At 41.0% G+C, this 121,896-nt stretch overlaps 1 protein-coding gene across 2 annotated transcripts; it reads right to left on the reverse strand.

Annotated features, from left to right (window-relative positions):
* Positions 1 to 75,076: 75,076 nt before the first annotated feature.
* Positions 75,077 to 107,014, reverse strand: SOCS6 (suppressor of cytokine signaling 6). Of its 2 annotated transcripts, none has more exons than XM_063130512.1 (2): positions 106,941 to 107,014; positions 75,077 to 83,655 (listed from the first exon to the last, which is right to left on the reverse strand). In XM_063130512.1, exon 2 carries the CDS (start codon positions 83,530 to 83,532, stop codon positions 81,925 to 81,927), a length of 1,608 nt encoding a protein of 535 aa, XP_062986582.1. In that variant the 5' UTR covers positions 83,533 to 83,655; positions 106,941 to 107,014; the 3' UTR covers positions 75,077 to 81,924. The 2 variants fall into 2 exon arrangements, with proteins under 2 accessions (XP_062986582.1, XP_062986581.1); XM_063130511.1 differs by lacking the exon at positions 106,941 to 107,014 and adding an exon at positions 102,755 to 102,867.
* Positions 107,015 to 121,896: the final 14,882 nt, after the last annotated feature.

A 121,896-nucleotide genomic window follows, 5' to 3' on the forward strand; every position in this document is an offset into this window, starting at 1 on the left:
CATTCTGATTACAGTTATATTCAAAATTAGCTGATAAGCCTGTCCTATAGAAATTGCACACTGAGGGCACACTGTTGGACAATCAATTACGGTTCAGATCAATCCCTGATAAAATCGAGGATGTTTTGGGGTGCAAAGATCACCATTTTTATAAATGTAAAATGTTATAGCACAGTCTTGAAAGGTCAAACAAAACAATGGGGAGTAGTTTCCACTTAGCAAAATGTCATTTACAGACACACAATATTCAGCAAGCTGATTCTATTGGAAGGGTCATAACTGCCTGGGCACAATGGAGAGTTTAGGCCTTTGGTCTTTAACATAGTGCCTGCAAGTAAAAGCTTCCTTAGTACCCAGAAAGCCTCTGTATACTGCTCACTGCCTCCCCGCCCCCCTTTCAAAAATAGGAAGGGAGAGGTCTCAGTGTGGAAAAGTATGTAGAGCTGAGAGAGGAAAGAGCAACACTCTCTCACTTTGTCGTTCAACTCTATGCACTTTTCCAGGCTGTGATTGGCCCCTGAGTAAACAAGCAGAAAGCAAAGCATCCAAGAGGGAAGGAGGGAAAGCACCTTCTTAAAAACTTTTAAGCCCAGGGCTGGGTGGAAGAGCAGAGCATCTCAAGTGGATGGGGGGAGGAGAATGAAGTGAAGCAACTGGGATTGGAAACAATGGGGCATGTGTCTTTTTTCCTCTCTGTATTTGAATCTCTCTGAATTTCTTCTGTGCCCTCTGGGATTTTTCCCCCTTTCCTCTCCCTGGTTTTGTGGAATTTTTATCTCATCTTTCTTTCCATCTCTCTCCAGGTGGGTTTTTCCCCTCTCTCTCATTTCGTGTGTGTCTCTCTGTCTCTGTGTGTCTGTGTGTATCTGAGTCTCTTTTCCTCTCTTATTTCTTTCTCCCGACCTACGAGTTTCTTTACTTGAGTGATTTGATTGGCCACTCACAGAGGTTTGTGGGTCATTTACATGGTGCCTTCAACCTCCAGAACATCTCTTGCTCCTTCCCCTGGAAATCTTGCTTTAAAACCCCCCAGAGATAATTTGATTTCTAAAATAATTGTGGCATTAATTCCACCGCTAGTCAGCACTGTTTCATTGAGCTTTATTTAACATTCAGGCAGAGGAGAAGGTTTCAATTACATGCTTGAGTCTGAAGGAGCCGTGGTGAACGCAGAAAGGCGCTAGGGGGGAAAAGGCTGGTAGGGGGCAGGTTTTTTCCTTAATGAAAAGACAGTCTACATTGTATGGTGCCCCCACCCCTTTCCTTTCCCATCCTGTCCCATCCTGTCTCCTCCACCCCCGTCTCTCTCTCTTTTGCTGGGTCAGGTTTTCTCTCTCTCTTTCTCTGTATAAGATGTGATTGTGTGTGTCCTGGGAGAGAACAATAGATGAGTTGGCTTGCAAAGAAAGAGTGACAGAGGGCAATAGATAGAGTGTTGCCTTCTGTATTCTGTGGAGCAGAAAACTGTGGGTTTGAAGTAGTATTTTTGTGTTTGGGTGCTCAGACGCTATGTCTGCCTAGTTCTTGGGCCTCAATAGTTTAATGTCTTCTGTGAAATAGGAGTTTTATGACTGGCTACACCTACCACGGCAGCCATTTTGTGAATAGGCATATCTCCCACCCCCAATTTTGCAACAGAGCACACAACACTGTATCAAAATTCCAAATGTGTCCATGGTGTCCTTGCTTAGGCATACTTATACTAATTAAGGTCAGGTTCAGAAAACCTTATACGTGGTCTAATATTATGTACAAGAATGTTTGCTTTTAAACTTGTCATTCGAAATGGCTCATTTTTAATACCTTCCCTTTCAATGTAGTTATTTTTAGCACCATATAAACCAGAGATAGATCCAATCCTGCCTTTGGTTGACACGCCATACCTTTCAATGTCTGTCAATGGTATTAACAGACTCTGTTACAAATGTAAGATGTCAGCAGAAAGATTTTTGTTCTGACAACTCAATACACGTTGGGAAGCTGCAACAAGCTGGATATGCCAACTGAGCTGCTTGGGTTAAAAATGTGTATTACTTGCTCAGGTGCAGAAGGACTGTAACGTATACTGTCACCATGCAAAATGAAATGCATAAGTAATATCACTGGAAAAGTAATAATTAATATTGGAACACAAAACATGGGGCTTGCATCTAATGTGAACCGCCCAGAGAGCTCCGGCTATTGGGCGGTATAGAAATGTAATAAATAAATAAATAAATAAATAATGCCATCCACCAGCGGAATGGAAACAACTGGTAGGATAGATTCTGTCTCTCCCTGCAACCCCCATATGTTCCCCCAAAACTGCTTCAGTGGGGAGCAAGAGGAATTCCCATTTTTGGCTGAAGAGCAGGGTAAAAATACTGCAAATAAATATAGTACTCTCTAGTATTGCTGTTGTTAAAGAGATATGGGTTGGGATTGATGCTTTGGAGTGAGTCCAGCACTGGAAGCCCACATTTTCTTTCTGGCAGGATTCAGTTCTCACCAGCCAGCTAGAGCTTAGTTTCCTCTAGAGTATTGTGTCTAGATGCATCTGCCTCTCCCTTGCGGCAGCTCCTGCTCTGCCAGGGTAATAGTAATGACAATGCTAGATACATCTTGAATTGCAGAAACAAAAAAAATCTGGAGGATATGGCTGATTATTGTAGAATCTATGCGATGATATAAACATGCCCAGAAATCTGACGTGTATAAGCTCCATGGGGATGCACACACTTCATTGTAAGAAGATGATAGGCACACACCGTTGCATTGCACATTGCCTTTCTCTCAGCACTGAAAAGCATACCATGCACATATCAAAGCCCACAGGGATGCACTAGAGCTGCTGGATCAGACTTAACGTTATCTTTTTTTCATATGTTCAAATCAGTAAATAGAACTATGTGAAAGGAACAAAAAATCTCCGCAGTTTCTTTGGTTGTAAATAACAAAAATAGGGGATGTTATTTTCCTGCACATATGCCTGTATAAGCTCAGGGAAAATAGGCAATGCTTCAGATCTTCTTCTTTTTACCAGTTTTACGTACGTGAGTGCGTGTGTGTGGAGAGAGAGAGAAACAGACAGACAGACATAAGGAAAGAATTGGCAGAGCAGATGTACATATCAGCAGTGTAAAACCTGTGAGGCTTCTAATTCTGCTTGTTGAGCTCAACGAAGGAAAAGTAATCATTGTTAATAGAAAGCATAACAGTCAATGTGAGCTAGTTCGTCTTTTTCCCCTCTCTTTGCTGCCAAAAGTGGATTTCGAAAAGAAGAAAAAAAAGATTCATGTGGGATAAGGAAGCTCTCCAGAAATTTGACATGTTGCTCATTACCTTTAGAAAATATTGTAGCCTTGACTACAGGATGAGGGCCAGTAAGAAGCCACATCGATTTCATTGAATGGTAATCAACCTGGGAACACATTCAGCCTCAGTGCAAATTGTGGCATATATTATTCCAGTTTGCAGTTGTTGTGGGGTTCAGATTCCAGCATTAAAATGTGCATGTTGTCACTGAATCCTAGTGAAGTTTTGTCCACCAATATATCTTGAGGGAATGGAAGGCTAAGGAAAGGATTGTTTTTCTCTTGTCGGAAATGCAGGCCATGCAAGAGGAGGGAGGGGGGAAAACAACATAAGAATATCAAACAATTCCCATACTTACCTATTTGTTTCAAAGGCTAGTAGCCCAGACTATCACCTCAACTTCAACATTGTAAATTGAGACTTTTACAGCAAAAGTGTCCTCCTAAGCATTGCAGGGACAAAGCAGAGCTCCATTTATCATTCAATATGCACTCAGTTCCATTTACTGTTAAAACAGAGAGAGAGAGAGAGAGAGAGAGAGAGAGAGAGAGAGAGAGAGAGAGAGAGAGAGAGAGAGAGAGATGTATTCGCAAGTGAATCCTGGAATATTCTAGGACAGGGACTGGCAGACCTCAGCTTGCAGGATCTATGCCATTTTTGTTACTAAAACTCCTTTTCAGCATCAAAGATGGGCATCATACAAAGTGTTGTTTGGATAGGGTTTTAAAATCCAATCTCACAAAACTGGCAGCTCTCTTCTCAGGTGACTGGTCTTAGCCTAATCACAGGCCCACATCTAAATGACAATTCCGGTGGTCTGTTGACGGGGAACCTAATCTACATGGAAATGGTTTCAAAAGCATATTCTGGTTATATCCAAATGTTCATTTAGTTGCTTTGGTCCCTCAGCAAGAAAAGCAGAGTATATACTACCTAAAAACCCACTTTCATGGGTCAAACGGCACTTGAAACTGCCATACTTTGGAGTTGGGTGGGCAGAGCCCAGCGAGTAGAATTCCGTAGGTGCTGCTCAGCAAATGAGAGAAGCTTGCTCCCTGCCCCTTTCAATGCCCCCCTGCTCAGGGAAGTTCAATGGAAGAGATGAATTATGTCCTGTAGTTTACCCCACACTTCCCCCTTGCATCCACCACGACTGTGAATTAGCAAAATTAAAGCCCTGCTCCCCACGCTCCTGATCATTGCAAGGGTGGAAGATGAGTTTCTACCCCAGTACAACTCATTTATGACTATCACGCTAATGCAACATTGTACAATTGTGCAATTATGGGACTGTAAATCAGCAATACTGAAGCCCTGCTCCCCACATCAGTTACTATGCCAGCACAACTGAATTATATCTCACTAATGCAATATTGCCCAATTGTGCAATTGCAACACTGTGAAATAGCAATGTTGAAGCCTCCTTTCTGCACAGGAATAAAAACAGCGCAACTGAGGAATAGTGCAAAGTTAAAATAAACAGGAAAGGCAAACAATGAAAGAGCACTACTGGGTAATAGTGCTAAGTGGGAAAAGAAGCCTGTGTCCAAAGTGACTACTACAAATGGGGAGGGGGGAGGGGGAAGGTATTGCCTCATCCCTTGACCAAGTCATGAATACACCCCTAGGCATGCCCGGTATGCAGGATTTAATTCAGGGGAATGGGAGCACCCTGCACAGAACCGCCTGGGAGCCATGTTTAAGAAAAAAAGATGCACTAACAGGACTTCGCAAAAATACACCTTTTTGAAAAGGAAGCTGTGTGGTTGCTGCAGAGTGGCGACAGCGTCATGTGTCATGAACAACCATGATGTGCTCTTGCTCCACACTAATTCACCCATGTAGATTGGGCCAGGGCCTCAACCTGTTTAGGTTTCCATGGAAACCATTGAGGAAACCTGTGTTGCAATTCCATTTCCTGATTTTGTGCCATTGACTCCCATAGACAAACTAGCTGCCAATTTGATTTCAGCAGGACATGGCTGTATGTCAGTCCATGTTATTATCCTCTTTTTAAGTAATGGCCTTGGATGCTTTCGTGCCCACATGCTTCATTCACAGTTGAAACTGTTTCATTGCAATTGCATTGCGTCTTTCTTTCCCTCAAACCTTCACTGTACTTGAAGGTACAGTGAAGGCACAACCTATGTATGTGACTAAATGAAACCAATTCATGTACCCAGCTGATATGATAGTGTGGAGTAGGCAAAAATGCTCAATTGCTTGGGCTAATGAAAGCGCAGGGACCAAAATTTCTTACTGGGCCACAGCTAAGCCTTACAGTAGGGGTAGGAAACCTGTTCCAGCCCTAGGGCCAGATTCCATTTCAGAGAAGCTCTCAGGGGCTGCATTCCAGTGGTGGGCGGGGCCACAAACAAAAGTAAGCAGGATTGAGGGAGGTTGTGGGCTCTCCCACACTAGAGGCATTCAAGAGGCAGCTGGACAACCATCTGTCAGGGATGCTTTAGGGTGGATTCCTGCATTGAGCAGGGGGTTGGACTAGATGGCCTTGTAGACCCCTTCCAACTCTGCTATTCTATGATTCTATGAAAAAATACTACTCTCCTCCCCCCCCCCCCCCGCAATTCCATTGTTTCCAATTTATAGTAGGAGGCATGTAAGGAGGACTGTCACTCAGCAGGTTCCTCCCCTGGCCTCAACCTCAGAGGTAAAAGCTGTTATCTCCAATCAGCAGCTGAACTCTGGTGGCTGAGACCGAGGCCGATGCACCTTTGAATTGTAGGTGGGGGAAGCATAGCTGCCTTAAAGCAGCTCAGTCATGCCAGACCCATTCAAGCTGCACCAACAAGGGAAACTGGTCCATCTGTTGACAGTCTGGCTAGAAGCCCCGCTTCAGAAGCCCTCCTTGCCTAACAGATCTGTACAGCTTCTGCCTTTTCAGCTACCCTTTTTCTTCGGTCGCTCCACAGCCCCACAAAACAGGCTAGAAATCATCATTATCCTGGCAGCTCCTGACACCTAAGAACTTGAACTGCTGCTGTAAAAGGGTCGTTGGACTACAGCACTCTTTAGTATAAGCAATTGTGTTGTTTTTAGAGGTAGCAAGCTTTTTTTTCCCCCTCATTTTTTGTCCTTTTTGTTTTTGGTTCAATTGAGTTTGGAATTTTATTGACATTTTGATTTACTTTCCTGTAAATTAGCTTAAAACCCTTCTTAGATGAAAAGTAGCATATGAATATAGTTATTGCTGTTTTGGTTGTTATTAACATCAGTTTCCAAAACCATAATGATTGCCTTACTTGAATACAGGATAGAGTAGTGTGCTCCCAATAATGTGCACAGCACTTTCGGTTGTCAAATTAGCATTACAGAATAGCAATGCCTGAAAATGTGGTATATGATTTAGAATGGTTTGTGGCTAAAGAATATAGTTGTCATAAGTCATTCATGTCACATACACATGCACACACCGCCATGTGGCCAAGTAAATTCTACGTAGGGTGGTGGGGTGTTGTTTTTCCCATTGACAATGATTCATTCCATTCTGAATTATTTTCTTCAAATCTGATTTGAGAAAGTCGTCTGTATACATTCAAGCATATTGCTCCCCTTATGTTCCTGTAACTTATTATCCTCCAGCTTTCTACTGAGAGCCAGATGGACACAGATGATGAAAGGCGATATACTTCCAACCAACAAACTTAGAAATAATTTGTTTCAGAACAAATAAAAGACTGCCTGAATATAAGTAAGCATTTGATTAACAGTTTATTGCTGCAATGCATTTTTTTTCATTTTTCTTTTCATTCAATGCATTCTGCAATTTTAAACCTTTTAATATGCAAAACCTAGTAAGCCTTTTAATAAGAGTTCCAAAAGTCCTCCTAGTTACTTAGGGTTGCTGCAAAATTCTTCTCAAACTGGGATTTAGCAACAGATTATTAGATAGATTTCCTAGGGAGTTCATGAAAATTTGAATAAACTCCAGCAGATCTCCTTCGATGATGATGATGATGAGACTGGCTGTGACTTGGCCTGCATAGAGTTCTATAGAAAGCCTCTTCAAAGGCACATAGATCGGGACTGCATTACTTCTTTAAATACAGCCCTAGGATACATATTATGACCAAGTGGCAATCATGTAAATCCAGTGCTTCAACTGCATGAGAAAACTGTTCATAAGAGAATCAGTCATTTTCATTTGTTGGTAGAATCCCAGTTGCACAGAACTCATCTGACTGGGTTGACCAGTCAATTGAACACTCCTTTAGGAATGATCTTCTGGGAGGTCTTCTTCTAGAAAATGGTAGTTGCAGTGTCTCACCTCATTAGTGAGAACCAAAAGAGCTAGGTGAGAAGGATTAATGATGTCTGTAAAGCAGGAGTGGAAAACTTGCAGCCCTAGGCCTAATTCCGTGCAGCCCTCAGCCATATTTCAAGAGCCTTCTTGTTCAGGCCTCTGACAAGAGTGATCTGTCCATCTTCCTGCAGCCCACTGGCCAGCGAGGAAGAGAGAGGGAGAAGCACTTGGTGGTGTGGCAATGAACCAGGGAGCTGAGTAGTCGCTTGGCTCACCAGCCCATAAGAGCACTGCCACCACCAGATAAGCCCACTCCAGTGGGAGGGGACGGCTGACAGTGGGGGCTAAAGCAGCATGTGCTGGGCTGCCCACCAAGAACATGAAGATTAGACTACCAATGGCTACTAGACCTGATGGCTATATGTCACCTCAGTAACAGAGTTAGTATGCCAGTGTATACCAGTTGCTGGGGAACATGAAGAGGGTGCTATCAGACCCTTGGTCTGATCTAGCATGATTCTTCTTATGTTCTTAGCAGTTTGCTCAGGGCCCCCAAAATGCTGGAGCCAGATCTGGCAAGAGCTATATTGTGGTCCAAAACAGGAAAAAGATATGTGATGTCTGGTGTTCAGTACTTATGCTAACATAGCACAGCACCGTTCTTGTTCCAAACAGTGTTGCTCTGCTTTTAATTCTGTACATTCTGTGGGCTGAGGAGTTTTAAATTTTGGATTGTGGAGAGCATTTGACTAAAAGGTAGTATAGAAATGCTTTCAATAAATAATCTATAATAATAAAAGAGGATGTGTGTCTGTCCGCCTGCCAATCTGAACCATAGTGCCAAGACCATGAAACCTAGACACCTGAAACTTGGCATGCATACTGAGGAGAATCTAAGAGTTATTTTGTTGTTAAAATGCATTAAATGCATTAAAAGTCCATGTGGTAACAAAGTAGCATCATTAGGTATTAGGGGCAAACTTCCCTAACCAGGACATAGCTTTGAAGCCCATATGGTTGAAAGCCAGGGGTGATTAGACATATATGTATGCCTGCCCCTCCCCTATACCATGGGGCAGCCCACCCCACACCCCTCGCTGGGAACTTAGGGAGATATCTCATCACATCTTAGGGAGATATCTTATCAGATCTTTTGCTTTTTTGCTTAGGGAGATACCTTATCACATCTTTTGCTCCTGACAACATGTCCTCCATGGGGCTCCTCTTACATTGTCACCACTACCACCCCAGTTTCAGGTGCAGGCAAACAGAAACTACAAGACAACGTTTTATATTTCCCAGAATGTCCCAGAATGACACTGTGGTCATAGCTAGACCTAAGGTTTATCCCTGGATCGTCCAGGAGTCAAACCTGTTCATCTAGGTGACATACAGGGGATCCAGTGCTCAGGCAGGGGCAAACCCTGGATGATCCCAGGATAAACCTTAAGTCTAGCTGTGGCCTTTGTCAGGCAACCACTACCTGGTTTGTGTAGCCCAGGAAAGCATCTGCACCAACTGGTCCTGTCTGGGCTCTAGGACCTTGGCAGATGTTGAGACCTGCCTACTACCTAAGAACATAACATAATAACATAAGAAGAACCATGCTGGATCAGACCAAGGGTCCCTCTAGTTCAGCATTATATCCACATAGTGGTCAACTGAAAATCCTTTGTGTGGAGATATGTTCTGAAGCTGGGAAACATCCAAACAAGTGGCACTTCCTGAATAATAGGACCTCGACCTTCCAGTTTCCTCCCTCCTTTCCTTTGTCAGTAACATATTATTTTTTAAATGGCCTCAGTGAACGTTACAATTTTTTTTGACACAACGATCACCCACACTTTGAATATACCCTCATCTTCCCATATCCCCTGCCTGGGCTTCTTTTAGAGAACCACAAGTTATCCTTCATCACTGCAAAGAAACAAAATGAAAAAGTTGGATGGAATGATGACTCATGTACACAGCAAGAGGATCGGCATTTAACAATACAGATTTCCTTCTTTAAGTTAAGAAAGTTAGCAGAACAGACATTTCAGCTGTACTTTTTTGTTTCTTTTCAAACCTAAAAGAAAGCAATATCTACTTTGTTACAAAACAGAAAGCAGGCAATATTTTATATTGCTGCTGTCAATTACGTGATCCTGTGCAACCTTTTTCAGCTATTATATTCTTCAAATCTTTCTGCACAAATATTGCCAACAGAATACAGAAAAAGCTTCAAAGCATCTTGGAAGTATTGGAGATGGGAGACAGCTGGCATAGCTTAGAGACTTAAAATGAGATGACCAGATTTCTAATTTATAAAACTGGGACAGCACATGTCAGGGGAACATCATGAGGGGCTTTGTGAAGATATACCTCCAGCCATTTCCTTTTGTCAGGTATAGCCTTGTTTACTAGGGGGAGAGACTTAAAATGGCTGCGCTTGAGGTGCAAAGCTGTAAAATGGCCAATTAAAATCGTGATCTTGGATTGGAATGGAGCAGAGGTGCCTAAAAGTTTTGCCTGCCGACAAAACAGCACCAAAGCTGATAATTCAGTTTGCATGCTTTTAGGAAGCGCTTTATATATTCACAAACACATGCATGCACACACAGACAGAATAGATCAGAAACCTTTTTGCTCAAAGCTAGACTAGTACTGAGATCTATCATGGATCTGCTCAACTCTTTGCAACCTCTTATGGCTCTGGGGGGAAAAGAAAGAGGTAGCTGTGTAGCTTGTATGATACATGAAGCCATACAATGTGTTGTATGATTTATCATATATTGTATGATATATAAAGCAGGAGGGAGGAGCAGCTGGTGGGACAAGCACCATAATAATTGGGGAAACAAAAACAGCAAATGTGGGTGTCGTGTGTGTGTATGTAGGGTATAGTAGCATAACCCCAGTGTAGCCATTGCACAATTCCAGAAATATACTCCTATTCATCTTTTCTTTTTGACAATTCTGCTTTAGCCGTGTTCTCAAATTTTAACTTCTGTGCTGCTTCTCATAGAAGAAAAATATTCCCAAGGTTGCAGATAAATCAATGCTTAGGGCCATCCAGAGCCCCATGCAGGCTTTCAGCCTGTACATGTAAAGGTTAAAAGTGTGGTGGGCGCAAGGTTGAGCATGTGAGCCCCTCTTGCAACAACTCCAGGCACCTCTAAAGATCTTATCTGGGTTCCTGATCACAGGGAAGCTTGTATTCGCATTCTGTTGAATGGCCTTACAACACCCCCTCCCCTGTAGACCTCCATGCTCAATGCGCAAAGATGTACAGATGAGCTGGGCATACCGGGATATTAGGAATGGGACTTGTGTATGCACTCTGCTCCCACCACACTTTTAACTCTAGCCTGTGAAGGTTGAATCGCTGCATAAGGCTTAGATCATACATTCAAGATGTGTGTGAACTGAATGTATCTGGGTTTCTTTCTTTTAAAATAGCAGCTGGGGGTGGGGGGCTGAACAGGTTCAGAACTACATGGGGCAGAATTTCCTCTGCTCCCTCTCAGAGTATGGTCCTGATGAAAAACGCTATAGAAACTTTGGGAGGCAATTTTCAACATGATCACAGCATTGGAGGAAGTTTTTTTTTTAAAAAAAATCCTCCACATGTACCATGGTCCTGATCTCCCCCCTCTGTAGCTGTTATTTTAAAAGGAAAAAGACACATTGAATGCATTTGTGTGTGTCATTTATTATCTAGTCTGGGCCTTAGATAGCAATATATTGACTCTCCACAGAAAAACCACCCAAGCAATGGTTAGATGGAGGTACATACTTCATCTGTGAGCTACAAAAAGCATCTGTCTTTGAACACTTCATTTGCAAGCAGTAAGTAATCCCCTGGTACTCGCCACCGAAACACAGTGTGTGTCTCATGCATCATTTCAAGATATCTTGCCAAGGGGGAAATCCTGCTGTGGTTCAATATTAAAATGTTGGGTATATGGAGAAAAATGTTCTAAAACTAAGGCAGAAGGAGTGAGTTTGTTTTTGTGGTGTTTTATATTTAATGCTCCTTAAGGTGTTATTGGCTGATGAGTTGTTTGGGTCAGCCATTCTTAGAAATGTTTCAATATATCTTCAGATTACTAATATCTTTCTTTGTCTCCAGATCACTAATCTCTTTATTTATTTGATATGGGTGGAGTTGTGAAGGTGATAAGGACCAATAAACTGAAACTCAGTCCCAATAAGGTGAAAATCCTCTTGCTGGTGTTTTGCCTATACCACTGATGGCTGTTGTCTGCCCTACCCATAAAAGGCCAGTTTTATAAACTGGTGGTGCAATAAGATCTTCCCATGTTCAGCGTGTCTACATGTGCTCTGTTGGAAGGGCTAACTAGTCCGTCCACAAAGAAACCCCTCTTGCTTTGTAAACAATGCCCTATAATCTGAACCTCATCCACAGACTTAAATTAAACCCAAGTTTGGAAGGAGGCAGTATTCTTGAAGCCAAGGTTGCTTACCTAAAGAATCTTTGAGAGCGGACAAGTCCTAATAGCAGTGTCCCAATCCCTGAGTATTCCAGTCCTCTAATGTCGTGGAGAATGGGGGTCTTGGAGAAGGAGGGCTGACCAAGGAAGATTTTGGGGTTGTGGTGGACAGCTCAATGAAAATGTCAACCCAGTGTGCAGCTGCTGTGACCAAGGCAAATTCCATGATAGGCACAATAGAGTAAGAAATCAAAAATAACGTTTCCAAGATCTTACTCTCAATATTTAAATCTATGGTGTGACTACACTTGGAATACTGTACACGGTTCTGGTCACCACACTTAAACAAGGATATTGTAGAGTTGGAAAAAGTGCAGAAAAGAGAAACCTAAATGATCAAGGAGCTGCAGCATCTCCGCTATGAGGGACAGTTATAACAGCTGGGATTGTTTAGCTTAGAAAAGATGAGGTTACAGGGAGACATGATAGAGGTGTACAAAACTATGCATGGTGTGGAGAATGTGGATAGGTAGTTCTCTTTCTCCCTCAATCATACTAGAACCCGGGGTCATCCCATGGAGCTGATTGATGGGAGATTCAGAACAGATAAAAGAAAGTACTTCTTCACATAACACATAATTAAACTGTGGAATTCACAACCACAAGATGTAGTGAGGGCACCAATTTGGATGGCTTTAAAAGGAGATTGGACGAATTCCTAGAGATGGCAATCAATGACTACTTCCTGATGGCTATATACACCAGATGTGTTTCCCATTGGTTACTGTGTGAACAGAATGCTGGATTGGTCTGATCCAGCATGGTTCTTCTTATGTTCTTAACTATCAGAAGGAAGAGCTGGGCCTTGAAGTGTACCTGGATGGCAGAATGAGAAAGTATATAGGTCACCAGCTCCCAGTCTTCCACACTGTGATGAGATGTGCTTCATTTCTATTTCAATTATAACAATTCTTCCTAAATTTTCATCAATGTGTATAAATTAGCCACGCCAATTTTATCCAAATTGATGTCCTCTTCTATCTTCTTTATTGGTGATGCATTTCCTCTTTTTGCTGATTCATAAGTGGACTCAAGTGGAGTCCACATGGACTCAATGGCACAAAGCAGCTTTCAACAGCGAAATCTAATGTGCAAGGTACAGCCTCTTTAGGACAGGAATATCCTCACCACTATGATTCACACTCTGATGACATCCCATTTCGATTACAGCAATGCATCGTTCATGAGGTTGCCCTTGAAGACAGTTCAGAAACCAGTTAGTATGGCAGAACAGTGTATGAAACACATCTCACAATTTTAAAACAACTACACTGGCTTCCAATCAGTTTCCAAACTGAACTCAAGGAGCTGGTCGTAATGTTTAAAGTCCTGAATGGTTGGTACCAGAGTACCTTTTCAGACCTTAAGATTTCCCTTCGAAGCCCTTCTCCGGGTATTCCTGCTGAATGAGGTACGTTGTGTGGCTATGAAGAGAGTACGTTTTTCAGTGGCAGTAGTGTCCTCCCTGCAGTAAGAGGCTTTTCTGGCACTTACTGAATGGTCATTTTGGCTCCTGACAGAGTCCAAGCTTTTTTTGCTGTCTGTTTCCTATGTTTTTATGTTTTATTATAATTGTATTGTTATTTCTTTTATTGTTATTGAATTTTAGATAGTTTTATTCCTTGTTGTGAATGGCCATGAGAACTCTAATAAGTACATTCCTTGAAAGCTGCCTCTCCACATGGGCCCACCTGGCTATTAAGATCATGGGTGTGGGGATGGAATCCATGAGGAAAACTTCTAAGTATTAGTCTTCTGTAAAAACCCTGACTTTGGAATTCTCTTCTCAGCAAGGTTCATCTGTTCCCACGCCTGAGGTCTTTCCTGTAGGTTTATTCACTTTTATGTTGTTGTACTTAATTGGTGTAAGCACACTGTTTTTAACCTGAGTTATATTGCTGCCTGTTTTTTATCTTGAATTATTTTTAATGTATTACTGCCATTTTAAAATTATGTTTTAGCTGCCCTGATATTTTTTGCATGACAAAGCAGGGAAAATAATATTTTCATAAATAAAAGAAATTGTGATGCTTTCTAAAACACATTCTATGACATCATCACACGGAGGAAAATCACATTTGCTTCAACGCCCACGCATTTGTCCCTCATTACTTCCTCTTTTGAAAGAGGAAATAAACAACATGCACATGGCCCATGCAGTGGGCCATTTTGATAATGCTTCTTCCCCTGCACACAGCAGGGGATAGCGGCAAGTTCTTTCTTTAAAAATAAGCCAGACTTATTGGGGTGGGAGGCGGGTGGCAAGGGAAGGGGTGGGAGGCGCATGTCAGGCGGACGACATTGTGTGAGAGACCCACGAAAATCTGTGAGTGCCCAGTAATGAGCATGCAATAAAACGCTCATCTGATGGAGCTCAAAGAGTGGCTTGAACCAAAACACAGTGAATCATGAACTGCATTTGTACTGAAATATTCACAATACTAATTTAGTGCACCAAAACCCATTAAGGGGAAAGATCCATTGTTCTTGATTTCATTAATGTAAAAATGCATCTGTTAATTACTCATAAGCATCTACATTTCCCTGCGGGCACAATTCATTGTTATGATTATTGACAGATCTGGGTAAATGAAGGAGTAAGATGTGAAACTGTATAACATGCAGACAATATTTCATTCATTTAATAGAATGAGTAGAGTTAAGAGACGGCTGCACTATTACTCATAATTGGGTTGTAAGCTCCCTTGTCAACCTATCGATGGAAATACAGGATATAAGCAGAATAAATAAATAATGTAGAAAAATAAAGTAAGAGAACCACTTAAGTAGTTGTTGGCATATATGACACTAATTTTATATTGATTCTAGAAAGAAAAGTTCTCAAGTATTTACACTGCAATTTGTACATGATTGCTCTGAAGTCAACCCCTTGGTTTCAATAGGGCTTGCTCCCAGATAGGATTGCACCCTCATTCACCATTAGTGATTCATCAAGTTTCTGTTTAAAACATTGATAGATTCTATCAAGGAATAAGAATATCATATATAACGCTGGTGTCCGAGAACTAAGTACAATCGCAGATCAATAAATAATCTTGCTAATAATTTTTTTTTAATCCACATACCGGCATTTGCTTAGTCATATGGCTGCATTAGTATCCTCTTCTTTTCTCTCAAAGACAGCTAGTCAAGCTAAAGCAAGGTATCCTTTTCTGTGGCCATGGAAATAAAGGGAGGACACCAGGTCTTTGACTAAACAAGGGCCATAATTTTGTTAAGATTAAATGATCAGCAACAAATTGAAACAGTAACTCTCAGCTCCAGTACAGGGATGAAATGCAGGAGCATCTGATCAGCCCCTCCCATGAAGCAGGTTGAGGCACCCACATCAGGTGGCAGAGTGTGAAGGCAGTGAATTGTGCCAGTCCCACCCTGCCCCTACTAGGAGGGCCTGCTGCCACTGCCCCACCACCTCCAGCAGGTGTTCTGGGGAACCCTGCCAATCATGGCATTTGCTGCAGTGAGAGAGCGGACAACAGGACTTTCTGGAGAAGCCCCGTGCCCTCTCTTTCCCTCATCACATGTCCCCTTACTTTTCATGCAGAAAGGGGCATGATGCAGTGGGAAAATGTGTGATGTTCTCTCCCACCTTGGCCATAAGAGAGCTTCTCTTTTATCATCATTCCCATACCTGGGCGATCCCATCCCTGGTTTAGACCACCCCCACCCCAAAGCAGTCATCAAGTTAAGCTCATTGCTCACCAAAACCTACACATTTTCTAAGGGGAGCCTGGTTAAAACACAACCTGAACTAATAAGCCTTGGGTGGGCTCAATGGGTTGTTTCCAATTTTAGCCTAAAGTTCCATTCATTTTTATGGGTCTACTCTCAGTAGGAATAGCATTAACTACAATCCTTTATACGGCAACGTGTGTGTCTCCCTTGCTCCCAGCTCAATCAATATGACATCATATTCCTAATGCTCAACTTCTTTTGAGCATAGAGCTTGAAAAAAATTGATCCTCAAAATTTCTTGCAAACCTGCCCTTTGAAAAAGTAATACTTGTATTTTGTTTTTACTGAGTTTATTGACATTTTGATGTCAGATATGCTACAGATATTCTCTGCATGCTCGAAGACTAGGAATCTGTGTTTGACTCCCAGAATACATTGATTATTGTATGTAATCTGTGTTTATGCTTTTCATGGTTTTTAATTTTGTATATTTGTTTTTAATGTTCCTGTTTAAATCTTTGTAAACCACCCAGAGAGCTACAGCTATGGGGCGGTGTATAAATGCAATAAATAAATAAATCAAATGTGGTTTTCTTTGTATTGACTTTATGCACAGAGGTATTTAGAAATGACCCAAAAAGATCTTTGGCTTTTTTTTATGGCAATTGAAAGAAACATATTGTGGAGTTATATCCTAAATTTTTAACACTTACACCAGCTGTGGGGGGTTTTATGAAAAGACAAGCCTTTGGCCACAAACAAGCTCTCCAAAATAATAAAGCTTTCAAAGTTCTTCTCTTCAAATTATTGATGTGGAAATAAAAGATCAGCAAACTGAAAACATCCAAGAGAACAAATATAGTGTACAGGTGAAAGGTTTCTGAGTCTTACACATGACACTAACAGATCAATCTTAAGTGGAGTCAGAAAGGACCAGAACAGCAGATTTCCTGTTGCATCACAAGTCCTGCCAAGTCATGCAAGCCAGGGATGGTTTCACCAGACTGGTCACGAATCCCTTCTCCCCCAGCAGTAGGAGAGAAATTAACTACACCAAGTCCAGGCTGGCATACACTGTGGAATCCAGCAGATCCAAAGGCAGCTCCTCCCCAACCTGACCCCATTTTTCAATCTCTATTACCACTGGGAGAACCACCAGTGGCAGTTTTTCAGTTGCTTGGGCACAGGAAGGGCCTCCACTGTGGTAGAGACATACCCCGATCACCAGTGGTGCTCCTCTCCACTGGCAGAGGCCATCAACATGGATAGCCCTGTACGGATTTGACTGTTAGGGTTCATTTCTCAGCAACTCATCACTTTATTTTCTTTTTGCAAGTCTTCCCTGCCCCCACTTCCATTTCAAAACTGCTCCAGTCCCCAACACCAAAGAAACGTTTAATATTCGAAGCACTGTTCAATAAGAAATGCGCCTTGTTGCCATTTGAAGCATTAATCATTTTAAAGAAGAGCATAAGAAGAGTCCTGCTGGAAGACTAATCTAGTCCACCATCCTGTTTCCCACAGTAGCCAATCAGATGCCTCTGGGAAGCCCACAGGCAGGACATGAGTGAATTATTCAGGCATGTGGCCTCTGATCCGGCAGGTAGTTTATAGTAGCCACTGACAGCCATATCCTTCATAAATTTGTTTAATCTAGAATGGTCTCTTAGGGCAGAAGTACACATTATCAGCAACAGCCAGAGTCGTTTTTCCTCTCCATAACTTGTAGATTAACTTTCCACATCATTGGATGTGGAAACATTGGAACGAGGAAACATTTGATGTAATAATGATGTCAGGATATGAGGAAAATTGAACTACAATTGAAAGGAAGGGGAAACCTTCACACAGGTTAGCCCATTGTTTTTGATGGAGCTGTGTGCAAGTGGCCATTCAAAATTCTCTATTTGTGGGTAGAGAAATTGGAGGGGCAATCTCACCATATTTCTCCAGTGGGAGGAGAAATCTCCAACAATTTCTCACAGATGGGCATCACCAATGGCAAGGGTGGTAGAAAAGCTTCTTTATATATATTTTGCTAAGTGTTTATTTTTTTGCACTTCATCAACCGTGGGCCTTGCCAAACCTCAGTGAGAATCCAGGGGAGAGGAGGGGAGACCTCACATTATGAATCTCGCCCTTGTTCAGATGTGAGACGCGATGAGCTCTGGAGGAGAGCCATCACGGCCGCCATTTTTTAAAAAAATTAAAGCGGCAGGATACAGGAAAGGTAAGTAGGGGTTGTTGTTGTTGTTGTTTTAATTCTCCTTCCCCCACCTGCCCCCCCTGGCCCCGTTCTCCTTCCCCTGCCAGACCCCCAATCGGTGATCTCCAATCCCCCGCCCAGCCCCCAGCCCCATTCTCCTTCCCCCGCCTACCCCACTGTCTGCAATCTCCGATCCCCACCTGCAATTCCCCCCCCGATGTCCCCCGGGCCACGATTTCCCCTGATCTCCCCGGCCTCTGTCTCCCGCCCCCTCCCCCCATGTCTCCACCATAACCCACCATCTGCTGCTTTCCCCGGCTACTCGGGAGTAAATCCGGTAGCCGGGGAAAGCGGCGGTCCTGGCTACACGCCCGCGGTCCCGGCCTTAGCCTGACCTGAGGCCAGGACTGCGGAAATAACCATGCTACAAGCAGTTCCCGTTAGCGCAGTGCCAGGGCAGCTCCAGTCCTGGCTGAGGCCAGGATCCCCTGTGCATCATCTGGATGCACAGGGATGAGCATGGGCCTCGCACCGCGCTAACTCCTGGTCTAGCAAGGCCCTGTGTTTGGCAGCCTGGCCCTAATTCTGCATCCCCCACAATGCCCCATATACCTAGCATCACTCCAGGGCACTGAGAGAAGGGAATGCAGCCACTACAAAAAATAATGGTGGAGAAAATGTGGCGAAAATTCTGAAAAGTGTACTTTAATTTCTAGGAGGGCAAGAAAAGATTAATCTCAGGAAGTTCCTGAAAGTTTTCTTCGCCCCATGAAAGGAGCTTCCATTTTTCTGCCTCATTCTTGGGGAATTTTATAATTTATTTTGAATGTGTGTTGGTGGAGTTTTGACCTTAACTAATCCCTCAGTGGCTGAGGGTACTGTCCATATTATTATTTCTATTATACATCTCACCATTACTCTGCAGTCTCCCAGGCTGCCTGCACTTCCTAATCTGAAAAGGCCCAACGGGAGGAATACATTTATGATGTCTTCCCCTGGGCAGGAAGTGCAGAAAGCCAAGGAAGCTACAGGCTGTCCGAGATGATTGTATAATGAAAGACAAGACACTCACACACACACTCCTTAGCCATCTCATAAGTAAAGGAAGCATAAAAACACTGAAGCAAACCTATAAGAATTTCTCTGAAAAAAAAATTCCTTTGAATTTCTTTTCAAAAGCAATTTCTTTTCTATCAAATTGAATTAGAATGGTCAAAATTCTCATGGGAGAAATTTTTGACACAGCACTAGTTGTTGATAACCTGTAGCTCCACTCTTTATGAGTACAAAGGCATATTGAATGGTTTACTTGGCACCTACAATTTTATTGTTTAGGTGTCTGGTAGACATTTATTTGCCCTGTCTGTTGCTTAATTATTATTATTATTTTAAAAAATGGTATTATGCTGCTATTACTTTTGGCATTTTGTTGTTGGATTATGAGTTTTAGGTGGATAGATAATTCTATTGGTGGTGGGATAGGCTTGGTTCCAGACTTGCTCTTTCAGAAACAGAAGGGCTGCTTACATTCACAAAAGGGTCTTTGATCTAGTGGAGGTTCCCACTCCTGGACTGGAGGTCATCTTTTACTGGATGGTCACCCAACCCTCCAAAGCAAATTTTTAGGGGCAGGAAGGACTGCAGAGGAGAGAAAATTGGTGAAAATCAGCCCCTCCCACTTCCACCAGCAAGAGTATCTCATGGTCAAATATCCATTCATGGGATCTCCATGTTTATTTATATAATAATAATAATAATAATAATAATAATAATAATAATAATAATAATGTTCTATTTTTTATTTTATTTTTAGAAGGCACCTTAACCACAAACCCTGGGAGTAAGAAAATAGACAAATGAAATGACTTTGCCAAACCCTCTTTGATTGCCCCCAAATTATTCTACTGTACATTTTTACAGTATTTTGAATCAGTTTTCAAAATAGCAAGTCATTTATTAAATAATAAATAAATAAAATCTCCCTAAAGAAATGAGTTTCTATTTTTCTTTTCTCCCACCCCCGCCCCCTTCTAGGTGACATAAACACACAGAAAGCCTTCTGGTTGTTTTATTATCTCTACCGAGCTTTGCTTTTCTTTTGCAGAGGCTCCATGCACACTGAACCAGCCTCACGATAAATAAACATAACAGAGCCGCACTGAAAAGAATTGGGCTTTTCAGTGGGGAGCCACAGAGGACTGCATCTCACAGTTATCCACTGCTTAGAAAAATAGATCATGATAGATGAAGAGCGCCGGGCATGCATGGCCAGCCCCTCAGGTGGATTCCCACCAAGAAACATTTTTAATTTATCTACTTCCCTAAGCGATCATTCTGAAGATATACGTACGTGGGTGGAAAGCCTCTCTCATACTTCCATACACACACATAAGGCTACAACTGATAAGAAATACAGAGGCAGCTGCTGACAATAAAATGGAAGGAACCCCCCTTCCCCAAAAAGTAGCCTTCATGATTCTGGGCCTAATATCAACTGATGACAACATGTGGAGGCTTAATATGGCAATTAGTTTCCCCCCCCCCATGAGTCACCAGTGTATTACCTGCACCTATTAAAAGAGGGTGTGCAATGATTAGGTTTTTGGTTTGTTTCCTACCAAAGTAAGTAGGGCGGAAGGCTGCCTTGGCTGAAAAACTAGGGTCCCTCTGTTACACACATCTTCTCTTTTTTAAAATACATTTTTATTAGTGCTGTGCCAAAAATTTCAACCATTCCATTAGCAGCATTTTGTGGTGGCTGGGGCAAAAACAAAAACCCAGGCAAAAGAGTCTGGGAGAGCTGAGAATTTTGGATAATTTTCTCCTTGGAGATGGTGATGGGTTTTCCTCATACCTTTTTAAACGTAGCCAGTTCTTGAGCGGTCTTCTTTCTTTTTATCTTTTTTTAAAACACCCCCAGCATTTTCAGGAGCTCAAGAATGATACTGGATGCTTATTGGAAAGGGTAAGGTCACATGGTCTAAGAACTACTGGGCTCCTCCAAATAGTGGAAGAAGGGGGTGTTATTTTTTGAAAAAATAAAAAATAAAAAGGCTGAGATTAAACCGGCTGAGATTTAAAAAAAGGTATGTGGCAATCCTGTCTTCAATCCAAGGAGAAAATTCTCAGAATTTTCCAACCCACCTGCAAAAGAAACAGAAAAACAATGTTTCTTTCACAGGGAGAGAGAAAATTCCTGAAAATAGGAGGCAGTTTCAGCCCAGCACTAATTTTTATTGATTTTAAAATGATAAAAACATACAAGGGGTAACATAGCCAACAATCCAGCATCTGATCAGAGGGAAGGGATGTAGTCCAGTTGTAGAGCACATGCTTTGTCTCAGGAAGGTCCCGTGTAGAAAGGAATCCTGAGGGAAGGCACTGTCTCATTAGTTTTCATTGGAAGCCACTCTGGGCACTATTTCTGCTGAAGTGCAGAGAGGAAATACTTTAAATAAATGCATACACCTAGAGCGGATCTACGCATAAGTGGATAAACCACTTATAAACGTTTTTAATTGCATTTTCTGTCTTATTCTGCCACATGACACTTGGCTTTTATTGTTTAATCGCTTACCCTTCCTGTTGTAATATTTTGTGATGTTATTCTTATAACTCGTAGTATGATCTCTTATGTGACCGATTGTATCATTCCTAAGCATTTTTTTTTTCATTTTTTTTGAAAGCCAATCAGCTACCTAGGGGTGTGTTCCTTTTCTTTTCGCGCCCAAAGTTACAGCTGTTTTTGCACAGTCTTGCCTTGTGTTCATCTTTGCATGTAGTTCCATGTTCTGTTCTCGGAGGATGGAGTGTTTGTAGAGGATTTTCAAGGATTTTCAGCCATTGTCTACTACCTTACTCCTATGCAAAGAACAATGCAGCTATCATGTAGGGTGACCAACTGTCAGGATTTCCCCGGATTTGTCCTGGTTTTTGTTCTTTCCATGGTGTCAGGGGGGATTTTCTATAATTTTCAATAATGTCCTGGAATGACACACCTTCCTCTTTAAGGCTGCCATTAGCATGGCAGGAGGGAATGACATGCTTTCTTGAGGCACATCATTCCCCCACCCCGAGCTCCAATTGAGGTCTTAAAGGGGAAAGTGGGTCATTCGTGGACATTATAGAAAAGGCCCCAATTGGAGTGGATGGTGGTGGTGCAGAATGAAATCCTTTCCCCTCCTCCACTCCAATCGGGTTCTTTAAGGTGGCGGGGGAATAACGTACTTTCTGCAGGACTCAGAAAGCTGCTTCCCCCCCACACACACTAGGTGTCCTCTTTTTTGGTTTCCCAAATATGGTCACCCTACTATCATGCCCAAACAGTTTGAATTTTAACGCAGCTGCAGAAAAAGCACAGCCTATGGAGGAGGGGTAATGGAAAAAATGAGGAAGTGGGAGGAACAAACAGCAGATGGGGACTTGAGAAAACAATGTTAAAAATACATTGTGTGGCCCAGATCAGCACATATCTACCAGACAAGACAACGGTAAGAAATGTATTAATAAATACATGTGCCCAGGGACATTTAAAATTGTTATAAAATAATACATTTACTGATTCAAAATAAGACGTAACATATAGCTGTGTAGATCCACTCCTAAATATTTTTTTTAGCAGGACCATAATAGGGGAGGAAAGGGTTAAATTCCCCTCCACTCCTGCACAGATGCCAATAATTATCAGGGCATGGTTGTAACAAGGCACTTAAAAGATTCGAGGTCCCAGCCCATTGGACAGCAATCTGCATAAAATTTGCCTATGTGGATTTATATCTTTATATGCAACTATAGAAATACTTTTTAGGATTTATTTAAATTTCACAGGGGGCACAGCCAGCCAATAAATTACTCTTCCAAAAAAACTCAAAAAAATAAAATTCTTCAATGAACGGAAAAAGTGTCATCCCCCTCTAAGCTTAATTGCCATGCAGGGAGAGATTTATTTGTGGGGCTTGCAGCAGGTAGGGAGGGAAGAATTAATCCTTCCCTCCCCCAATTCAATCCCCCATGAAAATCACTCCTTCCTGGTAATTCGGCTGAGTAAAAACTTCCCATTGCACCAATGGGCACTCAGAGCTGTGGGGAATAGATCCAGGGTGCTATGACATAGATTTAGGGCTGGGGCCCCATGGAAGAGAGGCAATGGGCTTGGCTACTGCTCCTTTTGGTCCTCCTCTGTCAGGTTGTTGCTTCCTTTCATTCACCAGTATGAAATAACAATATAATTGCATTCATTAACAACCGCCAAAATTTCTTAGCAAAGAAATTTGTTTACTGTTAGGAGAATTCTGCTTTGTTACAGGGAAATCCGGCCAACCACCAAATTTCATTGCCCATGAATGCCATGGAGAATTTTGAGAATTTTGAAATTAAACCAGGATCAAAACCCAGTATGCCCATTCTGCCATGCCCGGCAAAGCCTGGGCATGGGGAGGGATTTGTGGGCGGAGCAGGGAAGAGACGTGGCTATCCTGCATTGGCAGGATTTGCGCCACCAGGGCTGGGAGGGGTTTGGCCCTTTAAAGGGACCTGTCTCACCCCTCCCAAGCCCTCTTGCTTCTGCTGCTCCCTCCCTCCCTATAAACAGTGTGAACTACTGGTTGCCAATAGGGGGCCGAGTAGGAATTTTTTGCTCACGTTCTGAATTGGGCGTGAGTTGTTTCGCCTACTCCACACTGTAAGACAGCGGGGGAGTATAACTAGGTCAATTTGGCTGCAAGTTAATTGGTCACCTAATTGGCAGGTAGAGAAGGGCATCCAGAGGGAATATAATGGTGAGCTTCCAAGGCACTGTTACAGTGATTGGTGACTCCCGAGGGCTCCCAGTGTTGAGCCTTGTGGCCAGGCTGGGGGATAAGGACCACCTTTGAGGCCAACCTCTCTCACCCACCTTGAGCTTGGGGCATGGGTTGGGGGTGACAAGGGAAGGTCTCCCTACCCCGCTAGGGGATGGACAGCAGGGCGGTGAAACAGCGCCACCCGCTGGGCCTGGAAAGCTCGCCCCTTCACTTAGTAAGGCCTGATGCAGGCCTGGCTGGATGCCCGGTGGGAACCCCTTTGCAGATCTTGAATAAACGTGGCCCAGTTTAATTCCAGCACTGGTGTCGTCTCTTATTTCTTGCGTTCGTCCCACAATATATATATGGCCTTTACGGTACAAGCTTCCAGGATATACAAAGGCAGGGAGCAGCCGCTCAAATGGCTTACCCATCAGCCAAATTATTCAGTTAAGTATTTAGGTTCCTCTTGATCTTGTGACACATTTTTGATAGTGTATAGGAGAAACTCCCCCAAATTTATTACGCAAGGCCCACACAATTCACACTTACGACTGACATTCTAATGGAAGGCAGAAAGATCAGCAAGGCATCTTTGTTCTGCAGCATCCTCTAGAAACCGTCTCTACCCTGATTTACAGCCTTTTATTTTGAACTGTAATGTTTCTTCCCTATTATGTGTTCTCCCAAGGTCCGTTAGTGTTTATAGTTTCTTATTTAACATAGTTGAGGGCTGAGCTACAGCCACCTCCAGGCAAGGACTGCACGGAGCTAGTAGCATAACAACAAGGTTTAACTTCTCTGGAATGAAAATAAATCATCGCAATTAGGGAGAAGAGCACTGTGCCAGGAGATCATATGGTTCGATAGCAAGGGGATCTGCCAGGTATTGTAGATCTTGGGGCTGCAGAATGCTTAATTAGCTTGTTTTCTCCACAAGCCTATTTGTTTGGGGTTGTATCCATCCTGACCAGATTGCAAGCATTCCCCTTTCATCCTCATCTTTCAAAGAAAACTCTTACGCCTTCTGATTGCATTTCTTGTGTTGCATTCTCCCCTCCCCAACAACATTTCTTGGTGAGATGCAAGCAGCCACCTGGCTTACAGAAATTGCGTAAATCTCTGTTACAAGCCCATCTGGACCATCCAAGGATATGCAAATTCCATGTCCATGACTCGACTGGTGTGACAAACAAAGCCATAAAATTCAGATTGCAGCCAGGCTCAAAATTCAAATATTGATGCCAAGGATCTCAGTGATATATAAACCATTTATGGATGCTGCTTTGAATGAGGGTTATGCTTATCTGAATGAGGTGAGTGAGTGAGTGAGTGAGTGAGTGAGTGAGTGAGTGAACAAGTAAGGTGGGAGTAACTAGCTAGGAGTTTTGTTGTTGTTTTCCTCCAGCCTCATATAAAATTTACTCCATTGGGTAAGGTGACCATATGAAAAGGAGGACAGGGCTCCTGTATCTTTAACAGTTGTATAGAAAGGGGAATTTCAGCAGCTGTCATGCATGCAGCACCTGGTGAAATTCCCTCTTCATCACAACAGTTAATGCTGCAGGAGCCCTGTCCTCTTTTATATCTGGCCATTCTAGCAATTTTTATCATTTGTAAGGCTCTTTGATGGAGGTGGGGAGTTAATTCAAAGACTGGGTAGAAATCTTGGAAATAAATACATCAATACATCAATAAAATAAAACTTCTCTCCTTTTTTAAATAAGCTTCTTCTTTTTTTGGCAATATAGAAATGTAATAAATAAGGGTACCAACTTTTCCTCCCAGACTCTGTAGTTGCATGACAGCATCAGAACTTCTACCGTAGGTTTTTCAGCAGCTTCAAGGCTCAATGATAGGGAATGCCTCATCTCTGCTAGCAAATTTTGCTTCAGTCTGTAAGTTCCTATCAAGCTCAGGCCTCCAGCTCTGCTCCTCTAGACTAGGAAAAATAAACATTTATCTGTACGCCGCCCTGAGATCCTTGAGATATAGGGCGGAATACAAATGTTTTAATAAACGAGAAAGAGAAAGAGCATGCTAGTTCCACCATCTCTCTGTCGCCATTCTTACTGTCTCCCTCTGTTCAGAGGAACATATTTGCATGATGCTGCCATCTGCTAATTGATATGTTTAGATGCCAATTTAGAAATCATTACGATAATTGAAATAGAAATACAAGGCATCTCACCGTAGTGGGCAAGATTGTGACTAGATAACCTGCGTACTTGCTTAGTCTGCTGCCCAGGCGCTAGCTGTTGATGGGTAGCTTAGAGGCCTATGTTTTTTTTTTTTAATGTTTAAACTGGACTGGCACTGGGCAGCCCTTCAAATGGAGGGTGTCTTCAAATAGAGAACTCCTGAGGAGCTCTGTGCCCCATGCGCGGGTCCCAGCTCCTCGCGAGGAACCGGGACAACCCGCGATGCCCACCCATCCCGAGACCATGGAAAAAGCAGGTTCAAAGGCGAGGGCGAGATCCCAGGGCAAGGGAGGGATCATCCCTCCCTGATCCCGGGATTCCCTGTGCGTCATGTGGATGCACAGGGACGATCCTGGGGTTCACCCTGGGATTTTGCCCTGTCTAGCTATGGCCCCAGAGAGCTGTTGCTAGCCAGTGTCAACAATACTGGGCTAGAGGGACCAATAGTCTGATTCAGTATAAGGCAGTTTTGGCTATTGGGCAGTATAAAAATGTAATAAATAAATAAATAAATGTTCTCATCATTTCACATGAGGGAGAGGAACCCTTGTTTTTGGAATACACTACCAGCTGGGGTCAGTTAGGCCCCATGATCACAGGCAGTTAGAAAAGACTTAAAGATTTCTTTATTTTCCATAACTTTTTCATAAGAGAGATTTTATCAGATTGATATTAGCTGTTGTTGTTGTTTAGCTATATTACTTATTGTTGTTCTTAAGTGTTTTGTGGAGTCGGTGATTATTATTTTTAATCAGTTTTTATTGTAAGTTTCAACAAAACAAAAAAACAAAAAAAGCAAGTGTAACTATATACTTTAAAGGCCTCAGTTTCAAATATTACAACATTCTAAAAGAAAAAAAAGGGAAATTACACATAAACTTCAGTAAAGGCAATCCAAATACAAGTCCACTTGCCTATATACCACTTTTTCAAATGTTGCTAGTATTGTTAGGTCTTCAATCCATTGCATTATATGCAGTGAGCTTTTATCTTTCCAATGTTGTAGTAGCAGTCTCTTAGCAGTCAACAGGGTGCGACAATTATAATATTTCAGAAGTTATCTGCTACCATTATTGGTATTTGCTTGTTCTTATTAATGTTGGGATTTTTACATTTATTGTTATGTGCACTCTTCTTTGACGCCACTTTGAATGAGTTTCCCACCTTTAGAAAGGCACATAAAACTTTTAAAATGAATAATAAGAAATATAATAAACTACTCCTGGGGTACCTATGTATTGTTTGTTTTTAGTTTTGTGTTTTATTTGCTTTATTTTTTATTTTAGTTTAGTTTTGTGTTTTATTTATTTATTTGCTTCTTTGTCCCTAAAAACAGTATATAAATTCCTAAACTAAAATAAATATATAAATAAATGAATAAATAAATATGCATAGAATAAAAAAGCCCCACTCCTGCGTGTTCACAAGGGGGAATAAGAAGTGAAGCTGTTTGGTGGGATATAAATGCATTGAATGAATAAATTATTATTATTATTATTATTATTATTATTATTATCTTATTAAGGCTGTACACAGGAGAGGGGGGAAAATTCTTTATGTGCAGACTTTTTCTCACTAGGGATTATGATCTACTCTTCACACTTACATAGAAACTTCTGTTGATTCTGCTTTTGCTAGAAAATACACAGCTATTTAAAATGAGAAAATATTCAATGCTCCCGTGCAAGTGTAAATAACAAAATACAATATATCCACACACATTTCTTTTTATATCGATAAAGTTACCCTGTTTATGATGACAAATGTCTCCAAGGCTGTTCTATTTGGGAAACGTACTAGCTTCATAGCAGCTGCAGCATTTTCATATTCAGTCTTTTGAGATATATACATATATCTGGATATTAATAGTGTGATTAGAAGGCTATCCACATTTTAATTTGAGTTTTTAAAATATCCTATTCAACAACTCATTACTATGCATGGACTTTAGGAGCTATTTCCAGAGATGCCTTAATTAGTCGTGTTTGAACAAACTATAAAAGTTAAAATAAATCAGCTATTAAATCCTTTACCTAACAATTCTGTATTTGTATTCTCTGTGGAATTTCAAACCATGCCTATAATCTGCCAAGCAGTCCTATGGGTGACAGAAGCACTCTAGGATTTATTTATTTATTTATTTATTTATTTATTTATTTTATTAAATTTATATCCCACCCCATAGCCGAAGCTCCCTGGGCAGTTTACAAAAGTTAAAAACAATGAACATTAAAAACAGATATACAAAAATTCAAAACTATCAAAAGCATAAAAACAGTATCGATTTAAAAACAATATCAATTTAATAGTGTGGTCCCATGTTTAAACAGCCAAACCTCATAGAAGAGAGAATGTTTTCCCCAAAACAGGACCAGCCCAAGATTAGAGTGACCATATTTGGGAAACCAAAAAAGAGGACACCTAGTGTGTGTGGGGGGAAGCAGCTTTCTGAGTCCTGCAAAAAGTACGTTATTCCCCCGCCACCTTAAAGAACTCAATTGGAGTGGAGGAGGGGAAAGGATTTCATTCTGCACCACCACCATCCACTCCAATTGGGGCCTTTTCTATAATGTCCATGAATGACCCACTTTCCCCTTTAAGACCTCAATTGGAGCTCGGGGTGGGGGAATGATGTGCCTCAAGAAAGCATGTCATTCCCTCCTGCCATGCTAATGGCAGCCTTAAAGGGGAAGGTGTGTCATTCCAGGACATTATTGAAAATTATAGAAAATCCCCCCTGACACTATGGAAAGAACAAAAACCAGGACAAATCCGGGGAAATCCTGACAGTTGGTCACCCTACCCAAGATAATTGTTGGCTCAAGCAACCCCCTCCCTCACCAGATCCTACATCTACAACTGGCATGGGAAACATTTTGGTCCTAGCGGCTAGATTGCTCCCCAAACCAAACCAGCAGGCTAGATTACATGAAGGGGGCGATTGACATCTGCCCCCCTGAAGCCCCACCCTCTCTGAACCCCCATTTTAGCTTTCTCCATGCAGAGAGAAACACAGGGAAAGGGACGTGGCTGGTGCTTGGAGGAACCCCTCTTCCAAGCACCATACAAATTATGTGCCTGCTTCACATGTTGCTCATCATCCCTAGTGGGACAAAAAGCAGCGTGTGAAGGGAAATCCCCACTGTTACCTCCAGTCAGTGACTGCAGATTCCTAGTAGGTCCTGAGGAAAGAGGGTGGGGCCTAGGGAGGGAGCAGGGCCTGGGAGGCAACATCAAGGGTCTGGTAGAAAAACTCCATGTGACAGATTAGGCCTGTAAACTGAAAGTTTCCCATTCCATAATCTAGGGGCATTTCTTCAAAAATTCCTGTTGCCTCAGGCCTCAGTTCCTGCCATCATGTATCTATCTATATTTGCGAGGGCAGTGATTTAAAAATCATAGCTATCTGGAAAGAATGCTGCCCTTGAAAGGCACCCAGATTCTGCCCCTGAAGCAGCACATTTTCATGTTGTTCTGTGATTCAGCCAGCCCTGTCCAAAATGAGAAGCCATAACTAAAATCAAGATGCATCTGTTCATGCACACCCTTCAGAAATTTTATTTATTTATTTAGAACATTTCTTGGCAGCCTTTCAGGGCAGAAGCCCTTACAAGGCGGCTTACAACCATAAAATGCATAAGAACATTTAAAATATTAAAAGCAATAAAAACATAAACACAGTAATAAAAACAATACAAGACAACAATAAAACCAGCAACAACAATGGCAATGACAGGAGTCACACCAGGCCACAGTAAAATAGTATTTTCAAGGTCTTCTTAAAAGCCTGCAATGATGGAACACTGCAGGCTTTTAACAAGCAAAAATCCTCAATAACTGTTTTAAGTTGCAACCCAGTGGATGAATCTACATAGTAACAACATCTTTATAAAGACATGCCCAACATCTTCCCACACTGGGGCCTTAGCTAGACCTAAGGTTTATCCCGGGATCGTCCTGGGGTCATCTCTGTTCATGTAAATGACACACAGGGGATCCCAGGAGCAGGCAGGGACGACCCCGGGATAAACCTTAGGTCTAGCTAAAGCCGGGAAGTCTTCAAGCAGAGGCAGGGCAGCCATTGTTTGAGGGAATTATAGCTCCATATTTCTAACACAGAGCATCTTTATGATTCTGTGATTCACAAAAGGCAAAAATAGCCTTTAACCAGGCACAGAGACCAGAAAATAGAGACTGTCCATGGTAAACAGTTTGAAATGTGTCCTTGTATTACCATGAACAGTTGATCTTTCCTATTTGTACATTTGTACATTTCTACAGTCTATGTATTCATTGAAGGGAGTTCGTGAAGTTCAAACCTATGTATCTAAATGCACTTTTGCAGTCTTAGTGCTCTGTAACCTAAGGCATAAACCAGCATTACTTCAGGATTCCATGCAGTCACATCATTAAAGTGTGTGTGTGTGTGTGTGTGTGTGTGTGTGTGTGTCATTTTTGAGAAGGAAAAGCGCTGCAAGTCGCAACAGGGGAGGAAGGAAAATGCCAAGTCTTGGCATATAGGGGACACGAATGCAAAAGAATAAGAAAAGAAGTGGGGGAGACAAAAGGAAATTGAAAAACAAGTATACATTTGCGCACACACATACACAAACGGTTCTCTGAGTCATAGAAGACAACATGCCGAAATGGATGCAGGGATATTTATGATTCATAGGCCATTAGCAAGGCTGATTTAGGTACCTATTATAGTAATTTAAAAGGGATTTTGTATGCATACTATTTATAATGGTGTCAGTTCCTGCATAATTCCGCGCCCCCCCCCCCGCCCCGGTTAATAACATTCATCAAGAGATGAAATGCTTCTTAAAGGGACTCACTGCAAATTTTAAAGAATGGAAGAAGAGGGCTTCGTTCTGTGCTTTTATTCTTTATTTGTTCTGCCCATCTGAAAATGGTAACAAAGTATTTGACTGTTTGTTTGGAAAGTCCAGAAATACAGTAACTCTCTAGGCCTGTAGTTGCACACTGGAGAACCAAGGTATTCCCTTTGGCTGTTTTTCCTTCTATGACTTGTGCATATTGGTTTGGCAGTTGGGAAATAATCTGGTGAGGTGGTCCTTGATGCTTTTCTAGCCCTGTTCTCACAACAGGGCTTGTTCAAAGAATGCAGTTATGTGCATTTAATATCTGGACACTGAAAGTTGACCCTGTGCTTTTGCTTGTTTGTTTGTTGTCCAGGCTAGCTCACAATCTCTTGTGTCTTTCTTGGGTTACTTAGAAATAGAAAATGTTCCAAGTACACAGTGGGCTTTGCTAGACCTACCGAGTGTTCCGTCGTTGAGGAGCGGTGAAAGCGGCTTTTCCCGTTCAGCCATGACGCCTCATGATCCACACCTGCCTTCGATTTGTGGCGGAAGTTTGCACCGGTTGTGCTGCTGCCGCCGCGAGCACGGTTGCGCAGCCACACCGGCCTGATTGCCGCGGCTTTTTTTTCGCTCGCCGCACGGTTTGCGCAAGTCTGAAAGACCGCAAACTTGCGCAGCCGTCAGTGATGTCGCCGCCTGCCGCAGCAGCGGCGGAGCCAGCAGCGGCAGTGGCAGTGCCAGCTGAAGTGCTGCTGGTGCTGTTGAGGGTCAACATTGATGCGCTCACTTCCTGATGGGGGTCGTGGCAGGTGTAATATGACCCGAGATCAATCGTCTGCATGGGCACTCTGTGCCTACATCTCCCATCATGCCTCTGAGGTGTCGCCGCCGATGACCGCCTCTGTGCCCTCTCCCCCATCCCAAGGAGCCAACCCACATCTGGCCGTAGCCATGGCAGCAGCCCACAAACAGCTCTGCCGTCTGCCAGCCTGGTACCCACACCAACAGGCAGCGTACAGCACCGCCATTATGCAGCCACGGTGGCTGCCCACCGCGAGGAGTCACCAACTTCCCATGAAGGCGGACTGTGGGATGCCCGGCTTTCCGAAAACTGACCCACACAGAGGTTGCAGTAGAAAAAAAAAGGCGCACATACCCCAGCCATCCCCAGCAGCGCACCAGCCACTTTTCCGGTCCTCCGGTCCTGCGCAAATTGTCACTGTGGAAATAAAAAAAAAAGCCGCTCCGCCACGCTGCCCCAGCTGGCGGGCTGGGTGCAAATGGCGGAGGCGGCTTGACCGAAGCCACTGGCCACTCCCCTTAGCACGCCTTTTCCTGACCAGTGCGGACCGCAGTGACCTCACATCCTCCCACACGTACTTCGAATTACCGCGGGCCGGCAGGAAAAGGCGCACTAGAACTCACTTTTTTAAAGTCGGGAGAAAGAGGCTTCAACGCAGGATAACGACGGATCCTCGTGAACGTCATCTGGAAGCCTCGACATGACTGCGGAAGGTAACGCGCGCTACAGCCTCGTCTAGTAACGCCCAGTGTGTGACATAATAGTCCAGGTTTGTTAACTGGATTCATGAGGGAAATGCCCTCCAGCACCACTTATTAAGCCCAGGGTGTTGACCATTACTCAGTTGGAGGACCAAATTCTGTTTTGTAGAAGCTCACGGGGACCATTTTCTAATGGAGTTTGGGACTAAAGGCAAAAAAGGCAGTATCAAAATTAGTCAAAAGGCCAGCATATTTCATCTTCAAGCTCTGTCAGTAATCAAGCTGTAGATGAAGCATTTCAACCTTTTTTGAATGGAGAAAAATTGCACAAAGGCCAGGAAACCACCAAATGATTGGTGGTCAATGTAAAAAGGCTGGGGAAAAGGGAGGGAGGCATGGCCAATTGGGAACCTTGGGAGGAGCCATAGCTCAGTGTGATAGAGCACACGTTTTGCATGCAGAAATTCCCAGGTTCGATCCCCAACTTCTCCAGATAGGCAAAGAAAGGAATACCACATGAAACCCTGGAGAGTCAACAATACTGGGCTAGATGGACCAATGGTCTGATTCAGTATAAGGCAGTTTCCTATGTTCCTATGATGGCCAGATTTGTCTCCCAGGCCTGATGTTCCCAAATGTGGTATTAAGGGGAAGTTTGACAAAGCATGGAAATTGCTTGTGATGGAAAAAATATCTGTTCCAGTTAGGATGGTTTTACACTCTAATTTCAAGGATGATTACTTGGAAAACACTGGGGTTCATCAGATGAGTGTTTTATCACACACTTGCTGCCGCCCACTCATGGATTTTGAGCATCCTTTAGACGACGACGTCTTCCTCCCATGCACCTCCCACTCCTCCTTGTGTTTTTTCTATCACAGAATGGACCCCTTTTAATCCAACTTTTTGGGGGGAAACGGAATGTGCCACCATTTCCTGCTGTGTGCAGGAAAAGCCATGCAATAAAAATGGCCCCTGAATGGACCACCTGGTCTCTGTTTACTTCCTCAGGAAGAAAGAGGAAGTATTGTGGGACAGGAGCGGGGCGGAGAAGCGACTGTAGTAACCATGATTCCCACACCACACCACCTCACCCATCCGATGACACTAATAGCTTCTATTTCTGGGATATGTTGACTCCCAAAAGGGGTTGTATAAAAACCTGATAGACTCAATGCTATACTTTATTTATACTTTACTATTAACACTGATGAACTTTTTTTTAATAAACAAACTTTAAAGTGATAGTGGAGAAGGTGATACATGTTTACAGTATATTTTGTGGTCTACTTTTAATGAATTTGATCTCTGGTAACTCTGAAAACATGTGGGTGCAAGCTGGCGATTATGTGTCTCAGAAATGTTGGTTAATGTACTGCTCTTTTGTAATTGAAGGAAACTTCAAATAAAGTAGGTTAAAACAGAACAAAAACAGAGGGCAAAACTAGCAGCTGACAACAAAACAAAAGTTGACACCAGTCAAAGCTTGGGCATGTTTTTATTTATTAATTGCACTTACATCCCATCTTTCATCCAGGGAGTGTGAGACAGTATTTCTGTATTTGCATCATTTGTATACCATCCAATTAACAATGTCCCCTGAGTGGTTAACAATCAAAGTTTAAAAACCATAAAAACAATCAACAAGAGTTCTAAAAATAATTAAACAAAACTAACTAAATAAAAACAACACCAGCAACAGCAAAACATTAAAGCAGCAGAGCTAAAGCAAACAAACCAACACTGAAGATGTTAACATGTCCTTAAAATTCCTAGGAGAGTAAAAAGCTCTTCATCTGCTGCTGCAAAGACCATAACGTGGGTGCCAGGTGAACCTCTCTGGGGAGAGCATTCATTCCAAAACTGGTTGCCACCACCAAAAAGACCCTTTCTATGGTAGCCACCAACCATACTTCATTTGACCCAGACTTGCTTACTGTAGCTTCAGCAAGGTTGTTGTATCTTCAGATGATGACCCTAACCTTGAAAGCTAACAATTTAAGTGTCTGATTAATAAGACTGGGGGTAGCTTTTCAAAGTCTGCATGCAACTACAGAAAAGGCCCTGTCCCCTACCTCATGGGGCGGAGGGCACCAGGAGCAGAACCTAAGCAGAAGATCTTAAGAGAGAGGCAGATTGATATGGGATCAGGTGGTCTTTCAGATAACCTGGCCCCAGACAGCAAGGATTTTAAAGGTCAAAATCAGTATTTTGAATTGTGCTAGCAGAAACAAACTGCCTAGCTAGGACTAGCAAAATATGTACAAATTCTGAGGTCTCAGGTACTAACTTGGATGCCGAAACTTATTTTAAATGTATAATTCAAAATCAGGAGTTTAGTCAACACTTTTTGTCATGAAACACACTGGAAAGCCGTTGACACACAGATTCCAGGAATAACAATGGATTTCGCTATAATTCAAAGTCAGGAATTTAGTTATGTCCATAAAGCTTTTTTAAAAAAAAAAAAAAAAAAAAAGAAGAAGAAGAAGAAGAAGAAGAAGAAGAAGAAGAAGACTTTGGCTATCTTCTATAATTATGTAGTATAAAGTTTTATTTTTAGTATAAAGAAAATGCCACGTATAATTGAACGAAGACAATTAATTGCAATTTGGAGCAAAATGAAATATCAACACACAAGTCTCTATACACTTTTATAAATACAGGTGCAGCCAAAATACAATGATATGCCAGTAACATGAGGGCTGTAAGCAAACCAGGGACAAATTGTGGACCAAGTTGGCATCTATCAGCCTATACCTGTCTTCTGCCATGGAGAACTCTACATTGCCCTGAGATGTGTGCGCTCATTGGCAAACCTCAAGATTCAAGTTGTCGATGGACCAGAACAATGACGTTACAGTGGCTGCCTTTCAAGTTTACACCAAGAACATTGTATTTAAGGAAGTTTTGTAAAGGTAAAAGTTGTAACAGTTCAAATGTTTCAATAAATGCAGTTAGTAAATTTAAACTGTGTTCGCAGGGAACCCATTGGTTCTGTATAGTGTAAGTTTTCCAAACTCTCTTCATCAAACAGCTCTACATATAATTCTTTTGCTAAAATCCTGGGGTCTCCAATATGGTGCCCAGGGGTCCGGGCAACCAGAAACACTTCCCTTGGTGCATGCCCCTTCCCATTTTTCATTTTTATATAGTTTTTATTTATTTATTGACTTGGGCAGTCCTTTACTTGTGAATTTGATATAATTGTCTTATTCACAATTGTAATATGTCATATGTGCATGCCTTGTAGCAGGGCAGCCTTTCTCTACCTACTGCCCTCCAGATGTCTTGGGCTACAAGTCTCAGCACTCCAGACCACTGGCCATTCTGGTTGTGGCTAATGGGAGTTGAAGTCCAAAACATTCAGAGGGCCCCAGGAAAATCTCTACCTGGGGAAGGCAACCTGGTGCCCTCCAGACATTTAGGATTACAACTCCCATAAATCCCAACTATCCTAGCCAATGCTCAGGGATTATAGGAATTGTAGTCAGTGGTGTAATGGAACCAGAGCTCACAGGGACACAGTACCAACACTATTTTTATCAGCAAGTACACTAATCTTCCACCCTACTCAGAATTCCTTGTTCCTTCTAAATTTAGCTGCATTCCTCACAGTCACTGGGGGAGGAATGAATCTTTCCAACAATTATGTATTGTTCCCCATTGTAATGCAAAGTGTTTTGGGATGGCTTGATCTGGAATGGGAAATTTAGACCAATTAGATTTGCAAAAAGCTGCTCCTGGTAAAGATGAATTCTGCTGGAACAGGTTTGTTGAAAGAGATCAACACAGCTGCCTGAATTTTTGGCCTCTCCATGGGAGCATGGCGATGGGGACTGCTATGATGAGTGCCTGCACCCCAAAATTTACCACCCCATCATTGGTTGTAGCCTAGCACCAGATCGCCTTTCCCTCACTTATGCAATCAGTCTATTGGTCTGATGGTATAAGGCCAGTACTCTATTCTGACAGGCCTCAACTATCAGAAGTGAGCCTGTCCGAGCCCTACCATCTAATTTATTTATTTTTAAATTGGAGATTCCAGTTATTGAATTTGGGGTTTTCTGCATCTAGAGTTCTACCACTAAACTACAGCCTTTTCCCCGTGTATATTCTTCAGTGTGAACTTCATTATACCACTTGAGAGAAGGAAATTCTTTAGGGACTCAAGTTAAATTTACATATAACAGGGAACTTTTGTCTTACTAGCAGGCCTAATAAGCCTTTTGCAAACAATAGTTAATAACAATATACCATCACTTTGTGCGTGTTTTTGGTTATTAATGCTGATGGATTTCTTTTTTCATAGGATTTGTTTTGTTCTCCATTATCTCCTCTCTTGTGTTACTTTCTGGATCTATACATCTTGATTGTCGCTTGGGTGACAGAGCCAATTCTCTACAGTTCTGAAAAAGAACAGATTTGAGAAAGATTGGAACTCTTGTTTTGAAATAAACCAAGGCAGATGAAAATCAGTTCATAGTGCCCTCTGCTGGTGTTTTGAATTAACACATACAAATGCTCTCTAGATTCTTACAAGGAAAAACAATTTCTTTACTACCTTAAAGACTAATATTTTTATAATGAAGGTGCTGCAGGACTCTTTGTTATTTATGTTATAGCGACTATCGTGGCACCAACACTGATTTCATTTCAACGCCAAGTAAAAACATGGCTTTTTAACAAAGCCTTTGATGGTTAAATTCACTAAGATGACACATGGTTTTAACTGTTTTAATTGTTTTTACTGCTTTTAAATTATATATTGTTTTAACTTGGTTCATGGTTTAATTTGTTTTTAGCTGTGTATATTTATTGTTTCTTACTGTATGCTTTTATCTGTACGCCGCCCTGAGATCCTAATGATATAGGGCGGAATACAAATGTTTTAAATAAATAAATAAATATTTGTATGAAGTTTTAGTGGTGGGGGCAGTGTATATGATCTACTCAAACAAGATATAGGTGTCCTGAAATACCATGGTTTTGGTACGGGAGGCAGGAAAACAAATCTTCTCTTAGGAATAAGCAGGACCTACACTTCTTATAATGGTGTACAGAAGTTGGATCCCATGTTGTCCCTCCACTGATGGAAGGCTCTTTGACTCAGCAGAGGCTTCCATCAGCGCAAAGGGGAAGGAGGTGATATTTGCCAATTCTTCCGGCCTTCTGCACCTTCCATGCTACCCCACACGCTGTTTATTAGGGTCCCATAATTCATGAGAGGGGCATGGAGGGCTTCATGAGAGAGGAAGAAATTGGCAAAAAATTGCCTCCCTCCTCATACCACTGGTGGATGCCTCCATTGGATCAAAAAGCCTTCTGTCAGCAGAGAGACACCATCGGGTACAACCCACTGTGTTGATGCTAAGCTTTTAAAGCCTGTTTTTCAAGCAGAAGTACACTTTACGAAGTAGCACGGAATAAGTAACGTATTACACCCTGGCCAGTTCCATGTGGTTTATGCTCTTTTTGCCTTGCCTTGCCAGGAAGAAATTAATGGCTGTTCTGTATTCCCTTGGAATGAGTAAGTATGGAGGATGTCCTTTTTGGGGGTGGGGGGTGAGGAAACAATTCTATCCAACTATTTCTCTCCAGAAGCAGAGAAAGCATTTCACTGAACTCCATCAATATCCACTCTGTGTTTGTATTGTTTTTTAACAAAAGTTTCCCATTGGAAGCCCCGCTGGAACCGCCATGCGAATACAACAGCCGTAGGAAGATGTCTACCGTTAGTTTCAGAGATCAGTCAGTAGCAGACTGCAGTGAAGTGTATATTCAAAACCTTTTATCTTAGAAATAAGAAGAACTTCAGTGAATAAGAGAAATATCTAGTGAGAAAACCAACCTTTTCCCCATGCCAAGTACAGCATAGTCTTGGCAAGCCCTAACTTGGACCAGCTTCCAAATGTTACAGCCAGCATGTCAAGTGGAACTAGAAGCAGAGGCTCTCAGGGGATTGTATTTGGACCAAAGCACTTGAATCAGCCCTTATGTTTGAAATTAGAATCCTAAGGCATAGGAGATATGAAGTTATCAAGGCTGGGCATTATTTGCTCAACCAGTTTAGAGGGTGAGGCCGGTCAAAAACCATGGCCACCATCTCTGACTTTCCGAAGTGGTGCCTCCCCACACCAAAGGCAGCATGTACTGCTTATGATCTGCACAGGACACTGGAATGTGTGTGGGGGAGAGGGGGGATTGATTACATCCTGCCTGAGGACTCACAATAACTTGGACCTTATCATGGTGATAGATATTCTGGATTAAAAGATTCTGGATGATCTGGTTATTTGGCATAAAATAACTGAGTCAGAAAAAGTGAACTTTTCAGTATACTATGTGGTTACCTTATAACCTTCCTATGAAGTAGTAATTGGGCAATCCTGTCTGAAAGTACAGTAATGCAGAGACCTAAGCAGGCCTTCCGCCCAAAGGAAAAGAGCACATCATGGGATAACTGCAGGAACTGATGTATTTTCTTTTTCTTTCTTTTTGAAAAGCTCCTGTCATTTATCTAAGACTCATACCCTCCTCCTCAGTTTAGACAGATGCAGAATCAGTGCACCTGGCCTGACAAGGCACATTATTTTTTATTCTGATGGATTTCAGCAACCCCTTTGTATCCATTATGGACATTTAGGCCTGAAAGTAATCTAACTTATGGCTGATGAAGCTCTGCCAATTGATGAATGCTTTGAAAGCAACAGTGCTGCTCGTTTTGCCTTCACATTGGAGCTGCCAACATTTCATGTGGGAATTTATATAGACTACAGTGTTATTAGTTGTTGCCTGGAAGTGAAGCTCACTGAAGCACATGGGGAGATGAGCCGCATGGTTCGTTAAGTGATGCTTTATTACTCGAAAGAGTTGTTAGAGGCTCTCTCCCTCTCCTTTTCCCAAGTCAGTTAACTTTTGCTGAAGAGTTCAGAGATGATCTTTCTGATAAAAGAGAACCCCACTCCTCAGATACACACATAAATCTCTTGCACACACTAGAGTTCTTGCTTTGAAATGGTCTGGCACTCTTCCGCCCAGATGAACGGCTGGTGGGCTGCACCCTTCCTGGTGATTTACCACAAACACTGCTCACACTCATGAATCTTTGCCTACCACAATTGGGACAATCCTGCTGCATCCAATGGTGCATCTAGGGCTGGACCTTGGGGATAAATTCCAGCAGAAGCCCAAATGCCTTCTGAGAGAGCAGCAGGTGACGTGGGCCTCAGAAGCAAACTCCATTTTATTCTTGCAATTATGGTGCTGCTAGGATTTAAGTCACCTTAAAATGCAAAAATGCACATGCTCAGATGATGATGATGATGATGATGATGATGATGGGTTAACAAATATTCTAAAATATCAGGAATGTAGAAGCAGTTGCAAAGCATGGAATAGTGTCTCGGGTAGTGGTGGGGAAGCAAAATGGCAGCTATTGTGTTTCACAACTGAAGTAATACCCATAGCAGTCTAAAGGGAGGACCTCCTTCAGGCCTAAAATTACCTAGCTGTACCACTGGCTGTATCTTCCCTTCTCTGAATCTGTTTCTCATTAAGTTCACTTGCTAGTTTTCCAAACATCACCAACCCATCCCATATAAAGACAGAGAAAGAGACAGAGATGTGTTGATTTGATCAGTGAGCCCTTTTCTTTTGCAAAGTGCTTTACAAGAATTCCACACATGCAGACCACTTTCCCCCCATGATGCGTAGCCAATGATAGAAATCACATACAATTTGCGGGGTGGGGGGACACCAAGTATTAGAGTGAATATTAGTGTCTTTTGCCTTCACAACTTCACAGTAAGGAACATCATTAGTATTCCCTTTGGAAGAGTTGGACAACGGAGGATGAGAAACAGTAGGTGTCTGCCACCCAGCGAAACTATATTTGAAAAGGGATTTGAACCCAAAGGAATTGGATCTAAAAACTGCTCTCTCCGATGGAGAGAGAGAGAGAGAGAGAGAGAGAGAGAGAGAGAGAGAGAGCGCACTGAAATGATATGTAAGGTGAATTCTGAAATACCAACGTAACAGTATAATTTTCTACATGTCTACTTAGAAATAAGACCCATTGAGTTTGATGGGGCTTACTACCGGAGTAACGGCTATAGGATTCCAGCCATGGGCTGTTTTACAGGAAGCTGCCTTATACTAAGTCATCCAACTGGTCCACCTAGCTCAATATTGTCTGTTCTGACTGGCAGGAGCTCTCAGTGGCGATGCTAAGCTTGATGGGTCTCTTGGCAAGATGCCATCAGAGGCCCCTCAGTCTTCTCTGGTTGCTTTGTCAGCCTGCTTTCTCCCTACAGCCCAGATAAGTCTGGGCATCAAACAGGAATCTTCCCCAGGTTTACCTGCAGATGTAGGTGTTGAACCCAGGATGTTTTGCATGCAAGACATGTGCTCTACACTGAGCTGCAAGACTTCTCCATTTGCTCAGGAAAAGAGGATAATACTGTCTTTTGTCTCTCTGTACCCTTGGACTTCTTTTTTGTATAGTTACCACACAACGTGGTTCTACTACATTGATTTTGGATGAAGAGTTTGTAATGAAATGCACTTGCACAGTGTGAGAGCTCTTCTTGTCATATTATGGAGAAATGTTGAAAGTGTCCTTTGGATAAGATAAGTTAAGATAAGATAGGTTAAGATAAGAACTCCCACTGCATTGTTTAATCCCTGCATGTAACTGATGTGTCCTTATCAACCATTTAATAAGAAACATGTGATTTTTTTTTCCAAATTAGATAGAGTGGACATATTGATAACACTTACCAATGAAAATTATAGGGCACTGATTTTCTCAGTTTTAGTGTCATGAAGAATAATGGCTGCATGGTGCCTTCAAGCAAGTATGGAATGTTTTTCAGCTGTAATGGAGAATCTCTGTGCACAAGGGTGGATTTTGTCTCCATGGGTGTCTCCCTTGGTCTGATCCAGCATGGCTCTTCTTATGTTCTAACTAGAACTCCCATACAAGACAGTGTTTGGATTGCACCTTCAGTCTCATAGAATCATAGAATAGAGTTGGAAGGGGCCTATACAGCCATCGAGTCCAACCCCCTGCTCAATGCAGGAATCCACCTTAAAGCATAGTCATTCCCTCCATCTGCGATGTCCAGGATGCTGTGGGAGCCGTTGCTTATGTAGCCAAAATGGAACTGCCCCTGCACAGGTGGGAGGTAGCAGTAGGCTTTGAGGGACCCCAAGTTTTGTGGAAGTACACAATATATTTAGGGGAAACAGTCCAAAGCGGATTGAGCTATGGAAGGCTGACTGACTGCTTGGGGCCTGGGTAGGATGGAGCAACTGGAATCTTGGAACAGCAGCATTCCATCCTGCAGCATTTTGTTACCATCCCCACTTATATTTCATAATATAATTACATCAAGCAAAATCTGAACCTTGTAATGTGGCCACCTGCCACCTGCCATACCTGCCAAAATGTATGAAAGTCAACGTCCTTTTCCTCTTGCTTGGAGTTCTCTTGTAGTTGCCCCATTACTACTCAGCAGTAAGTTCCGTTGTGTTCAAGGAGACACATTCCCTTGTGAGTATGCAGCCTTGTTTTGTTTAAACACAGCCTGCAATGTGCTCTCTCTCTCTCTCTCTCTCTCTCTCTCTCTCTCTCTCTCTCTCTCTCTCTCTCTCTAACAAAATGTAACCTTGGTAATTACTTGACATGCTTTAATCAACACTCTGAAGAATTCAGAAGAGATTCATTGTAATTAATATGGCTGGGACATTTTGGAGATTCTTAATTGACTATTTTTAAAGTGTAGATTGTTTTTCTACTTTGTCACACATTCCTCCATTTTGAGTCATAAGTGGGTTTTGTGCTTGTTTCATCTTATTGTCTCCTATTTTTTGAGTGAACATCCTATGTGAAACATAAGATTGCATTGTACACAAGCACACTGGAGCAATTTTGATGATGACTTATCCTCTCAGGCACTTATCTGTCACAGATACTCCAGTGAGCAAAACGAAGAGGAAATACAGAAATTCACACTCAGCCGTTGTGACTGAAGAAAACTCTTAAAAAATCCTGATAGAACCTTTAAGTATTACCCTGTGCAATCCTGTAAGAAATTATTGTTAGTGTGAGGTGAGGTGAAAACGTTGAGCCTGAAGTGGTGTAAAATAGGTCATCTCCCATAACATTAGATGACCTGCAAGTCTTGGTGCAGACTGACTACTTTTTTAAGTTGAGCTTGAGCAAAGTTTTTTGTGATTGTTTTAGTACAAACATATTGCATTTGAAAAACATTTTATGAAATCTCAGGTGTGTCAAAACATATCAACAGGAATCTAGAGAGTAAACAGAGCTATACTTCTGAATGGCCACTATACTTCTGAATGGCCACTGTTGCGCTTGGAACTAACCTTCTGACTAATGAAGTGGTTGCCAGGAAAGGAAGAAGTTATGTGCATCACGGATTGAACAAGGTCAACCTACAACTCTGCCCTACTGCCTTGAGCCTAGCGTAGCCTATGTACAATTGGAGCCTATTATAAAATTGAAATATAGCTTGATTTGTTTTGAGTTTTAGCTAGTGAGGCTGCTGAATATTATCTGAGTAGATCTGGGAAATCCAATTCACCAGGTCAACCATGTGAGTGTGAATGAGAATTCTCCTTTAATACAAAAACTCATTCCAGGTATACATTTGCAGAATTGGTGCATATAAGTGTCATTTTTTTGACCACAACACCAACCATCATCATTCATCAATTTTAATGTATAAGGAATTAGGTACCATTGATGTGATATCTTTTTTAAAAAAAAAAGTCCTTGTGATGAATAGTATTTTATTTTGATATAGATGTTTAGTTGTGAGCTTGATTTGCTTTAGCAAATCCTTTCTAATACAGGCAATGGTAAGTTGGTGGGAAGAGTGAGTTAGATTCTTGGGCTGTTTGAATTGGATCGTCGGATTGGCTGTTTCCTTTCACTTGAGAGTGAGGAAGCATATGTATAGCTGTCACATGGAGTGTCATCAGATGGGGGGGAATCGTATTTCCTTACTGTCGCTTTTCCCCACTTCTGTCCCATGATACTTCCTCTTCACACATGAGAAGAGGAAGTAAACAATGACCACATGCACCATTCAGTGGGTGTTTTTCTTGTGCTGCTTTTCCTTCACGCAGCAGGAAATAGTGGCATATTTCACTTCCAAAAATAAAAAAATCAGATTTACCAGGGTTTTATTTGTTACAGAAAGAGGACCAGAAGGAGCGGGAGGCGTGCAGGAGGCAGACAACATTGTCAAAAGGACTGCAAAAAGCTGTGAGCGGGCAGTAACGAGAGCATGATAAAATGCTTGTCTGATGATGCTCTGGGTTTTCTTTGTGAGGTAGATTAGGACTGTCTTACAGGGGGGTAGGATTAGGGAATCTGGGCTATAGATTGGGGGGTAGTTTTCTCTGGGAGATGGAGGTAGGTACATTTATTTTAATACCACGAAAACATCATTTTCCTTATAAATAATGTTCTAAAATTTGTTTTGTTATTTTAAAACTACAACTTGTTCGGTCTTATTTGTTGCTGAAGGTTTGCTATACACACACACACTCACACACAAAACGGTTTAACGTTCCCTTTTAAAAGTAAAAGAGTGGTGGCAGCATTAGAGAGGATGGGGAAGGGGTGCTGCAGGCAGCACAGATGGGTAAGTCTGCTTCTGGCTGCCTAATTGCATGTGCCTAAATCTCAGTCAAATCCATAGGGCCCACTAGGATAAACATCCACTCTTTCTACCCACCCACCTTCCTGAATTGTGTGAGCCAGATGTACTTGCATAAGATCTGGTTTTCATTCAAACTTCTGTGTATGAGGGGAGCAGCCCACTGGAAGGAAAGCGGGGCATAAATGACAGGGGCCAGATCTACACCAAGCAGGATATGACACTTTGGAAACGATTTGAAAACTGTACATGGAGTGTGTCCTGGGCCCCAACAGTTGTCGCTACTGATATAAACCATTTTAAAGCAGTAGTGTAGATCCTGTCTGGGAGAGGAGCAGAACCTCCCTCCCACACTCAAATAAATTTGCAACCAACATGACAAGAGGGACCATGAGTGAACTAGCCCTCAGTGTTTATACCTAATATGTGGAGATAAGTGTACGGCTGTTCAATTATATGCAGGTTAAATATGTGTAAATGAAATGATCACATATGCTTCCCATTTACCCAAGCTTCCAATTCTCTGCACTGTTTCTGTTGTCGTCCTTGTGTCTGTTCTAGATTGTAAGCTCTTTCAGGCAGGGACCTGTCCTCTCATTCTTTTTACTGAACCATGCACATGGATAGTGCACTCTAAATGTCTTAATTTAGAGTAGGGATGCTTTCACTCTCTTTAATATCTTCCCGGCATTTCTTCATCAAAATAGGTAAGTCTTCAGACTTGCTTCATGATCTTATATGAGAAATGAGTCTGGTAAAATTGTGTGTTTCTCCAGTGGCACCCCTTACAGAATTGTCCTGCAGTTAAACTCCTATAACAAATAGTAATAGCCTGTTCAAATCTATTATAAAAGGACTATCACCTATGGTTTTATTGACTGTCAGAAAACAATTCCCATTCTGTGAAACAATAAAAATCAAATTTAGTGTAAACTTTCCCAAGGTTAGAGCCTACAACCTTATAACTTCAGAAATGAGAACACTAAAGCCCTTTCCCACACACACACACACCAGGTAGGCTCCAAAAGAAACCAGAAATTATATTTGAGAGAAATGTGTTCTGCAACATACTGACATATGACCATGTAGTGACACAGCCGTAGCCTCAGAAAATGCTTCCAATTTGCTTGTTCTCCATGTGTCTGACACATCGCAACCCACCAGGGAAAACTCAAGAGTGCTTCTTTCATACGAATAAAGCTGCAAGCTCTGAGAGAGAGAGAGAGAGAGAGAGAGAGAGAGAGAGAGAGAGAGAGAGAATGCAGTACTGTACATAAGGCTCAGTCAAAAGGGATATAATAGCCATGGAAAGTACCCCTCTCCCCTGGAGGCAATTTTGAGGTGGTTCATTTCTGAGCTCAATTCAAGGTGCTGTTTTTAACCTTCATGGCTTGGGTCCCAAGTATCTCAAGGATAACCTTGTTCTGTATCAACCTGCATTGGCGTTATGGTCTCCCACTCAGGCCCTTCTATATCAGAAATTAAGTGGATGGCAATAAGACAGGGGGCTTTTTCATCAGTGGGGCCCTAGTTGTGGGAATTACCTCCCCAGGAATGTTCATCTGATGCCTACGTTGTTGACTTTTAGGCAACAGGTTAAGACTCTTTAAATTATTATTCTCTCAACAATTTTAAATGAAATTTCTTTCTTCTTTTTTTAGCTCTGGGAGGAAAAAAGCAGCTGTATTTGAAACTGTAATTGAGCTAGCTAATCTACTGTCCAAATTGGTTCCAAAGTTGCAGGGAATTTGGAACATGTTTTTGTTTTGATGGTGTTTTTATAGTGTTTTAACGATGCATTTGGATTCTATTGCACATTGTTGTTGTGCATTATTGTTGTGCATTTTATTGTAAATTCTTAAGGTGAACAATTCTCATGGTAAACGTTGTATGAAGAGCGAATACCTTAAATAATAACTTTTAAATACACAAAATGAGTTAGCATTTATTTAGGTGCTGCATATCTCTAACCTGTCTGATGATGCCATACATGTGCAGTACCTAAATAGCAAATAACCAGTGAGGGAACACTGTGGGGTGGAGGGCTGTGGTGCGAAGCATGGTGCACAGCATTTTCAGCCCGATTATTCCCAGCCTACAGTGGCCTGCCACTCCAGGGAATGCATGGAGCATTGCACTACAGCCTAGATCAGGTGTAGGCAACCCAGTGTCCTCCAGATGTTCTGGACTAAACTCCCATAATCCCAGACCATTGGCCATGCTAGTTGAGTCTAATGGGAGTTGTAGTCCAAAATATCTGGAAGGTTGCCTTACTTTGGCCTAGAGTCATAGTTGGATTTGTGGAAGGGAAGATAGGTAAGGAAGAAGGCTGGCTCATTGAGTCCTTATTCGCCATAAGCTGCCCGCTACCTAGTTTTGATGGTTGTGGGCTACTTCCAGGATCAGAGGCAGTAAACCTATATACACCAGTTATCTGGGAACATGGGTGGTAGGGTGCTGTTGCACCTGTGTCCTGCTTGTGGGTTTCTAGTCAACAGCTGGTTGGCCACTGTGTGAACAGTGTGTTGAACTAGATGGACCCTTGGTCTGATCCAGCAGGGCTCTTCTTATGTTCTTATGCTCTTAAATTTCATACCTTTTCACTCCAATAGACAGAGAAATTCTAGACAGGATGGCAAAGATTGAAGCGTCTTTGGAAGAACCACCTGTTGGCACAAGTGGGGAAAAAAGAAGTCGGGATTGCCCAGAAATGAAGCATTAATTTGCAAGATCTGGGAGGAAATTCAGATGGAAGCCATTTGTGGAGCATCAGTTTTGGAAAAGGGTAACTAACTGGGAGACAATGAATGTGGGGTACTGGGGTAGGAAATGAATATTTTGTAAAGGAATGGACCCTAAAGAGGGCATCTAGAAAAGAAATAAATGTGTAGAGAGAAAACACTTTCAGTTTCTGTGGGTAGAAGTGTGGTAATTGGGTTTGGTTGTTATATAAGAAGTTCTCTCCCAAGTCAGACCATCTAAACTATTATTCTTTTTCCAACTGCATACTTCTGAGAGCTAATGGAAATGGTAGCTTTTGCCCTCTTGCCTATTCCCAGCAACTTGTTTTCAAAAAACATCCGGCCCCTGAACCTCAAACTGGCATTGAACTATCATAGCTACTAGACATTAATAACTCTACCCTCCACAAATGTGTCAACTGCTTAAATAATAAAATAAGACGCATAATAAAATAAAATAAAAGGTAGTATTCCATGCTGACAAATTCCATGCCATTTTTTAAAAAAAAAAATCATGTAGAAATTGGATATCCCGTCTTTCTAGTGACCATGCACTGCTCAGAGTGGTTCACAATTAAAACTACAATCTTACATAAAACCGAACATTGAATTCAAAACAACACAATAAAAATGCAGGAGCAGAGACATCAGGGTAGCCAACCTGGTGCCCTCCAGATGGCTTTGACTACAGATCTCATCATCCTTAGTCATTGTCCATGCTGGCTGGAGCAGTTGGGAGTTACAGTCAAAAACATCTGGAGGACACCAAGTTGCCCTATCACATTTCTTTGTGAGGCTACGTGCATTTCTTTTTACTCTTGTTTTGGCAAACTTGAGAAGCCTGTGGGGAGACAGTAGCAGTTCAGAGCATGGCCTAGCACAGCATTGCAGCAAATATGGTGGCAAAAGAATGGTTTTATATTTGGAGCTCTGACCTCCCACCCACCCATTCTCTATGTAATTGCTTCCTCAGTTTGTTAGATCATTGATCTGACCTGGTATAGAGCAGCTTCAATGCCTTTGCATGTGTATATGAAATGGGACTAATTAAGTTAAGAGTGCATAACTGAGAGCATCATCCAGACAAAGACATGCAGTCTTAATTCTCTCTTCCCACCCCCCTATAAAGGGCATTTCTACATGAGATTTTTATCCCACAGCTTTACCAGGGCTTCTTCTTCCGAGATTAAGATCAACTCCTTTACACATGCTTCTCCACCCCAGGGGTTTTCTTTTTCTGCCTTTCTATATGTACATTATACAGCCACTTGATGGTGCTGTGCTGTAGTGGAATTGGGCAATTACACAGAAAGTTTAATGGCGCCCTTCAGGATATGTCAGATTTTCCCTGTCAAGAAAAAAAAATGCAGTAATGGTCGCAAAGCATGGGAGAGGCCCTGGAGGATTACGGCGTCGTATAAAAGACCTGCAAACTTCCGTGAGTGAGCAATTATGAGTGCACAATAAAAGCCTCATGTAGAAAGGTTAACAGTTATTCACATGCATCAGCCTCTCCCATTGAAATAAGTGGAACTTATAAAGCTTAACTTTGGCTGGGTCAGACTCTTGAATGTAACTCAACAATTCTGGCCATGAAAGACGGGCAAAGCAAAGTTGGAAAATATCCTAGGCAGTTTCAGGCAATAGAATGAAGATCTTTAAACTTAAAATAGATTTAAATGACAGACTGGGTTTTTCTCCCTTAGATTTTTTTCTTCCTACTGCTCTGTGTGAGCTCCGTTTTGAAAGTCTCAAGCAAGTCATCACCACCTGGAAAAGCCACATACTCTCTACAAGGTTCCTTCATTAAAACTTTGCCATAAAAAGTTTTAGTGTTTCAGCAAGAAGCAAAAGGATGAGTTGGAAACAGTGAATGGCTAAAAATCTGTAAAAATGAGTTCTTTATTTAGTTAGGCAGAGTGATTTCCCCCTCCTGCATTTTATGATATAAATTGGATGCAAGTTGATGTCCGCTTCTCTTGAATCAGTATATTCTCCTCCCCACCTTTTTGCTAGAATGTCAATTACTGGTTCCTGCAACACTTTCTGTTTTAGATTTGTACAAACCCATGAAAACCCAGGTGAAGACCTTTTTATTCTCCCAGCATTTTAACAATCCATAAATACATTTTAACTTGGTGTTTAAATTTTTTAATTTTTGCATTGCTGCTGTTTTTATCTGGTTGAGCTTTTATATTGTATTTTATATTATGGTTTTATACTGTTGTTTTATACTTTGAATGGTTTTAATTTTTGTGAACCGCCCAGAGAGCTCCGGCTATTGGGCAGTATAGAAATGTAATAAATAAATAAATAAATAAATAAATAAATAAATAAATAAATAAAATAAAATTAGCTCCATAGCACACCATTGCAAATAAATAAATAAATAAATAAATCAGAGTAACTGACAACATAGAACTCCACCCACATTGGTCCAAATGATAGTTCTAATTGCATCTGAATAAATGTATGCACCAAAGACAGTCATGTTTTTCATTGAGTAAAAATAAATACCAATAGAAAGATAAAGGTGGGAGGGCAGAAAGATGCTTGTCCTACCTATCCTGTGAAGATACATCCATCTTCCTCTGTTATCATCAAACTGAGGGTTGTTAACTTAACCTACATGCTGATACTTCCTGATACATTAAAATAACTCCACACAACTGTATGGAAATATCTAAATTGATTCCAGTACCATTCCAATGCCTACATGTAGGGAGCCCTCTATTCATTACAAAGAAATAATACAAAGTCACACTGTTATCATTTCCAGTTCATGATATTTAAAGCTCATGCCTTGCTTATTTATTACATTTATATACCGCCCCCCAGCCAAAGCTCTCTGGGCGGTTTACAACAATTAAAAATAGTAAACATTAAAAGTATACAAAAATTTAAAAAAACATTAAAACAGTATAAAAACAACAACAGTATTCATTTAAAACAACAATTCTGGGGTCCATTAAAACAAACTTAACGTTATTAAATGCTGTTAAAATGCCTGGGAGAAGAGAAAGGTCTTGACCTGGCGCCGAAAAGATAACAACATTGGCACCAGGCAAGCCTTATCGGGAAGATCATTCCACAGTCGGGGGGCAACCACTGAGAAGGCCCTCTCCCTTGCTGCCATCCTCCAAGCTTCCCTCAGAGTAGGCACTCGGAGGAGGACCTTAGATGTTGAGCGCAGTGTACGGGTAGGTTCATGTCGGGAAAGGCGTTCCATCAGGTATTGTGGTCCCAAGCCATGTAGGGCTTTATAGGTTAAAACCAGCACCTTGAATTGGGCTCGGAAACATATAGGCAGCCAATGCAAGCGGGCCAGAATTGGTGTTATATGCTCAAATCTTCCTGTTCCAGCTATCAATCTGGCCGCCGCATTTTGCACAAGCTGCAGTTTCCGGACTGTCTTCAAAGGCTGCCCCATGTAGAGGGCGTTGCAGTAATCTAATTTGGAAGTTGTGTCTTCTCCTCACCAATAGCAAAGACAGAAAGCAGATAAATGTTGGTATTGGGAACTCATAGGAGGATGCATAACATGGGGGTTTCTAAAGGGGTTAGCATATTGCATATGATTATTACTTAGCAATTATGTGCGCCTAGTTTTCCCATGAAATTATAGTTGGTGTAGGGCTTTTCTACATGACGCATTTATTATGCACTCATTCCCTACTCACCCTTGTTTATGGGTTCTTTAGATAATGACATGACCCTCCAGTTTCACTTCTGTGTCTAACCAATACTTTCTGTGAGGATTTTTGTTTGTCTGTTTGTTTTTTGAAGAGGGAAAATGCAGTCTTTAATTGTGAAAGCGAAAGAATTATTTCTTCTTGGCATTTGCAGTATTCCACTGTACCACCGTGCCACCTAGAGTTTATGTACCAGAAAAGCAGGAAAGGAAATGCTCTTCCTGTAGTGCTCTGATCTAAATTCTGTGAAGAAAAAGAAAACAGATACAGGAGATTAACAGCCTCATGTAGAACAGCTCCAGCAATGACCAAAGGCAAACATAACTCAATAATGCTGCAATTGTATACATGCCTACTCAGAAGTAAACCCTATTGAGTTTAAGGGGATTTAGATAAGTGTGTATAGCAGCCTTCCCCAAGCTGGTGCCCTCCAAATGTTTTGGTCTACAACTCCCAGGTTTCATGCTGGCTGGGGATGATGGAAATTGAAATACAAAATACTTAGAAAGCACTAGCCTGGGGAAAGCTGCTGTATAAGACTGCAGCCTAAGTGTGATGGAAGTGGTTTGAATAAACATTCCCTAGCTCAAACACAAATGTCTTAGAGTGCAGTAAATGTGCATCCAAATTTCAAACCATTTCAATCACATGACTCAAGGGCAAAGCAGACGTTCTGAAAGTATGTAGCATGCAGCAACGTATCAGTTTTTTATTGAGCTATTTATGAGTGGGTGGAGGGTGGAGAAAGGCCCATATTGGAAATGCCATGTGCAGGGAAAGGAGGCTTATGCCTTTACTCCCCCATGCTAACCAGGTTCTACCTTCACAACATAGTGCAGGTAGAATGCAGAGGTGGGTAAACCCATTGGCATCAATTAGATGTTTTCCTCTGCATTCTAACAACATCATAGTAGGGGAGATGATTTAGACTTTCTTTGTTCTGGGATTTAAAGACATATTCCTTCTGTCCTTGCATGCAGTCTTTCTGCTAAAAAATCTCATTCATACGCACACCTGTAATTACCTGAATCAAAAGTAGATAAGTATCTGCATGCTATGTATTTTTATAACGTCTCCTTTGGTCTTTAGTTGCATAAGGAGCACTATGGTTGCTGTCACACTAGCCCTTTTCTCTGCCATTCAATTTGCTCACTTATTCTTCATGGAGAATCCTGATGATAATATTGGAATACAATAATCTGGCAATATATTCCATATTGTCATCCAGTGTTTGTTTGTTTATTTATTTATTTATTTATTTATTTTATTACATTTTTATACCGCCCAATAGCCGAAGCTCTTTTAATCTGCTTTGTTGCAGGGTTGTTGTTTTTTGTTTGCTTTAGAATTATTTATTTATTTGCAATAAGATGCAGTTGCAGCACCATTCTTTTTCAATGTCAACAGTCAAACTGTTACTGAGGTTCTTAAGGGCTACTGTGCATTTAATTAAAAGCTTCCTCCTTGCAACATCTGTCCTTTCTGTTGCTTCTTGTTCAGCACATCTTCTGTTCCCTGCGATAAGGTGACCTTATTTATTGTTTTCTTTTCATAGTAAAATAGCAATAATGGGAAGAATGAAAGGAAACCAGGAGTTGGCACAGTAGCTGACTAATTAGCAGGCAGTTCTTGAGTAATCCTCCACCTGCACTAAATGGGAAGCAATAAAAGGAACAGATGGCACAAGGAAAAATGTACTGATGAATGTTTCCAGGGATTTTTGTAGAATCACATTTATTTGTGAATAAGCAAAATCTTGGCAATGGGGAAGGGTGATGCTGGATAATATACACAAAATAACTAACAACAACACAAATGCTATATCCTTCATTCATGCCTAAGAATTGTTTCACTGATTTTATAAGTACCCATAATATGACTGTGATGGAAAAATAGATGAAAAGATAATAATTATTTTTAACATCAAGGCACCAAGAAAAACATATCCTGTTTTAAAAGGCAAGACAGCATTTTCTACTTGTACATGAAGGATGCAGGAGAATACTTATACATGTGCCCAACAGGTATTCAAGTATACTATTATTAGAAAACAGAAAAAATTAACCTTTCTAGAGGTAAATTGATAGTAGGCTATCGAGTGTAGGACATTTTTGTTAGTTGACATTTTTCTCCATTTACTGCATGCCATTTATCAGCTTTATTGCAAGCTCTCTGAGTTTTAAATGAGAACTATTGAACTTAACAGCTGGAGTCAGGAAAACAATAGAAAACTGAGTTGATACTTCACTTATATTAATAAACATTGCCCCTTCAATGAGAGTTATCAATGTTTATTTCTCTGTTCAAAGGCTGGAGTGGATTTCTTTTGTGTATCTGGGCACTGAAACCCACAAAAAGAATATTGCACTATGAAAGTGGTGTATAAAAGGCGGGAGCCACACCAAGCAGCATATAGTGCTATGAAAGCAGCATATAGGAGGTGTCAATGTGTCAGTTGTCAGTGCACTTCAATACCGCTATAAAGCAGTAATGTGGCTCCTGACTTTTATATACTGCTTTCATAGTGCAATATCCTGCCTGGTGTAGATTAGCCCCAAGGCTTGAAGCTTTATTTATGTATGTTTGAGAGTGGAGAAAGGGGGGAGGTTGTGTATTTGTTATGATCCACCACTCATTGCCGCATGAAGCCCTTGGGGGCAAAAAGACTGACCAGCTCTGATTCAGCGTGAGGAAATTATCCTCTTAATTTAAGTCATGGAATGAGGACAAGGAAAAGGGGAGGGGCCGTGGCTCAGTGGTAGAGCATCTGCTTTGCATGCAGAAGGTCCCAAGTTTGATCCCCGGCATCTCCAGGTAGGACTGGAAAAAAATCTTGTTCTGAAACCCTAGAGTGCTGCTGCCAGTCAGTGTTGACAACACTAGGCTAGATGGACCAAGAGTCTGATTCGGTATAGAACAGCTTCCTATGTTCCTCAAATAAGGAGCTGTTCTAAGCTCAGTTCTAAAAGCAATTGTGTCTATTATTGCAATGCAAGAGAGGGCATGTTGTATGAGCACATGAATGCATGCACCACACCACACATGACATCCAGTCAGTGCATCCTCCCAATGCAAAAAAGCAGACGTATGGGAGAGGACAATTCGAATTGGGATCAGGACAGAGGCAAGGGTTAAAGCCTGCCCTCCTCCCACCTCCTCTCATCTGGGACTGCTGTTTATTTGCAGTGAGAGAAAAGACAACACTCTTCAATGTTCACAAATAAAACACACACAATATACATGCACAAACATCTCCATTGAAAAAGGCAATTCATTGCACCAGTGTAAAAGGGCATTACATTTTTGGGGGGAGGAAACAAGCCAACCATGAAGCTTTTGACAAATGAAGAAAGTGGTGGGTGGGTGCTTTTTAGGTATAGGCTGCAAATTTACACACTTCCCTAGGAGCAAGGGATTGCTTTTGAGTAGATATGCATAGGATTACAATGTTATTTGTTCCTTCACAACTTATTTGACCCTTAACGATTTCATCCTTACAGATGGCTTAAAATATCTGTTCAATTCTTTGCAAGTATAATCCACTGGGCGAGATCCTTACCGTATGGCCATAGTTCCTTGCAGCACTGTGTTCATCTTTCTCTTTTAATTTTCCAGAATGTCTTTAGAAAAAACAATGTTTGCCAATGCAGCCATAATGTCCACCTTTCCCACTGAAAAGTCCAGGAAATGAAACTTCTGAAACTAGGGGAAATAATGTAAAGAGTAGTGTGAGTACTGTAGACTCCCTACTCTTCTCAGAAAAGAAGCAATCAGACTCTCCCCAGGGGATTGTCTGACCTGAACTCACTTTAGCCATTTCTCGATAGCTGATGGCAGGTCTGATCACTCATAAGGTAATTGGTGGAAATGGGCTGTTGATAAGAACAAACTGTCCAATGTTGCTTGGGTCAAAGCACTTTTTGGACGTCATATTTTAAACGTCAGGGACCGTATGTCTGAACAAGCTATAACTTTTCATCTGAGTTGTAATTCAGTCAGAATATCAAGAAAGAAATGAAAAGAGGATCAAATCAAAAGGCAGGACACTTCACTTGTCAGTCTCCCATGCATCTATTTACATAATGCAGACCACACTAGCATCTCACAGAAAGATGTCTGCTGACCCCTAGGCTACTAAGTTTAAAAGTAAAAGATAATTAAAAATACTTCTCTAAGAAATTACTGCCATAATTGAAATTGAAAAATATTTCTTGCCCAATTCAGACTCAGAGCATAACTGAAATCAAAGGGATATTTGGAGGTGGTCAGGTGGCACAACTCCACAGCTCCAACATCCTGTGTGGGCACTGCCAAGAAATAGAAAAAGAAAACATGCCAGAATCATACAAAAGAAAGGTCTTCTCAGACGCAACTGGGAAATGCCAGAATAAACTATCACAAGGTATCCTTTATACATTTATTCATCTCTCATGATAATCTTAGAGCTGCAACTCAGTGGTAGAGAACATGTGTGAGAGACCCCTGCATCTAATACAGATCCACACTGCTCCATAGAGCATCTGGTGAGTTGTTACCCTGCTGGGTAATCTGAATAGCTGTATCTAGCCTTGTCTCACTTCTTTGTCTTCTTTGGGGGGGGCATAATCCCTTTTCTTGAATAGGTAAATTGGTTCAACCATCTTGGATTTTTGAGATGTAAGTTACAGTTATTAAGAAGGTGGGTCCAGCCACTAAGTAATTTTCTTATTTTCTGGTTTCTAGAAGTGGGCTAAAGGGAGGTGTCTTTGGCAATAGCACTTGGAAAATCCCCCAAGCAATTAGACAGACCAGGGTGTGTCAGGAGATTCATCCACCAATGTCAGATAATATTGTGCAACTATTGTTCACTATTTTTCTCCCTCTCTCAAAATACTAAAACCAGGGGACATCCCATGAAGCTGATTGGTGGGAGATCCAGGACAAATAAAAGGAAGTACTTCTTCACACATTGCATAGTTAAATTATGGAACTCACTACCACAGGATGTAGTGATGGCCACCAATTTGGATGGCTTTAAAAGGGGGTTGGATAAATTCCTGAAGGTGAAGGCTATCAATGGCTACTAGCCCTGATAGTTGTGTTCTATCTCCAGTATTTGAGGCAATAAGCCTGTGTGCACCAGTTGCTGGGGAACATGGGTGTGTGTGTTATTGCACCATGTCCTGCTTGTTGGTCCCTGGACAATAGCTGGTTGGTCACTGTGTGAACAGAATGCTGGACTAGATGGACCCTTGGTCTGATCCAGCATGGTACTTCTTTTGTTCTTATCCCCTGATCTAGTCCAATACTGTCTGAGTGGCACTCTGGTTGGCCTGAGTGGGGAGCTCATTCCATAGTTGGGGGGCACCACTGAAAATGCCCTCTCCTTTGTCTCCACTCTCTGAGCCTCCCTCGGGGGTGGCACTCGGAGGGAGGCAGATATTGATAATCATACAATAGCGCGGGGGTCATGTTCAAAGCACAGGGTAACACCACAGCTCAGTGACCGAGCATGTGCTTTCCATGGAAAGATGGGGAATCCCAAAAGTGGCCACTGGCAACAAGATCAAGCATGGAAAATTTGATGAAAGATGTTGTATTATTCAGGCAGCAGAAAGAGCAGCAAACAATTGTTGATGATGATGATGCCAGAAAAGAAAAGAAAATTTTCTGGTATTTTCTGTCTCAGTTGACAAAATATCTTGTCAGGCCTTGGGTACTATGTACCGTGGCTTTGTGTGTGTACTGGGTGGAGGTATCATTGCTGGTTTGCTCAAGCAGCAAAATATCCTGTGTAAACTTAACAGGACTTTGGCTTTCTAAAGTTATATGTTATGAATAGTGGATGCTATGAGCCAACCAGATCTTAGGAGTGGCATCACTAGAACATAGAATTATGCCTTACACCAGGCCAGACTACTTATCTAACTAGCCCACTACTATCTAGTGGAGTGGCTCACCAGAATCTCAGGTGGCCATCTTTCACATCCCCTGCTACACAATCCTTTTAACTGGAAAACCAGGGGACATCCTAAGCATACAGGACAACCTTCTGTATGCTTAGAATGTGCTGAGCTGAGCTATGGACCTAAAGGCACTGAAGCAGCTGGTCACAGGACTGAATGCAAGAGACTATCCTATGACAAGGCAGGGTGAAGCTGCCTTCACAATAGGAAAATGGGATGCAATGTATAGGACAACTTATTTGTGGGCAGCTGCCATTTTCCTCGCCTCCCTGGCTTCCTCCTACTTCAGAATGTGTTTTGACAGGCATTTTATAATGATAGAATAAAATCTCATTAAGATATAACATATTTTTAACCTAACCTGACATGTGTTATTTAGTGTAACACAATTTGAGTTAAACTAAATAATAAATATCATAGAATCATAGAATAGTAGAGTTGGAAGGGGCCTATAAGGTCATTGAGTCCAACCCCCTGCTCAATGCAGGAATACATCTTAAAGCATCCCTGACAGATGGTTGTGCAATATGCCAATCCATGCCAACTTAACTGTGGCCAGAATAAGCCAACGTAACCGGGGAAGACTTGCAGTGTTGTAAGGGACCAGGGCCTCAAATCAGGGATGTGGGCAGTAGAACCTAGGCACCTGACTTCCTGTCCCACCAAGGCAACATCTGGGCTGAGGCATCTCTGTTATATTGCAGCAGCATCCATATGCTGGCCAGAGATGGAACTGCAGCTATTTAGTCAGCTAGGATCATGTGATATAAAAAATTAATAGGGGCCTGGCTGGCTTTATATAACCTAGGGCAGTGGTTCTCAACCTTTTTTGCTCCATTCCCCCCTTTCACCATTGTTCAGAATATAATTCCCCCCTTCCCAAAATAGTCTAACTCAAAAAGTGCATTCCAAATATTATGCATATAATATTGAAAATCTTTTATTTTTTGCTATATTAGTCCCATTTAAAGGGGCAACGAAAAGCATTGCCCCTTACATGCTCAGCTCCCATGCTTTGTGTTGCCCCTTTAGATGGGAAGCTTGAAACTCCTAGGATTGTGAGGGAGGGAGGGAAAAGAGAGCAAAGGCCTGGCTTTTGCAGACAACATGACACTTTTCTTGGACGTTTTTAATAACGTGTAGGAAGACATAATCTACAGGATATCACACTTTGCTAAATAGTGGTCCCAATTCCCCCCCTGGAACCCTAAAATCCCCCCCCCCCGGAAGGAATTCCCCACTTGTTGAGAACCCATGACCTAGGGCGACCATATGAAAAGGAGGACAGGGCTCCTGTATCTTTAACAGTTGCATAGAAAAGGGAATTTCAGCAGGCGTCATTTGTATATAGAGAAAGAACCTGGTGAAATTCCCTCTTCATCACAACAGTTAAAGCTGCAGGAGCTATACTAGAGTGACCAGAATTAAAAGAGGGCAGGGCACCTGCAGGTTTAACTGGTGTGATGAAGAGGAAATTTCACCAGGTTCTCCATATATACAAATGACACCTGCTGAACTTCCCTTTTGAATACAACTGTTAAAGATACAGGAGCCCTGTCCTCCTTTTAATATGGTCACCCTATATAACCCCTTCTCCAAACTGTGTTTTTCAGACTGAGCATTTATTTACTTATTTGCTTTTATATACCACCTTATCTGCTAAAAAGCCATCAAGGCAGTGTACGACAATTTCACACAATAAAGCCATAAAAACAAAAACATGCAAATGGTCAAAGCATTAAACTACACTTTTTAAAAGGCTAAATTGAAGAGAGAAATTATACCTTACACCTTTTCCAAAACCCAAGAGAGTAGGGGCCAATCGCAGTTTTTGAGGGAGAAATACAGGAGAAAGTCCTTTCACACATGCCTGACAAATGGGCCTTCTGCAGGTAATGGCACCCTCAGAAGGCCTTCTCCTGCAGATCTTAATACCCAAACAGATTCGTAGTGAGACAAGTGGTCCCTCAGATCCTAAGCCATCTTGAATTTTGCCTGGAAAGCATTTGGCAACCAGTGCAGGTCTTTCAGGGCACATGTAATCTTGATACTCTGCACTGGTTGGCAGCCTAGCTGCCACCCATTGAAGCTTCCAGACACTCTTTAGGAGTAGCCTCACTTACAGCACAGTAGTCTAAACACAACGCATGCATATCTGTTGCCAAGTCAGAGCGATTCTGACAGAGTAACGCACAGACTGCCTTACTTCAGTCTCTGCTTTCAGCCCTTGGCCCTCGGTGGCCCAATCCAGTGTCCAAACTCTTAACTCATATCATGTTCTGACTATGACATCTCCTTGCAGCCTATTGGACTGTGTCTACCTTGCCAGAAGCTAACCCTAGCTTCTGGCAGGGTCAGCCTGACCCAAACCTAGCCCCAAGGCCTGACAAATACTTCACAAACAGATAAACAGAATCTGACCAGTCTCAAACGGACAAGATGTCACATATATGTACATTGCACTGTATATTCTTTTAAATGTTTTCTCTCTCTTTCATTTCTGATGTGTAAAAGCACATTTGACAGCAAGAGACAAGTGGGCAAAATATTGCTTGGTGTTGGTCCCAAAATGAAAAAGAGCTGGTTGATTTTAGTGATTTGGTGGAAACGGGTTTTGCATATGATTATATTCACATAGAAGGATCTATACGGTGATTTACACTGAATGTGGACTATCAAGATCCATATTCCACACACCCTCAAGACTGTGGAATGGCCTGCTGGAGGAGATTCGTCAACTTAACACTCTCTCTGACTTTAAGTCAGTCATAAAGACTCATCTCTTCCGACAGGCCTACCCAGATGAATTTTAAACCTAAGAATTTTTAAGATCTGTTGATTGTCATTTTGATGCTGTATTGATTTTATATGCTCTTTTAATTAATTTCATGTATCTGATTTATACTGTACTGTACTAATGTTGCTCCCCACCTCGATCCAAAGGGAGAGGCAGGTAATAAATAAATTATTATTATTATTATTATTATTATTATTATTATTATTATTATTATTATTATTTAATCCAAATTCCATTAGACATTCATTTTGATATTTTTTGAGACACAATAAAAATTCTATAAAATATAAATGCCATATGTGTGTGTGTGTGTTTGTGTCTAGAAAGCATTTGGTCACTAATAACAGATTTTTTTATTAATATTTTTTCTTGGAAGTACCTTTTCAAAAAAGAGTTTTTAAAGCATTTGTTTCAGCTAGTTAGCTTTTTGAAAAAGGAAGAGTAAACCATAGAATAATATAATTTACCACTAGAGGGTGCCATTAGTAAACCAATCAGCTTCATCTATCTATCTATCTATATATACACACACACACACACACACACACACCAGATAGATAGATAGATAGATAGATAGATATCAAACCCAAAATGAGAGCGAGAACCAGTGTGGTTTAGTAGGTAGAGCATTGGACTAGGAGACCCGGGTTCTCGTCTCCACTCGGTCATATTCATAAAGTACTGGGTGACTTTACACTGACTCTCAATGTAACTTGCCTCACAGGGTTGTTGTGAGGATAAAATGAAAAATAGGAGGACTGTGTAAGCTGCCTTTAGTTCCTTGCAAGAGGGAAAAAAAGGTGGGATAGAAATGAAAGAATGAATGAAAATGGCACTCTTCATGCAGGAGAAGATGATATTAGCAAGCCTGGGGGAATCCTGAAATTTACCAGAGCAAGATGTAGTGATGGCCACCAATCTGGATGGTTTTGAAACAGGACAAATTCCTGGAGGAGAAGGCTGTTGGCTATATGCTACCTCCACTATCAGAGGCAGTATGCTGGGGAACAAGGGTGGGAGCTGTTGCACTCAGGTCCAGCTTGCCAGTTTCCTGTGGGCTACTGTGCGAACAGAATGCTGGATTAGATGGTCTGATCCAGTAGGGTGACCATATTTGGGAAACCAAAAAAGAGGACACCTAGTGTGTGTGTGTGGAAGCAGCTTTCTGAGTCCTGCAGAAAGTACGTTATTCCCCCGCCACCTTAAAGAACCCGATTGGAGTGGAGGAGGGGAAAGGATTTCATTCTGTACCACCACCATCCACTCCAATTGGGGCTTTTTCTATAATGTCCATGAATGACCCACTTTCCCCTTTAAGACCTCAATTGGAGCTCGGGGTGGGGGAATGATGTGCCTCAAGAAAGCATGTCATTCCCTCCTGCCATGCTAATGGCAGCCTTAAAGGGGAAGGTGTGTCATTCCAGGACATTATTGAAAATTATAGAAAATCCCCCGACACCATGGAAAGAACAAAAACCAGGACAAATCCGGGGAAATCCTGACAGTTGGTCACCCTAGATCCAGCATGGCTTTTTTTATGTTTTTATGTTCGTAGGTGTGAAAAACTGGAGGCAGGAGTTGGAATGGTGTATCTGGAATCCAGAACTGAAAGAATCGACCTTCAAACAACCTTCTGCACCTGAGCATTTGATTAAGGTTATCCTAACAGAGCTAAGACACATGTGAGTGAATGCAGGAAATCAACATTGCAGACTTTGAATATTAGTTTTCAGGTATTCAGTATAATATCTTTTTTCCAAGGGTATGGAGCATGCTTATAAAAAAAAAAAAGTATGATAGAAGCCTAACGCTATGGGAGGTATTAAAAGCATTCATCACTGACTGTTTATCATTGACTCGCTATCATTTTTCCACAGCAGTTTATTTGAAAACATCTTGCATTAGCTCTACGATCTCTAGGAAAAGAGGCAAAGTGTTTGAAATGCAGGCTCAGGTTTGGCAGATGATGAATCGAGCTTCACTTCTCAAAGCAGGCCTCTGCCTAATTTGAGTTTCAGCAAACAGATCAGCGCTAAAGTGAGGTCAATAAAAAAGAAATCATTGTAACTGATGGGCACAAATTTGAGCAAGCTTTATCATTTAACCCGAGAAGCCGCTCTTGGGAAAGCACGCAAAAATTAAAAACACCGATGGGGTTATTTTAACTGCACTTTAACCACATCGCTAACTAGCAAAGTGTTGATCTGACCTGCCTTTCATCTTTTTTAAAAAAAAACTGCTGCCAAAGTGTAAGCAAGTCCTTTGATTACAAAACAATAAGCTAGCTGTGCTAACTAGAAAAAGCCAGAGGTGAATTCAAACCATATGATAGCCACCTTAAACCCAAATACTGAAAGCATGAGTGGGATACCTGTTGTCCTCCAGAAGTTATTGACCTCCAACTCCCAAATGGTCCAAGCAGCATGGCCAATAGTCAGGGATGATGGGAGCTTTAGTGAAACAACATCTGGGAAGACACAGCTGCCTCACCCTGACTTAAAGATTGATCCCCCTAGGTTTGGGGTCCCAACCTTTTTGGACCTGTAGGCACACTCAATAAACTGTAGTAAGTGCCACCACAAAATGGCTCCCATGGAGCATGTGGCTAGTCACATAATGGCTGCAGTGCAGGGCTGGCTAATCAAAAGTGAGCTAAAGAGAAATAGCAAAATTAGAGGCTGGGAAAGAAAGAGCAAGGCTAAAAGCAAGAGGAACAGCAAGGTAAAGAGGTGGGGAGAGAAATAATGATGCTGGAGGCTGGGAGGGAGGGGGAAAACAGCAAGGAAAATGAGCAGAAGAATAACAAGGCTAAGGAGGGAGAGAAACAGCGAGCTAAAGAGGAGGGAGGAATATGGAGGCTAGAGGCTGGAAGGAAGGGAGAACCAGCAAGGCAAAGGGGTGGAGCAGAGAGAAAGAGCAAGGCTAGAAAGGGAGAGAAAGAAGACTGGCATAACATCCCAAGGTTTTTCTTAAAACAATTTTTTTGAAGGGGGTAGGGAGGGAAGAACTTTATGAGCACTGCTGGAGAATCCCGTGGGTGTCATGCCCCTCCATCATTACGGTGGTGCTTCGGCACCGCGAGGTGCCTTGCACCCACACTTGCATTCCTTCCCAGCATCTGCACGGGAAGGAAAGCAAGGGCGAATTTTCTGGCCCCACGCCTCTGGGAAAGTATCCGCAGATACAAATAATGAAAATAAAAATAGGGGGAGGAACGAGGCAGCCAGAGGAATACGCGAGATGGACTGGGTGAACCACATCTCCTTCTGGTTGCCCGTTCCTCCCCACCCAACCCCATTTCTTTTTATTTGTATTGTCCATATCTGCAGAGCTCTGCAGATATAGATAATTAAATTTTAAAAGGTGGGAGGAATGGCCCATTCCACTCCTCTCTCCCCCATTTTTATTTTTATTTACTTCTCCAGAGGTGCAGGGTGGAGATGAGGTGCTGCTACTGCAAAGCAACCTGGGGCAAACCCTTCGTGTAGATGTGCCCATGGTGCCCTCAAGTACTGTAGTGAGGACCATGTCCTAGGTTCTCTCCACCAGATAGCCCTTCTTGATCCTCACTATACATCACAAACCCACGTTTGATGTGCTGATGCTTGGAAGCATAGTATTGTGAGCCATGCGAGCAACCCCAGGGGTGTGCAAGTCACTATTAACACTATTATCAGTGCTGCAGACATGGTTAAAGGGAACCTGAAGGTCAATGCTGGGCATGCCAAAACCAAGGTTCTTCACACATCAATCCATTTCCTCTCCTCCAATGGAGGATTAGCCCACATAATCCAGACCACTCAAGCAGAAGACGGATGTGAACAAGATGTTCTACAACGAAGTCCATGCAGATCAATTCCAGATGACAGAAGCAATTGCAGTCAGTCAGAGAATACCAGATAAAAGTAATCCTCATATGTACAAGTAACACAAACAGTTATTACTAAGTAAGAATGAAACACGAAAGATGAATTTCACTTCCTGGTTCTGTGCTTCTTTCTTAAAATTCAAAAATGGAACTCTCATGTCTCTCCCAATCTTCCCAAGCTCTTGATGGAAGACAAAATGTGAATCATCCCACACAGTAGTACAAAAATGCTAAATGTATCATTCTTGTGCTTCCTAGTTCAGTTATTGTCAGAAGATACAAAGTCACTTTTGGATGTCATCCATTGTGATTAGGAAATAAAAAATCAGAGAGGTTCTTCTTCCGCCGAGCTCTCCGACCCGGGTGGCTCTTTCGCCGGCAACAGGAGGCCGGCGGGGAGGTGGGCGGCAGCGGCAAGGACGCTCTAGGCACCAACGTTGTCATTCACTCAGAGCCGTTCCTCCTCGCATCTGACAGGAGCCCTGGGAACTTTTCGCACCGTCCCCGTGAGAGGCGATGCGGAGCCTCCTCCTCCTCCTCCTCCTCCGCCTCCTCCTCCGCCTCTTCTGGCCAGGTAGGAAGGATCTACACAAGGAGTTTCGGGGCGCACTGGAGGTGCACGCAAGCGCCTTCAGGACGCTGTGTAGATCCCCTCCTTGTAATATGTTATGGGACTGGGGAAGTGATCCTGTCACTGTAGCCTCTGGCATGAGTCTAAGTAGAAGTTTAGAGCTTGGCCCATCTAATACAGAAAAGAGAAGTTATTTCACATCTGCTGTGGGAATTATGCATTTCAAACTCAAGAAAAAGTAGAGGCCAGATATTTTAGAACTGAAGTTAAACATGCTAGCCAATCCTATACATGTTTACTCGTAACCACGTTCCACTAAATCAACTGAATTTACTCCTGTATATACATAGGATTAGGAGTCTTATAGTGGATGCCTAATCATGTTTGCTCAGAAACATGTTCCACTGTTTTAAATGAGCCTGGTAGATATGTTTACTATTATAGCCTTAGTCTTTGTTGCAACAATGATGTATCACGAGTTTGGAGGAGAATAGGAATGAGATTTTCAGTTCCTTATTTTCTTGAAGTCGCTGGTTCTGAAATCATGCAACACTTTCCTGTTAAATATACCTCACAGTGATAAAGAAAAGCTCCTTTACAGTTTTAAAACCGATGATCCCATACATTTTAGAAAGATTTGCTTCTTTGAAATCAACCATAGGGTTGCCTTTCCCTTGGAATATTTATTAAAGATTGCTGGACTTTGTTCCGGGCCATCCAGACATCTAAAATACTGTTTCAACTGGTGGCAAATCTTTAGCTCAAAAGGAGGAGTTAGATGTAAATTTAGAGGGCTCAAATATGACATTTCTGAGGAATTTCCACCAGATGGAGTAATCCTCAAAAGAGTGGAATTTATTTTTTCCCCTTATCCCCTTATCCAAAGAATTGGAATCCTGAATATGCAGGTGATAGCAAAAAGGTTATTACCTGCATATCCAGAAGTTGTAAAAATGACAAAAGGACTTAAACATAGAGCTTTGCCCCTAAGCACCCCAAAATGTACTGTAGCACACACATATTAAGTAGAAACAACTAGATTGAGGAAAGTGGAGCTGGAAAAAAACCTTCTTATAACAATAATTCAGGAGAAAATACTGTTTCTTTGTTATTATCTTTCCATTCATGGCTTATTTTCAAAAGAATACCAATCACATTTGTAATAAGCAAGCATAACAATCCATGTGCTAACCCTGTAAATTGTCTAACATGATGACCAAGGTGCATAGATAGCATAAGTGAAAAAGTTGAATTTACGTGTGTGTGTGTGTGTGTGTGTGTGTGTGTGTGTGTGTGTGTGTGTGTGTCCCAACTCAGCCCACATTCCAAAACAGAGATAGGGATGTTCAGTCCACTGATTTTTCAATCTAATTCTCTGTTGGAATCTGTTTTTATCTTTATTCAGCAGAATGGAAGAATCATATGCAGCTGTTGAAGGAAACATGTACACCAATGAGCAGATAAACATTTAACACTATTGGGAAGTTTCTCCTTCTCTGTACTGTATCTCTCTCTTTCTCTCTCTGTCTCTTACAAACACACACACACACACACACACACACACACTTTATTTCTTTGCTAAAAGAAAGCCAATCTGATAATAAAATATTTAACAGTGCACCATGAAATGAAAACATTCAAATAAACAGTTAAAATAAAATTCTATAATTTGAATCTATGGTTTGGATCACAAGTGGAAGGAAGCTCATAGAAAGAGACTTTTCCATATTTCCTCTCCAGCAGTTTTCCATGTCCCATCCCATATTGCCCAGGAAAGTCCACCAATTTTTGGAAAGGATTTTCACAGGCACAGGGGACCACAGTGGGGATGAAGGTACAGGAAAATCCCTGTCCATAAGCTTCCTTCCATTCATGGTTTTCAGGATCCTAGTATAAATATTTGAAGTAAGAAAAAAACAACCCACTTCATTCAGAAAAATACACATCAAACTGGAATTTGTGATCTGTTGTATGCATACACAGATGCATTCATTTGGGAATTTGATTAAATTCTGTAGATTAACAACAAAATTACGGAATTATTATCTAACCAATGTGTTGCAGTCACCTATAGGAGGATCCACTCGCTGACGTAGCTAGGAGACTATGAGGGGATCTACACTAGTCAAGTTAGAACGTGTGTTACCATTTTTAAGTGTCCGTTTCGTAGTATTACGCCACATGACGTTCAGTTTGTGACATTTTATTGTTGTCTTTTCTCCAGTTTTTATTTTGAACTTATCTGAAATAAGTCGTTCTATTTGGTATGATGTGGCCAATTTCATTGTATTAAATGGGTTTCCTGTATTTCTTAATTAGCCAATCGCATTCCTGGGGAGATGTTTATGTATTTCTGCACCCAAAGTTGGAGCTGTTTTTTTCTTTCAAGCCTCTTTTTTGCAGCCACTTCCAGTTTCACTTTTGGAAGTCTACTTGGTGGATTGTTTGTAGGAGGATTGTCTGTAGGAGGATTGTCTCGGAGAGAAGAGGAAGTGGGAGGGGAAATTGGCAGATGGGGAAATAGAACAAATGGATTTATTTTCTTAGTGTGGCCAAAAGGAATGCATTCCCATGGAAAGAGAAAACGTAAGTAAACATTTTAAAAACTGCTACGTTTTAAATCATTCAAAAACAAAATGTTCAATGACTGTAAAAATGTTTCATATACTAGTGTAGATCCCCTCTTGGTGGGGAGCAAAATTTAAACCACGTAAATTCAGGTGAGGCTGTGCAGTTCCTGGACAGTGCCTAGACTCAGTAATGGGCTGGATGAGGGGCAATAAAATGAAACTGAATCCTGGCAAGATGGAAGCCCTGTGGTTGAGGGGTTCCCCAGTCCAGGAGATAGGCTCATTGCCTGTTCTGGGTGGGGTTGCACTCCCTCTGAAAGTTCAGGTTCATGTTTGGGGGTACTCTTAGATCCATTTCTGTAGCTGGAGGCTCAAGTGGCCATGGTGGCTCAGAGTGCCTTTTACCAGTTTCGGCTGGTTCGCCAACTACGGCCTCTCCTGGACAGGGATAGCTTGGCCACAGTGGTACAGGCATTGGTAACCTCAAGATTAGATTACTGCAATGTGCTCTATGTGGGGCTCCCCTTAAAACTGCTCAAGAAACTGGAGCTGCAGCTCGGCTGTTGTCCGGAGCTGCCCGTTTCCAGCATGTAACTCCTCTGCTGAGGGAACTGCACTGGCTGCCTATTTGCTACTGGGTCAGGTTTAAGGTTCTTGTACTGAGGTCATCCAAGGGCCTGCTCCTGGTGGTTCCACATAGACCCATCCTCCGATTGGAGTCCAACAGGGGAAGAGCCTTTAACGTGGTAGCCCCCCTCCTATTGAATTCCCTGCCTCTGGAGGTCAGGCAGGCGCCAACTTTGTGTTCCTTTCAGCATCTCCTGAAAACATCATTGTTCCAAGAAGCCTTTCCATAATGACCAGCCACGGTTCACAATTCACCTTTCATTTTGCTTTTAAAAATGTATTTTAAGGCGTTTTATTCTGCTTATATTGTATTTTATTTTGTACACCGCTCTGAAACTTTGAATGGAGAGTGGTATATAAATATTGTAAATAAATAAATAAATGGAGCGAAGATAATGATAACTACCTCTGTAGTCTAGGTATCTCTTTCCATCCTCCCCACTTTGGATCTTCCTTTTCAGTCAGCAATTGCCAACTGGACCTCTACCAGAACAGCATTGCTGTCCCAGTCATGGACATAAAAGATGGAAGTGGTTAAGGAATATATCCTTCAGTTGCTATGCAGTTAAGAAATGCTTCCCTTCTATTCTTTCTTCCCCTTCCCCTATATAAACAAGAGTTAGATCCAGATTGCTCATGCTTAAGAGTAAACCCACTGAAATTAACGAAACTTCAGTTAGTCATTACCAATTTATGTCCCATTGAGATAATGGGTTCTACTCCAAGCATAACTACTGTATTTTCTGGCGTATAAGACTACTTTTTAACCCAGGAAAATCTTCTCAAAAGTTGGGGGTCGTCTTATACGCCCAGTATAAGATGACTTTTTAACCCAGGAAGATCTTCTCAAAAGTTGGGGGTTGTCTTATACGCCCAGTCGTCTTATACGCCGGAAAATACGGTATGTTTGGATTTACCCTGTAGAAGTTGGGTTTTTTTAATTTCACAGAAAAGGAGATTGGCAATTGAGATTAAAATTCATTCCATCACATCAAAGATTACAATGATGAAATTTGTTAGTTCCTTCTTTACAGAAGTGTTTTAGATAGAGTTCAATCAGTAAACTTAATAAGGACCTACTGTTTATATTCACCTGTATCCCAAAATATGCTTTGGACTACCCCAGCTCATATATCTTCCTGACTGGAGAATTTCCTCTTCAAAATAAACCATTATTAGTAACTAAATTTCAGTAAATACTAAGGTTGTTAAATGCAACACTTTTGTCTTAGTTGTATTGTTGTATTTTGTGTTGTGATTTAATGGATTGTACATCACCCTGGAATTCTAAACAGAAGGAAAGGCATGTTTAACATCTTTTAATTTTTTTAAAAAATGCCGGTACTTGAAACATGTAATTTTCTGAACAACTATTTGGGAAATGATCTTAATTGCATTGGGTTAAAGCTCATTTCTTAAGTCTTTCCGTGAGAAATTTGGCTGAACTATTGTAACCTTTGTGCAGTCTGCATAATATAAGGAAGCAGTGCATACCTATGACTTTGTTGGAGTGAGCCTGGGATTCTTTTTCCCTCCCTAGAGATTTATTGACCCTTTTAATGCCTACACAGGACCTTTTTTAGACTGATCAAAACTATAAAATGTGAAAATACCTGTCGTAGAGAAAGAATTATTTTTGCTGTGCTAGCTCCTCCAAACAACTTCTTATACACCCAACTAGCCAGATTAAAATTAGGTTTAAAATGTGGAAACGTTATCTAGTGGAAATATAATTAATTTTCTCACATGAATCATTCCTCTTCTGAAACTTCCCCCCACTTTGCTATCAGGCACTAGGAATTGCCACGTCAACTGACAATGCTGCCTGATACTATACATAGCTTCCCCAACCTACTACAAAACAATCTTCCCCATAAGGAATTGTGGCCAAACTAACTCCATCCATATGTATTGGATTGCAACACCCACCATCCCCAGCACCAGGTTGAAAAAGGCTGTAAAACTTCTCTTAGTCTTGATACTATAAAACTTCTCTTAGGATCTTCCAGTGGGTGGGTGTTGAGCCCCATTACTTTGCCTCTGCTGCCCACCCTCTGTTCATCTCATCATAGAAGAAGAAGTGGTTGTGGGGCTCTCATGAGATCCATGAGAACCCCTACTTCTGGCTTTGTGGATCTCCAAGAGATGAGGCAAACAGAGTGGGTAAGTGGATGTTTTTTCACTGCGGCAACTGCCTTACAGGGCTCTCCAAAGCATCTGCTAAAGGTGGCGGGAGCAATTTACCACTACTCCTGCTTTGCTGCCTGATGTAGGTGCCTCCCTGCTTCATGGGTGGGCCGGCCCTGTCAATGTGCTATTGCTGTGTCTAATTTTATTTATTTTACTAAATACAAACACATTCTTGCCATCCTACTAATTTCAACTCTCTAGCTGAAATCAATGGAGCTTAAACGTGCTTCTCTTTGGCTCAATTGTACCCTTTGATATTGAAGTTCTTTTTAGCGGTTGCCCATCAACATGAATATAGCTAACTAGTTTGAGGAAAGGAAGCTACTTTCCTGTATTTGGTGCCAATCAGCATGCCACACCTTACTCCCCATGCTGATAAGCAAGGAAACATCCTGGAGAATGAGTAACTCATTGCAGCTATTGAAACTAAGAGACTTTAAATTGGCCACTGAAAAGAAGGTAGGGCTGAGAATGGAAAAATTTAGTGACCTTTCATCAGAAAATAATGGTATGAATCATAAGGTTTGACCACTCTGTCTTATCTTTGTTATTCCTTGTGATGTAAGCAATTGCAGTGACTACAATTTGGAAAGGTTCTCAAAGGGCACAGGCCAGCAGAGTGCTGTTGTCACACAACTCCAATTCATTGGAATCTGAGCTTGCAAAGGCCAGTCTTACACACTGAATACACTGGGGAAAGAAATACATCACCACTATGCCAGTAGAATGGCCTTCATACACTGTTGTAAACTCCCCGCCATTGTAAACTGCCCATTGGGCAGTACAAAAATGAAGTTGTTGTTGTTGTTATTCACCTAGGACAGAAGGGAAAAACACAAATATTCAACAAAAACATGTAACAGAGCAAAAATGACAGCCACATCCTGTGGGACAGGCAGCAAGTCTCTAGGTATCCCTGCAGGCAGGGGTTTGAATCCCCTTAATACTACACACTGCTAGCAAGCACCACACATGAACATATGGAAGGAGAAGTTATACAACTAAGCTCCTTTACAAAGAGCCTGCAGAGATAAGATGGAATGAGATTGCTTGTGGGAAAAGCCCTCTTTTGTTCTCTTGTTGGTCTTGAACCCTTGTCCCAAGGAGGCTTGTGCAACTTCTTTGTTGTTGAATTGTTCAGAAACATTGTCAACGCTGCTGTCAAATTTAACATATATATAAGTAGACAATTGCCAAAGAAGTCTGGCACAAACTTCAAAATACTTAACCTTCTCAAGGTAGTTTAAAGGTATGCTAAAGGAGAATTAGGATATTGATTTTGTTTTGTTCTCATCTGTCTTCAGTGAAGAAGGTGTAGTGGAAATACTCATGCCAGAAATGACTTTTCATGAAGGGGAAATGGGATATATCTATCTGAGAGTTTTTGAAGAACTTAAATGAGGAATTGTTTAACAAATATGAAACTTGTCACTAAGATTGGCCTCTGTACCAGAAGCCTGGAAAAGGTAACACTGATTTTTTTAAAAGGACTCCAGGAAATTACAAGCATGTAAATTGGTGGGAAATTATCAAACATATAGGAGAACAAGTCTTGCTGTAGAAGAATCAACACAGCTTCTGCCTTCTGCAAAGTTCTAGAGTTCTTTGAGAGCGTCAAGGAGTGGATAGGGATGATCCAGTTGAAAAAGTATAGTTGCCTTTTCAAAAAAGGCTCCTGAGTGAACTTTGCAGTCTTGGAATAAACAAATGTACCTCTTGCAGATTAGTAAACTGGTAAAGAATGAATTGCCAAGGATAAAAATCCACTTTGGTTATAAAGCAACTCTGTTTTGTTGAGCATAATACAGCTGTAAGGAGAGAGTCCTACAAACAAAGAACTTCTCAGCTTACCATGTGAAAAGCAGGTATATTTGTGCATATTAGCATCTTAACTAATTAGCAGTTAGCAAAGTTGTACATCAAAACAAAGACAGATCAAAGAAAATGTCTTCATTATACCTTATCAACAGGTGGCCCGTAACTTCTCTAGCAATGTCAGATTTACCTGGATGGTCAGTTCTCTTTATCATGCTAGGTTATTTGTCTCATACTATATCAAAAAGGTCTTGACAGTTAGACATTCCAATTAAACATTACAGCATATTCAGGTGCATACATTGTTCCAATGCCATCATGCCGTTTTCTTTGCTTTCTCAGAATGAACAGTTCTCACAACAGAGGCATGTAAGAAATGGAGTGGATTGGGATAGGTTCTTTTTAGCTTGTTCATAAACAATTTGGAGTTAGAGGTGAGGTTGCATTTGGTGGTGACAGCAAATTATTCAAGATGATAAAAACATTAAGGGATTGCAAAGAGCTCCTTAATACAAATGGTTGGTTTGGTTTGGCTTTTCACAAGAACTTGCCAAAATTCAATAACAGGAAAGAACTTGAGATTTAAAAGCAAAACTGACAGATTCATCCATCCATGCAAAAAGTTTTGAGTGCTTCATCCTCAAAAGTTGGGTTTGAATCCCTGGATATTCAACCATGTTTGTGGTGACGGATCTACGCTACTGCTTTAAAGCGCTTTATAACAGTTTTGACAATGGTATATGGAGTGTGTCCAGGGCCCCAACAGTTGTCAAAACTGTTATAAAGTGCTTTAAAGCAGTAGTGTAGATCATGCCAAAGTTTACACCTCTTTTTTACTGGAAAACAACTGGGACCATCTTTAACAGCTATTTTGCCCACAGGTGCAATGCTGGAAATAGCTGTATCTATTTGTCAGTGTAGATACAGTAGCCGAGAATTTCATTCAATTCAGGTTTCTTCTTTTTTTAAATAAGAACTTACAGAAATTCTCAAATGTTGTCAGTTAAAGAATAAAAAGAAATTGAGATTTTAAAACAGCAAATGTGAGAAAAAACAAAACTGATGCATTTGTCCATCCCCACTCTCCAAATTGAACCGTAGAATCATAGAATAGTAGAGTTGGAAGGGGCCTATAAGGCCATCGAGTCCAACCCCCTGCTCAGTGAATGAATGGGTAATAAAATGGCAAATGAAGTTCAGTGAAAATAAATGTAAAGTAAGGCATATTTGGGCAGGGGGAGGGAATCCTAACTCCACATATACACTGATGGAGTCTGAGCTGGCAGTGACTGTTCAGGAAAGAAATCTTGGTGTTATGGTGGACAGTTCAATAAAACATCAACCCAGTTTATGGCAATTGTCAAAAAGGTGAATACATGTGATGGATCTTTAGCAAAATGATCAAAAATAAAACTACTAATATCGTAATGCCTTTATACAAATCTATAGTGAGACCACATTTGAAATATTGTGAACGATTGTTGTTGCCATTTCTCAAAGGAATGTCAAAATAATCAGGGAGCTGGAAAAAAATCCCTATGAGGAAAGGTTACAACATTTTTTGGGGGGGGTTAGTTTAGGAAAAAAGTGAGCAAGGGGGGTATGATAGAGGTATGTTGTAGATAAAATGGTTAAGGCAAAGCTTTCCTCTCTCACAGTAGAACCCAAGATTATTTAACAAAACTGAATGCTGGGAGATTGAGAACAGAAAAATAATTACTTCACACTGTGCATAGTTGAACTATAGCATTTCTTACCACAAGATGTGGTGAGGACCACCAACTTAGAAGAATTCAAAAGGGATTAAGTAAAATCATGGAGGATAAGGCTATAGATGGCTACTAGTTACAATGCCTGCAAGACCAGAAATATATCATTCAGTTTACCAGTGGCCAACCAGATGCCTATGGGAACCTCATTAGCTGGACATGAGAGTCCTAGCCCTCTCCTGCATCCATTCCCCAGTAACTATTGAGAGCTACAGTACCAGTAATACTGGAGATACTCTATAGCTATCATGGTTAATACCTACTGATAGTTTTATCCTCCATGAATTGGTCTAATCCCCACTCAAGGTGCTGATTAATGTTGATTGTATACAACATTATGCTAAATAGATTGTCAGAGGTTGTCCAGAAAGTGATTGAAAGCAAGAAGTTTGACTTTTTGTATAAGCAGTGCATTGCAGAGATATTTACTGGGAGCATTTTACAATGATTCCAAAATCACTTTCTTGAATGGCAATAGGTAATTCATAACCTAATAGGGTGCAAGTCAACTTGGAGTTATTAGTTTAGGGTGCATCATTTTGCACTTAACATTCATTTGCCATTATACTGCAGCCTTACTTGCCTGGCAGCATACTACACTAACATATCTACTGAATGTATATCCAACGTTATTTTCTAGCTGTGCACCATTAAGATGCCACAAATGAGATGAGTGTGGCCATAATTATTACCATGTTAAACATTATTCTAAAAAGTGAATTTGTGTGTCCTCATTTCCAGCTCAGCAAAATGTGCACATACAGAAGTTTTACTGCTGATATGTACCTGTGGTTCCAGCAATGTCATAGACATTGTTTATCTGACACCTTGCTTCCTTTTGCCAGCCCCTCCATTTGCACAGTACAACAGTAATACCCACAAGAAAACAAATCTTTTCTCCATCATTTGCTCATATGTTATGCAGCTTGTAGACCCTGCATAAATTTTTGTCGTCACTGTGAGTTTGAAAGCTACTGTGCTGATTCTATTTTGTGCACAATTGTACAAGAGCCACCAGACTGGGAAAGAACCAGGATCCTTGGGGGTATTTCATTGTTTCTTTTTTCCACAGTGTGAGAACTGACCATTCATATGTGCCCAACTTATCTTTCAGCTTGTTCTTAAACAATCAAAGGAATTGCCTTTTACACTATGAATTCATGTTAGGCTTTAAATAACCCCCTCCTATGGGTTGGTAAATATTGGGACACAGAGAAGAACATAAATGCATTTCCAGGATTCTGACATGAAAGCTTTGTAAGAGCCTTAGTCATGAACCAATGGTTGTGAGCTTCATAAGACTGTTAGCTGTTAGTCTTCAAACATAGAGGCCCAATTATTTAAACTGACAGCAGTTAATGTTTTGCATATGCCTCATCTGGGATTAATAATGACCCTGTCTTTCACCTCTAAGCTTCCAAGTTAGTTGAAAGATTTATTTTACTTCATGGTTCTTTGCATAGGATTCGCAGTTAGCTCTCTGCCAGTGGAAGAAGAAATGTCCCAGTGATATGTGGAGTAAATGTCCATGTCAACAGAGTGCAACTGACATCTTAATGGCAAGGATGACAACGCAGAGATTGCCCATACCAGTTTAGATCCAGGTGATCAATATTAATACAGGACTGGATGTCCAGGTCAATTCTTTGGAACTAAATTATTTACCACAAATTGTGGTGGACTAGAGGAGATGAGAGAAGGTTGTAGAAGAAAGATCAGCAGTCTTCTGCCCTCACACAGCAGCAGCAGCGCAACCACTGTTCTGTAATGAAAGGTAGCATTACTGCCACCACTCCATTTTTGCCAGAGAGAGACAGAGGGAGCAAGAGAAAGCAGCCAGAGGGAGACAAAGAAAAAGAGAGAGCAGACAGAGAGTAAAGAAAGTATGAACACATTTAAAGGGTACGCACACATGAACATTCAGAAAGTGACTGACCACCTCCCAAGAGCAATTTTGTGGTGGTCCCCACAATACCACACACACCCCAAATTCCTCCAGGATATTATAAGTTGTTACAGACTTGAGAAGACCAATTACTTTTCAACCCCATTTTTAATGTTCTGAACCACTTCGAGACCCACAGGCCTTTATTTTAAATTACAAATTTATACACTTCTGCATACCTGGAATATAGAAAATATTCACTTATTTTTGAATAGTCCTGTTTGCTTCCAAACTGGGAGACATTCAATGACCTGAAATTGTTATTAGAAGGAATGATATCCTGGTGTTCATTAGGTTCTTGTGGAGTTGCTTTATTATGCCGGTTTCCTGCTGCTATTCTCTCCTAATTTGCTTTTTTACAGCACCTACTTTAATTAGGCAAATATGAATCTACACACAGTTCAGAATTCTTTAAATGAGAAGGCTTTACCATTTTAAAGAGCATTCCAGAGCAGGCAAACAGGGGAAAATCATTATTTTTCATTATTCAAATAATTTTGCTCTACGCTAATACCGACTTTACTGGATGGTTTTCAATGTTTCACTAAAATATACACCACAGATTATTATTTTTGTGAATGATTTTTTTTTTATTTACACACTGTATCTAGAAGCAGATACATAAATCCTTATACAATTTTTCAAAAAATGTGCAAGAAATTACTATAATCTTTTTAACAAACCAAAACACATTTAAAATCAATGGACTTTGGATAATTCATTCTGTTGTGTGCTTAGTACAAATAACGCACACTTAGTTGGAAACATACAGAAAAGTGTAAACTACAGCAATCTGGATTTTAAGTATTAATTTCATGGCACTCCATCACCACTATAAAAATTCTTTAACCCAATACATAGTAATACAAAATTCTATAAGAATTTCTCCCCCACCCCACCCCATTATTGGCATAAAGAGTTTGGACCATTTTCCAAATACATCAAACTCTACAGTATTTGTCATTTTAAGAACTATCCCATCTTTGTTAAAGAATGCATCATTCATATATTTTTATACTATTCAAAGATACAATAGTAGCAATTGCTGATGTGACCAATATTTTAGATTAAAATTTCAGTGTTATGTAACTAAAGACCCTTCCTTTCTGGAATTCACAGTCAGTATATTGCTGGTATTTTGGTTTCACTGAACAGTTCCAATATTTACACATTAAGAAATGCATTTGTACGAAAAACTGCATGTTTTGAGAAGTTCAGCAGTAAGAGTTCATATGGAGATAAGCACCTTGACATGAATATTAAAGATACCTGGGGCATTTAGAAATACAAACAGACCCCAAGATTTGCTAGATTTGATCTCCTGGGACAAGTAAATACTGACAACAGAATGAAAAAATGTTGGTGATGAGTGAAGTTCTAGTTTAAATCCTCACTCCCCAGCCCAAGGAGCACTTGGCTAAAATTAGAAAAGTGGAGCTTACTCAAAACTTATAGAGGAATTTATTTCCATGCTTCATCTGGATTCCTTGTCTTGCTAAAGATTTCCCTTCTACCTTATTGAAGAGGCTCTGCTCCTCACTGACATGAGCAATGTGAGCCTGCCTTCCCTGCCTCTTCCACAGCAATTCTAGCTCGAAGAAACAGTTCTGTGAAGGTTAACCACAAGCTTTGTTCTCTCTGCTGCAGCTACTGTTGGGTTTGGGGCTGCACTACTTTCACTCCCAATTGCAAAACACATAAGTAGATTTTCACATGAAAAAGTCAACAGCAACTCTGTTATATTCATCGCAGCAAAGAGCTAGATTTCGGGTGAACTCTTTCTGCAGCTATAGCATGATACTCCACAAGCCTTTACAAGCTCTGCTACCAACCTATGAACTGTGATCCTTGGGAATATACAAATCAATGCCTTGCCTGCTGGCAATGAACTCCTATAAGACACTGTATCCAGTGTTTGAAATAACATAAACCAGATATTATCAGATGGTCTTAGAGGCTTCATTTAAGTGCACTCTAGGCATTGGGTCTGTGAGAACATTTGTTGTATGTGGGTGTCTAGCTAAGGAAGATGTAGGAACGAGAAGTGTAGGAGATGGGGAAGGCCTGGGGAAAAACACATTGCAGAAGACAGAAGATTTAAAGCAGTGGGTAATGATTGTAGGTGGAGAAAGGGAAAGGGAAACCACTGATGCTTCATCAAAACCAGTGCTACACTGTTAGATTTAACTGCATATTACAGAAATGTGAAAAAATGAATTTATGTTAGTTATATCTTTATAGTCGTGAATATACCATGCTTGAAAATCTCCAATTCAGATGCCATTTCATAGCCATTTAAATGTGGCAAAGAAACAAGGCAGATACATAACAGCAGCACTGTAATATTCTGATAGTTTTTCTCTTAACAATTTTTTTTTAAAAAAAATCAATTAAAGGCCAATCTTTAAAAGAAATACTCCCTTTACAATTGAACCCATTATGGATCCTACTGTCTATGTCCAGGTCACCGAGGCTGGGCTTTGCCTTTTGTTTCTTACACCAGATTCTATCCAAATATTTTATTACTGAGGCTAAGAAATTGATGCCGCAATTCATACTTGCTTTCTCACAACATACCCACTGAAAATAACTTGCTATCTTCTGAATACTAAAATAAGCAGTTTTCTTTACAAGAGACTGAAGTATAATTGTTATGGGTTGATTGTTTGCTGTGTACATAAGAAACTCCAGCCTAGTTCACTGTCTTATTTTTATCATCAAATTTGTAACACACTAATTTTATACTGCTGTTTCTCTGTCAATGTACAATAACATTTTCTGGTTATAGTAAAAACATTTTCCAATTGCATTTATTACATAAGTTGTGCTAATATAGAGGTAATGGTAATTTTTAAAATAAAGAGCCCTACGTATTAGACCACTACTATCAGAAGCCACTCATTAAGTTGTTTTTCTTCTGCTTGTGTTTCAGTAGCACAAAAATGTTGATATATAATCAATGCAATTTGGTTTACAAAAAGGTAATAACACCTGTGGAAATTACCTCATATGGTTACAAGAACTACTAAGCAGCTGATTTAGTCCTCCCTATCTTGAGGGGTCCCTTTTCTTCGATGTGATAAACTGTTTATCTGAAACCTATTATGTGTTAAATGACTCAGTGTAACAGCTTGCACTACTGGCAAAAGCATTGTAACATGGGAAGAGGCAATTCAGCCAGCGCTGCTGCAGCAACGTCAGTGAACAAGGACTTCCACTTTCCAGCAGGCTATGTTCACTGAAGTTGTTATGAAGTGTTGCGTGAGTTAATTCATTACAATGGACATGTGAACAGGCCACTCATGTGCACAGTTAAAATGCACTAAATCCCTGATAGAAGATAACATATAAATCTGTGTGGCAGTAAGAGATGAACTTTCTATAATGTTCAAAGGAGAGAGCAAGAAAAGCATTCAAAAGCCATTTCAGAATGTATCTCCTCATGTGTGCAACACACGGATGCAATTTGCCAGTCACATCAAACAGCTAGCAGTTACCTGGAATGGGAAACTGAAACCTGGGCATACACAGAGCAGCTGCCAAAAGCTCTGTCTATCTTATTACCTTAAACAGTTTAGGATCAGGGGAGAGAGAGAGAGAGAGAGAGAGAGAGAGAGAGAGAGAGAGAGAGAGAGAGAGAGAGAGAGAGAACCTCCAACACAGATGGTATTGGGCTTCAGATCAAATGTTTCCCCATCACTTGACCAAGCCAGCCACTCACTTCAAAGCCATTCAAGGAGAAATAAAAGCCAATATCATTGTGGCAGTGCTATCTGCTCATCCACCCGCAGAGATTTGCCAGATGGCTGAGAGCGACAAAACAGAATGTACCTACTCCCACTGAGCTGCTTTTGTCACTAAAGTGCTCGCTCAGTCCAAATGCAGATGGTTCAAGGTGTGCTGAGGTTGCCACTCTTATTTACCGTTGTTTGTTTATTGGGTGGATGAGGGCAAGCACATAGTACTGGCTGTTGCTGCTCCAGCTATTAGTCAGATGGCTTACTGGGAAATGAAAGGCTGGCAGTAGGAAGGTTAAAGCAGGGGGAAAGAGAGATCTACCCATTTCATTCTTTCCTGGAATGCATGGTAATGGGTCGGCAAGCAGTTAACAAGCCATGTTGGCCTGTTAACTGTGTTGCACATACCAGGGAGATTTGCCCTCAACAGTGCAGCTTCTTGTATCATGCAAACCTGGCCAGGGCAGCTTATTGCTGTGGTGAACAACAAGCCACCCACAGCAACAAGCCACCCTGGCCAGGTTCACACAACATGACAGGCTGCGCTGCCAAGAGGAATTATGCAAATCCACCCACCCACCCCAAGGCATGTGACCAACCTGCACACCTAACAAACCACTGTAACTTGATAACTATGTGGCTTGTTAATTTGCAGGTAGTTAACTCCCTGCTAATTGTGTGAACACCATGGCAACAAGCCGCCCTGCCTCGGTTCGCATGTCACAATAAGCCTTGGCGATTGCCCAGTGCAGCTTGAATATTCACAATGGCGGCCAGCATGCCAAAACCCAATGAGCACCAGCAATTGTGCAAACCAGGTTTGCCATTTTGGGGGCCACACTGCCTTCCCCAAGACTACTACAGTGGGATCCTGTAACACTGTGCTATGACAACAAGAGAAGAGAGAAGAAACAGTATGAGAGCATTCCAAGTATGGTGTGACCACCTCAGGAACCTACTGATGAAATGAAGAGCAAAAAGCATGGCAAGAAATGCAGCATGCAGATTCATGGTCTACAGCAATATTACTGCGGCAGTAGAGATTTAAGTAAATATAATTGATATGGAACTGTAATACCATCATGGTCTCAAAAATCATTAGACTCTTAAACTTTGGGATAATGTTTACTTTGCCATCATACACCTTACTGTTCAAGGAAACTTCCCCAACCCCAACCAATGTTTTTCTACTTTTGAAAGGGGATTTCCCCACCTCGCCTATGACATGTGTTTTACCCTAAATACAATGTTTCCTATTGTATAAAAAGGATTTCCTCTTTGTTCCTCAGACTCAAAACACGGTACCATAGTATATATTATTGTGCCTTTTTATGTATAAAATTTGTAGTCTTACTTTGGGGGTAAAAATCAGAAAACAACATGACGATTTTGCATAAATATCAGAATGGCAAAGCCAAGAAATGACTTAAACACACACATATATATTTTGCTCAGGAATTTAATAATACATCACTCTCTCTATTTTATTTTCAAAATCTATTTTAACTGGGCAGGAGAGACGCTTCCACCTCTGTCTCCCAGAGCAAAAGACATGCTTTGCCTCTGATATTCTTTTTAAACACTATGATCTAAAAATAAATTCTTTAAAAATAGAAGTTTAGCATATTGATTCAGGCAACCCAGGATGTAGTGCTATTGCAGCACCTTGCAGCAACACTGTACTTTAATATTATAAACTCCTTTAGAGAAGAAAAAAAAAGGCTATGTAGAACAAGCAAGAGAGAATTATCCAAAAACGAAGATTTCTGAAAACCCTTTACTTTATTTTTTTTAACTAACCATAAATGGGAAAATGATAAGAAAATTATTCATGACTATAACTTTCTGAGGATAGCAAAAAATAAAGATGTGAAAATGGCATGAAATAAAATCTGTAACCTTAAAAACACATTCCCAAATTGAACAATTTCTTTCAGAAGCTTCAGAATTGGGTTGCCTGCATGTTAAGATTTCAATTCAGAAGATCTTTCCTAATAAAAATAGGCATACCCCTTTCCCACACTAACAACTTGCAGAAGTAGTCTCATGAACACAAATCATAATGGCCCCATTTCTGAGAAAGTTAGGCTGTAATTCTGGGAACAAGTCCCATTGAACTTTGTGGAACTTACTTCTGTAAAGATGTGTAAGGAGTTGCGCTATTAGTTACATTGTCCCACAGAAATCAATAGAGCTCTAATTATTTGCAACTTTCCCTATTTTCCAGCTTTCTCTGTATTAGATCCAATGTGTAAAATAGGCAATCTATAGCTTTTCCAATTCATTGGAGACTTCTCCTGTACAAGTCTAACTGAAGTGAAAAGGAGATATCCATGAATATACGTTTTGGAAATACTAGTGCCAGAGCAGTTCCTGATAGATTTTTCCATGACAAGTATTTTAAACAGACCTAGATTCCTTATTTCAACTAACTAGAAATTAAATTAGTAATGCACAGAAATATTTCCTATGGTGATGCTTATGATGTAATCAATTCATCCTTGATTTTAAAATATGTAAGTATAAAAAAAAAGATCTTCAGGGATAAATTTAATTCCCCCCTTACTAATTAAAATGAAATATAATTATGGGAAATGAACTGCTAAACAAAATAAAAACACATTTATTATTAAGGGCATGATCCAGCAAAGTTAAGTACTTCTTTATTCCATAAATTTCTATGGGAAAATTTAAGCATATGTTTAACTCACCCAATTAAATTAATGAAACTTGAGTATGTTTAACTTTGGTTGGATAACATTCTGTTTTTACAATAATTATGGGGTAATGTTTAGCTCCAGTGAAATTTGCTTTATTTTGGGGGGTTTTAAATTCCACTGACAAACCTTCAACACTGAAATTGTCTTGAAAAGAAGACAGCTTTCCATTATATTGCCATATGCTACCATAGCTTAGTCCAAATTATGGAAATTTTAAAGAAATTGTCTTAATTTACATTTTACCCTCTGTCTAAATATTAACATGAACATTTCAATACCTATTTTCTAAGTCTGTTTTGAAAGGCCATTTTAAAAAGGTTTAAGAATGGTTAAAAATGAACAAAAAAGCAAAACAATATCTACAATCTTTGAAACTGTTTAGAAGAGAGGAGGCTTTCAAAAAATATGTTGTATAACTGTGTTACATCACACGTTCTCTCCAGCCCACAGTTAACTTTATGGTTTTTAATCAGGATACTGGGAAATCTTTTTAAGCATACATCTAAATTCTGTATACCAGCACATTTTATCCACAACATTTTTAATTAAAAAATAAGAGGAAACAAAACAGGCTATTTGAAGAAGACAAAACATATCCCATCAAGTTTCAACTTTTACTTATGGTTGAAAACACATGAAATGTGCTTCGAATGCATAAAAATCACAGTGGATTAGCAGCAAAGGAGATGGGGAGTTTTAGGGAAACTTTTATCATTCACATTGTGATTATTTTGCACATTGAATGAAAGATAGCAATTTCACTTTTCTAAAAAAAACCCTTGAGATAATTATTTTAAAAAGAAAAACCCAGACCACCCCATTAAACAAATAAAAATGCATTACCCTTCTTTATGCACAAAAATGAAATTATGGCAGCAAAAGACTGATAGAAATTAAAGTTTGTAAACGGTATTTCAATCTCTCTCCTTTAATTTTTTGTTGTTGTTCCCAAAGTGCAAGATGCAAGGTTCCCATAAGCCTTCAGTAGTGCTTTTCTTGTAAATAATCCTTCATTTTGTTTGGCAAAGGCAGTTTCTGAATCAGATCTATTCTGGTATACTGGCGTATAACAAAGCGACACAGATACTGCAAGGAGCGCACCTGCATAAAACGAGATACTGGATTGGTCAGTCTGACTGGATAAGTTGTAGATCCAGGCAATCGAGACCTTGAATAGCAAAATGCTCCATTTTCAGAGTCCCTGATTGAGTGTTCAATTAGATCAACTATAGATGTATGTCCCTCCACATCTGGTTGTTCATAAAAGCTAAATCTACCATTTGAATGCTCAATTCTAGTATGAAGAGTTTTACCATGGGAACGGAAACTCAGACTTAAAAGATAGCGGTCATCAGAGCTGTCTCGTACAAGAAATGAACCATCAGGAACATTGGCCAGTTTTCCTTCTGCTTCCCATCGTGTAATTGGACCCCAGTACCATCCTTGTTTCGCAAGTTTTTTCAATTCTTCTGTGAGGCTTGTCACAACCATAGGGCCACTATTTTGTACAGAATCATAAACTCTTCCAACTCCAGGCGCAGAGTTAGGATCAAAATTCAAATGGCAGCGCATACTTTCAGCCACATGGACATCTGTGCCATTCAGGCCATTAAAGTTCCTTTGGATTTGATTATTCTGTATTGGAGGTAGCAATGGAGAGAGTGGAGGAACGTCACTGTGATTAACTCTTGGGCTTTGCAACATAACTCCTGTGGTACCAATTAATAAACCACTTACTGCCTGGTCCACAAAGATATCTGGAGCAACTACAACATCTTGACTCACTGGAACTTCTTCTTCATGAAATGCACTACCACCCATTTGAGAAGAAACAGTTGAAACCTCCATGGGTGAGGAACTATCCAAACAGTAACTACGTGATCCTTCCAAAGGATACATTCCCTCATCTAAAGGCACAGTATACTGAATGTAGTCCTGAGGCATAAGTCCAATAACTACAGGCACATGTTCATCAATATGGAGATGCAAATCTCCATTCTGAGATTCTGTACTTTTTAATGCATTGTTTTGTTCCTGGAACACGTTGTCTGACTGTAAGTCATGGAAATCTTTGCGAACACCATTCAGTGCCGGACTTGGACTTGAGGAGTGGACCAAGGCCTTTACTTTCACTTCCATTTTTATACATGTTTCTTCTGAGTTTGTTGGACGAAGGGGCCATGGAGTTGGACTATAATGGTGATTTCGGAGCGATGTCGATCTAAGAGGTCTTTGAGCTCTCACATCTTTGAAGGTTATTGGAGCAGAAGAAGAAGAAAAGGTGTCATCATCAGCAGAGCTCACAGATGGCGTGCTACCTTTGCCACCTTTCTGCTTTTGTTTTGCTGAAAGTCTTCTTTTTAACGTACCCATTAAGCTTTCACTCTTCGACCTGTTTTTGCCACCTTTCTCGTCTTCGCTGTTGATATCGCAGGTAGCTAAATCTTTACCATAGCAGCTACCAAACAAGGAGTCATCTTTTCCAAAATCATTTAATGATGGCTGTCCGACCACAACGAAGTCACTTTCATCTTTGCTCTTATTTAAATTAAAAGACTTACGAATGGTCTTGAGACTAATTTTCTTCATTATGAAAGTACAGCAGGTCTGGCTGATTAATTCTTTTAGAGCTCTGTCCTTAAAACATATAAAGCAGGAGTGTCTTCATTGATGTGCCTTATCCAGTCTCATTTAACTTCCAAGACCCATTTTCTGAATACAAAGAAACAAACAATAAATAAATTTGCACAAAACATACATTCTTTACTGTAGAGCAATATTTAAGATGTTTGTTTAAAGAAGCAAAAGAGTAAAAATCAATGCAGTTAGTGTGAAATCATACATATATATTTACTTTTATATTTATTTAAATATTTATTTATTTTTATTTTTATACCACTCTTCAGCAAAAAAAGGCTCCCAGAGTGGCTCACAAAGATTCAAACCTTCCATTACGTTAACCGTATAGCATGGTCTTATAGTTTCACAGCCCTAATTTGGATCAAGACTAGTTGAAAGGGAGGATTGAATTTTCCTCTGCTCCCATATTCCTCCCAAAATTCACCCACACACAGGAGGTGTTTTTTTTTTTTTTAAGTTCCTATTGGTGCTACACAATACTTAATGTTTGGATTAGCCCAAAGATATGCCATTTTTTATTGTGCAAAGAATATTTTACCTTTGTTTTAGATTTGTTTTCACACTCTGGATGAAAAAGACAACTAAAGTCTGGAAGATAATAAATAAGCTGTGGATGTGCAAAAAATTTGGCAAATTAAGTCTACTGCTTGTCCTCCAAATAAAAATCAGATTCCAATTCTAGCTATTGTTCCTGATTCTGGTTTGGGAGCACTTAACTATAGCAGTCTGCTTCGGAAAGATTCAGAACACCTCTGACATCAGGTAACTCTTTTCTGTAGAAGTCCAGATCAAAGAAGACTTGTCCCAATGGTACAAAAGCTTTGGTTTTTAGTTTGCTTGTAAACCCAATACAAACCTCCCACAGGCAAGTTCTCCCTCAAAGGAAAATACCAAGCAGGGAGAAGAAAAGGAGGCGAATATAGTTTTGTGACTGACAGCTCTAGTTCCCAACCAGGAAATGAGTTTACCAGGACTCTACTTTTTACTTCCAGTGACACTACTTTGGGGAAGGAAGCAGAAGTAACTTATCAGAAGCTGTTCCAATGTTTCTATTTTACTGATTTTTGTAACTGTCTGTGGCAGTAGCTTTACCAGTAACCCAGGGCTCCAAGGCAACTGATACCTGATACCCTACTCTTGCCTGTTCAATGGTTGGCTGACACCAACTCCCCAATCATGGTTGGCTGACACCAACTCCCCAATCACTGAGTCCCTATAATCTGATCACACTTCCTCAGCACTTTCTCCCTGGCTGCAGGTAAAGGAAGAGCAGGGCACTTTCCTACTAAAGTCTGTGCCTGCTGGCCCAGCAACATAAAACAGAGGGCCACAACTCCAGTCAACTAGGCAGGTAGTGTTATGGGTGGGGCGGGGGGGGGGGGAGAGAATTGTTCTGGCCAACTTTGCTCCCACCACAGTGATAAGCTGAATTTCTTATCTAAGGACTCACACTCCATGTCTGCCTGAAAGAGATGTTCTGGTGTTCTGTGGGCGAAGTTGATGCCAAGTCTTAAGTAGTAAATCGAAGGAAAAGATTACAGAGATTGAAACAGGGGGGGAAATTGCACCAAAACCAAAAATCATTCCTTATGTGGCTACACAAGGAAGTATAGGCTTTGTCTCAGTTCCTTACCTCAAGTGAACAGGAAAAATAATAGTGATACACCAAGCAAGCAATTTTTGAGTAACTAAAAGTGCAATCCTATGTATGTTTACACAGAAAAAAGTCTTACAGTGTTGGCTGGGGAATGCTAGGAGTTGTAGGACTGTAATATGCAATATGACTGACAGAACACGCAAAAGCCATGTAGCTCTACCTGTGCCTTTGGTGCTACTAACTGAGTAAATTTGTGCTGAGTGAGCTCACCATAGATTCAGCTTTGGAGTCTATAGAAAAGCCCAAAATGAAGTCTGTATGAACTATCTTCACTTTTACCATCAACCAGAAAGCTTAAAACCCACATTGTGCACACCAGTTTTCATCAGAGGTTTATAGAACAACAAACTGTAGTACTGAAATGTCCAGCAACTGGGGGGGAAATTAAGCAAAAATGTACCAAGTAAGATAATAATAGATGACTACATAGATGTACGCATCCAAAGTCACATAATTTGCCCAAGTTGTTCTGCATGTGGAAAGGGAGCCTATTGCCAAATTTCACCATGCAGTAATGGCTGACAAGACCTACCCTGTCACTGGGAGAAGGAACACCACTTTAGAACTGCTATACCAAGCAAATCTAAATAGCAGCATTCCTGTGGGTGTCTAGGTAACTATTTTTCATGACTTGGGTCTTTTAGTATTATTATGACCTAAGACTTACTGTAATACATATCACTGTAATTAAATACCTGGCACTCAGTAGTTTAATGAAATATCTTGAGCTAAAATAAATGAATTATTGCAGCCACATAAGATACCCATTTACTTAACTTGGGTCTAATTTTCTAACTAACTGTTCATTAAGACTAAGCATTAATATTCCAGAGCATTAACGAGAGGATTCTGTACGATGAACAGATAACTTCCTAGGATTGTTCCTAATGCATTTTTGCCCAGATCTTAATTATATCCTTGGAACAAGCCTTCTCATGGGCTTTGGCTTAAACCTTTCTGATTTCCAGCATGCCTAGAACTCCAAGCAACTATCTTTGATGGATTTCAGATTAACACATTTATTGCTTAGCTGTCCATATGACAGCTCCTAATAAAACTGCTCTGGAGAGTCCCCAATAATGGCCTCCTGTGGAGCAAGTTTTAATCAAAGAAAAGTAAATAAAAGTAAATACTTTTTTCATAAAAGTAAATTTTAAAAATGCCTAACTATATTATTGAAACAAATATACTTTGCGAAAGAAAAACCTGAATCTGTGCATTTTATTTTAAGTTGCAGTTTCTGGCAAAACTATTTTTGTTTGAACGACTAAGCTGTAGTGTACAAATCATAATGTATTTGTTGATCTTTAAGACTCTTGCTTTTGTTACAACAGTCTAACAAAGCTACCCCTCTGCTGTTTTTTTTATCTTAATAAATGCACATACTACTGTGGTTAACTTAGGCTTTAAAATACTAACTCTTCAGAATAATAAGACATTCTTATGTAGTTTCAATAAAGCTTTAAAATAATAATAATAATAATAATAATAATAATAATAATAATAATAATAGATGAAAGGAAAAAGTAGCTTTTGCTGATTATCAAAATGTCCACAATTAAGAGCAGAGAGACAGTGGCATAAAGAAAAGTGTATACTCCAGAATAACCCTGGATGAGCCCAGTTACTTTGTGTAGATTTTACCCTCTCCTCAAGATATTGTAAACTGCAGCCTGTTACTCTTCACTCACTAGAAAGTAATTGGACTAAGAATGCATGGATTTTGTAAAATCCATTCTGTCTGCATTTTGTGGATTGTCAGATACCTTTCGTTCTGCTGTCCGCTCATTGACAGAATTTTTTTTTTCAATTTCCAAAATTTGCACAAATTCACATTTCTGCAAATTTACACCTGTGAAAATGCAGAAATCTCCTCCCTCAAATGTGCATTCTCATGTTTTAGCCTAAGGGGGAAATGTACATTTTGGGCCAGTGCTTTTTTATTTTATGTATTTTTATATGACTTAATTTGTGTAAAATTCCAGAAAGTTAAAAGACAGTCTGCAAGTCCACAACTCAGGAAAAGTCAGTTCACTAAAGAAACTGTGGGACTGATAGAAATTTGAACTCATCTGTTTCCGTTGTTGATTTCTCCAACATTCCTATATTGGACCTATTGAGAGAACCCATACCACAGGATCCTTGTTCATAAACGATATGTAATTAGGAGTGAGCAGTGAAGTGGCCAAGTTTGCTGACAACACCAAATTATTTAAAGTTGTTAAAACATGAAGGGATTATGAAGAGCTCCAAAGGGAACTCTCCAAGCTGGGAGAGTGGGCATCCAAATGGCAGATGTGGTTCAATGTAAGCAAGTGAAAGGTGATGCATGTTGGGACAAAAAAACTCAGCTTCAAGTATAACCTAATGGGATCTGAGCTGGCGGCAACTGAACAAGAAAGAGATCTTGGGGTTGTGGTGGACAGCTCAATGAAAATGTCCACCCAGTGTGGAGCCTCTGTAAAGAAGGCAAACTCCATGTTAGGCATTATAAGAAAAGGAATTGAGAATAAAACGGCCAGTATCGTACTGCCCTTATACAAATCTATGCTGCAACCACACTTAGAATACTGTATACAGTTCTGGTCACCACACCTAAAAAAGGATATTATAGAACTGGAAAAGGTGAAGAAAAGGGCAACTAAAATGATTAAGGGGCTGGAGCATCTCCCCTACAAGGGAAGGTTACATCAACTGGGATCGTTTAGTCTGGAAAAAAGGAGGCTAAGGGGAGACATGATACAGGTGTACAAAATTATGCATGGTATGGAGAATGTGGATAGGGAGACATTTTTCTCCCTCTTTCAAAATACTAGAACCCGGGGTCATGCCATGAAACTGATTGGTGGGAGATCCAGGACAAATAAAAGGAAGGACTTCTTCACACAGCACATAGTTAAATTACGGAACTCACTACCACAAGATGTAGTGATGGCCACCAATCTGGAAGGCTTTAAAAGGGGGTTGGATAAATTCCTGAAGGCAAAGGCTATCAATGGCTACTAGCCCTGATGGTTGTGTGCTATGTCCAGTATTCGAGGCAATAAGCCTGTGTGCACCAGTTGCTGGGGAACATGGGTGGGAGGGTGCTATTGCACCATGTCCTGCTTGTTCATCCCTGGCTGATGGCTGGTGGGCCACTGTGCGAACAGAGTGTTGGACTAGATGGGCCCGTGGTCTGATCCCGCATGGCACTTCTTATGTTCTTATGAAAATGAAACTACTAAATAGATTTAGAATTCAACGTTTCTACTGTATCACACTAAGCAGATTTCCATCACTTGTGGGACAATAAGAGGAACTTCAAAAGTGTGTAAAGGTCACTGAATTATCCCATCAGAACTTCTTCTTTCCATACCTTATCTATAAGCTTATAAAGATTAGTGTTGAGATCTACCATTGTCCCTTTGGATATTAGCCTTTACATCTGGCCAGCCAATTTATATAACGGAAAAGATTCAAAAATTATTACCAAATTGATTAGTACAGCATTTAGTGTGATCCACAAACGGCTTAACATGGAGTACTTGCATACAGCTCATCATACTTCCTTAATGGCTCTAAAAGGAGTCATGCCCAAGTACTCTGAATTAGGTCCTTGAATACATTAGCAAGTGTCTATCTGCAGAATAACCTGGTCAATGCTGTAAAGTACCAGATTGCCTGCTCAAAGATAAACAATGTCATTTAATCAATTACAGTTCTGATCAAAAGCCACTGATTTCAATGAAAAGACTCTCACTTATTTTAATTGGATTTAGCTCTGGCCTCGCAATGATCAGCCACTGACTTAGTATTTAACCTTGGGAATAACATTAAGGTCTCACTGACCTTCCATAGTAAACAACTAAAATATACCTAGAAGAAAATTCTGTATTTGTATTCAATTCAAAATAACTATCTAGCCGTTAAGAAGTATTATCACCTAAATGATTCCTTATAATGAAATTCATTAGTGTTTTCCTGGTTAACTTAGGCCTTAGCTAGACCTACCTGAAAGTCCGGGGCAGAGGAGGGGAGATCTCGCGTTGTGATTAACACGAGATCTCTGCCCCGTTCACACGTAAGGCACAACGACCTCAGGAAGAGGGTTGTCGCGCCCACTTTTTTTTTTTTTTTAAAGAGGACACAGCTAAAGGTAAGTCTTTTTTAAAATTTAATTTGGTTTCCTCGCTCCCCCCACCCTAACCCCAATGGCTTCTGTGAGCGGCTCCTGGCTCTGCGTGAGTAATCATGTGGAGTAGGGTCAAGCTGTGGAAACAGGCCAGACGTTCCGCAGTCTTGGGCTCAGCCCGAGACCGCGGAAAAAGTGGGCCCAAAGGGGAGGGCTATATCCTGGGGCAAGGGAGGGATGATCCCTCCCTGATCCCGGGATCCCCTGTGCGTCATCTGGATGCAGAGGGATGATCCCAGGGTTCGCCCCGGGATATAGCCTAGTCTAGCTAAGGCCTTAAATGTGATAATTATGGACAAATGCATCAACTGCAAAATTTCAGGAAAGTTTTAGGAGCTGTCCTAAACATTATGCTTTAGATCATAATTCCATATCATCAAAATGAAGTATGATCATAGAGAGAATGGCCCAGTTTGGATGTATCACTAAACCATGTTTTAATATTTCATGCTAATCGGCATTCCAAGCAGCAACAAGGATTGGACTCATAGCTCTCTCCTTCCCCTTTGGTATAGCAAAAAAGAGATTGGAAGCATCCATTTTGTATTCTAAATTAAGTTAAGTTTCTCTTTATATTAGAATCTCTTTCCAGACTTTTAATTATTGTATTCTACAACATTAACCCACCTGACTATTACGATCTTCTTCAGAGGCCCTTCTCCAGGTCTCCCCATCAGACTTTTAGGTTGTTGCACCCCAGCTCTAGAATGCTTTCTTCATAGAAATTTACCTGGTGGCGAGTCTTTTCAGTAACTGGTAAAGACTGTTTTATTTGCCAATGCTTTTTAGTTCTTCTTATCTGCTATTCTTTTCATTTTTAATACTGAATATGCTGTTTAAGATTGGCAAACTGGTCAAATGACCATTTATTGTCGACTGGCCAGCTATTGTTTGACCACAAATATTCCATAACACCATGATGGTTGAAGAATTCATCTACTGCTTGTTCCTGATCCATCTGAATACAGGATGTTAGGTACTTTCCATAACTGCAAATGGTTCACTGAACAGTCTACTTTTAAGCATTTAATGTAGAATACCAGCATCAGTCTACACTTACAAAATAAATATAAAACAAAGCAATAGCTGCCATTTTTAGAATAATTTTTAAAAGCAATTGTGCTAACTAAGTAGTTGACCAATTTTTTGCACATCAAAGCTTGACAATATCTATTATGGTCAAATAAGCCAGTCAATGAATACTATTTTGGGCTTCACAATTCCCCCTCACCCGACAATCAACTACTCTCACACCTTCTGCACATGCAACAGGAGCCACAATTTCATCCTGGTTTGTTTTACCTAACTACAGTTAGAACAAATTACATTTTCCTAAGCTCAGATTTAATAGGCAACTGTGGTTTAGTTCAACAGCAAAAAGATTTCGGTCTCCTTTTCTCACACAGAGAAGAGGAAATGCATGGGTCTGAAGCTTTTCCAGGCTCATCTTCACAACAACAAACTATGGTTTGTCAGTTCTTACACACACAAAACGTCTCCTAGTTACCAAAAGCTTTATTTATTTAAGCAGTATGACTTTGTGTGTGTGTGTGTGTGTGTGTGTGTGTGTGTGATTTTGTTGCTGTTAGTTAAATAGTTGGAATCAGTAATCCTTGCTGATCTACTGCAACTCATCTAGACATCTACCTGCTCTCCACCCCTGATTTATGCTAACTCTAGATAAGAACCCATGTAATGGTTTGAATGATATATAGGGATCATTAAGTCCTATTAAGATGGATACTTTTCAGGCCTGATCTGGATTTTCACAGCACAATTTTCAAATAAAGATACAATTTATGCCCTAAAGACTCTTATCTCGCTTAATCTTATTTATCTACCTATATTTTTGACATTGGTTATGGCTTTATATCCTAAATTAAAACAGACTGGCTAAAGTGACTTGGATTGAAGAGACCTAGGTTCAAATGTCACTCAATCATGAAGTTCACTTAATGGCAAGTGACCTTAAACAAGTCACAATATCTCATCCAAATCCACTTTATAAGGTTCTTGTAATGATAAAACGGGTAAGCCCTGAGACCCTTGAAAGAAAAGTTAAATACAAACTTAATAAAACAATTAGAAGTTAACAGAAAAGAAATAATGAAAGGCCATAAAATATAAAAAATGTAATCCTTTGCCATCTTATCTCTTAAGGAGGTATGAAATCTTCGCATTCTCCCTTCAAATATCTCAGTGTCCAACTTAACATAGTTATTTTTATTTATTTATTACGTTTCTATACCACCGATTAGCTGACACTCTTTGGGCTATTTACAAGACAAAGCTTCAAAATTCAGTAATATAGTAAAATGTAACATGAAACCGAAGTAGTAACCAAGATAAAAAGGCAGCAGTAGATCTAAAACTACACTAACACAATTTTTAAAACTGAATGGCTAAAAAACTTGGGTAAATAATGAGGTCTTCACTTGGAACTGAAAACCACAATGAAGGTGCCAGGGGCCTCGTTCCACAACTGGGTTGCCACCACTGAAAAGTACCCACCCAAATCACTTCATTCAGTGGGAACACTCGGAGAAAGGGCCCTGAGCATGATCTTAAGGTTCAGAAAGGAAGGAGATGATCCCTTAGGCAACCTGGTCCAAGCTTTTTAGGATACTGTAAGTTAATACCAGCACTTCGAATTTGGCCTGGAAATGTACTGGAAGCCAGTGCAGATCATGAAGCCCTGCATAGTATGATCATATTGGCCTGTCCTCATTAACAATTTTGCTGCCCTATTTTGTACCAGCTGAAGTTTTCAGACTGTTTTCAAGATGTTACTAGAGCGTAGATAACTGTAGCTAGCCTTTCTCTGTCCAGATAGGATCATAGTTGGTATATAAGCCTAAGCTGGTATATACTAAGTTGACATACTGACACATACGCACAAATCAAACTTCCGAAACATCTAGGTTGAAGAGGAAAAGCTGCCTATCAACAGCATGCTACGTCAGCACAACTAGCAATTCTTAGCACCTTTTATAAAACCAGCTGCAAGATTCACTTTTGCAAACAGGCATAAAAGTGACAGTAAGACAACAAAAATTTCTCATGTATGAAAACATTTTGCATCATTAAATAGTAAAACAACTGTACATGAAATGACAGCCGAATATAAAACAATTTATTCTTGTGCTAGAATAAAGGTTATAGAAACTAAATTGTACAGAACCTGTTAAGATTCCTAATGTTAGCCCAGGTTGTGTTTGTTTGTTTTTTAAATACAGGCTCCACAGGCTCATCATTTTCCTGCTCCAAATCTTTTCTAAGTTGCTTTTGCCTCCTAGGGAGGGTGTGCTAATAGACCTTGTCTATAATATATACTTCAGGTCTCAGTATAGAATCTATACAGGTAACATATGGTCAATTATATCAGTAAAGTACTACACTATCTATATCTAATTATAGAAATGTCATGTTATCTTCTTTTAAACTAATTAGCAATTGGCACATTGAAAGGGTTTAAGAGGTTAAAAGCCGAAACAAAGCAAATGGTATCAAATGGTATAAAGTCAGGTTTAACCAGCTTAACACAAATATTTTAAAATCACTTATGTAAACGGATTGCTCGTCAAAAGGTGAATCTCCATTTTGAAGATTATAGGTTGGATCCAGATTTGCCCTTTCCACTCGAAGGGGAAACTGAATCCAGTAGAGCCTTCCTCCAGCTTTCTGAAAGAGCATGGTACTGGGAGGTAGCACTGGGGACTGCAGGGGGAAGGGAGAATCAGAAAAAACATAGAAGGGGGAATCCGAGAGTAAAATGGCTTTAAAGGAAGACTGCACAAATTCATGAAGGATAAGGCTATAAATGGCTGCTAGTCAAGATGGCTATATTTTGACCCATTTCGCACAAACAAAATCACTATGGCTTGTTTAAGCTATGGTGAGCTATGGTGCATGAATATTCAAGTTGTGGGCTGCAGCTTGTGTGATTTGAACCAGGGAACTGTGTGTTATACAACAGTTAAACAACTCCTGCATAAGCATGGCCAGTTGTTGGGTAATGCAAGGGTTGTTTAACCCTAGTGGAACCCACGCTCTAGCAGAATTTATTTATTTATTTTTATTTATTTATTACATTTTTATACCACCCAATAGCTGAAGCTCTCTGGGTGGTTCACAAAAATTAAAGCCATGAAGAGCATAATAAAACAACCAACAATCTAAAAACACAAATACAAAATACAATGTAAAAAGCACAACAACCTACAGAACACAACAACCCACAGTCTGAATAAATGGGCACACACCTACACCAGCATGTGCTACAGCTCACCATGTCTTAAATAAACCATGGTGTTCTGTTCAGTATCAGTGGCAGATGTATTTTTAGAGCAGTTGCTGGGAACATGAAAGAGGGAGGGTGCTGTTGTCCTCATGCCCTGCTTGTCCTCATGCCCTGCTTGTGGGCTTCCCATGGATACCTGGTTTGCCACTGTGTGAACACTGGGATAGATATGCCCTTGGTCTGATCCAGCATGGCTCTTCTTATATAGTTATGAATACTCCTGGATATTCTCGCAAATATGGAACAAATATACTGGAATCTTTCATATTTCAAATCAAAATCAAGTCAGTTGAAGGACATGGTCAGCTACCATATCTCAGGGGAAAAAGTGCATGTGTATGAGTGATATTGAATTTGCTACCTAGCAACAAAGCCTGTTATTTGTATTTTTAATTACAGGTTCCTACAAAGTTCTAAAACGGAGTTTCAAATTACTATTCTGACATTATGAGATTAGGCTGTGGACTGCTGTGCATGTAGTGAGTAAACAATGACACATCTGTTTTGCAATTGTTAGATAGTTCTCATAAACTGCATACATTGGTTAAGAAATAATTATCAAGGGTATATTTGAAAAAATATCTTAGGGTGCAATCCTATGCAAGTTTAGAGAGAGAAAAGTCATACAACTCCCAGCATTCCCCAAACAGCAATGCTGGTGGGTGAATTCTGGAAGTTACAGAAGTTTTTTTCTGTCTAAACATGCATAGGATTATGTTTTTAATGTGCAAACATTTACCTAGACCTTCTATAAGAATTTGTTGCTTTTTCAGTGGCACTAATATAATAAACACAAACCACAAGAAACTCATCTATAATAATCCAGGATAGAAGCTACATTTTAGCAAATGGTAGTAATTCAGTAAGTACAACCTTTTATAGCTTATGGTGATGGAGAGCAATTGAATTATTCCTATTCATGCAAATTTTAAAGACACTGTTTTTATTCCAGGGAAGAAAAGATGGAAGGTCTATGTTAAATAAATTCAAGCACTTCTACAAGATAACAATGTCACCATTGCAAACTTGAGGTAATATCATCATCATCTTCCTAAGAATTGCAATTAAACTTGAAGCACAAAGGCCTCTGGTCCTTAAGTGTTACAATGTGAAGATATCCCAACAATTTATTTTAAGAACTGTTAAAAGAGATAAGAATGTCATAAGTGGTACTTAACAATTAGCAAAATATGTCACACTAATATTTGCAATGACAATACATCTCATACAAAGTGAAATAAATCTTTTTTTAAAAATGCCTCAGAACATCAACATTGTTGTGCTACAAACCACCATTAACCTGAAAATATGTTTTAAATACTTGTGAATTGTTTGGAGAAGCAGTTGTATCAATTCTTATTCCCAGTTTAATACAATATGCTTCCGATGACAATATGCTAAAATCAAAAACCCTATATAGGATACTGTATATAAAACTGGGGAAAAGATTCCACGTATATATCTAAATAACTATGCTAATAGAACTCTGTATACTTGTCTATTTTCAAAGGATGCAGTAGCTACTTTGCAATAAAAATCATTATCCCAGTTGGCAGAATTTAACATTAATAATTGTTAAATTTCATTACAGTGCAATCCTATGCATATCTACTCAGAAGTAAATCCCACTGAGATCAATGGGACTTATTCCCAGGTAAGTATGCATGGGACTGCAGCCTTACTTGACCATTTGATGTTATTTCCTGGTACATGGGCAGTTTTGATCATGAAAACGTTGTTTAGAAAACATTGTGGTGGTTGGCAATGTGAAGCCTATTGTCAGAACTAAGGATATACCAATAGTGCAGTAACTATTATAAAATAATTATAGTGCTCATATAGGAGCTACATCTATATTCAAGTGAGTTAAAAAAACAAAAACAAAACTCAGTCAGCAGATCAATCTGTTCAAAGGGGTTGAGGCAGGTGAATCTGCTTTTAAAATATTACATAGGATGATTTCAATCCCAAGAGAGCTAACTTTGCTTTTATATGAAGGAATACTTACATAAGTATGAACAAGTTTTCTCCTGGGAAATCTGTCCAGACATCATGAAGAACACTGTGGGAGAGGCAATTGCCCCTTTCTGGGGGTAAAGATAGGACCAGAGTCCTAATAAATAACACTAGACTGATCTTACTGTACCAAGGACATATCCTAGGATACAGTGGATCTGGATACACCCAAAGAGCTTCCAAAATGGAATTCAGTTTTTCTTCAAAAACCCTAGGATTCAATCAGTAACTATTCTTACTTCCAAAAGCAAGGATGGAGTATGTGTGCCCTCCAAATGTTCTTGGACTGCAATTCCCATTGTCCCTCAATATTGGCTATGCTGGTTAGGGATGATGGGAATTGTAGACCAGCACCATCTGGATGGCCCCATGTTTCCCACCCTGTTCTAAAGTCTTGAAAGTACCCCATGCATGACTTATAATACAAAATTTAAAAAACTCACATAATAGAAGCCTCATCCTATCCTTAAAAACAAAATAGTGACTTACAAAATCAGTTCTTATTTAGGAATTACATAGCTTATAATGAATCTGACTACATAAAATTCTAACAAAAGAGTATTTGCTTCCAATGCATTAACTTTAAGGTTGTTTTCTACCTACTGGCTAAAAATTACTAGAACTTATTTTCTAAGGGGATTTTGCCACCTCAGTTCCATTCACAAAGCTGATTTCCAGAGCAACATAACCACCCTTCTTCATTATATTGTCTCTTTGTCTTTTCTCCTTATACAGCATTCCCTAGACTATAAGTCTGTTCTGTACAGCTCCTGGCATACCGCTGCTATGTAAGATGTTTAAAATAGTTAACAGCAATTAATTTTAAAAATGGCTCCATTTGCTCTGGAAAAACCTTGAAGACAACTGAACCAATCTACATGATATAACAAAGTATAATCAATGAGTTTTGCTCACATCTATATAAATCTGTTGTGTAGGAACACAGAAGTGCTTATTTTTCCTAAGTAACTATAATATTGAGAACACGTATTAGGGAACAAGCCCCATTGAATTCAGTGAAACTTATTTCTGAGTCATCAATCCTATAAATACTTGCAGATGTAAACAGATGGAATTAGTAAATTTAGGTTCACAGAAGCTGTACAAAAGGCTTAGTCCAAAAAAGAGTTAATCCAACAACTGACTGGTGCACTGCTGTAAACCTAAATATTTGCATTAACTAAGCAACTTGCATAACAAGTTTTGTGTTGCTGCAAATACAAATCTCTGCAAAATTAATTTTCCAGAGTGAACAGCTTACAGAGCAATCCAATGGTTTCTGGGATGCTCTGCCAGGGTCACGGAGAGTAAGGCCGTTTCTACACCTGCCTTTTTCTCCAGGATACTCCCGGGATTATCCCTGTGCGTGCAAATCACACACAGGAGATCCCAGGAGCAGGCAGGGACAAGTCCTCCATTTTCGTGGGATAATCCTTAGCTGTAGAAAGGACCTAAGAAGGGGAAATGCCGGTGGGCAGGGAGGACAGGCAATGGAGAGGCCATGGGTCCATAAGGATCCACAAGGCTTTCCATTCCCAGCCAGGCCCCATGATAAGCTAGCAAGCTGGATGGGGTCAAAGACAAACAGCTGACAGAAGGAACGAGGCATTTTTGCCTCCACTGTGCCTCTTGCCCCAATCTCAGACTGCTCTGTCTATATAGCGGCAACCTCTTAGGATTATGCTCTGAGTTGCACTGTGTGGACAGCGCTGCTGAGTGAGTCTGAGGCCATGGCTAGACCAGGCCTGTATCCCGGGATTGTCCCGGGATCATCCCTGTGCATCCAAATGACACACAGGGGATCCCGGGAGCAGGCAGGGATGACCCCTCCATTTGCCTGGGATAATCCCTCGGTCTAGCTAAGGCCTCAGAGCTGTGCAAACAAAATCTTGCAACTACTTTTTCTTTTGCTTTTTTCAGTACAGAAAAAAATACAGTGCAAGCAATGTGAATACAGTGGTCAGCACAATTGCTTGAATAGTTAATCACCCCTCCAAAAGAGAACAAAGGTTGCAATGTCATATTTTTATATTTTGCTGTCTTCAGCTAACAAATATTAGAGGGGGAGAATCCATTTTGATTTAGTAATGTACTAATGAGGTTTTGCTACCATAAATGCTTGCAAAGATCTGTAAGACTGACAATGCAGCTGAGACAATTGGCTGTGGAACAGGATTTTTTGGCCGTAACTGCTATCTAATGCAAGCCAAAAAACCAAAAACAAAAATCGCCTGCATCTGTGTGTATACTCAATCAATTCCACTGGAATGTCATACAATTGCATCCTATACCAAAATCAATTTACAGCACCAAGCTTTGTCTCTTCAACCATCTGAATCATACTTATTCACTAGACAGGCCCTAACTGAATATTTAATACCTACATAACCTTGAGGCTAGATTAATGTATGTGGAGCTACCCTAGGAGGCTGCAGATGATGCAGGAAAAACCACCTTCTGATGGGGATGAGTCAGTGGGTGGTTACTAAACTAGCCTTGTGTTTACAACTTGCCTGGCAGCCATAGGCAACAAGGAATTCCATGCAGATGACTGAGCAGGCTGGTGGAGGAGGAATCTCCCTGTCGTTCCTCCACCAGTCCACTTTATTTCTGCAGTGGCCATAAATTTATTTTATTATTTTATTTATTTCGTTGCATTTTTATCCCGCCTTTTTTCCTCCAAGGAACCCAAGGCAGCGTACATAATCCTCCTCCTCTGCTCCATTTTATCCTCACAACAACCCTGTGAGGTAGGTTGGGCTGAGAGTCTGTGACTGGCCCAAAGTCACCCAGTGGGTTTCCATGGCCGAGTGGGGACTAGAACCCGAATCTCCTGACTCCCAGTCCAACACTTTAGCCACTACACCACTCTGGTTCAGGGATACCTATCCCTCAGTTCCATCCTTCCTCCACCAATCTGTTTGGTAGAAAGCTAGAAACCCGCTTTTCCATGCTGGCTGAAAGAGGGTGCTAGTGGCCTCTTAACAGGCTAGTAAAAATATTTGCAGGCTAGTAACTTGTCTGGGATTATTTATAAGGCTGCCCTACCAGTTCTGACTTTGTACTCATCCTTTCCTATAAGAGTCTCACCATCGTTTAGCAATAACCCGAAACAGACTGATTTCTAAGGTTGCCATCCTAAACACAATTCAAAGGCAGGAAGGTTCCCTGAACACAAATCCTAGCTGCATATTTGTAAAACATTCCACAACACGACAGTTTTATTTTATTTTATTCATTTGTTTGAGAGATTTATAAGCCACCTTTTAGGTGTACCCGCTCTGCATGCAACAAAACCATAAACATAATAAAAGAATAATACCGTTTCCCCGAAAGTAAGACATCCCCCGAAAATAAGACCTACTTCCAGTTTTGCCTCTCGCTGTAATATAAGGCATCCCCCCGAAAATAATACCTTTTTTTTTTGTTCAACAATAAATGTGTACCGTATTCTTCTTCATGGAAAAATAAGACATCCCCTGAAAATAAGACCTAGCACATCTTTGGGAGCAAAAATTAATATAAGACACTGTCTTATTTTTGGGGAAACAGGGTAATAACAATAAGTTTTAACCTATTTTAAATATGGAGCAGTATATAAATATTGTAAATAAACAAATAAACCATTAAAACCAGATAGAACTTTCTAGGGCTTTAAAGACCAATGCCAATACTTTAAATTGGACCCAGAAAATGCAGCAAGCTGTGGTTTACTAACTCTTCCCCATGTTATAGGGAAGCCTCCCACCGCTTATCCCAGCGGCATTTGTACCAGGAAAACGCATATGCCAGCCATTCCATCCTTTGCTATGTGAGGGTGACCATAGAGTACAGCCAAGATGCCTAGAGCATTATTGGAAGTGGCGGACAGACACTCTAGGCAGCCGATTCTATGGTCACTGCATTTTCACACAGAACAGACACTTTTAACTGCAGGGAACCCGACAAGCAACATAGTAAGCCACCTCAGGGCCGCTGAACCCCACTGCAGGGGATGGTTAGCCCAGATGGTGAAGTAGCCATCATTCTCAAGTTTTTATCTCCCAACATGACACACTAGGCCACCATGGTGGTTTAGCGTTTCATGTGAATAGGGCCAATGTGAATTAAAATGAATGAAACCACCAGCAGCAAAACATTAATGCAGAAGATATAAAAGCACTAAAAGTTCTGAAGATTAAAATGCAAGGGATTTTTTTAAAGTATTTACCTGGTGCTGAAAAGACCACAACATGGGTGCCTGGGGAGAGCATACCACAACTGGGGAACCACCACCCCTCTCCAGTAGCAACCTATCAAGAACCTCCCTCTGTCATGCCTCATTTGGTTATACATACCTATCCAGACCATTAGATAATCTAAAGATGATAGGTATGTATATATGAGAGAATTATAACATAATTATGAGTACAAAAAGTGGTTAAAGTGTGCTAAGAAGCAACTACACCAAATTTGCAGTGCAATTCTATACCAGTCTACTCAGAAGCAATCTCCACAGAATTCAACTGGATTTACTCCCAGGTAGATTTGTTTAGGATTGCAATCTGGGAATGTGCTCTAATATACATGCAGATTTATGCTTTATATATTGATCTGGAGATGTCCTGCCCAGTTCACTGGTGCAAATTCCCAAGTAAATGTGCCTAGGATTGCATCTGTAGGCAGCTTAAGGAATACATAGGTGGGTTTTATGGAGGAGATTTGGTTGGTTGGTTTAACAAATGAGTGGCTGACTTTCCAGCCAATAGTATTTACACTGCAGAGCTTTATTGTGACTTGAAATCCACTACATCCTAGAAAGGTGAAGAATAAATTTCCCATGTTGATTCCAAATAGCAAGTGAATTATTTAGCTACAGGTCTATAATCAACAATAACTAATTTCATATTTTAATGTGATCCTCCATTTTTTATACATCAGGCCCAACTTCCTCTTACCAACTTCCTCTTATTGCCTGCTTTCACTTTTTTTAATTTCTCTTTCTCTGTTGTATCCCTTCCCCCACAGCCTAGTCCAGACGTCCAAACTGGCTGTTCTGTAAGCCCCCATCAGAAACCACAATCACTTTAGATTTCTTATCCGTGTCTTACACAATATGCATGATTTTCCTATCATTAAAAAAAAAATCTTAAAATTATGTCAAAGCAAAACCCCTACTAAATTTCAGCTTTTTACAATTATAGTACATGGCATTTATAAGTAAACAATGGAAACACCACTACTCTTCATTTTATACATATAAACATTTTATAATATTAATAAATATTCTGTAGACTTGCATATATTTTACGAAGGAAGCATTAAATATCCCCATGCATTATTCAACAATAATGTATATGCATTATTTTCTCTTTAACCTGTTAGATTAACAGGAATATAAACACACTATCCTGGAGTTCAAATTATCTGTTATTTCGAGCCCTGTAGTTTCCATTGATTATAGAATCAAAGCAACCAAAAGATTACTACAGCAGACTTTGATTTTTATTCTATAAAGCTAAGACACAAGGCCAGTTTGCACATGTATGTCTTTACCTGATACCTGCAGCATCATGGTGACTAATAAGCCATCACAGATCAAACAACACAGGTAGAACTTTATATCATCTTTCGTATTAATACAATGAGTTGTATAATCAACTATTAAAAAGTAAAATAATGAGGCATGAAGTAATGTATAACCCAACCCTCTCATAAGACTCTTTAATGGGTCCCCAACCTTTTAGGTCCGTGGGCACATATGGAATTTTGAGTGTATTGAGTGCTGTCACATAATGCTTGCCATGGGGGAGGGCTCGCCCATTCATAAAATGCTTGCCATAGTGGAAAAAGCCAGTCACAAAACACTCATTTTCCAGAAAGCAAACTGGTGAGACTAAGCAGAGGTGAGTTCCAAACCACAGAACCAGTGTGGTGTAGTGGCTCAGGTGTTGGACTGGGAGTCAGGAGATCTGGGTTCTAATCCCCATTCGGCCATGGAAAACCACTGGATGACTTTGGGCCAGTCACGTACTCTCAGCTCAACCTACCTCACAGGGTTGTTGTTGTGAAGATAATATGGAGAGGAGGAGGATTATGTACACCGCCTTGGGTTCCTTGGAGGAAAAAAGGCGGGATATAAATGTAATAAATAAATAAATAAAATAAACCATATATATATATGATGTTCTTAGAATTGTTAGGATGTTTTTTAGGATGTTTTTAAAAATGTATATTATGTTTTAATTCAGTTTTATCTATTTTATCGCTTATTGTTGTGCCCTGCCTCGATCAAAATGGAGAGACGGGTAAGAAATTATTATTATTATTATTATTATTATTATTATTATTATTATTATTATTCTCTTCTCTCTTCTAAACGCAAATAAAGATGGCACTGTAAGGCAGCACTTAACTTTGCAGCATGCCAGCTTCCCAGTTAAATGAAAAGTATTTCTAAAGTTTTAAAGTCTCTTACAAAAAGAAATAACAAATCTGAAATGGCAGGAAACCTAGAAGGCATCAAGACAGGTATCTGTGAGGGATGAGGGGTGGGGCATATTGGTATCAACAGGTACCACTTGGGAGACCCCAGATCCCTTTTCCCAGGGTACAGTAAGAGATGTTTTGGCAGACCTCCCTGCCACTACACACCTGATAGTGCAATCCTATTGCAGCGTTAGGTGCTTATTGCAATATACAAGCAAAAGACACTTTAACACCTTCCTTTGAAAAGTAGCAGAAGCTCCATCAAAACCTCTTTTGCTGTTTACAAGAGAAAGGAAAGTAACTGAGATCTTTGCTTCTGTCCCAGCTTACACAGGAACAAGTCAGTAGCTGGATCTAATGTGGCTGGCCTGGCCTTCCTGCTTTTGCTCAATTCAAAACTATACTTGCTGTCAAATTTAATTCCTTATCAAGATTCTACAACATTAAAACAGCCTGCATCTTTTCTCACCCAATTTTTTATCCATGAAATACTTTCAACAGCATGTTTCTCTTCCTACATGAAAGAAATAAACCTGCCCAACATCATAGTGCTTACCAGCTGGAAGATCAGAAGCATACATTTTGTGAATGACATCACTGCCTTATTCAAACATGATTAACGAATATTCCATTTCAAGAACTCAACGGGACTTCTTTTGATAGCTTCATATCATCTGTTAAAAAGAGGCACATGTAACTTGTCACCTGAAGTCACTTACATGACATCAGTTGCATTTTCCTTTAAGGTATCTTTATTGCTTGATGCTATTGTAAATGTAATGCATTATGTACTTCAATTGGAGTGCTTGGTGAACAAAAAATTAATGTCTTCTAATGCTGCCTCTTATGTGTACTTCCAGGCACACAACTTATCTGAAGTGCCATATACTGATTATTATTTCAATTAAGTGTTTTGGCTAAGTTTTACGGACGCTGTATTAGTTCTTTATACTGCCATTAAGTTGAAGATGTTAGTCCTATTAGTGTATTTTACAGGAAAATTGTATGTATATATACACAGATGTCATACTATGTTCAATGGGGATTATGCCCAGGTATGAATGCAGAATTGTGCTGTTAATAGCACACATATTGCAGCCGAAGCTGCAATCCTATGCATACATAGTAAGAAGTCCCTCTGAACCAAAGAGGACTTTCTTCTACCTAAACGTGCATATGATCAGACTCCCAACTTTTAAATACTATACATTGAATCTTGAGTTCAATAGTGAAGAGAAAAAATTTAAGTCTAAAATCCCTAATTTACCAATAAGCAGTCTCATGTTAAACTTGTCTAGGATTAATTAAAACATGGGGTGGTATCCAAAGCTGGCAGTCCACCAGTTCTCATTAGGCTGTAATAGTGAGAACAACTGCTAGCACAACAGGAAGCTAACACTTCTTAGAGCAACCCCGGAAACTAGCTGAAATTACTGTTTCTGAAACAGGATAGGTCAGCGGGTCTCCATTTTGTCAAGAGCTCTGCTGTCTTGTCTGGTTCCAGAAATGCTACTTTTGTCTAGTTTCCAGCTAGTCTAGGAAGTGCTAGTGCCCTTTTGCACTGCCAATCATTCTTGTGAGTGCAAGGACAGCTTTGAATACTGCCCATATACTAAACATGAAATCAAATACATCTAATTATCTGTATATATAAAATTGTGCCCCCCTCAAAAGGATAACTAATTAGTATATTCCAGTACCTTTTCTCCTTATGTTCAGTTTGTCAGAATGTTAGCTGCTTTCTATCTCTAAATTTGCAGTTGGGGGAAGTAAAAAATATATTAAGTTAACGAAGAGCAATATAAAATAAGCTAAGTTGGGGGATGGATAATTATGAAAGTTGACTGTATAAAGAAGAGAAAGTAATTGATATAGCACACTGGGTTATAATGCAGTGAAGCAAGTTATATACAGACAAGAGTATTATTATTATTATTATTATTATTATTATTATTATTATTTTACTGTATATAGGAAGTGCAAGCATAGAAGAATGAAATTAATTCTAAAGGGGGGGCTACATTGCTTGTACAGGAATGGGGTAAAGTACAAGATGGCAATAGAAATATATGGGAAGCAAGTCCAAGTATAGTCAAGCATCCTTTAAGATAATTATTCACCTAAACAATAAACACAGTTATTACCTAGTTTTTGCAGCAAATCAAAATTGTAATATTGTCACTGGAAAAAATGTGATTCGCTCCCAACTCTTTCAGCGCTTTCTAGAGTGCCATTTGTATTTTGCTTATGCAACATAATAGGCGCTTATTACATCCCTGGTGGCAAGTAACAAACTCCCTTCATGTCACTTTGAAACATTTTAAGATTTTTCTTTCTTTTAGTGAGATCAGGCCCTTGCTACTATGCCGGGGGGGGGGGGGGGGGGGGGGAAGAGAGATCTGGTGAACACCAACTAACACAATTTCTTCCTTGCAGAAAATTCTTCTACCATTTCTTGAACCTTTATTTTTTACTAATATTTAGTTTTAGGCTGTACACCCATTCTTTCTAGCACTCATTTAAACCACCACCACCACAAGGCAAAGAGGCAACCCATCTTGCAACAATGATACCCTCCCACTTGCACTGTACCCACAATGGATATTGCTCTAGTAGAACGAATCTTTGCTTGTGCAGCTATAACACCAAGAATACAATCCCTCTCCCTCTCTCTCTCTGTGTGGCCATTTCTACACCTGCCTTCTTTCCCCAGGATCATCCCTGGATCGTTCCTGTGTATCCAAATGCCACACAGGGGATCCCGGGAGCAGGCAGAGATGATCCCTCCATTTTCCTGGGATAACCCTTAGGTGTAGAAAGGGCCTGTGTGTGTCTGTGTCTGTGTGTGTGTTTTTTAAGATGTCTGAAAAAGACCTTATAGATCCCTGTAGACTCTTTCTCTGCTAAGGGGATCAAAGCTCAGAATAAGCAGCATCTGTGTCAGGAGACCAGTATCCAGAGAACCAGACTGTCAGTATCCCTAAATGAAACTCCTTCAAAGGCCACACTGAAAGCACAGAATCTTAAACAGATGTCCTCCACCCTACTGATAAATTGGTCCATTGTGCTCAGTAAGGAGAGGTAGGGCAAAGAATGAAGTACCCTGGACCTTTGTTTAAGACCCATAACTGATTACTCAGTTATTGAGAATGGATTTTTGTTGTTGTTCTTTGGCAAATGACATACTTTGCAGAACATCTTGGTGTACATTTTTGCATTAAAGTTTTTTTTTAAAAAAAAATATTCAGTACAAAAATATTCTCTATTAGCTCTGCTATTTTTGATTGTTAGTATAGTACACTTACTTGTGTACAATGCACTTAGAATTAGAACAAGAAGAATCACAGTACTACTTTAGAAAATGAAATAAACATTTATGGTACAAAGGACCATGCATAAAAAGTTATATTTTAAAAACACATTTTACATCGCTTGTCACATTTTGCCCTATTTTAATCAATGGTCCTTCCCTCTACTGACAAAGTTCTGACAAACTAGGAACCTTGATACAGAACAAATATTATGGATGGTCCCTGGATACTAGGATGGAAAATAAAGCAAACAGTATGGAAAAAAATAAGTTTAGTAAAGGTTTAAATACAAAGAAGGTCTTAAAAAATACCAGATCACTTTCTGTGTAAACAGTTTTGCATAACTGGAAAACTTGCATATGCCTATAAAAACTGAAGTTTGTCCAATGGACCTACTTGGAACCTACTACTCTTTGGGACCAGCCTGACAAGCCACTGTCTACTTAGTAAGTCAGAACCACTTTTCAAGATGGAGGTGACTGAGAGTGCTGTGCTCTGTTAATGAGTGTTTACATTGGGAAAAAATCACTGAACTCAATTTGGTTGTGAAAGTAAGAGGCCTACCTCAAAACAGCATCAATTGTCTAGACTTTTCATTGTTTATAATGTGGGAAACAAGAAAAGAGGTTAGTATGGGGCTATAGCTTTGATGTGTGAGAGTTCCTCAGATCTCTTCATTGTCAATTTCAGTATTTCCCCTCTTCTCCCAGCTTCTGAAAGCAGTTTCTAAAAACTACATAGAAGCAGCTAAAACAACATGGCATTTTAGCCTTATTCTTGAGGATCTCAAACGGGAAAGGGTGGAGGAAGGGAAGATTTGGGGAGTGGGGGGGGGTTGAGGGAACACAAACAAACAAACACTGTTTGGAAGGGGGGCGTAGCACTGTGAGGAAGTTTATGAGTCCAACTCTTCTAGATGCCCCTGAACTGTAATGGGGAAACCGATCCATTTATCGCTTTTGGTGACTGAGGATCCAGTTGGAACGGAGTGGCCCTTGAGCAGACATCTCCCCGTTCCTGGCTGGGGTCATTTGTTAGTGAGGCGGAGGTTGTCTGAGCTGCCACCCGCTACGCTGGGACGGAGATCAAACTGCGGGCAGAGTCCCCTTGCTGGGCTCTCGTGCTGCCTGTGCAGGCCGGAACGCAGCTCCGTCTCCCTTTCTCTCCCTCCACGGGCCCCGGCCGTGCAAATGCAAGCCCCAGATGAAACAAAAGAAGAGAGCGAGGGAGCGCGAGGCTGACCAAAGTCGGGCAGAGCCAGGCCAGGCAGGAAGATTTCCTCACTGGAGGCCGCAGCTTTCCCTACTCCGGGCCTGGCTCCCTAAGATCCATGGAGGCCTGGATTCCCTCTCTCCACAACGCACGCGGGCCTGGGTGGAAAGACTCCGAAGAAGGGGAAAGGGCCGGGGCTGGCAACGTCTACGGACTCACCGTGAGCTGCTGCTGCTGCTGCTGCCGGTGGTGGTGGTGGCGGCGGCGGCGGCCGTGCTGCGCGGAGTCCAGGCCGGCCGGGCTAGAGCGCCGGCTCCGCCTCCGCCAGGCTCCCTTCTCGTCGGTCGCCTCCGCCGCCGCTTCCTCCTCCTCCTCCTCCTCCTCCCTGCTCCTGGCGTTGCAGTTTCCTCCGCCTCCTTCTTCTTCACCCCCCGTCTTCGCAGGGGCGCGAGGGGGGCAGCGAGGCCGCTCCCGCCGCCAGCCCACATACAAGAAAGCTTCGCACACGCCTGCAGCAGCGCGGCTGAGGGGACGCTGGAGCCCGAGTCGGCGCTTGTTCTCCCTCGGCCTCTTCTGCTTCTTCTTCTTCTGCCTATTCGCTGTCCACTGGCTGAGTGGCTGACTGACACCCCCCCTCCCCACACCCATGCACGAGGAAGCCCCTCGTTGCCTCTCCCGCCCCCCTCTCACTTTCCGCCCTCCTGCTCCCTGCAGACATTTGCCCCCTTCTCCGCCCCCTTTTGTTTCTCGCCTTTTCCCCTCTTGGTGGTTAGCCAGGGTCGTTTTAGTCAGCACATTTCGGAGCAGCCGGTGTACATTCACCCACCCAACTCTTAGCTGGGCAAAGAAGATGCAGGTTCTTCAGGGCATGCTGACTGGTACTTTATCATCCCCCCGCCCCCAAACCCTTGGGGCTGGAGGCAGAGGAGCACAACACACACCTTGTGGTAGTCCAGAGTTGCAATCCGTCCGGAATTTCGGTGGGACTTGCAGCCAGCTAAGTGTGCCTTAGGGTCGCAACCTAGGAAGTAAGCCGCCTTGGAAATAAGCATTTCGGGGCAAGGGTGCAATCCTATGCATGTTTAAGACAGAAAGAAAGTCCTACAAGTCCCAACATTCCCCAACCAGCCAATGCTGGCTGGAGAATGCTGGGAGTTGGAGGAGGAGGAGGATTCTGTCTGAACATGCACAGGATTGCGCCCTAAGTAACTTGCTTCGGGTCGTCGCACTGCAAGCCGGAGATGGCACGACGGAGAGAAGGGCCGAGGGGAACAAAGGGTGATCTCCGAGATGTGGCGAGTGCAAAATTGCCACAGGTTGCCAGCTAAGGCAGCACAGCAAGTCCGAAATCGGACAAGAAAAAAGATGGGGGAAGCATTTGGGCAGGGAAAATGGGCACCCGTGATAACTTTGGTATGGTGAGGGGATTTGGATGCTGAGGAGTTGTTAAGTCTAGAGGATTGTGGAGGTCCTAGTGAGGGTTTTTTAAGCAAGGGAGAGGAGGGGTAAAGCGACAATATTATTTGGATGCTACTTGTTGGGGAGGCCTGGGGGACACAATAGCCTGATCCACCAGACGCAGCAATGGTCGCATGCTGCGGTGCTAGCTTGGACTGCACCTTTCCAGATTGTAGTTCAGGGATTACACTTGTGAATGTTGCCCAATGAAAGGCATGCCATTTGTTTGTGCAGGAGTTTTAAAAAATACTACTGAATAGAAAACCAGCACAGCAGGCAAAGCGCTAGGCCAGAACCATTCTTCCTGACTAGTTTATAGAACCATAGAATAGTAGAGTTGGAAGGGACCTATAAGGCCATAGAGTCCAACCCCCTGCTCAGTGCTCAAACAGTTCTGTTTGCAGAAAGGTGTTTATATCAAAAGCGGCATTCCTTACTCCAAAACGTCGCAGTCTCACAGTCAACAGACTTTTCAGAGTTGTTGAGGGTATATGAAATATAGCTGTGTGATACAGCACTTCCGTATGGGGTTGTTGGCCGTCTTCTGAGGAGGGATCCTTGTACTTGCTCCTTTTGGAAAGCTATCACAGTTTGGAGGACAGGGTACATGCATACCCTCTGAACTTTGTTTTGATGGCTAGGGATCTGGGGTGTGTGTTTGCAGGGAGGGAACTTGCTGCTGTCCCCCTACCCATATGATAAAATGACTTAAAACACTGCTAGTGTTTGTTCTTTTAACCTTTGTATCATTTTAACTTTCATTGTTCACTGTTCTGGAATCTGTTTAGATGTTGAGTAGTATACAAATATTTTAAATGAACAAAGAAATAGTGAGGCGCTATGGGGGTGGGAGCAAGAAGAATCCTTCACTCTTATAGCTGACTTACTTTTAACGTTCAAGATGCTTGCCCCTGGAGTTGCATTTTGTTTCCTACGGTTGAATAATGCTATATTTTACGGAAATATATATGGTGTAGCTTTACATGGATATTCTGGAGTGACTAGCTTTGTTTTTGAAATAAACTGCTCATGAGGATCTTCCCTCTTGGCCCTGTGCTGGATGATCCCTATCTGAGGATACAGATGTTGAAGGCTGGATGGGTATGTGATGAGAATAAATGGGAGGTGAAACCCAGGGTTTTATTTTTTTAAACAAGCTGTTTTGGGAAAATTTGGAAAGGGAAAGGTTTCCCACCATTTTTCCTTTCCCTTCCCTCGCTTTCCCCCAAGGCTTCACATCTCTAGCCGAGGTAAAAGCCAGCTCAAGAAGGAGTGAATAGTTGTGGAGAAAACATGTGAACTAGAATACTAGTTGAACTAGTTGAATCTAGAATACTAGATTCCTTCTGTCTCTGTTCCCATCAATATATAATAATAAAAGAGGATGGGCAGTATCCAGTGCTGCTGCTGCGCCTCCACTGCATATATTGCACCCCGGGGACCCACTGCCAACACAACAGGAAGCCAGCACTTCCTAGAGCAACCCCGGAAACTAGCTGGAACATTCACTTCTTGAGCTTCCTTCTGCTAGTTCATTTGACCTGCAGTTGTCTTCAGGGCACCACTTTGCTGACGCTTTGGAGAAGCGCAGGCTTTCTGGGCAGCTCCAGTGGCCATGTGTCCGAGAAAGCCGCCAAACTCCATCTCTATGCAGGGCATGACACCATGGAGCCCGAGCCCGCCCTCTGCCTGGCCCTCCCGTGCATGCCCTCGACTTACCGTGAGGCTTGATCTGCCCCCGGATTGCCCCTGGCTTCAAGGCGCAGTGAGGTTACCACCAACAGATGGCATGAAGGAGGTGGTGTCCTCTCATTAAAAAGAAAAGCCACGATAAGCTGGCTGGGTGGGTGGCGCACACAGTTTCCCCGGAACCTCCTGTGGTGGCTGCGAGTTAGCAGCTGCGTCATATTGATGTAGCACCACTTCGCTGCCACCATGGGGAATACAGGGAGTATAGACAGCCCCCTGTTCCATTCCAGGAGCTAGCGTTTTGGCTTGTTCCTGGTTGCTTTAGAAAGCGCCAGCTTCCCTTTGTGCTGGTGGTGTGTCCCACTGGCACACAGGCAGCATTGGATAGTGCCCAATGTCCATCTGTCTGTCAGCACCATAGTGCCAAGATTTTGAAACCTAGACATATAAAACTTGGCATGTATGCTAAGAGGACACTAGGAATGTGCACCTTGGGGTCATCTTATTTTTAAATAATTTAAGTGTGTCCGTTTGGTTGAAACTGCAGTAACATCTTCAGCCATGTTGGGCTGGATCAAACATGGGTTATGTCTTCTGTGTTGCGTCTTGGGCAGAGCAATCTTATGGAAATCCAGAGAGTGCTCTGATGTCAGGGTGCTCTGAAAATCCTATACTCTGTGGGCAGATGGGGTGAGAGCTGGGAGGCTTTAGGGTCTTGCAGATCCTCAGCACCTTTCCCCCAGCCCACCACTTCATATGCATCCTCAACTGAGGTCGGATCTTGGGTGAGAAAGCCATGGTGCTGCTTTCTGCAGCAGCTGCAAGCGGTGGGAAAGGCAGGAAATCGCCATTCGGATTTTTCCACCTGAGGTAATTGCAGTGTCTGTGACCTCGGAGGAGGGACTCTGCAGTATCCTATGGTCCCTGGGACACTCTCCCGGGGACCATAGGGTTGTTCTCCTAGACTGTAAGCCTATGGCACACTGTCATATTTATTATTGTTTTTATTGATCTTGTGTAAACCACTTTTGGAGTCGTTTTGACTAAAGATGGTAAAAAATGCTTTAAATAAATGTATCGCTGTGTATCCTCACGTACAACAAAAATTATGGTCAAGTCACACAACCCTTTTCTGCTAAAAATGGCTTTCTGGCAGAATGATCTCATGGCAGAAAGCCACTTGAAACCTCTTCTTTGGAATAATTTGCCACTTATTTATAGAATCATAGACTAGTAGAGTTACAAGGGGCCTATAAGGCCATCAAGTCCAACCACCTGCTCAATGGAGGAATCCACCTTAAAGCATCCCTGACAGAGGGCCGCCCAGCTGCCCCTTGAATGCCTCTAGCATGGGAGAGCTCACTACTTCCCTAGGTAATTGATTATTACTGTCAACAAGTAATAATCTAGCCTTATTAGTCCTGAAACACAGATCTATGTCCAGAAAAAAAAACTCTTTAGGAGGAGGCTATTAGCTGGTCATAGAAGGCCCTTAATACAGAAGTTTATTACTTCCTCAAAATAGCAACATAGTAAAAAAGAGTATTGCTTAAGCTTTTTCTTATCTTGCAAATATATATCACATTCTGCAAACACCACAGTTATATGACACTTTTATTTTACAGGAGCAACATTAACATCAATTATTACTGTCTCCAATTTCACTTAATTTTAAATCTGATGGGTTTGGTATTCTTAGCAGTGTATGTTTATCTTAATTAGCTTGAAATTATCATTTCCCCCATTTATGCTGAGTTTGGATTAGAAATTGCAGTTGCTATACTCTACCATTATAACATTTTATGTTCTCTCACCTATTTTAAAATAATTAGACTATTTGCTGCTTTATTTAATTTATATTATATAATGACAGAACATTGTGGGAACCAATTAAAAGTTCTCTGATAGAGGACTAACTGTATTAGAATACTTATATAAGTTTCTGGACACTTACTTTGAAATATACAGCATTTTAATACAATATTTAGACAAACTATTTTTGAACTACAGTTTTGCAGTTCGATGTCCTGGTCTCCTTTTTGGCAAGTGACTGGTGTCTCTTCATCTATTTGTTCAAGGTATGTATTTACATCTCTATATTGGCTGATAGCCAAAGCTCTCTGGGCAGCTCTCAAAAAATTAAAACCCTGAAATACAATATTAAAATAATATAAAACCTTCAAAGCTTTCAAACAGAATAAAACAAAAATAAAAACCAGCAGCAGGGTACAAATCTAAAAAAAAACATTAAAAAGCAAAACTAAAGGCCTAAACTTCTGGGAGTTCCATTCAAACAGATATAACACAATGGGCCTCCCAACTCTAGCTTTATACAATTGATTTGAAAAGTGGAGTATACCGTGGACAGGTTGCTGAGTGAAGAGATGGCTATAGCAGTTCATTGTTGTGTAATAGCTTCTTCAGACAAGTGTTTTATCACACTCTTGCAACTGGCCACCCTCGGATCTTTTGACAACACAGTGATCCTCCTGCACTTCTCACATTCTGTTTCCCTGTTTTAGCATTGCAATTAATCCACAGAAAAGCTGTTTTTTTTAAATAATAATAATAATAATAATAATAATAATAATAATAATAATACTGTTGGAATTTCCTGCCACGTGCAGGAAATTTGCGTTATAAAATGCCCACTAGGGGATGTTGTGTCCATTGATCTGTATGGGCCATGTGTTCTATGCTCCCCCACCCCCCAATGTATTCTCAGCTCATTCCCAACGCAGAAGAAAGCAGGAAGCAAGAGCAATGGTACACGATGGTAAGGAAATGTGATTCCTCCCCCTCTGAAGATGCTCCAAGTCCTTGATTCTACAAATTACATTGTTATTTGTATATGGGGGGAAACATCGAGAGAACTATAGCTGTTCTCCAGTTCCTCCCCCTTCCAGACACCTCATCTCTGTTCCTACATGAATATTTTTTATGGTGGTGCAGAGAGTGGGATGCTGGGAATGGATTAGTAACATGTTACAACATTCTCCCACATCTGAAACTAGTAAGTTCTGTGATGCTCTGAGATGATATACAACATGCATGGATACCGTGTGGTAAGGCAGCCTGCTTTTGAGAACTGAGTTAGGGATGCACTCATTTAATGCCACACTAAAGTTAATGAAAAAGAAATATATTCTACCAATAAGGATTTTACCAAAAGAAACCAGGTGATTTATTTCGAGTCGCTTGGGAAATCTTTAGTGAAGATGGGAATTTAACTCCTGTCTTTTAAGTCCCAGACACAGACTAAACACAGCTTACATTTTTCAATCTAAGACTGTTTCATCTGGCATTTCAGATCTCTGGTTTCCACTACACTGCACTGATCAAGTAGTAATTTTCTTCAATGTTGCATCAAAAGTTCTGCATGATGCTCTAGATACTGTGATTAGATACTTTCTAATGCTTTCTGAGATGTTTATAATATACCTTTAGAACCCTTGGAATAAAACAGAGCAATACCTGTCTAAAACTGGGGAAATGCCTAATATGCTGCTGTTTAGCTACCAAAGAAATGCATAAAAGTCAATTGAAGAGTAACGTCTTTTCAAATGATGGGAGTATTCAATTGCACTGTATCCTCTTTCCCAGCAGAGCAATTGGATGATATTCTGGAGGTGACAGACTTGACCTTGGGGGAGCTAGGGGTGGCGACAGCCGACAGAAAGCTCTGGCGTGGGCTGGTCCATGAAGTCACGAAGAGTCGGAAGCGACTGAACGAATAAACAACAAAACTATTTCAATATGCAACCTCAATTCTGGATAGTTAATCCTAGAACTGATGGTGCTTTAACTTTAAACATAGAATTTCAGATTCTATTAAATTGCTGGGAGAGAGAGAGAGATGTTTAAGAAGCAGAGAAAGAGATTACAGGGTAAGACAAAATATAAAATTAATATTTAGCTAGCCAGAAACTGAACAATCTAACATCTTTATATGCATGGATTTCTACAGTGTCCAGATGAAGAAAACACAATTATCTTTGGGGGCGGGGGGTGACTGACAGCTCAAGAGAGTCAACCAATGAAATAGGACAATCGGTGTGAATGTCACACCGATTGTGAGTTGAGTTCTTAGAAATTTGGCAATTGGGATGGCTTATTGCTGTGAGGCAGGAGGGTGAGGTGTGAAGGAAGGTCAGGGTCCACCTGCAAGGTAGGCTCTGGACCAACAGTCCGGTTACCCAGATACCCGCTTCCCTTATACCGTGCCAAGGCAGCAGAAGCCAGCCTCTGGGAGAATAACGACACAACAAAATAAGGACTGAAACCTCCATTTAGAGGAGGTTTTAGCATTTAAGGTTCATCATTGTGGATGCAAAGGAAGTATGGGAAATACATGTGAGCTTGGCTATGGAGAAATAGATTCTTTAGGAAAGTTTTAAAAACTTGAAAGTCAAACCTTAAAAAAAAACACCTTTAAAACTGTAAACAAGGTACAGGTGAGGTGTGAGCAGCCACTCATAACAAGGCCTTATTTTCATTTTCTAGCTGTACTGAGCCAGAACTGTCTGTGGAAGTGGGAGAGGCAGCAGGAAGACACTTGGAAAGTCCTTTCTCAACAGAGTTTCTGCTGGGCCTGGAGTTTCAGTTCTTTGAAGAAGAGGAAGCAGACTTTTCAAGTGCCTGCCTCTCCAAATATTGGCCTGAGGTCATGACTTTTTCATAACACTGGTGTAACCCAGCTCTGAGTAGCATCTTAGGATTTTTTAAATAACACATACACACACACTTTTAAAAGAATTGGGGTTGTTTGGGGTATTTCAGAAATGATGTGGGATGGCATCTGACCCCATTTGGAGCACTATTTGGGGTGCATGAGCAAGAGCAGTGGGAACATTGCGCTTTTTGACATGGGGTACAATCTGCCCATGGGGCAGATATCAAACTTGCAACCCTCCATGTGATTTTTGAAGTGATACAGCCTATAGAGTGTAGCGCCTTAGAAACAGCATGTTTGCATCTATCTTTAATCTCTGGTTTTGATTGGGCAGGGCTAAACAACCAGTGTGCAGCATTCATTCCTGATTATGCCAGATGCTATTGTTTTATTGCTCCCCTGTCTGCATTAACCAGCTGTTGCCTTTTCTGCAGCATTTAGATTGTCTATTCACTGAGGTGGTGAGGGCATCAATAAAAACTGTGAATTGAGTTGGTCTGAAAACATGAGATAGAAGCATGCATACTTATGCAGATTGCTAGATGAAGTTAATACATTCATTGGTATCATAGTTTGTTTATATGCAAATAACTCTTACAAGCTCTCTGAAGATCTTTTTCATATCAAAACCTTATTTGCATAAGGTAATTCACTGTTTTTACTGTTACGGCCATGAGCAGATAGGCAAAATGTTTGGAATGACTGCTTTTTTAAAATTTAAGAAAGGAGCTTAATAAAGCACCATGTGTAAGAATTTTAATGTTTATCTAACAATCAAAATAGACAGGTTGCTTACCTGTAACTAGTTCTTCAAGTTATCATCTGGACATTCATGCATATGGGCTCTGTGCCTTTGCAGAGCCCCATCTAGAAACCTCTATAGCTGGAAAATCTCCCTCACTATCCCAATGCACATATCCCTTGCAGATTCCCACCTATTCTATCAGGTCCTTAGGATTGGCCATTACAGCCTCAGAACCAAGCAAAACCTTGGTACCAACATCAGTATAGACATCAACATTGAAGCAGCGATGGTGGCTGGGTTGTGAGAATGCAAAGATGACCACTCAAAGAACTATAGTTACAGGGTAGCAAGCTGTCTTACCAGTGGTGGGTGGGTGCCCTACTGTGAGACAGTGGACAGAACTGTGCATCTGATGGAGAAATCTGCTCTAGCTTGCACATCAAGTCTGCAATGGCTGATGAAGTACAACAGTTTTGACCAGGTGGCCATTCTGCAGAGCTCAACAAAGGAGATTCATTTCCCAGTTCCAATACTCTTGAATGGGAGAATGGATGCCAGCATGATCATCTGGAACTGCTTGAGAGTGATAAAGACTTCACATCCCTAAGATCCATGATCAGTCAAAGCCCTCCTTCCCTCTTCGGAATGATGAAGTAACAAGAATAGGAACCTTCATGTAGCTGATGTGTCGAGACACACTCTATGGATCCCTTTACTAAGAGGGTCTCTATTTCCATCCGCAACACTAATGATGAGAATGTGACTTTGATGGATTTGATAGGTGGAAGGACATTGAACTCAATCCTGTAACCCTTTTGTATGTTGGAAAGTACCCAGGAGTCTGACGTGATACATGCAAGTTCCAAAGGTGGTGTCGTAAATCACCAGCATTGCGAGATAAGCAGTCTAGAATCACCAATAAACAGTCTGCGGTCGTATGCCAAAAGTATCCATTAGAAGCCAAGTCAAACAATACCAGATTCAGGAATGAGCAGAAGAGTTGTTAATGTCCTTTTCAGAGTTGTATTGTGTTCAGGCAAGGTCAATGAGCTGGTATGTAAGCAACGAGGATAGAGTACCAAACACAACAATTGCTTCCAGCACCTGCTCAGTGCCTCTGGCTTGCCTTATAATGGGATGGTGGTGATTAAGGATTGAAGTCAGCTGCATTGGCTTGCAGCTAGCTTCTGTCTGTTCCTGTGAAGGGCCACTCCCCAAACACTCCCAGGCTCAGCTGTTCCTGCTCTATCCCAAACTGAGGCACAACAAGTGGGGTGTCATACAGAATGACAAAGAAGTGGGGGTAGTCAAAGGCAGCATTTGCTATTGCCATCCTGCTTCCTGTGAAGACTGCAGAACTTGCAAGGCAGATAATTATTTATTGCATTTTTATACTGCTCAATAGCTGAAGCTCCCTGGGCAGTTCACTGAGGCTTTGGTACCAAGGCTGATGTCTGATTAAAGGATTGACCAGCTGGGGACTGTAATTACAGATAGGATGGTTGGTGAAACCAGCTATATTGTGTGCAAGAAGTGGGTTGTTATCCTTATCTCATATGCCAAGTTAAAGAGACCTTCCGCATTGAAATGAAGGTCTTCTGTGCAGGACCTGGTCTCTTGAGAGAGATTGGTAGAACAGAGCCAAGCATGTTAGCTTAAGGCCATGGATCAGACAATCACCTTGGCCTATGAGATCCAGGCATTTGCCTGACTTATCCATGAGGGAAGAGTGAAGTCTTTGAGACACCTCTATTATAATAACTCTATGTGTTTCTAATTTGCTTAGATATACATTTCCTTAGATAAAGTGTATCTAAGGAAATCAGAATCCTTCTCTTGCACCCTATGTATATTCTCTAGTCTTCTTCACATTGAAGCCACAGAGGAGGGGGGCCTTCCAGGATTGCTGGATGGGCTGTAACAAGGTTGGTAGAAGGAAGATTGCACCAGGAATCGATGCTTCCATGTGAACCACATTGAACACAGGGTCTTTCAACCTTGCAACTAATTGCTCTGCTTCCTGGCTGAGGGATTGTGCCATACCGAGCACCTGCCCCCCAAACGCTACTATGTCATCCAACTGGGAACCCATGTACTGATTGCTTACTGCCACCTCTGGTGATGGAGTGGCAGGTGCCAAGGAAGAATTGATAACTGTCTGTCCCTGACTGCAGGGGCACCCCTGGAAACAGACTGGAATATACGTCAGCAAGTTGTACCAACACCTTAAGCACTTGAACCAACAAGGTGGTCCGAGTGATGGCCCATGAACTCAGTAGTAGTGTGGCAAGTTGTTGGCTGGACAGCAACATAGTCTCTACCTGCTGTGTCAGCAGCATGGCCGATGGCAGAACAGACCTTATTGCCCTTGGAAGCAATGGCAGTATCAACTGCATTGGTGGTATCTATTGATCTCGGCAGTGGGACTGGAGGAGTCAGGAACCCATCTAGGGAGATGGGAATTGGATAATCCTGGTAATGTTCTTCCAGTGTCTTCCCTCCATACCCAGAATGGAGCTCATTCTGTTAGTAGTTACATCATAATGGTAGGTCCCCAGCTTGAATGCCTATATCAATCTGAAAGCTATGGTCAAGATCTGTATCTGTGATGCTCATATAACCTAGATACGGTCTTTCTGATTCAAGGAGCAATAGCTTAAGAACATGGAATCTGGAGATCCCTTTCGATTGGGAGATCGGTGAACCTGGTGACAGGGAGAGCTGCTCTGATGATCAATCAGTCTCCTAGTTGGTGCCAGGATCAGTAAGACACCTCTAATCTCTACTTCTGATGTAGATTCGATAGGTACAAGATCTTACAAGAGCTGGTTCTGTAAATCAGGATTGAAGTGGTATTGGTGGATCATTGGTGGGGGGGGAGCTAATATGGCCGAGGGTACGATTGGTACAAAGATGAGCAGTTGTGGTGTGGCAACCTGATTGCTGCATTCTTTGCCTTCTTTTTGTTCTCCAAAGATGATTGTTGCACTCTGGCCATTTTTTAATAGTTTCTTTCCTGCTGTAATCTTCATTGACTATCCAGGTGTGGGTGGGTCAGTACAGCACAAATTCAGGGCTCAAGCAGGAGAGGAAGCAGCCTTGGAAACTCCCAAAGGCCAAGGTGACTGGGAAAAGGTCTCATATGCCTTAAGAAGAGGGACCTTTGCCATGTGTGCCATAGAAGGCTTGTTTGCTTCATGGGCTTTCCTCCACAAAACAGCCCTCAGCCTGTCAAAGCAATTACGTCTTGCCTGTTTTGTATAGGCTTGACAATGAGCACAGAACTCCACTTTGTGCCTGTTTCCAAGACAGAAAAAACACAGTGGGGGGCAATTTATTGCCACAATGGACACATTTCCAAAACGGGATCCTTACAGCCAAGGCTCATAGCGATCATGGAGATCACAAAGACAAAAGAAACAAAATCCAAAACAGCAGTAACATGAAAATGAAGTGTGTGGGGACACACACACAAGAAGACAGAAAACTAAAGTAGAAGGGGGAAAAGCCCTCAGCAGCTGTGCAATAACGACAACAAACAACAAGAGAAGTTCCCTACAAGATTACTACAATGGCAGTTGAACATATGCTAAGAACATGTGCACTAGGATGGGTGGGACAGTTCCCACCAATAATTCATTAACTATACAGTAGAAGTTTCCTGAACAGGGCTGCATGCAGGTGCAGAGCCTATACGTGTGATGCACAGAGCCCATAAAGAAGAAATAGTCCATTCTTGTCAATTTAGACTGCATTTAATTCAGAGAAGAACATAATAATTCAGAGAAGAACAAATTATAATGACAATAATTTGCATTAAAACCTTAATTCACTGTGATTTCCAGGAGGTGTACTTACACTTTCATACTCCAAGCCATACTCTTCCACTTGTGATACAGGGTCAATTAATTATTATTATTAATATTATTTTAAAAAAATATTTATATGGTTATCTCACTTTAACTTAGGGTGCAATCCTATGCATGTTTAGTTAGAAATAAGTTTCATGACTGCCACCATTTCCCAGCCTTCCACATAGTATGGGAAATTCTGTAAGTTTTAGGACTTTTTTCTGTCTAAACATGCATAGAATTGCATCTTTAAGGAGTTTTCCAGACTCTAAGGCTGTGAAGAGATGGCTTATCAAACAAGCCGTCTCCCCCCTACATTTGATTGAGAGAGAGAGAGAGAGAGAGAGAGAGAGAGAGAGAGAGAGAGAGAGAGAGAGAGAGAGAGAGAGTCTTGGGAGGCTTGCTGAACTTTGAGAACCTTTGGGCAGGATGACCTTTTGGATGTCTCTTCTGGCCAAATTATTTTAAATACTTCACATATGATTCTTATTTTTAAGAGTCCTATTCCATGTTTATTTTCCAAAGATTAATTTTCTTGCTATGCTAACTATTATTTAACCCATATGGTTTTTAATGTGAACATTGCTGTATTTCATAAATAACCTTACTGCTGAAGAATCACATTAGACTTGGATCAAAGAGACTTTGTAGCAAGCATGAAATATGCAAAGAAAGACTACTCATCCTAGTAAAGCTCATTATACGGAGAACAACTGGCAATGTGAGGCTAACTGTTCAGAGGAAGCTGTATAAACAATAACTCAGCATCAATTTAACAACTTGTATCTGGAAGTACTGAAATTGCTAGGAATCCTGAGTTTGACATTATCGTGTTTTGCTATTCAAGATAGGTTGCATTTAATCCATGAAGAATAGGTTTGAAGAGAGCCATCTTCTAGTGCCTGTGATGTGCCGATTATTTATTTATGTCCAAGCCAGCACACAAAAATGATTTTTAAGCTGAAAGGGACCTTTTAAAGAAATAGTGCTTTCACTTGGAAAAGAAGAAAAAATGAGCAGGGCTCTTGAAAAACATCTATAAAGGTGGAATGGATCATAAATACATCTGAAAGTGTTTGTTCAGCTATAGTACTGTAAGACTTGTTTACTATTAGTTTCAGACACTAGCCCTGTTCAGGCATTCTGAAGAAATGCATTGCCCTAACTCCACCCCCTCCATTGCTCTCAATGCACGGAGAAGGGGCTTGTCTGTACGCCCTATATACCCCTTTGTGGCTGTGCAACTGTGCCCGTTGTTTAAGTGACACAGCCGCCAACTTGCAGTCACATCGAGCTTTCCCCCACAAAACTGCGCTTTTTCAAAGTGTCATTTTACTGCAACTTTTTCAATTGCTCCAATATCACCATGTTGTTTCTCCATCTGACAGTGGTGGCTTCGGTTCGGGTTAAGAAATTGGGTGCACTTAGGGGCAGATCCCAGCGCAAGATAGGCACGGAGATGCAAGGCAGGGGCAGACTTGACAAGTCTCGTAATGGCTGCATAGTGATGTAAAAGTTGGGAAGCAAAAGTAAGGGAAGTTAAGATAAATAATGTATAAAATTAAGTGAACTGTAGCAGCAGTGCAGATGTGCTGCTGCAAGCTTTCAAAGTTGCGGAGAGTTGCCATAAAAAAAAGTTTTTTGCACTTTCCCATCTGACAATGGCGCTGTGATTTTTCCCTGGCTGGATTGCCCACACTCTGTCTGGCTGTGTAACTCTTTCAATTCCACTTCACAGCAATGATACTGCAGGGTTTTGGGGAAATCAGGAAACAAAGCGGCGTCTTAGCAGGCTTACCCAGATGAATGTTAAACCAAGAATTTTTAAGATCTGTTGATTGTTATTTTGATGCTGTATTGATTTTATATGTTCTTTTAATTTATTTTCTGTATCTGATTTATTCTATATCGTACTAACGTTGTTCCCCGCCTCAATCCAAAGGGAGAGTAAGAAATAAATTTATTATTAATTATTATTTAGACACGGCCAGGGACTTTCTGACAAAGAGAACTTACTCTGTCTCTGTAAGCTCTTTACACAATTTCAAACCCTGGGAAAAATCACCAAATAGATTTTCAATGGTGGAGCAAGTTTCCTCAGCCCAACTATGGATGCCAAGTTCTACATCTAGGAAATAGAAACCAAATGCACAATTACAAGATGGGGGATACTTGGCTCAGCAATACTACAAACGAGAAGAATCTTGGAATTGTTGTAGATCACAAGCTGAATATGAGCCAACAGTGCGATATGGCTGCAAGAAAGGCAAATGCTATTTTGGGCTGCATTAATAGAAGTATAGCCTCCAAATCACGTGAGGTACTGGTTCCTCTCTATTCGGCCCTAGTTAGGCCTCATCTAGAGTATTGCGTCCAATTCTGGGCTCCACAATTCAAGAAGGATGCAGAAAAGCTGGAGTGTGTTCAGAAGAGGGCAACCAGGATGATCAGGGGTCTGGAAACAAAGCCCTATGAAGAGAGACTGAAAGAACTGGGCATGTTTAGCCTGAAGAAGAGAAGATTGAGGGGAGACATGATAGCACTCTTCAAACACTTAAAAGGTTGTCACACAGAGGAGGGCCAGGATCTCTTCTCGATCCTCCCAGAGTGCAGGACACGGAATAACGGGCTCAAGTTAAAAGAAGCCAGATTCCGGTTGGACATCAGGAAAAACTTCCTGACTGTTAGAGCAGTACGACAATGGAATCAGTTACCTAGGGAGGTTGTGGGCTCTCCCACATTAGAGGCATTCAAGAGGCA

This window comes from Elgaria multicarinata, chromosome 7, assembly GCF_023053635.1.
Source record: "Elgaria multicarinata webbii isolate HBS135686 ecotype San Diego chromosome 7, rElgMul1.1.pri, whole genome shotgun sequence".
Classification (NCBI taxonomy): Eukaryota; Metazoa; Chordata; class Lepidosauria; order Squamata; family Anguidae; genus Elgaria; species Elgaria multicarinata.

Excerpts from the sequence above, each read along its gene's own strand:
- SOCS6 (XM_063130512.1), bottom strand. The coding sequence starts at position 83,532 with ATGAAGAAAATTAGTCTCAAGACCATTCGTAAGTCTTTTAATTTAAAT.